Source organism: Papaver somniferum, chromosome 1 (assembly GCF_003573695.1).
Source record: "Papaver somniferum cultivar HN1 chromosome 1, ASM357369v1, whole genome shotgun sequence".
In the NCBI taxonomy this organism is placed as follows: domain Eukaryota; kingdom Viridiplantae; phylum Streptophyta; class Magnoliopsida; order Ranunculales; family Papaveraceae; genus Papaver; species Papaver somniferum.
The window spans coordinates 57,578,052-57,722,230 of NC_039358.1; the positions used below are offsets into that span (position 1 = coordinate 57,578,052).

Genomic DNA, 144,179 nt, shown 5'->3' on the forward strand with positions numbered 1-144,179 from the left:
GAGAACATATCAACTTTGTTTCGATGATTTCACATAGTAGAAACTTAGTGTATTCATCAAGGAGTTTATAAAGATACAAGAAAGCTCCTATAATATTCCACAACCGCACTCCCCACAAAGATTTGGTAATTAAGCACAAGTTCAAATAAGAATTCTCCCCCATAAAATGTCATTCTTGAAAGAACAACAAGAGCGACCTTACTTTTGCACGAAAAGAAGGATTTCTTTGGATATTAAAAAATTACATGAAACATGAATTTGTATCCTGAATACTCAATTAAATTAACCACAAGAGGTCCCATGATTAATTTAATCGGAAATGCTCAACATAAGAATACTTACAGAGCCATACTGTACTTTCACGTAGAAGTGGATCAGGGAAAGATCAATACTGCGGAATATTCAACGATTCATTCTATTTTTCATCAATATTTGCATAATGATATCATAGACTTAATCTTTGCAAATCAAAATTTCATTCTATTTTCCATCAATATTTGCATAATGACACAATAGACTTAACTTTTGACATATATGGGACAATCATAGTCCACGGACGTAAACACACATATCCCATAACATTATTTGCAATATATGAAACCAATAAATATTAATACTGCAAAATCATCTTCCAAATAAACTTTAGAATTTAAATAAATATAAAAAAATTGTAAGATGAAAATCATTGGCAATAGCAATGTGTAAACACAATATAAACTTTTCCAAACCCTAGTTATCCTTATTAAAAATACAAGAATAAATTCTCATAAGAAGTTTTCTAGACAAAATCAAGTTTCTTTGATAACTTCATACCTTTAAAAAGCTCCATCATAAAAGGTATCACTGATATCCTTGATTCTTTTGACCGCAGAAACTCCATGTTCATGGGTTAGAACATTAACTTTTCGATCAACAATGCGGGCAAGCTACCTAGCTTTGACACAGTCCACGATGAGTTTCTTCTGATTCCTAATTAAGATCTTTTGATTTTCAAGGATTTTGGTCTGACCATCAATAAGCTGATTCATTTGCAGTTGAAGATTTGCAAATTTGACCCTAAAATTATTCTGAAAAAGAATTAAATCCTTGACAGATTATCCAATCCAGGAGTTGTACTCTTTCCTTTCAATCATCTTTTTCAAGACAAGTTCTTGAACTGAATCACATCCTTTAGTGTCTTCTTCCATCTCAAGATTCACCACTTACTGAGGTCTTGAGGAGTTTTCCATTTTTTATTAGGGAAGGAAAACAATATAAAATACATATATATTTATGAACAAGAGAAGGACACCCTTGTTAAGGAAACCCTAAAACTCCCAAGAAAGACACAGATGTTTTTGGACCTATTATGAAAGGTTAATGGATCAGAAAAGATCCAAAAATAAGGAAATACTCTCTGTTTTCATATATCTCTTACCTTCATAGCTCAATAATTAAAAGATTTAATCAGAGCAAAAGGAAAAGATACATCAGTTACAAGAAGTCATGAATTGACTCAACCTTCACAAAAGAAGAAAACAGTTAAATCAAACACAAGACAAATGGTAACCTACAATAAACATGAGCATCTCGCAAATGTCATCCTTGCAACTCTCAAATTAGATACAAGGATGAAATTACCTAGAGATAGGTAGCAAAATGAGATGTAATCCCACCATGAATATTGAGAGATGAATTGTAAATACCATCTAAATGTTTGAACCTTGTATTCATTACCTTTCTTCGGTTATTTTTTATTCCATAGAAATAAGACATAAACCTTTTTGAGTATCCATCAGAAGGTTTTTTCTAAGGATTAAATCTAGTACCTCTAGAGATTGGTTCAAGAGAGTCAGAATTGAGAAAATTCCATCTTCTAGACTTAGGTCTACTAGACTTCTTCTCATTAGCACTTGGAAGTGTACATTTGTAGTGTAAATATTAGCACCATTAAGAGGGACACGATTCCTGTAAAGATTTCTAGAAAAATGACTTTGGAAACCTTGTGCATGAGAATTTTGGTTTTTTGCAGGCATGAAATCCATTGTAGATGTCGTCAGACAATTCACTCTGTCGACAGGAAAAAGAAGTAGATTTTGAAGATCAGAATATTTTGTTTCTTTATAGAAAAATAATGTGAATCATAATGATTTCTTTTCCCACAAAAGGAACAGATTCGTGGAAGAAAAACAACGGAAGGAGCCTGTTTTAAATTAGTAGCTCTATTAGAAGACTGCAAGTCATGAGATCATTTCTTAGCAGATGCTTCCTTTGGAGTAATTTGCTTTGCGTACTGTAATCCCATATAAGAATTAGCGATTGACTTAGAAGACGGTTTACTCATTAAAATAGATTTTTACTTTTCCAAGGATTTGCACTACTCATGGGCTAGAAGAAGTGAAGCAACCGGTTTCTCTTTTTCAACATGAATGTTGTTCAGATATGATGAATGAGTCTCGATCAAACGTTTTTCTCTAACTGAATCTTCTTTAACAATATCTTCAAGAACACCAATCTTTTCACGCTGTAGAGTAGTTTCTTGAACAAGATTTTCGATATTATTAGAGAAGGACTCAATGATACTGTAGAGTTCCCGTTCTCGATCTAGAGACTTCTCATGTTCATCAATGAGATGAGCATGTTTTTCTTCAAGAGACTTTAATTTAGAACCTTGAAATTCAATAATCTCAACAGATATTTTTAAAGTTTTGGTAAGTTCCATTTCATCTTGGGACATAATGTCAAGTGTCACATAAGAAGGAATGTTATCAGAATCTGATAGCAGCAATTTTCTACCTCGGGATTCGGAAGAATCGGCTAAGGAGTTATCCTTTGAGTTAAGCCTAAGGCATTTGGAATAATCAAAAACTTTGGAAGACATTTTTGTATGCGTAAGAATGAGACAATCTTTTGTCCACAAATTCAGATTGCTACAAACACAGACTTATAAGGTCTTAAACGTGTTGCCTGCTCTGATACCAATTGAAAAAGCGGGGGTCTAACAACCACACCCAATATTTCGTTTAGGAAATCTATATGGACTAACTCCAATATATTTCCAAGAGAATCAACTAGACAGTCAGACTCAATCAAGGAAAATACATCCAAGAGTTATATCTCAATTTCTCAAATCAATCTGCAATCGAACAGATAGGAATCTATAAGCCGAATCAATATGATAAATGACTTGAACGGTACCAAATACCAATGTGCAAGCGTCAATCAATTTATATCAACAACCAAAGGTTGGATTATCTAATTGATTGAACTACGCACAACATGTGATATTTCAATTATATAAAAATATATTGCGGAAAAGAAATAACACAGACACCAGAAATTTTGTTAACGAGGAAAACGCAAATGCAGAAAACCCCCGGGACCTAGTCCGGATTTGAATACCACATTGTATTAAGCCGTTACAGACTCTAGCCTATTACAAGTTAACATCAAATTGGAATGTAGTTGAGCCCTAACCAATCTCACGTTGATTAAGGTACAGTCGCGTTCCTTACGCCTCTGAATCCCAGCAGGACTATATGCACTTGATTCCCTTAGTTGATCTCACCCACAACTAAGAGTTGCTACGACCCAAAGTCGAAGACTTGATAAACAAATCTGTCTCATACAGAAAAGTCTATTGAATAGATAAATCTTTCTCCCACGGAAATACCTACCAGTTTTGTTACGTCTTTTGATAAATCAATGTGAACAGGAACCAGTTCATATACCAGACTTATATTCCCGAAGAACAGCCTAGTAATATCAATCACCTCACAATGATCTTAATCGTATGGTAGCGAACCAAGATATTATGGAATCACAAACGATGAGACGAAGATGTTTGTGATTACTTTTTATCTTACCTATCGGAGATTGAATCTCAAGCAAATCTTAGAGAAGATAGTACTCAATACGATAGAACAAAGTAAGATCAGAACACGCAACTACAAAGAAAATAGTTGGGTTTGTCTTCAGGATCCCAATAAAGTCTTCAAGTCGTTAACCTAATAATGGTTTTAGAAAAACCTAGGTTAAAGAAGAATCGAATCTAGTCACAACTGGTATCACACAGGAGGTATGAGGATCAGGTTTCCTAGTTTCTAGAGTTTTCCCTAATATAGTCTTCAAACCAAGGTTTGCAATCAATGTTACCTTGGTAACAAAGCATTCAATATTCACTGTCAGATGAAAACCTGATTAGATTCAAGCAAATATCGTTCAACCGTTATATTGAACTTAGCTTGTTATACACAAATGAAATGTGCCTTCATTTAGATATGGGTAACCGTACCTAAATGTGTACACTTGGTTGGCTCAACAATAGTTAACCGAAGTTAGCCATCTGAACACTTTGATATCAACCTTGTTCATATTTATCACAACTAGTTCAAATGACTCAAATAAAACTAGTTATTGAGTTGTTCAATTGTTTATATTCTCATAGAAGTATACAAGACACAATTGAAGCAAAATCGATTTTGATTCACTCGAGTCAATTCATGAACATTATAGCCACGACTTGCAAAAGATTGCATTCCTTATTATATAAATGTATTTGTTCACGAATAAACCGATTTTAGAACTTAACGCACTCAAGTATGCAAACAGGTACGCATACTTAGAGTTCCGGACTTGGTCTGTCCGCCAGTATGCAAACGGGTAAGCATACTGCCTTTCAGGACCGAACTCAGTTGAATTTGTATGCAAACGGGTATGTATACTAAATTCTCGGACTTGAGCTGTTAAGCCAGTACATATACGGGTATGCATACTAAATCCCCGGAGTTTAACTGTTAAACCAGTACGCATACGGGTATGCATACTATGGTTCTCGGACTTGGAGTAACTTGCAACAGTTAGCATACAAGTACGCATACTGTGCTATATCCAATCAATGGTTAATTGTTCTAAACTCCGTTTTAATCATTGAAACATTCTTAGAAGACGGAAATAGTTGTCTCACACAAACTATTAGCTTCAAAGCAATTTTCAAGTGATCAATAAATCCATACGAAACATTCAGAGTCTACATCAAATGACTGTCTCACAAAAATCATGTAAGATGTTACCAGGAGATTTTCACATGATCATCTTTTGACTTCGTCAAGAATAAAAGATGAACTTGGCTAAAGAGAAAGCTTACCAACACATATTTCGAGAAATATATAAGCGAGTTAAACTCAGCTCGAAATATCAAATGTGTATAACTAAGGTCTATATAGCTATACGACTTTTGTCTCAATAGGAGATAGAATAGAAATAGACTTCCGAGTGATAGATGAGTTTAAGTCTCCACATAGCTTTTGTTGATGAAGTTCCAGAAGCTCCCTTAGTATTTCTTCGTCTTCAATCATTGAACGTCGTGAAGTCTAAAGCTAAACTACACATTCTATCCTAATCCGAGACATAGCTATAAGTAGACTAGAAATCAAGACTTATAGTTTTGGCAACTAAACTTGACAAACAAGCTTGAGATAGCAACGCTTACGAGTTCGACCGATTAGTGCTCTAACACAAGCAAGAACCAACTAGGTGTAGTAGCCTATCTATAACTCAACCCACTGCGCTGGTCAATTTGGGAATGTTCAGGTATACTTTAGAAGCAAAAAGGTCATAAGTTAGGTTGAAAACACAATTTGGGAATGTAATTTCAGAAGAAATAAAGTCTCACTTTGACTTTTGAAATTTATAGAAGCACTTCTGCTTCTCATATCCAAGTACCTTATTCATATCCAAGTGAGAGATATTAATTTTATATAATGAGTCATGGCTATTCGATGGTGATTTCAATGCTATAATCTTTCTGGATAAAGTAAACTTACTTGGGGTGCCACTTCAAATAAAAAAATTTCTTTCAACTCTCCTAATAACATACTTTTATCCTAATAACATGCTTTTATGGATCTCCCAAAGGCATGCCCAAAATCATCCTCTCATCGAGAGACTGGATAGGTTTTTGGTTACTACAGATTTGAAGGTTCATTTTCCTCCTTTAGCCTAATTAAGATTTCCTAGGTATATTTCTAGGCATGTTCATATCATGTTCAACAGAAATTCAGGTAATCAAACTAAATCTATCTTTAGACTTGGTAATATTATTCTCTTGCATCCTGTTTTTTTTAGCAAAAATGAAAAATTAAGTGGGATAACTTAACAGTTTCTAGAAAACCAAATTTTATTAAAACAGGAAGGTCCAAAATCTTTGTCTTGACAAAAATTTACTTTTTGGGAATCTTCAGTCCAAATTAGTGCTCTTGAAGCATCTAATGAGGTAATTAATTGACAACGTTGAGAAATTCTCTCAATTATCTGATTTTGATATTATTTTCAGAGATGAGGCCAAGTCTCAGCAAGTTGTTCTTCCTTCAAATTTATCTAGAAGATTTTCTCAAAAGTTAAAGAAAAGATGGTGAAAAGAATACCAACTATCTAATGGTAAATGTTAGTTTGCTTCAAGTATAAATTGTTTAACGGATAATGGTTCTCTTTCTTTTGATAAGCCTACAATTGTTAAAAAGACTAATAACTTTCATTCTTATTTATTTGTTGAGCAATTTACAATTAGACATGAACTTATGACCTAGTTATATATGCCTTTCGATTCTACTGAAGAAAATATGACTTTAAATAAGTCATTCACCGAAGAGGGAGTAATATAACATTTGGTGCTAATAAATCAGATGGAATCATAAGATTTTACCATAGAGTTCTGTAAGCATGTCTTGGAGATTGTTAAACATGATCTAACGCACGCGGTGAAAGACTTTGAATCCTCTAGTGCTCTGGATCATGGATTAAATTGCAGTTCCTTCCATTCATAATTTTATATCAATTAGAATTATTTGAAAATATGCATGTTTTATTGCAGGTGTAATTTTTGGGTAATACTTGTTGTGTCCTGCGTTGCACGGTCCTAAATGTTTTGTATAAAAGTACGTATTGGTGAATAAGAGTTTTTTTTTATTCAAGATATTTTATTTTATTTTGCACGTGGAGAATTCCTTATTTTAATATAAACAAGCAGAAAGAAAAAAAGTTACCTTAACCGTGAGGTAAGAGTTTTATATTTAAGGTATTTTTTTTAACTTAAGGAATTATTTCCGGGTGGAGCCAATAAGATTTTTTTACGTAAAGTATTTTTTTTATTTAAAAAATTATTTTATGATGGGGCTAGAAGCTCTTATTTCCTATTGGTCTAAATTTTTTCAATTTTTTTATTGGTCTAAATATTCTCTGATGGGGCGAGCAGCTCTAAGAAGAGAGCCTTGTTCCGTTTTAACCACAACAAAGAAAATTCACCTGAAATTATAATATAATTAATTAATTAATGGTGTTTCTTTCATTAAGAACAACCTTGTATTCAACAGCTTCATCAAGAACCTTTATGGCGGAGATTCATCGATCAAGATCACACATGACTACCGAGAAGCAAATCAGGTGGCGGACAGACAAGCAAATGAGGCGGTGGAACAGCAACAACAACATCCTACTACATCGATAACAAAAATTTGGGAAAATACTTGCCATCTTTCATTTCCAATATTGTAATCGATGATAGAAACAGGTTGAAATTTACCCGCACTGTACAAACTGTATTACTGTAAGTTTTTATCTATTAAATAAGGTTCCCCTTCCAAATAGGGGGTTCCCATTTCAAAAAAAAAAAAAAAGCTTCATCAAGAACAACCTTGTATTCAACAGCTACAAAAAAAACACAACTCACAACACAATCTAATTTTAAGCTACATTTGTTGTTTTTTTTTAAACTCGCTCTGTATAACTTGGATATTAAAATGATTCAAAATTCACAACATAAAAATTGTTTCGGATAGTGACTATACACAGAATCACTCTAGATAAACAAAATAACAGTGAAAAAGCTTGGAGAGCACTCACAAGTCATAACAAGAACCTTCATTATTAGAAATAGAAAAGATTCTCGCCAACCAAAACTAAACCTCAATAGTGAAAGCACTTCACAGTGAATTCCTCCTCATCTTAGCATTAAAACACCTTAGAGCCATACTATTCCCTCGGTAGCCATGGCAACTTCTCTAACACATGGCAGAAACTGTTGAATGAACACACCTCCGCAGCCCCTTGAACCAGACTTGTTTCATATGTTCATTCCTTATAGTTTGCACACCTGAAGAAACAGGAAAAACGACGTCCAAACTCTGGCTTCAGATTCTGGTATTCTGTCAACCACAAGGCTTGCGTATATATACATTCCATATATTTGATGAATAATTTATACTTGTTTCTTTCTCTCTCAAAAGTAATGAGATTACGATAGAAAGATGATCTGCTTTACCTCTAAATAATATCTACCTACCAAGGGAGTTAGGTGCTGAGAAAGCTGTCTTCAAATTGAACAACCGTCGCCATAGGAGAGGAAGTCTTCCAACACTCAAACTCCTCCATGGTAGTAGCAGTAGTGAAGGGATGTCGCCTACGAAATAATGTTTCTTCCGTGCTCACCAGTTATGGAGTTGAAAGGTAATGTTTTTAACCATTGGATGATATTGAGTGTACATATGCTTCTTAGGTTTTTCCGAACCAGGTTGCTCCAGCCATGCATTATATAACCCCTTCACTAACAGATTCTCAAAAGGGCTAGCCACCACCACCTGTATGAAATATACCCGTAGTTGCAGGAAATCCTACACTACACCACTCATATGATTTCATGGATGATCAGCTCATTTTTAGGTCTTCACTCTTAATTTTATTGATTAATTTTTGAATGTTCTTACAAGAAAGATAAAGAAGTCAAGAATAATCTCTACTCTGAACTTTCTCTCTCCTATTTACTTGTTTCTTACTCAAAAAAGATCTCTCCCTCTCTTTACAACTCGAATGACTATTTATAGGGAAATACATAGTGGATGACAGCTAATCTGTCCTTTATTTTCGGATATAGTTTGCGATATTCTCGCAACCTTACAAATGTTAATTTCGCAAGCTCTCTAATTTTCGCAATACTGTCACATCTTTCTCATGACTTTAAATGACGTCATTTATTCTATCATTTCTAAAACTGTTCTGTGACGCTATTGTGTTGTACCATTGATAATTTCGCTGAGACATAATTGTTGCGAGATTTTGATCCTACATCTTGCCTCTTCTCATATCTTCTCTACAAAGTAGAGAATGATGTGAGAAATGCCGCAGCTGCTTATCTTTTCATATTCCACATTTATCACACGTACTCTCTCTTCCATTTATTTCTTGACACGTCTTCTGTAACCGCTACTTTTCAACCGCTCACGTCTCTTTGTCTTAATGGTGTTTATTTCTTCGAGTAAAAAATTTTCTTTATATACTCTTCTCCCCCCCTTTTTCCACTTTTCTTTTTACTTTCTATTCTATTTTTATTCTCTCATCTCTGCAACTCTACTATTCTTCTGCAAATTCTGCTGCTGTAATTTTTTCTTCCTTCAATCCTTTTACTTTCCATACATTCCCATACTATATATTCAAACATGGCTCCAAGTGGTCATAGATATGAGAAGAATTTATAAGATGTCCAAAAAGATCTTGCTGGTAAAGGTTTTACACTCTCCACCATTCCTGGTGAGAATGCCAAATCAATTCTTTCTGTCAAGCTTTTCTCTGATCAAAATTGTGATGATCAATCAATCATAATTTCGCTAGGTCAGATTCTCGCAGGTCTCCCTATTCCTCTTTATAACCCAGATCTTCCTTTATTTTATGAAATTCTCGCTCATCCGGGATTTTCGCGAGCCATCTTCCAACTAAGTGGGGACTGCATCCATTTGATGCTAGAGTTCGCTAATCGTGGTGCTGGTAGAGGATCTCTTTACTCCAAAGAACTTAGGGATCCAAAATTCGCAAACCTAGAAATAGTTGCTCAGAAGTATACAGTGGCGAATTTCTTTGAAAACTACGAACTTATCTCCATGAAGAAAGAGAATACTCGCTGGGGTATTCGGTTAAGAAGGAAAGATAACATTGATGAAGCCAAAATTCTTATGCAAGATATTGACTGGCATTCTGGTAAAAACACAACTCCTCGCCAATCCAAAGATGATAAATGGTGTGTTTTTCCTTTAATGTTAAAGGGACCCTACATTGCTGGATCAAACGTTCTTCCTGCGAATCTCGCTGCATATCAACCTTGGGTTTTCTCTTGGCCCGAGAAGGAGAAAGAGGTATGTTTCTCCCCTTTAACTCATTTTATATTTCTTTATTGATTTTTACTATTCTGTTCGCTAAATCTTGCGATATTCCGCAGATCCAAAAATTGAAGGATAGTTATAATAGGACTGGGAAATCTAGTACTCTGTTAGCTCTTCGCTCATACACAGATGAGGTAAGAAATTTTCTCTTATGATTTTAAATAATAATGTTACTTTCATGCTTCCATTTCTTATTTCTATCTGTGTGTGAAGATTATTGCTGAAGTAGAAGAATCTCCTGATGCTGCGAAGATTGGTGATAAAGGTAAAGGTGCTCTTCGCAGGGAAAAATCAACTGGTCCTCCTCCAAAGAAAAGAAAAGTTCGTTCTCCTTCTCCTTCAAATGTTCCTTCTAACGAAAAATTCGAAAGTGACAAGGGTGATGAGGATAACGATGATCTTGCTGAAACTGAAGATTCTCCACCTGAATCTTCTATGGCTAAGCTTTCTGGCCTATTTTCTGATTTTCTACAAGGAATGGGAGATAGCCAATTCGCAAATACCTGCAAAGATCTCGCTACCCTTTGTGACGTCCCTTTACTAGATGTTGATAGCTCTCTTCGTGGAGTTTCTAGATCAGTGACTCCCGACTTCTTGCATTCTCTAAATAGTCTGGTATACTTTTATTTCTTTTACTTCTTCATTGTTATAACTCAAAAACTCTTTCTATATTAATATTTTTTATTTATTTTCGCAGTCTGGAAAAGCTTCTTTTGCGGTTGCCTCAGATCTAGAGAGAAGACGCGAAAATCTTGAAAAGAAGAATCTTCAATTTCGCAAGAAGAATGAAAAATTGGAAGATGAAGTTAAAGGTCTTCGCGAGAAAAATAGACAATTAGAAATTGATTCTTCCTCGTACAAGAACAAAATTTCTAGTCTTCAACAAGCTAATAATCAGCTTTACGGTATGCTACTTTTCTCTTTTCTCTTTATTCATTCATCATGTTGTTTTATCTTATTTACATGATCCTTTTTGCAGACATTTATGGTCTTTCTGATGAAGCTACCCTTCTTCGCTCATTTCCTAATGCCTTGGATAATGATACCCTTCTTGAACGTCTTATCAATTCTGTAAATAGCTTCTCAAATGATAGAATTTCATCTCTTTCTCTAAATGAACTTAGATCGAAATTTCGCCTCTTAGAAATTGATCATAGATCCAGTTTAGGCTTAGCCAACAGATTTAAGCGTCTCCTTATTGATTCCAAAGAGAAAACCAATGAGTTAATAACCAAGATTAGCGGTCTCATAGATGATAAGGATTGTATCTCTGATCAAGGTGCCAAGGCTTTGGCAAAATTCCAAGAGGCTCTCCTTGAAGTTCAACTTGAGCGAGATGAAGCTAACCGCAAGAATATTGAACTTTGGAAAGGGAAAATCAATTTTGTTCTCGTCTTCTCATAAGTAGTGAAAATGAATTTGTCTGGGCTGCGAAATTTTAGATGATGCTAGAAAAAATTTAGGCGTAAATGTTAGTCTCCAAGTTGAACATACAACCTTGATTAGAGACATGATTTCTGACAGAGAAGGTTGTTAATTTCTCTTCTTTACTAATCTTTTGCTTCTTATGCATTTTCATCAAGTTAATAACTGGTTGTCTTTTGTTCGCAGATTCTAAAAATAGATACCGTGAAAAGATTGAAGAACTTGAAGCTGAAAAGGAGGAACTCGCAAAGAATCTTTCTTCTCGCAACGACAAGTATTCTAGATTAAAGAATCAAATCAAAATCACCGTTGAGAATTTTAAGAATGACGCTATGCATTTTCGCAATCAAACCATCCAGATGGTTTGTGATGATCATAATATCCCACATTCTGATTATCCTTGTCTTTTGGAAGAAATCCCACAGAATACTCCCAGTTTGATTATCTCTGATAGCGAAGCTGACGATGAAGAATCTGATAGTGATGGAAGTTATGATGGTGATGAAGATTCTGAGGAAGATGAAGAAGGAAACAAGTCTGATGAAGATAATGAAGGATTAACCAAGAAATAGTCTTTATTTCTTTCTTTGACTCTTTGTAATACTTGTATATTTATTCCTTCTTTCTGTATATTTGTGTTTCTTCCATTTTAACCTGCGTAAATGAAAACAATTCTTCTTTGCAATACAGTTAATCAATATAATCATTAATTCTTGAATTTTTGAGTAAATCTCTCATATGGAGATAAATAACATTTTCTAATTTCATACATTCCCATACTTGCCTCTGTAATTTGAATCCAAATGAGAGATTTCATAAAAATTTTCTTATTGTATAATTTCGCAATCTTTTGCGAAGTGAATTTTGTTTCTTTTCAAAATCTCATTCCTGTGTGGTCTTATTTTGCCTTCCTAATTAAAGGTCTTATTATGCCACCTCTTGTCATTGCGACAAAATCGCAGGACGTCCTTGCATTTTCATGCAAAAACCCATTGATCTTGCCTTAACTTTTTCTTTTGTATTATGGCCTCTTCAGGAATGTTGCGACAATATGACAGGCCTAAATATTCTTGCGAAAATAAATCCCCATGACATTGCCGTCGTGCGACGAAATGGCAGGACGTCTTCGCACTTTCATGCGAAAACCCATTGATCTCGTCTTATCCTTTTATTTTGTATTATTGCCTCTTCAGGATTGTTGCACAAATATGACAAGCCTTAATATCCTTGCGAATAAAAAGCCTCATGACATTTGCGTCTTAAGACACTTATCAGCTCCCTAATGGAGGGTGCCGCCCTTATCTCCCCCCTGGTTTCCCCTTCAAGGAGGCGTACTTCTACCATACAAGGTTAGCTCCTCCCATCCAGTCTTAACAACAACCAGTTGTTTTCGCAGCCTCTTATCCATTTTACCTATAGGGATTATGGTTACGAGACTGCACCCTAAGTGGGGTTTTCTTCAGGCCGAGTGCAGTATAAGTCAAGACTTGTCAAGAATGGCAAGGATGCTTCAAACGCCCCCGACACTCTTGACTCAACCGTGTACCTCGGCGCCTTGATCATATCTGCACTCCTTGGGAGAGTCCTTATTACCTTAGTCGCCCAACCCAAGTCATATTCTCAAGTTGAGAATCCAAGGTGCCTCTCCCGGATGGGCTTTATTGACCCCAAATCTCCATGACTCAGGTTCCGGTGGCGGTGTAGCCTTTCCCTGAATCATGCAATAGGTACCCCCTTATATGACGTACTTTAGGTCTTACATTTGCCTCTTGCGAAATTGTATTCGCGAACTAGGGTGTACGCCATAAAGGTTCACCTCTTTCTCTTTTGTCATTCTTCTCTGATTATTTTATGTAAAATTCATTATCTCTGCGAGAGTCTTGCAAATCATTATATTGTATCTGAACTTCGCAATCTCAATTTTGTTGCTCAATCAAATATTTTTTTTGAGAATTTTACTTATTGCGAGATTATCGCAACAACTTAATTATTCATACATTTCTTGTTTTTATTACCTTTTCCATCCTCTGCTTCTTTATTATTTTCTGCTACTGCTTTCTTGGTAGTGGTATGTTCATCCTTTTTATTCTAAACTAGCATTAATTTCGCAACATCTCTTATCCTTTCTTTTCGATTGTATCCACCATCAACCTCTCACTTCTTTGTACGTCTTTGATTTTGTGTCGCCAGTTTTCCTTCTTGTTTGCTCTTCCTTCGCAAGATTCTATCTCAGTTTCGTAACATCTCTTTCCTTCAACCCAATCTCCCTTTATGATTCCTACACCATTAGGGTGAGGGAATTTGATGCATTGGTGGAAAGTTGAAGCTATACATAGAATCCCATGTAGCCAAGGTCGACCAATTAATCGATTGTAGGGTGATTCTACGTCAATGACACAGAATGAGATTTCAGAAGATATTCCCTTTAATGGAATTTGCATAGTAACCTCCCCTTTAGGCTTGTTAGCAGTACCATTAAAACCATAAATCTTATATGTTGATGGTATAAGATCATCATCTCTTCCACCCATGGTTTTATAAGTATGATAAAATAAGATGTTCACAGAGCTTCCAGTATCGACTAGAATTCTATTTATTGCCCATGAATCTTCAGCTTCATCATCCTCATCTTCTTTCGGTTTTGGATTAATTTCTAATTTTATTTCCAATGGATTGCCATGCACCTCTTCTCATTCGGGAATTTCTTCTGCGGTAAAAGAAATGATATGTTTCTGCCATTCCTCTAATCGCGAGATTTTCGCAATATTCATAATTTCTCTTCCATTATTATCTCTTTCGAACACTCTACTCAAAACATTATCATGAAAAAATCTTCAATTGTCTTATATGAATGTACGATAGAGTGACAGATTTTTTTCTTTTGCACCAACTTCTATGAAGAATGTTTCTTTCTTTTTCATCGTATTCACTTTGTGATGTTCTGGTGGTGGTGGTAATGGTTGAGATTGCGGATGCCCTATCAGAAAGTCGTTTAGTTTTCCTTGATCTATCATTCTCAAAAGAAATCTCTTTACATTTCTGCAATCGTTTGTGGTATGTCCATGAAAATGATGATAAGAACAAAATTCATGATTTCTGTGGTTTGGGGGTGGTTCCGTTCCCATGTTCCATGGTGTTGGTATATTCTCCATCAAAATTATAGATTCCCATATCTTCTCCACACTTGCATTTAGAGGTGGCATCTTGATTTCTTCCCATATTACCTTGTGACTTCCTTGTTCTCTATTAAAGTTTGGTCTTTTACCTCCATAAGTTTCTTGTGGTTGATCGAGTATTTGAATCTTGTTATTTCCTCCACGATTGTAGAAATTTCTTTCTCTTTAATACTCTTTTTGATCTCAACTTCCCACAGCTACCAACTTCTGTTGATTGTTACCTGTCACCTTTTCTTGTTGTACTTGCGAAGTATTCGCCACTGTGTTTATTAGCTTGGGTAATAAGCTTGCATTCGTTGTTTGTGAGCTGGTGTTCGCAACTGGATATGATTCCATTTCATTTTGTCTTTCCTCTAAAGCAATGTATTCTTCTTGAATCGCAATTCAGTCAATGTAATCGTATTCTTGACTCTGAAAATTTGGACATACAACAAGTTTGTTGCAAACATAGCATTAATAAATGATAATATGAGATATCTCTCATCTACACGGCCAGCCATTTCGCTACACATAGTTCTCCATCTTTTAGTCAAGTGTTTCAAACTTTCGCCAATCCTTTGTTTTAATCCAAACACATCTTCTATACCAGGTCGTGAGGAATTATTACTTATATATGCTCCCAAGAATATGGTCTGCAAATGATTGAAAGAGGTTATTGTATTCTTTGGTAAACCTTCAAACCATTTTAACGCTTCTCCTGTTAAGCTGAATGCGAAATATTTGCACAATATCGCATCATGATTTTTCCATTGTAACATGCACCTCACATAAGCTTTAATGTGTTGAATTGCACAAGTTGTTCCATCGAAAATGCTGGTTAATGCAAGCAAATTGCATTTTGGTGGTATTCCTCCTAATTGTACTTCCTTTGTAAATGGAGTTTTCGCAGCTTCTTCTATTGCTTCATCCAATTGTCTTCTACCTACTTCTCCTCTATTATTTAGCATTCCTCTCATTTCTTCTAATTCTTTCAAGATTTGTTTATTTACACCTGAATCTTGATCCATTGGTCTCTTTAATTTTGCTTCTCTTCTTCTACGTTCACATCTATCTTCTCTTGCGAAATTTTGCATCTCTTCTTCATTATCCTCATCTCGCCTTCTTCTACGATTCTCTTCCTCATCTCTATCTTGAATTCGCAAATGATGATGCCTTTCATTTTCCACTCCATTATTTTGTTCATTCTTATCAATTCAATTCGTTGTCTTTCAGCCGTTCTCTTTACTCTATCATACTCCTCATTGAGATTATCATTATTCCGGTTTTGTGTACGCCTTCTTTCTCGATTGTCATGATTGTTCTGGCGAATTGTCTCCTGAAGTTCTTGTTCTTCCATTTCCTCTCTCAGTCTTTCACGTTCGCATATTAAACGTGCTTGTTCAGCATAATGTCTTTCAATTTCTTCTTCAATTGTCTGTTGATTTCTTTGAGTTTCTATCACATGTAAAATTCTTCTTCCTTCCTCTTGATTTCCTTCGCCATCTTGGTTATTTTGTCCCTGATTTTGTCCGTTCTCTTGATTTCCTCCAATTTGCCTATCATCAAAAGTTTCATTTTGTGGAACGTAACCATCATCAGTTCTTTCTCTATTTTCGCGATTTTCTTCATTAAGATTTGATATTTCTTCTTGAATATTATTTCCAGCATTGATTGTGGGTGAATTTCGCCTCATTTCTCTTCTATTCGATCTTGAATATGATTTTGTAATACTTCTCAATCTTCTATTCTGTAGTCTTATATTCTCCATCCTTAATTCGTGATTTTTCCTTGTTAAATTTGCATGTTCTTCTGCTTCAGCTCTTCTTTCTTCATGTATTCTTCGTCTCAATGCTTCTAACGCTCCAATTTCCTCACCTCCATGAATTATTCTTTCATCTACTTCTTGATTTCTCTCTTCCTGTCTATAATTTCTGTTTTGTTGCTCTTCTTCTATTTCTTCTACGGAATTTGATCGCCAAGTGTGTATACTCATCCTGTCATAATCTGTATTCCTCTCTTGAACTAGTGTTTGTTGAATTGGCGGTTGAATTTGATTTTCTCTATCATTTCTCATTCTAATAGATTCTCCCATTTCACTTCTTTCTCTTCCAGCAATTCTTTTGCTTCTTCTAATAGTAGTCGGTTGTTCGGATATATTTCTTCTTCTAGCCATTTCTTTAAATTTTCACGAATCTCAATATCAATCTTTAGCTTTTTCTAGAATAATCTTCAACTCAATCCCTGATTCTAGCGCCATTATGTAGTTGCAGGAAATCCTACACTACACCACTCATATGATTTCATGGATGATCAACTCATTTTTAGGTTTTCACTCTTAATTTTATTGATTAATTTTTGAATGTTCTTACAAGAAAGATAAATAAGTCAAGAATAATCTCTGCTCTGAACTTTCTCTCTCTTATTTACTTGTTTCTTACTCAAAAAAGATCTCTCCCTCTCTTTACAACTCGAATGACTATTTATAGGGAAATACACAGTGGATGACAGCTAATCTGTCCTTTATTTTCGGATATAGTTTGCGATATTCTTGCAACCTTACAAATGTTAATTTTGCAAGCTCTCTAATTTTCGCAAGACTGTCACATCTTTCTCATGACTTTAAATGACGTCATTTATTCTATCATTTCTAAAACTGTTCTGCGACGCTATTGTGTTGTACCATTGATAATTTCGCTGAGACATAATTGTTGCGAGATGAGAAATCCTACAATACCAATATCATAGAGTGTACTCAAAGTAGAGAGACAAACTAATTATAAAAAGACAAGGCTACTGCTAGTGCTTCTTATCCACGCTTCTTATCCACCTATGATCAACTGATGTGTTTCCAAAGTTGTTGTAGATAGTAATAAAAGGGTTGTTTTAAGACTTGTGAAGGCAATAAATTTTAGACTTAATAAAAATTTAAAAACAAAGAAAACTTATTACAAAATTGACTTCAAGATATTAGAAAACAACCAAGACACTGATTTCACTATTACACATGAATAAATTATGGTAAACAATCCAAAACTCTAATTATCTTTTAAGACTCTTATTTCTTAATTCACAAATAATCTAAATTCTCAAAAATTAATTGTATCCCTAAGCATAGATTATCTAAACAAAGCATAACCTATCTAATTGAATCACAACTAATGAAGAAAATTTTTGCAAACAATTAAAAACACTACAAAAGCAGTGATTGAGTGAATTATAAATTATAAATTAAAGGAAATAAATGATTACCAATTATTCATGCGTAAAGAGCTTCCTCACTGCCTTGGTTGTGGGAGAAATTAGCCTCTCATCATGTTGGAAACACGCTCAAACATTGATTTCATTTATGCTCAAAGATGGGTTTACAAATGATGAAAAGGGAGAAATATAATGAAAACCGGGTTTGTAACAGTTATATGTGTTACTGTTTCTCTAAGACCCACGGTTTTCTGTCGCTGTGACTGTTGCAGATAAGTCTGCCCTAGTGTCGTTGTTACTGTGCAAATAAGTCTGTCGCTCCACTGTAGCATGAACGACGGTTCTCTGTGGGTCGTTGTTCTTCGTGTGTTCTTCACCAGCAGCAACAATGGAGTTCTCTGCAACTTTGATTTCTCGCTTCTGTTGTCTTCTAAAGTCTCCCTAACTATCCCCCCTTTCATCTCTGCTATCCCAGAAACTATTTATAACCCAACAACCTCAAAATATCACGCAATAACTTCATCGAATTCTCCATTACTCGGCATTGATGAAAAATATTCTCGGGAATATTTTCTTCCACTTTTAGCTCTTCCACGCGTATACAACTACTGAATCTTCCTCATTTAACTTCTCCACGCTTCTGCAGAGACCCAGCTCAATCCAAACACGATCAGCACACGTTTAACCATGTTGTAATCCCGTGGATATCTTCTTCCATGTACGTGCTGCCCTGTTTTCTTCTCACGGATTTTTCAGCCAAATTTGATCGAAACAAACACCCATACCAGCTTTGTTATGACATATCATGTCTACCCATTAAGTTTCATCCCTTTACTCTACCCAGAACTCCTTCAAGAATCGGTCGAAAGTTACACAGTTGAGAATAAAATTTTCCCGCCATAACGAATTTTTGAAATGTTGAAGATGGTGTCCCCCTAACCAAACTGGGGGTGCAAATAGCAGGTGCCCAACTGAGGTGCCCCTTATCCAAATTGAGAGTGACTTTAGTACTTTTCTCTGGGAGTCCAAATAGCACTTTTTGAGCAACTTTTTCCACACAAGTGTATTTCTCCAAAAACACCTACAAATATACAAAGCATCAAAATTAGTACAAAAATCGAGCACTAACAATAGAGACATTGAGTACAATTTAGACGCAAAAATGTGTCTATCAAATACCCCCAAACTTATTATTTGCTAGTCCTCGAGAAAAATTAATCTAGAAAATAACCGAGTTAATCTCGGGAGGGTTTACCAGAGGTGTACCCACAAAACCATTACTTCTAATTGGTCACAAGTATCCAAAGAGCTATGAGGACATACATATTCTCAACCTATCTCCAAGTAACTAGAATGCCAGAGAAATTAAAGGTGTCAGCTCTAAAGCTGACTGAAGAAAAGGGGAGACACATCTGCAACACTGCTAGATAAAGAGATATCCGCTACACATCTAGATAAACATTGTAAGATGCGTCCGCTGCTTTACAGCTGGATAAGATTAGGAGAGAGATAAAGATGAGAGGGACATCTTCTACACAGCTGGACTAATTACGTGTGATGAGTTAAACCAGTGCTAGAAAGATCTTGTGCCAGATTGAAAGCGGACTAACAAAGCAACCAAATGTATCTTTCTTCGACTCTCTCATAGTGCTCAGTTGAAACAACGTCTTCTTCGGTCTTCAACTGTTTATGATAAACTATCGAACCTCATAGAACCTTCAAAATTAACTCTTCTCTTCGATTTCTTGCTTGACTTATAAATTTCTACTTCCCTTTGGCCTTATTGAACAAAACGTAAAGATGATTTTTTATTTTATTTTTTTTCATTTATTTTATTTTTTATTTATTTTATTTTTTTGGAAACAAAAATTACAAGACAACAATTTACATGGCCATGAGAGAAGAACTTTCAAAACTTGGATCTTCGCAACTTGTGATGTCTTGGTATCATGGATTCTAACAACTTATATCATTTGCTCTTATAACTTCAACTTTGATTTTTGAATTATTCTTTTCTATTGTTGCTTCTAAACCTAAAACGTCTTCAACTTTCTTCATAGATTTTGATGTCGCTCCGCTTGTTGATGATGATAAGTTTCTACTGAGAGAGAGTCGCAATCCAGTAGCTAAGACTACATTGTGAGGTTGCTTTGTCTTTCTGGCATTTCCTGACCTACTTGCCTTTCCATCATGTATGGTTAGGTCCATCACGGTTACCCTCTAAAAGGAACAAGTTCTCTCCTGAATTTCAAGGATCTCAATGTCTTTTTCTCTAATGTCTCAAAAGATTGTTATCCCTAGCATTCCAATTTCTATCTTTTCGGTGAGAAACAGTATGTAAACTTAGATAACCGGATACCATGTGACGCTAGAAGTTTCAAAAGTGCAACTAAAAAGTTCTTCCCCACCCCCAAACTTAAATCTAACATTGTCCTCGATGTTCTAAAGATAAAATTAAAAGCGTGAACAAGGAGAAACTGTTACCACTTGAAGAAAAAGAGTTAAGGAAAGATATTACCATGTTGCATGAGAATGGGTTACCTCCCAAGAAGTGCTAAGTTTAAAGTCTTCAGCCAGACTTAGGAAAGGATTAGTCAACTCGAACAGTATAACAGTAGCTGGAATAACTGTGGGTCTTCAAAACCAAATAGAGCTGACCAAAGGAAACTGCAGTAAACCAAGAAAATGAACAAGACTAGCATGCCCTTACCTAGTTTCCTGATTAAGACAACTACATCTAATTGTGGTTCAGGTTCAGGTTCTATAAAAGGGTCTAAATATATTTCGTTAGGCTGCAACTCCTCAAAAGTGAGATCCAAATTATTAGGTCCTAGAGTCTGTAAAAACTCAAATAAAAATTTAGAAGCACATAACAACAACCTGAATAATTGGGGATCCTCTAAGTCAATTAGATTTGACTCACAAAGTTGACCATAATAATGGTCATTCTTAAGAAAATGTGTCGACCCTAATATCCTAAAGTAATTAGGTTTAGTCTCAAAACTTAAATACCGACACAACTGAAAATCATATGTTCCCAAAATTAGAAGAAAAGTTTTTGGTGGGAAAACAAAGTCAATCTTGGTATCATAGCCTGGGTTAACCACATCAACCAGAGGATGGGTCTCTAACAACTGAGCTTCTTTCTGGACATCATTAGGTTCGGTAAAACATGTATGAAGATAATCTTGTAAGATGGTTGAGGCATAAATGTCAAGTCCTACACGAGGGAACTTTCCAAGAGTTAAAGAACACGGATAATGATAATCACCCCCAAACTTAGAGTTTTTTGTGTCTCTATAAAGACTAGTCACAACTTCCCTAATTTCTAGGTCATCAGATTCCTGGAAATGGTCAATTGATTCTTCTAAGTTGGGTTCATCCTCACTCATTTCTACGAGTTTATCATCTTCTGAGACTAGTGTTTCTAAATCGCTAGATTCAAAAACAGTATTCTCAGGGTAAACTCTTTCCTCTAAATCATTATCGGCTTTGTAAACAGGAAATACTACATCGTCTAAAACGGGGGTATCTCTAGTCAAATCCTCGTCCTTTTGAATAGGTGAATAATTATTAAAATTATTTGGATTTGAACTAGAAATAATACTATCATTAAAGAGCTCATTGGGAGTAACATATTCCTCATCACTATGCCTATATATTTCAGATTCTTCATCAATACTATCCTCATCACAGTCCTCATTATAATAACATGAAAAAGGTCGAACCTCATCAAAACAAGTAGTGTTACCAATTCTAACCTCTTTATCTTGATTATGTGAATAAAAACTATCCTTATTTTCGATGGTGGTATTGGGAAAACTACACTGGAAATTAAGACTATCCTGAGCAAGTTTTTCCACAATCCTATTTGTACTCTCGGTAAATTGCTTGAGGGTCTCTTCTAGAGATATCTTAGTTGACCGCTCTACGGACTCTTCTGGGAGAAGAATATTATAAGTCTCTTTCATAAATAACTTCTGTGTTGACTCATTGAAACTCTTGAGAGACTCTTCTAGAGAAATAGAAGGATTGTTTTGCTCGTATGATCTGTGGGTATATGGATTGTAATTGGGCTCACAATGGTATGGACCATAACCTTCAAAAGTTTCACGTTCCCAATCACTAATCACACTATGGTCATAAGAAGGATAATGTCCAAGCTGCTCAGTCGGATACTCATTGTATTGGGTATTATAATACCAGTTCGACATCCTAACCGCAAGGGGATTCTACACAATCACAAACAAGGCTGACTCGACCAAATCAAACCTATAAAATCTAGCAAACAACAAGCATGATGGCTCCACTTAGATTGTTTCTAGACCAGCTTCTAATCTTTCGAAAAGGAATTCGTTACAATCTGAGCAAACCTCTCTGGACTCAATCCGAGTTTAAGTAAGTTGAATTGAGACGAGGGAAGCTGCGAGGAGCTATGATACCCAAGGTCTCACCGGTATTATAAGGCGGCGCTGTCACGCATTCAACTCGCAGAAACCATCATGAACTTCAAGTATGCTCAAAAGAGTAACCAATATTTTTCGAACGACTTTCCTATTAAGCTCGTTACCCTATAGGTCTCGTTCTAGTCAAAAGGTTGTTATCCTATAGGTCCCGAGACAGTCTTATATGCTACAGTTTAATATTTAATACTACCCTTCCATAGGATTTAAAAATAAAAGAATGTCCAAATGTCCAAGTCCAAAGTCCAAGAGAAAAGGAAAGTCTAAAAAAATATAATAATAATAAAAAATAAAAAAAATGTCTCTCTTTTTTTTTGATAAAAACAAAAAAAAAAATTCTTTCGCTCCTTTCGCTTTGTCTTTTACTCCAAGTCTTTAAGTATTCACCAAAGCTTTGGCAAAATTTTCTTTCGCTCCCAATTCCAAAATCTGTAAGGAAAAGACAAAAACCCAAAAACGTAAAGAAGAACAAATAAAATAAAAACAAATAAAAACCTAAAAAAAATATCTAAAAACTCTAGCCTAAAGAAAAGTCCGCGTCGGCGGCGCCAAAAATTTGATGTGTTTTCAAAGTTTTTGTAGATAGTGATAAAAGGGTTGTTTTAAGACTTGTGAAGGTAATAAATTTTAGACTTAATAAAAATTTAAAAACAAAGAAAACTTATTACAAAATTGACTTCAAGATATTAGAAAACAACCAAGACACTGATTTCACTATTACACATGAATAAATTATGGTAAACAATCCAAAACTCTAGTTATCTTTTAAGACTCTTATTTCTTAATTCACAAATAATCTGGAAAATTCTCAAAAATTAATTGTATCCCTAAGCATAGATTATCTAAACAAAGCATAACATATCTAATTGAATCACAACTAATGAAGAAATTTTTTGCAAACAATTAAACACTCTGCAAAAGCAGTGATTGAGTGAATTATAAATTATAAATTAGAGGAAATAAATGATTACCAATTATTCATGCGTAAATAGCTTCCTCACTGCCTTGGTTGTGGGAGAAATTAGCCTCTCATCATGTTGGAAACACGCTCAAAAGTTGATTTCATTTATGCTCAAAGATGGGTTTACAAATGATGAAAAGGGAGAAATATAATGAAAACCGGGTTTGTAACAGTTATATGTGTTACTGTTTCTCTAAGACCCACGGTTTTGTGTTGCTGTCACTGTTGCAGATAAGTCTGCCCTAGTGTCGTTGTTGCTGTGCAAATAAGTCTGCCGCTTCACTGTAGCATGAACGGCGGTTCTCTATGGGTCGTTATTCTTCGTGAGTTCTTCACCAGCAGCAACAATGGAGTTCTCTGCAACTTTGATTTCTCGCCTCTGTTGTCTTCTAAAGTCTCCCTAACTATCCCCCCTTTCATCTCAGCTATCCCAGAAACTATTTATAACCCAACAGCCTCAAAATATCACGCAATAACTTCATCGAATTCTCCATTACTCGGCATTGATGAAAAATATTCTCGGGAATATTTTCTTCCACTTTTATCTCTTCCACGCGTATAGAACTACTGAATCTTCCTCATTTAAATTCTCCACGCTTCTGCAGAGACCCAGCTCAATCCAAACACGATCAGCACACGTTTAACCATGCTGTAATCCCGTGGATATCTTCTTCCGTGTACGTGCTTCCCTGTTTTCTTCTCACGGATTTTTCAGCCAAATTTGATCGAAACAAACACCCATACCAGCTTTGTTATGACATATCACGTCTACCCATTAAGTTTCAGCCCTTTAGTCTACCTAGAACTCCTTCAAGAATCGATCGAAAGTTACACAGTTGAGAATAAAATTTTCCCGCCAAAATGAATTTTTGAAATGTTGAAGATGGTGTCCCCCTAACCAAAATGGGGGTGCGAATAGCAGGTGCCCAACTGAGGTGCCCCTTATCCAAATTGAGGGTGCCTTTAGTACTTTTCTCTGGGAGTCCAAATAACACTTTTTGAGCAACTTTTTCCACACAAGTGTATTTCTCCAAATACACCTACAAACATACAAAGCATCAAAATTAGTACAATAATCGAGCACTAACAATAGAGACATTGAGTACAATTTAGACACAAAAATGTGTCTATCATCAATAGTACAATATTGGCATGAAACAACAGACACTGGGGGCAATGACGAAATCAAGATCGAGAATATAACAAAAAAAAGGATATGACAAGGATGTGACTGCAAGAGTAACAACTAACAATCATAAATCATCTAGCACAAGGGAAACCCTTAGTAAATACCGTTAATATGTGACAACAACAACAAAAAAACAGTACAAACCACAGAAGATAGAGAACAAAGGGGAGGTGACAAAATAAACTGATTCATTTCATTCCACAAAGCGAATATAAGAAATGACATTTTGTCTCCAGATAAGGATATTAGTTGGATGTCATGTTTCAAACCACTCAAGAATATGGAAGGCAGAACTTAGGAAATAATGATGAAAACTATGCCAATGATGACGAAATAGCAAATATGTATGTATGAAAACTATCATACTTATACGACTTTTGTCTCAAGAGTAGGAGATAGAGTAAATAGACTTTTTAGTGACAAGATGAGTTCAAGTCTCCACATACCTTTTGGTCGGATGAAGTTCCACTGGTTCCTTGAGTAGTTCTTCGTCTTTCAAGATAATCGCCATGGAGTCTGGAGCTCAACTATTCCTAACTATCCTAGACCGAGACTTAGTCATAAGTATACCATAAATCAAGACATATAGTTTTGATCACTAATATTGACAAACATGCTTGAGATAGCAACGCATGCGAGTTCGACCGAGCAATGCTCTAACATTTTCTTAAACAGGAAAACGATTAACTAACAAATTCGTTACTTCAAGTTCCGCATCCTATTCTCCCTAAAAAGATATATCATTAAGCGCAAGTTCACATAGAACTCTCCCCCGTTAATGTTGTCATACTCTCGCAAGACAAAAGAACAACAACAAAAGACAACCTTTACCAGAGAAAGGTTGAAAATCGGTTTTAACTCATGCAAAACAAAAGTTGAAAACCTCGAAACACATATGATTTTATGTTAAACCAAAAATGATTCAACATATCGTGACTTTTCACACATGAGTTTCAATCGGAACCCTTATGATCCTTTGATAAAGCCAACCAACATGGGCTAGAACTCAATCCCGCTAAATCAAAAAGTCCCCCAAACCATAAGGGTTCACACAATATGAGATCGAATATTAAGGTTGTGTAAACCGAAATCAAACATCACATAAACACATAGCAATAATATAAAGCATTCAAGCCCAGGCTATATAATCGAAAAACAATCACAAGAAAAACTATAAAATAATAATAATTTTATTCATAAATAATAAATAGTTTAATTCAAAATAGACCTTATACAATTATTGAAAGAAATTAAAAGATAATGTTTATTTTCCTGGATTAAGTCTTACATTATGTAACTTAATCTCTAGTGGTGCTCTTATTGTTTACTGAGATTTCATCAGCACTCAAACTTTTGAAGCATGTCTCAAGAGACTTGTCTGCAACCTCTTCCTGTTTTTCAAGTTCTTCAATTAGAACCTTGAGTTCAGCAAGAACACTTATTGTTTCATCAATTCTTTCTTTGAACCAATCTTGATGATGAACTGTCATTATGAGATTGGTTCTCAGTTCTTCAAAACCTTGGATATAGTGAACCATACTATTATTAGGAATCCACTTGGTTTCGGTTGGATCTTGAAAATTGTAAGCCAACATGCATGACTCATCTTGAGATCCATTCGAACTATCTGAATCATAATCAGACATGATTTTTGATATGTTTTTCTTCTTCCTTTTTATATTGATTCCTTGACAATCCTTGAGCTTCCTCCTTATTGGCCTTTGTGACACTCCTAGTTATTGGAGGCATGCTCGGTTATTTAAATGGGGATTAATCATAGTTTCTTAATACAAGCAAGAGATTGTTTCTCTTAAGAAGAAACAAATTTTCGGACCTGGATGCTTGTGGAATACCGAAAATATACACAGATGTTTGAGGGTGAAAACCGTTTTTGCTGATTTTGGTAATTTTGGGTGTATGGATGAGAAATGAATCTAAACCCTAAAAAATGTCCTGTACGGGAGTACTTTTGATTCGAGAGATCAATCTGTACAATCCTGGCCTAAACCAAGAAATGGCCGTTCCAGGCTTGCTTCGGTCACAAAGTGAAGGAGAAGGGTTGGTCTTAGGGTGGGAAGCGAAGAAAGTGTTGAGACCAGAATATTTGATTCTGAAGGTGTGGTTGTTTATGACTTGTACTTGAAAGTAGAACTGGCGAGCAAAATGGAAAGCTACCAGGTGATTTCCAGACACTGTGTTGTTGCCGACCAAAACTTGTTGTTTGGTGAAAATAGGTGAAGCCTATTTATACAAGTCATATTGAAACGTACCCTGGTCTCCTAGGAAGTGGAAACGATTGAGTGGTGGAAGAATGGAGTAACATGTAACCGTCAGAAGTTATGCTTCCATGATGAGGGAAGTGAATTCGTGTAACCGTCAGTCATTACGCTTCCATGATGAAGGAAATGAATTGTTTACACCGTTACTTTTACCACCACTAACTATCCTACTTCATGAAACTCTCTTGTAACGGATGCATTGCACGCCGCGCGTTGTAAACCGCCAGACCAATACCCTGATGAGTATCCTCCAGTTTGTGACATGTTTGATGTCTCGAGTGTTTTCGTGGAAAACGTGTAGCGGGTTGCTATGTGTGGCAAGTCAAAGTCAAGAGACTTTTCCACAGGAAAATAACATATGATACTATTAGGCTTGCCTTGGTCGGCCGCCTAAAACTTGCCACAAGTCCGTCAGTTTGGTGGCGAACTTGAATGGATGAGATTACATCTCATGAGGAAGGGTAGTCGTTGATTATGGCCGCATCTTGTTGTACAGCGAAGTGGCGCCATTGGCATAGTAGCGCCTGGTGGAGCCATGGCATAACGGCATGCTAGTGGCATGCCAGTGGGCGTAGCCATGGCATAGTGGCATGCCAATGGCGTATCCGCGACATAGCGGCATGCTAGTAGCTGTGGCATGGTGGCATGCCAGTGGCCGTGGCATAGCGACATGCTAGTAGCTGTGGCATGGTGGCATGCCAGTGGCCGTGGCATAGCGACATGCCAGTATCCGTGGCATGGTGGCATGCTATTAGCCGTGGCATGGTGGCATGCCAGTGGCCATGACATAGCGACATGCTAGTAGCCGTGGCATGGTGGCATGCCAGTGGTCGTGGCATAGCGACATGCTAGTATATGTGGCATGGTGGCATGCCAGTGGTCGTGGAATAGAGACATGCTAGTAGTTGTGGCATGGTGGCATGCCAGTGGCCATGGTATAGAGACATGCTAGTAGTTGTGGCATGGTGGCATGCCAGTGGCCGTGTCATAGCGACATGCTAGTAGTTGTGGCATGGTGGCATGCCAGTGGCTGTGGCACAACAGCATGTCAGTGGCATGGCCACGCCTGCAGTGTTGTAGCATGGCCAAAGTTAAGATTTGGCTCCGTGACTAAATTTAAGGATTGGCGGCATGGCCAAGTCTAGGGCTTGGCGGCATGGCCAAGGCTAGGGTTTGGCACTGTGGCCGAATTAGGCGCCGTGGCCAAACTGAGATTTGATGCCGTGGCCAAAGTTTAGGGTTTGGCGGCATGGTCGCTCAAAAGTTGCCACAAGCATGTTAGTTTGGTGGCGAACTTGGATGGCTAAGATTGCATCTCAGGAGGAAAGGTAGCTGTTGATTATGGCTACTTCTGTTTTGTGTTAACTCATGAAATTTCGTAATCAGAAAATTCAGATGTGGAACCCTCACTAAAATCGTTGTATAATTCTCGTACGAACTCAGATTTTGACGGTACGCCCCTTCATTATGATCGGAAAAGAATTTCCTATCTCCTAACACGGGAATATCTAGGTTTTGAGCTTGTTTAGGAGGTTAAAGCTTCCCGACAGTAAAACTCAGGAGGGATTCTGTCAGTTTTCAGCCATGACCTAGCTCGCCATTTATGTTGTATCTTTTAGCTCGTTATTCCAATTGATTTGAATTTTTAGTATGTTATGCTAGACATCCATGCGAAACTTTTGGCATGTAGATCATACTAAAATTGTTTACCAAACGTTCCCAGTTGTTTGTACAATCTTTGGGAATCCGATTTGGCATGGTGACCACTTGACGCAATTTCCATCCTTTTAAGGCGGTGGCAGGTTTAGAGCAACCTGATTGGTCAGTGAAAGTCGGGGGCCGGCCAAGCATGGGCGTGGCTCCCCTTTTTCGTGCGCGTGATCGGTTTACTGCGACCTGATTGGTCGATGAGAAATATGGCCGACAAATATTGGCCCAGCCACAACTCATTGGGAGTGTGGAAGGTTTAAAGCGACCTGGTTGGTTGACAAAGGAACAAGGGCCGGTTGGGTAGAATGGGGCATGGACAAGTGGCGCCATCTAGCCTATGGTATGGCCACGCTTCCCTCGTTGTTGCTCCTACTCCGCGGCTCTGTTTATTCTTTGCTTTCTGGCTGAGTATTTTGTGCAAGGGACTTAACCTTGGTACTTGGAGGTCCGTGCTACTCTGCTGCGAGTGAACACAAATCCGTCATGCCATACCAATATCAAGGGTTCTGCCGGGGAATATAAGCACAAGAAAAGTACTCAGCAGGCTCCGGCATTTTGTGAGTAGTGAAGTTAAGAGCTTATACACTCATTAGGCTCTATACTAGTGAACAATTCATCTAGCAGCTTGAGTTTCGATATAATATGAAGAGATACATATGCATATATATTCTCCAAATTCATTGCGAAATATAGACATATCAATGTATGTTACATCTAACGCCGGGTCAGGTAGATAGACTTTTACAAATTTAGCCCAAAATTAAAAACCACCATCAAAAACATAATATATTTTGTTACCATTATCCGAATTTCTCATGCCTGAAAGTTTATTAAAATTCAAAAATTTCAAATGAAACTTATTTTTGGAATATCATATTAAACATGAACAACATTTTAGACATACCTGGATTTGCAGCTATCCATAAATTGTCACAGATTTTTCTGATAAACAGACACAACCATTGTGCTCTTGTGTTATGTGCTTTTCCCATCCAAATTTATGAGCACAAATAGGATGAGTTTGCACATTTTCAATACAACTAAGTTGCATTGGAGGAAGCTTTTTCTATCTTACAGCGTGTATCAGAAACATAGTTCATGTTTCTCTTTGGGAATTTCTGCCCAACATATTTTCTCCCAGTGATACTTTCTTGATCTAACAATATGATCATTAGGAGAAACTTTACTGACGTGAGAATTTTCAGAGATGGATAAATCTCTCTTAATTCTATCAATGAGATTTCCATAAGATTTTCTCATTCTAAATATTTCCTTATGATGCACATCAGCATGATTATGCAGAACAATTATCGGAAATTCATGATTGTTTCCATTGGCAGAGATTCTCTCTTTTCCTTTCTTCTGGAGTCGTTCTTCATCAAAACAAGAACTGTTTCGATATGGGTGAGGAGGAACCTTTTTCCAGAAGCGATTATCAACTCTTACTTCTGATTTTTTTGAGTTGACTTTATCGACATGGGGTAAAATCCGTCTTAGTATTTTGAATTTGTAAACTTTAAATCCAATGTGTACCCCTGTTGAATAACAAGCTCATTGAAAAGACGAGAGTACCCAAATATACCTCAATCTAAAACTTTTCCACCTATAAGTCCTTTCTCCGAAAGTGATTGTCTATGGACTGAGTTGAGACAATACAACGAATCGGTTCACTCTTCGTGTGATCGTCTATGGATACGAGATCGAGACAATACGACAACAAGATAACTTGTGTGATTGACTATGGATACAAGATCGAGACAATACAACAACGAAGTATGATTACTTGATAATAGGATCGGACTTAACCAAACACTACAAGATTGTTATCAAGTAATTAGGAACTAATGTTTTTGTATTTTACTTCTAACTATAATAAATCAATTATAATTTCGGAAACAGAAAAGTAAAAGACACAACAAGATTTTGTTAACGAGGAAACCGCAAATGCATAAAAACTCCGGGACCTTGTCCAGAATTGAATACTCTCAGAATTAAGCCTCTATAAAAAATCTAAACCAACTTCGTATAGTTGAGACCAAGAAACTAAACCTATAGTGCACCTAGTTCCCTCAGTATCCCTGCGCCTCCAACTTACAATAAATCACGCACTTGGAACGATTTTTTTGGTTAATTTTCAAACAGTAAAGGAACAACAAATTTGTTCGTTAACAACTCTTTTCAAACAACGTGATATGAGTTTTGACAAAAGGCTCTTCCGTTTAACCAATAAACTCCTTTGTCAGGTTCTAGATCAATTTATTCAACAACTACCAAAGTAATTGTTCAGACTATGCAATCAATACTATGAATCACAAAGAAATTTATTGATGTCTATCTACGCAACTAATCAATCCAATCTATCAAAAGATAAACCGATTATACTTGTATCCCCAGCCGATCAAGTTTTGTGCACACCAAAGATTATGAACTCAAATAAGAAATCTTTTTTGTCTTCAAATCTACTTAGATCTTCAATAAACATCTGCACACAAACAACTTGAATCTTTTGTCATCAATCACACACAGAACGGAGTCTGTTAATGATGGATTACCACAAGACGTCTTTAGATCTACAAACAGTATAAAGATCCTCATCGATACTTCGATCTAGTTTGAGTGAATCTTATATCAGAAGAGAAGATTCTCAAGCATAAACAAACTAGGTGCAATAAAATTTCAACAACCATTAGTCAATCAAATCAACCATAAACTAATAATCAAATCAATCATAAACTAATAATAAACTTTAATTATCTAGTTTCCCACCAACAGTACTCGTAAAGCTTCTCAATCCCAAAGAAGTCTTTATAACGAGCGGTCGTAAGAGATTTCGCCTAATTAGGGTACTTTCCTCACCGAATAGACGGCTCCACCAGTAACAACACAACTAGGTAGTTTTGCAGGATCTGAGGATTAGTTTTCTCGAAATGCAAACTTCAATATTTATAGCCCAAAGAAGTTCGGACACCAAGGAATTTCCAAAACCGAATATTCTGAAAGATACGCAATTAAGCCAAAAACGGTTTTCATAATTCCTGGAAATGCTCTGTCCAAATATTGACCGAAATATCAGTAGAAAATCTCCAATTAGTAAATGCACATTACCAATTTTTATTTTCTAAAGATATGGATTTAATTGCTGGAAATTAAAATCATGTAAAATTAAAAACCTTAATTAAAAGATTCTCAATTTATTTTGATTAGAGATTCTCCTTTAGTTATTAAAGAATATCTTTGAACAATAATAGATAAGAATTACAACACATGTTCAAAGTATGTCGACATCTTTACTTTGTAAATCCTTTTTCATATTTACAATTTTGGAATCGATTTGCCACACTTCCAAACGAGTTTAGAATTGGTTCATCTGATTTCCAAGAACTATGTGATTGATCAAAAACATTCAATCACCATTCATGGGTTTAACGTTTCTACCTAACAACGTTCGGTTCTACCTCCAAGTGGATACTAGGATTGGTTACACTAGTTTCCATAAAATGGTTAACTAAGTACCAAGATCGGTTACCACTATTTATGGTACTTACTTGTGATCGGTTGCACAAGTTATAGGATCGGTTACACCAATTACTAAAACTTGTTAACCTACTACAAGGATCGATTACACATCTTGTGATTAGTCCCACCAAGTTCTAGGATCGGTTAGCCAATGACTAGGAATGGTCACACCAATTACAAATATCGATCATACCATCTCAGGTGATTACTTAAGATTGGTTTCACTAATAAAAGTCATACTGATACATAAGTCAGGCATTGTGAATAGTTTTAACAAGATACATAAACAAGTTATTAGCGGTTATACTAAACACACATATTGGTAATCCAAAGATTTGCAGTGAATAACAATACCAATAAGCCTATCGATTTCCCTTTCGATTCACAAAACAAGTTTATGAATTATACTTCCTTTAAACGAATGTAAAAACATTGTTTCCTAGGACGAAATCTTCACCCATGCCCATACATAATCACAATAGCATTCATACGATTATGTCGATTTCTTATATACGAAGTTCAAAAGATAGGCGTTATACTTCGTATTATAATTCCTTAATACCACGTCTAACTAGAGTATAATCATTCACAGCTTCGCAGTTATGTTTTCAATATAGCACGACTTGAAAGATACGTTCGGAATAAAACAGTTCAAGTCAAAATATTACTAACCTCAAGAGAAAGGATGATGTCGCCGATGTAGCTCTTTACTTCTTCACATTCTTCAAGTCTTCGAGTAATACTTGTAAGTCTCATATCCTAATAACTTTCTAGCTAACCTATACGAAGTTGACTCTAGTAAATAATCAAGCGACTCTTTAAATGAGTTTTGGTTCACTAAAATATGACAACCAAACTTGACATACCAATGCTTGGTGGGTTCAACCGAGCAATGCTCTAACAATCTCCCCCTTTGTAAATTTTAGTGACAAAACTCTTACATCATATGGATAAAAAAATTACAAGAATTCATTAAACATACGCTTGATTCCAAGTTTCAACAGCACAATAACCTGCATATATTCAATCCATAAATGTCGTTGTTGACATTATAATAAAAAATCTAAGGTTGGGTTTGGTAATGCTTTTATTTTTCCAAAAGCACTTTCAAAACCTATATATGTTAATAATTTTTGAAATTGGTGTTTGATAAAAAAAATCAAAGTGCTTTTTACCCAAAGTACTTCCCAAATTCCTCAATTTTCAAAAGCTGGGGCGGAGGAGTTTTTAAAAGCTACAAAAACATAAGCTTTGGTCCCACCAAAATTTAATGTTTGATTTATCCTTTTTGTCCCTGTTTTATTTCGTAAATGACAAAAATTACCCTTAAATATATATACAATCCAATTTTATTTCATATATTTTATTCTTTAATATTATTATATATTATTTTTAAACTATTTTATGATACAATTTCATTTAGTTTGTCAAAAATAAAAATAAAAACAAATACTAAATAATAAAATAATTGTTTAATAACACAGTTGATAATAATATTAAATAATTACTTAATTTTAGTTTGATTTGTTGTTTGAAAATTATATATATATATATATTAAAAAGTGGTTAAGTAAATTTAATATTATATATGTTTATATTTAATAGTAAAAAAATTAATTATTTTTCAACCCAATAAAATTGAAACAAAATTATTTTCAAATATATGTCTGTTTTTGTCATTTGATACAACAACAATAGTTGCATATGATATTTTACCAAACACACTTTGATTGCTTTTGTTAATCAGTTTTAACTTTATTTGATATTTTACCAAACGTCTAACTGCTTTTTTCTCACAGCACAGCACAGTAATGCACAGCAGAAAAGTGCTTTTGCAAAAGCCGCAGCAATACCAAACTAGGCCTAATACTCCCCCTAAAGGTGAGATAGGTAGATTTTCAATCCGCACATCTTTGTTATTTCCTCTTGTAGTCCATATAACTACAGATCATCATATGATATGTTTCTCCCCCTTAGTCAATGCTTTACTCTTTCGTTAGATATAACGTTTTAGCACCATTGTCCTTTACTTAGTGAATCACATCACTTGTTTACTCCATATATTTATCCCTCTTTTGTCACAAAATGACAAAGGTACGAGCATATAAAGGACAAACCGAAAGGATCTTACAGGTCTTAAAAGACTTGCATAACCTATAAGAGTTAAGCACGAAGGTTTCACATACCATTTTAGATAACCAATATCAAAACCGAAGCTACAAAGTAATTTTATTTTGATATGTTATCAAGGAAACAATTTCCCGAAACAATTTTCCCTAATAGTTTAGCAAATTAAAAATTGACGAAGTACCTTAGTTCTTTTGCTAAACCGATTGTACAAATACAATCACTTGTTTGATAAGACCAAAATAAAGAACAAAATTAACTTTATTTTTCTCATCAGGTTCTAATTATTCGAACAATAACTTAGACTTTTCACTTCAAACAAGAAAAATACTAGGTTAGTTAACTAGTATTTCTTGTTAAGGCATTAGGTTAGACTTGAATAACCGAATCCTCCACTTTGATAAGTCTAACTAAGATTAGAATTAACTTAGTTTCTCTTATCCGGAATTGGACTAAACAATTGATCCCGAAAACCTTTTTGTTAAGACATAAACAATTCATACAAACAAAATAAATTAACTTGCATAACTATGTATCTTAACCGGAAGCAATTGAAACAAACATAGACATTAAGGCACCGCAATTGCACCGAAATTTCGTTAAGCCTAAACAATTGATGTCAAACAATAAAGCAAGATAACAATATTTTTTCTCAACCGGAAACAACTGAATCACACACACATCCATACACAAATAATGGAATAAACATCAATTGTACCGAAATTTTGTTAAGCAAAAGCAAAATATATGCAATACAATCAGGCTTTTCTTAAACAGGAAAACGATTAACTAACAAATTCGTTACCTCAAGTTCCGCATCCTCTTTTCTCCAAAAAGATATATCATTAAGCGCAAGTTCACATAGAACTCTCCTCCGTTAATGTTGTCATCCTCTCGCAAGACAAAAGAACAACAACAAAAGGCAACCTTTACCAGAGAAAGGTTGAAAATCGGTTTTAACTCATGCAAAACAAAAGTTGAAAACTCCGAAACACATATGCTTTTATGCTAAACCAAAAACAATTCAACATATCGTGACTTTTCACACATGAGTTTCAATCGGAACCCCTTATGATCCTTTGATAAAGCCTACCAACATGGGCTAGAACTCAATCCCGCTAAATCAAAAAGTCCCCCAAACCATAAGAGTTCACACAATATGAGATCGAATATTAAGGTTGTGTAACCCGAAATCAAACATCACATAAACACATAGCAATAATATAAAGCATTCAATCCCAGGCTATATAATCGAAAAACTATCACAAGAAAAAATATAAAATAATAATTTTATTCATAAATAATAAATAGTTTTATTCAAAATAGACCTTATACAATTATTGAAAGAAATTAAAAGCTGATGTCCATTTTCCTGGATTAAGTCTTACATTATGTAACTTAATCTCTAGTGGTGCTCTTATTGTTTACTGAGGTTTCATCAGTACTCAAAATTTTGAAGCATGTCTCAAGAGACTTGTCTGCAACCTCTTCCTCTTTTTCAAGTTCTTCAATTAGAACCTTGAGTTCAGCAAGAACACTTCTTGTTTCATCAATTCCTTCTTTGAGCCAATCTTGATGATGAACTATCATTATGAGATTGGTTTTCAGTTCTTCAAAACCTTGGATATAGTGAATCATACTATCAGTAGGAATCCACTTAGTTTAGGTTGGATCTTGAAAATTGTAAGCCAACATACATGACTCATCTTGAGATCCATTCAAACTATCTGAATCATAATCAGACATGATTTTTGATATGTTTTTCTTCTTCCTTTCTGTATTGATTCCTTGACAATCCTTAACCTTTTGAGCTTCCTCCTTATTGGCCTTTGTGACACTCCTAGTTATTGGAGGCATGCTCGGTTATTTAAATGGGGACTAATCATAGTTTCTTAATACAAGCAAGACATTGTTTCCCTTAAGAAGAAACAAATTTTCGGACCTGGATGCTTGTGGTATACCGAAAATATACACATAATATATTTTGTTTCCATTATCCGAATTTCTCATGCTGAAAGGTTTATTAAAATTCAAAAATTTCAAATGAAACCTATTTTTGGAAGATCATGTTAAACATGAACAATATTTTAGACAGACATGGATTTGCAACTATACATAAATTGTCACAGATTTTTCTGATAAATAGACACACCATTGTGCTCTTGTGTTATGTGCTTTTCCCATCCAAAGTTATGAGCACAAATAGGATGAGTTTGCACATTCTCAATACAACTAAGTTGTATTAGAGTAAGATTTTTCTAGCTTACAACGTGTATCAGAAACATAGTTCATGTTTCTCTTTGGGAATTTCTGCCCAAGATATTTTCTCCCAAGAAGGTGATCCTTTCTTGGTCTAACAATATGATCATTAGGAGAAACTGTACTGACGTGAGAATTTTCAGAGATGGATAAATCTCTCTTAATTCTATCAATGAGATTTTCATAAGATTTTCTCATTCTAAATATTTCCTTATGATGCACATCAGCATGATTGTCTGAAACAATTATCGAAAATTCACGATTATTTCCATTGGCAGAGATTCTCTCTTTTCCTTTCTTCTGGAGTCGTTCTACATCAAAACAAGAACTGTTTCGATATGGGTGAGGAGGAACCTTTTTCCATAAGCGATTATCAACTCTTACTTCTGATTCTTTTGAGTTGACTTTATGACATGGGGTAAAATCCGTCTTTCTACTGAGGAATAATCGTTCAGTTTTTTAAGACAAGAAACTCCTTTCAATATTTTCACCACCGTATTTTGAAGAAGTATAAGTTTCCTGTCAAGTGACTAAAATTTGTATCCCTTAAGATCACGAACATGGAATCGGTTCAAAGTTTCCTTTGGACAAGATTTCGTCTGATCATCAGTAGATATAGAAGTTGGTTTCTCATTCTCTTCTGACTTGATGTAGTTAAGCAAAACTACCGTCATCATGATATTTTCCGGATATGATCAAACAAGTTTTGTTATCACAATCTATCAAAGTCGAGCAAGGACCTTTGGTTTCTTCATTAGAAGAAATTACAACTGAATTGTAAATCAGAGTCATAGGATGTGTCTCTTTTTCTTGAGTAAGAGATTTACCAAGAGCTTCTAATTTGACAGTGAGATCCATATTCTCTTTGGCTAGAATATTCAGTTGAATGTATTTATCTCTGATCTCATTTTTAAGAAGATTTGACTCTGTCTTTAATATTAGCACTTTTGTAGACCGAGATTTTATAGGCTTTAGGAGTTTTACCAACTCTTTATCAGCATCTTCTTTTCCATCAGAGAACGACTCAGATGTACTCTTAACTTCCATACCTGGATCATGAATCAATGAATTGGTAACATCTTCAACTTTTGAGTATTCATACTCTTGCATAACGTTAACTGAATCATACATATATTCAATTCTTATAGGTTGGATCGCACCGAACATAGATTGTTAGATCTTTTCGTGTTTGCCTGCTCTGATACCAATTGAAAAGATGAGGGTACCCAAATATACCCCAATCTAAAAAATTTCCACCTATAAGTCCTTTCTCTGTAAGTTATTGTCTATGGACTGGGTCGAGACAATACAACGAATCGGTTCACACTTCGTGTGATCGTCTATGGATACGAGATCGAGACAATACGACAACAAGATAACTTGCGTGATTGACTGTGGATACAAGATCGAGAGAATACAACAACGAAGTATGATTACTTGATAATAGGTTCGGACTTAACTAAACACTATAGGATTGCTATCAAGTAATTAGGAATTAACGTTTGTATATTTTACTTATAATTATAATAAATCAATTATAATTGCGGAAATAGAAAAGTAAAAGACACAGCAAGACTTTGTTAACGAGGAAACCGCAAATGCAAAAAAAAAACCGGACCGTGTCCATAATTGAATACTCTCAGAATTAAGCTGCTATACAAAATCTAAACCAACTTCGTATAGATGAGACCAAGCAACTAAACCTATAATTCACCTAATTCCCTCAGTATACCTGCGCCCCCAACTTGCAATAAGTCACGCACTTGGAACAATTCCTTTGGTTCGTATTTCAAACAGTAAAGGAACAACAAATTTGTTCGTTAACAACTCTTTTCAAACAACGTGATACGAGTTTGACAAAAGGCTCTTCCGTTTAAATAATAAACTCCTTTGTCGGGTTCTAGATCAATCTATTCAACAACTACCAAAGTAATTGTTTAGACTATGCAATCAATACTATGAATCACAAAGAAATTTATTGATGCCGATCTACGCAACTAATCAATCCAATCTATCAAAAGATAAATCGATTATAGTTGAATCCCCATCCGATCAAGTTTTGTGCACACTAAAGATTATGAACTCAAATAAGAAATCTTTTTGTCTTCAAATATACTTAGATCTTCAATAAACACCTGCACACAAAAAACTTGAATCTCTTGTCATCAACCACACACAGAACAGAGTCTGTTAACGATGGATTATGACAAGACGTCTTTAGATCTACAAACAGTCTAAAGATCCACGTCGATACTTCGATCTAGTTTGAGTGAATCTTATATCAGAAGAGAAGATTCTCAAGCATAAACAAACTAGGTGCAATCAAAGTTCAACAACCGTTAGTCAATCAAATCAATCATAAACTAATAATAAACTGCAATTATCTAGTTTCCCACCAACGGTACTCGTAGAGATTCTCAATCCCAAAAAATCTTTAAAACGAGCGGTCGTAAGAGATTACGCCTAATTAGGGTACTTTCCTCTCCGAATAGACGGCTCCACCAGTAACAACACAACTAGGTAGTTTTGATGGCTCTGAGGATTAGTTTGCTCGAAATGCAAACTTCAATATTTATAGACCAAGGAAGTTTGGACACCAAGGAATTTCTAAAACCGAATATTCTCAAAGATATGAAATAATGCCAAAAATGGTTTTCATAATTCCTGGAAATGCCCCGTCCAAATATTGACCGAAATCTCAGTAGAAAATCTCCAATTAGTAAATGCACATTACCAATTTTTATTTTCTAAAGATATGCATTTAATTGCTAGAAATTAAAAGCATATAAAATTAAAAACCTTAATTAAAAGATTCTTAATTTATTTCGATCCGGGATTCTCCTTTAGTTATTAAGAAATATCTTTGAACAATAATAGATAAGAATCATTGCACATGTTCAAAGTATGTCGACATCTTTACTTTGTAAATCCTTTTTCATATTTACAATCTTGGAACCGATTTGCCACACTTCCAAACGAGTTTAGAATTGGTTCATTTGATTTCAAAAAACTATGTGATTGATCAAAAAAATTCAATCACCATTCATGGGTTTAACGGTTCTACCAAACAACGTTCGGTTCTACCTCCAAGTGGCTACTAGGATCGGTTACACTAGTTTCCATAAAATGGTTAACTAAGTACCAGGATCGGTTACCACTATTTATGGTACTTACTTGTGATCGGTTACACAAGTTATATGATCGGTTACACCGATTACTAAAACTTGTTAACCTACTACAAGGATCGATTACACATATTGTAATTAGTTCCACCAAGTTCTAGGATCGGTTACCCAATGACTAGGAATGGTCACACCAATTACAAATATCGATCATACCATCTCAGGTGATTATGTTGCGATGCCAATTCCTAGTTAGCTCAGTTACCTTAAATAGCTTTCCTATTTTTAACTTGTTTTAAATTCCTAGTTTAGTTTAAACTCTATTTTTAGCTTTACGTGTTTCACAAGTACAAGAAGATATAAATACTTCTCTTCAGCCCTGTAAAAGCTTAAGAATTAATACAAAGACTATTTCTTCAATCACTTCTAATCTTCTTTCTTCCCTTAATACAAAGATAGTCAGCCGAATGATTGGTCAAAATGGATTCTGTGGGCTGAATGGTGGTATAACACAAGTCATCATTCTGCCATTAATATGTCTCCTTATCAATCTCTTTACAGTCGTCCACCACCAACAATTTCTGCTTATCTACCTGGTACAACTTTCGTACATGATGTGGACGTAAATCTTAAGGCTAGGGACCATACACTCAAGCTATTAAAATCGCATCTCCTTGATGCTCAAGAAAGAATGAAAGCCTACTCTGATTCTTATCGCACGGAAAGAGAGTTTTCTATAGGAGATTGGGTTTTTCTTCGTCTATAACCTTATAGACAACGCACTGTTACTAACCAATCATTTTCTAAACTTTCACCAAGGTTTTATGGACCTTTTCATGTTCTTGAAAAGATTGGTTTAGTGGCATATAGATTGGAGCTTCCAGCAGAGAGTCGCATACATCCTGTATTTCATGTTTCTCAACTAAAACTGAAATTGGGAGCAGATAACTCTGTTCAACAGATTCTACCATCTGTTATTGATTATGATAAGTGGGAACCAGAAGCTGTTTTGGATCGAAAGATATACAAGAAAGGGTCTTATGCTGCCACCAAATGGTTAGTCAAATGAATGGATCACCCCAATGATGAAGCTACATGGGAATATGCAGATGAGTTGCTTCTTCGTTTTCCAGAGTTTGAGGCTTGAGGACAAGCCGTTTTTCATCCAGAGAGGGATGTTGCAATGCCAATTCCTAGTTATCTCTGTTACCTTAAATAGATTTCCTATGTTTAGCTTGTTTTAAATTCCTAGTTTAGTTTAAACTCTATTTTTAGCTTTACATGTTTCACAAGTGCAAGAAGATATAAATACTTCTCTTCAGCCCTGTAAAAGCTTAAGAATTAATACAAAGACTATTTCTTCAATCACTTCTGATCTTCTTTCTTCTCTTAAATCTTCTTAATCTTCTTATTCTCTAAATTCTTCTTCTTTTTCCGTCAGGATACAATCCTGTGAAGACTTTCTTCACGACTTTTTGTCCTGTGAAGACTATTTTCACAGCTTAACTCCAGTGTAAAGGTCAAGAACCCTAACATCGGGGATATTGGGATCCAAGTCCCATATTGGTTAGATGGGTCTTAATTGGTAGTTTATAAGTCAATGGGTTCCCTCATCTAGTCAACCGGTTTTTGAGTTGAGTTCTACCCATGGGCTTATGACGAGTTTAGGGCCGGTACCCTAACATTTGGTATCAGAGCCAACCACCACGACCCATGCCCGCTCCACGGAAGGGGTGACCTATAGGCTAGATTAAAGTGTTGGGTCACCTATGTATGGGCGTAGTTGACACTCGCATTGAATACTGATAGGGGAATGAAGTCGCCATAAGAGAAAGGGCTACCTTCGGGTCAGTGTCGATAGAGTGGGCCAACGAGGACGTTGGGTCTGGAAGAGTGGTGGGATGTTGGGATCCAAGTCCCACATTGGTTAGATGTGGCTTAATTGGTTTTATAAGTCAATGGGTTCCCTCATCTAGTCAACCGGTTTTCGAGTTGAGTTCTACCCATGGGATTATGACGAGTTTAGGGTCGGTACCCTAACAGATTACTTAAGATTGGTTTCACTAATAAAAGTCATATTGATACATAAGTCAGGCATTGTGAATAGTTTTACCAAGATACATAAACAAGTTATGAGAGGTTATACTAAACACACATATTGGTAATCCAAAGATTTGCAGTGAATAACAATACCAATAAGCCCAGCGATTTCCCTTTCGATTCACAAAACAAGTTTATGAATTGTACTTCCTTTAAACGAATGTAAAAACATTGTTTCCTAGGACGAAATCTTCACCCATACTTATACATAATCACAATAGCATTCATACGATTATGTCGATGTCTTATATACGAAGTTCAAAAGATAGGCGTTATACTTCGTATTATAATTCCTTAATACTACGTCTAACTAGAGTATAATATTCACAGCTTCGCAATTATGTTTTCAATATAGCACGACTTCAAAAATACGTTAGGAATAAAACAGTTCAAGTTAAAATATTACTAACCTCAAGAGGAAGGATGGTGTCGTCGATGTAGCTCTTTACTTCTTCACATTCTTCAAGTCTTCGAGTAATACTTGTAAGTCTCATATCCTAATAACTTTCTATCTAACCTATACGAAGTTGACTCTAGTAAATAATCAAGAGATTCTTTAAATGAGTTTTGGTTCACTAAAATATGACAAACAAACTTGACATACCAACGCTTGGTGGGTTCAACCGAGCAATGCTTTAACATTCATAATTGATTGCAGAATTACCCCCAACATAACCAGGGTACATTTTAATATCTTCAAACTCTCTCCCATGATCAAATATCACTCGTACAAAATCAAAACTAAGTAATACAACACATACCGAAGTAATTGGAGATATAAGTATGCTGGATATTACCTTGAATAATCTGAATAAGTAAGAAGTAAGTTGATTAAGGTTTCCAACTGTGATAAACTTCCAATCTCGAAACTGCTGAAGTTCATCATTAAAATTCATATTTAACGCATTGAAATCATTTACCTCATGAGTTGCAGCTCTATTACTTTGAAATTCCACCACAATTTTAGTATCAGGAATGAATGACTTACCTTCTTGGTAATCCAGAAACGTTGAATTTTCCTTATCCCCCAACAGGAAAAGAAGAAACTAATTCTAATTTGTGAGAGGAAAAATGTTGGTGAAGCGACTCCAATTTCTCACAATTGCGAATATAAAATCTAGGGTTATCTCCAACAACCTCAGAGAGATGACTTGTTGATTTTGAGCTAATAGGAATTACTTCCACATCGACGTCAATTGCGAGTGTGGATCCAGATGAGGGATCGAGTAAATCTTCATCAGGTTCCAGTTTACTTATACAATCTACAAAGTCCTTCAACTGAGATGAGTAATTCTCCATTGCATCTTTCAACTCAGCAAATGGATTCTTCCATGAAATTTTCGATTTAGCTTCAAACTCATCCGAATGGTTCACCATTTTCATTCAGCGACAAGGAATCAAGTGCTCTGATACCATTTGTCACGATCTACGTGACAATTGGGTCTCAGGAAGCAACTCTGATCTCTAAGGATTGAGATTGGACTGAGAAGAACATAAATTTGAGGGAGAAAAGATAATTTTACTGAATAATTTTCATAAGAAACGTCCATCTGCAGTGTTAGAGTACTTCTCGGTCGAACTCGCAAGCATTGCTATCTCAAGTTTGTTTTTCAAGTTTAGTTGCCAAAATTTTAAGTCTTGATTTTCTAGTGTACTTATTATACCTATGTCTCGGATTAGGATATAATGTGTAGTTGAGCTTTAGACTTCATGGCGTTCATCGATTGAAGAAGAAAAACTACTAAGGGGAGATTGTGGAACTTCATAAAAAAAAGGTATGTGGAGACTTGAACTCATCTATCACTCAGAAGTATATTTCTATTCTATCTCTTACTGAGACAAAAGTCGTATAGATATATAGACCTTATATTATACACATTTGATATTTCGAGCTGAGTTTAACTCGCTTACATATTTCTCGAAATATGTGTTGGTAAGCTTTTTCTTTAACCAAGTTCATCCTTATTCTTGACGAAAGTCAAAAGATGATCATGTGAAAATCGCCTGGTAACATCTTACATGATTTGTGTGAGATAGTCATTTGATGTAGACTCGGAATGTTTCGTATTGATCTATGGATCATTAGAAAATTACTTTGAAGCTAATAGTTTGTGTGAAATAGCTATTCCCGTCTTCCAAGAATGTTTCAATGATTAACGTGGAGTTTAGAACGATTAACCATTGATTGCATATAGCATAGTATGCATACTTGTATGCTAAGTGTTGCAAGTTATTCCAAGTCCGGGAACCGTAGTATGCATACCCGTATGCGTACTGGTTAGATAGTTGAAGTACGGGAACTTAGTATGCATACCCGTATGCGTACCGGCTTGAAAGTTCAAGTCCGGGAATTCAACTGAGTTTGGTCATGTACAACAGTATGCGTACCCGTTCGCATACTGGCGAACCCAGACCAAGTCTGGCTACTTAGGTATGCATACCTGTTTGCATACTTGAATGGGTTAAGTTCTAAAATCGGTTTGTTCATGAACAAATACATTTATATAATAAGGAATGCAATCTTTTGCAAACCGTGGCTATAATGTTCATGAATTGATTCGAGTGAATCAAAATCGATTTTGCTTCAATTGTGACTTGTATACTTCTATGATAATATAAACAGTTGAACAACTCTAGAACTAGTTTCATTTGAGTCATTTGATCTAGTTGTGATTGAGATGAACAAGATTGATATGAAAGTGTTCATATGGCTAACTTCGGTTAACTATTGTTGAGCCAACTATGTGTACACGTTTAGGTACGGTTACTCATATCTAATAGTTGAAAGATATTAGCTTGACTCTAATCAGGTTTTCATCTAACGATTAATATTGAATGCTTTATTACCAAGGTAACATTTATTGCAAACCTCATGTGTGATACTAGTTGCGACTAGAGTCAATTCTCCTTTAACCTAGGTTTTTCCTAAAACCATTATAGGTTAACGAATTGAAGACTTCATTGGGATTCTGAAGCCAGACCCAACTATTTTCTCTATAATTGCATGTTCTGATCTTACTTTGTTCTATCGTATTGAGTACTATCTTTTTTAAGATTTTCTCGAGATTTAATCTCCGATGGGTAAATTAAAAAGTAGTCACAAACAACTTTGTCCCATCGTTTGTGATTCCACAATATCTTGTTTTGTTACCATACGATTAAGATCGTTGTGAGGTGATTGATATTACTAGGCTGTTCTTCGGGAATATAAGTCCGGTGTATCGATTGGTTCATGTTCACCTTGATTTATCAAAAGACGGAACAAAAACTCGTAGGTATTTCTGTGGGAGACAAATTTATCTATTCAATATAATTTTCTTTGTGAGACAGATTTGTTTATCAGTCTTCGACTTTGGGTCGTAGCAACTCTTAGTTGTGGGTGAGATCAGCTAAGGGAATCAAGTGTGCAGAATCAGGCATGGTGCAAGAGGTTTAAGGAACGCGACTATACCTTAATCAGTGTGAGATTGGTTAGGTCTCAACTACATTCCAGTCTGAAGTTAACTTATATTAAGCTAGAGTATGTAGCGGATTAATACAGTGTGGTATTCAAATATGTACTAGGTCCCGGGGGTTTTCTGCATTTGCGGTTTCCTCGTTAACAAAATTTCTGGTGTCTGTGTTATTTCATTTCCGCATTATATTTTTATATAATTGAAACATCACAGATTGTGCATAGTTCAATCAAATGGTGAATCTAAACTTTAGTTGTTGATTGAAACTGATTGACGCTTGGATATTGGTCTTTGGTACAAGTTATTTCTTATATTAATCCGTCTCACAGATTTCTATTTGTTCGATTGCATATTTATTTGAGAAATTGAGATATAACTCTTGGATGTATTTTCCTTGATTGAGTCTGACCGTCTAGTTGATTCTCTTGGAAATATATTGGAGTTAGTCCATACAGTTTGCCTAAACAAAATATTGGGTGTGGTTGTTAGACCCCTGCTTTTTCATACAGAACTAGGAATATAAAGACTATCTAAGACAACAGAACGTGTGGCACACACAGTGACTACTAAACATGATTAACAATGGCTCATTATGGGGTAATTACCAACTCACATACCCCATAGTAATGGGTCAACCCTTAACAACTATGGAACTGTGAGAACAGGTTCATGACAGTTCCATGAACAAAACCAATATCCATTGTTCACATATTTCTTCATGGTGTGTGTGGATTAGGGTTTGTCAACATGAGAAGCTTCCCGATGTCGACATAATTTGAACATGTACATAACTCTTATCATTAATTTTTCAAAGATATTCCTTGATGCTCAAGGTGATCCTGATCCGAAAAAGTAAAAAACATTTAATTATGATCTTCATCATATATGTTTTAATTACCATCAATTAAAGCATCTCCTACGGAAAATATTATTAGTTAATGTGCTAGAATAATAATAGAAGTTTTTCTAAGAGAGTTTTTGGATATATTAATTAACATTAATTGGAAACATGAAAACCAAATTAGGTACTTTAATGCATATCTTGAGAATACTTTCGGTTTTGAAATTTCCTTATTATCCAAAAAACCTTGGTCTATAAATACTTGAGTTTACATTTGTTGCAAACTATCCTAAGAGACAGGTAAACTTCATTCTTGTTGTTTCTGGTGGAGCCGTCTATCCTAAGAGGAAAGTACCCTAATTAGGCGAAATATCTTACGGCTGCTCGTTTAAAGACATCTGTGGTATCAAGAATCTCTATGGGTATCGTTAGTGGGAAACTAGATGATTGCATTGCTATTAGTTTTCGAATATTGATTTGATTGACTAATAGTTATTGAAAATTTGATTGCACCTAGTTTGTTTATTCTTGCGAACCTTCTCTTCTGAGATAAACCTCACTCAAACTAGATCAAAGTAATGACGGGATCTTTAGAACCATCTTAGGATCTAAAGACATCTTGTGATAATCCATTATTAACAGACTCTGTTATGTGCGTGATTTATCACAAGAGGATTCAAGTAGTGTTGTGCAGGTTGGTGAAGGCAATGGAAGATTTGAAGAAGAATAAGAATTCTTATTCGTATCTTGTAGATTTAGTGCACAAACCTTGATCAGATGTGATCCAACTAGAATCGACTAATCTTTCATCGACTTGATTGATTAGTTGCGCGAGATCAGAATCACGTTATAGTTTCTCTTTGAGATCTATATTGATTGATTTCGAATCTATAGTTTGATTATATCGGTAATTAAAAGATAGATTAATCTAAACAGACAAAGGAGTTTATTAGATTAAATGAAAGATCCTTTGTCAACAACTCACATATATTCTAGCAAGATTGATTAGAGTGGTTACCAAACAGATTTTTCTTTGCTTTTTGGAATAAGATCTGAAGGACTTGCTATTCATGTGCGTGACTCTAGAAGTCAAAAGCGCTGAAATACTGAAACTAAGTAGCTAGGGGTAGTCTGCTTGGTCTCAACTATACGAAGTTGGTATTAGATTTTTTATAGCGGCTTAATTCTGAGAGTATTCAAAACTGGACTAGGTCCCTGGTTTTTTCTACATTTGCAGTTTCCTCGTTAACAAAATCTTCTTGTGCCATTTACTTTACTATTCCGCATTATAATTGTTTTATTATAATTAAAGTAAATTTCACTTGTACGTTAATTCGTAACACTTGATTTTGATTCTATTGAGTTTCGGTTATTACCGTACCTATTATCAAGTGACTACTTCATTGTCGTATCGTCTCGATCTTGTATCCATAGTCAATCACACAAGCAAGTTTGTTGTTATTTTGTCTCGATCTCATATCCATAGACAATCACACGAAGTGTGAACCGAATTTATTGTATTGTCTGGACTCTGTCCATAGATGATCACATTCGTTAAAGGACTTATAGGTTGGTATATAAAAGATTGTGGTGTATTGGGTACCCTCGTCTTTTCAAATACCCGTATGGTTTTGAATCTTAGAGGCTATAAAAGAAATAGGGGTACCCAAATACTTTTCTCCTAAATCCTCAATATGAATATTTAGAATACCAGATAAATGATTCCTCACATTATCAAATATATTTTTTTTTGCTAAATAGAACGCCAGACTTATGAAAAATTTTATTTCTTGGCTAAAAGCAAAGAAATATTTATGCAGATAATCTGTAATGGACTGAAAATCTTTAACCGTAGCTTTAGTAAACAAAAGGGAATCATCAACAAAAAGGAGATGGGTGATTTTATGTGTACTTTTACACACAAATTATACCTTCCACAAGGCCTTTTTTTGGTCAAATAATCTATATAAGCATAACAAGCATGTGAAAAGATAATGTAGATATATGGAGATAAAGGGTCTCCTTGTCTCAGACCTCTTTCAGGTTTAGTAAGATCGAAAGAAACACCATTCATCAATATAGAATAAGCTTGATCACTCTGTAACATACTGTTAATCCAATAAGGAGACAAACCCATTTTGGAAAGGACTTTCTCCAAGAAGGATCATTCAAGCTTATCATAAGCTTTGGACATGTTTAATTTAATAGCATTTATTCCTTTATTGCTTTTGTGATGATTAACATTATGGATAAACTCATTGACTAGGAGGATATTATAAGAAATACTCCTCTTGGGGATAAAGGCACTCTGATTTTGAGAGATCAAATTTTTCATGAAGGTTTGAGTCTATCTATTAGCCAAAGTATTGGACGGGATTTTATAAATGACATTACACAAATTAATGGGTTCATACTGAGAAACAAATTCAGCAAGGTGAACTTTAGGTATCATGGCAATATTGGTATGATTAAACACCTTAGAAATATTCCATGTACGAAAACATGTCTGAGTCATGTCTACAATAACATGTCCCACTATATGCCAATATTTCTGATAAAAAGGACCCGTGAAACCACGAGCTTGGTGCCTTTTCTTCCCCCATCTGGAAAACATCATTTTTTATCTCCCTCGGGGTTAGATGAGTATTTGAATGCTTATTATCATCTTCAGAAAACTTCACAGGAAGGTCCTAGAGAATCTCGTCCTGGAATTGCTAAGGATTGGAAGAGTACAGATCTTTGAAATAATCTATAAAAGAATCGCAAATACTAAATCTATCAGTTAGAATGGTATCAGTAGCACCCTTAATCCAACTAATGACATTTCCTTTTCTCCTGAAAAGGGTTACTCTATGGAAATAAGGAATTTTTTTATCTCCTTCCATAAGCCAAACCTCTCTAGATTTATCCTTTCAATAATACTCTTCAAGGTTATACAGATATGCCAGTGTAGCTCTAAGACTAGAAACAGAAGTATAATAAGTTGGATTAGAGGTTTAGATCTCATCCAAATCATCTCTTTTGGTAGATATATTGATCTAAATATTACCAAAAGAAGATTTATTCCAGTCCCTAAGACCTTTCTTGGTGTTCAAAAGGTTAACTCATACTTTAAAAGTTGGAGAACCATTAACATTAACAGACCGGGAATTAGCAATAATATCTCTACAAGTGAGGTATTTGATCTACATGTCCATGGAACGAAAATGCTTGGGCTTGCAAGCATCAATATAATCAAAACCAATATTCATGGGACAATGATCAAAAGAATCTCCAGGCAAATTAGAGAACATAACTTCAACAAAATTATTGATAAGACATGTATCAAGCCTTTCTAAAATTTGGTCAGGACCATGTTGCATATTGGACCAAATGAATCTTGGTTCTGAGAAACTAGGATCGTGTATATCAAAGGTGTTACATAATTTTTAATGTTATTCAAATTGTCATCATCCAATTTTAGACCACCATTTTTATCTTAGTATCTAGAAGAACATTAAAATCTCTTATAAAGAAAGATGGTTTATCAACAGGAATGGATGGTAAATAGATAGAAGTCGAGCCTCATTACTGTGTATCTTAAGCAATTAGAATCACAAGTAAAGTTAAAACAAGAGCTTTGAGCCCACAAGATCAATAGGAACAATACAAAGATCTATTTGGGACTCCAATTAGTGAATTCTACTCACTGAGTGAGATCTAAATGACACTTCAAAGTTTACAGAGATCAAACTCGTGCTTATAGGATGTAATCTGTATCATCTTCTTATATTTTGAGATCATAAATTTGTATTCAAAAGAGAGAATTAAAAAGATAAATTAGTTAAAGATAGATTTGGGCACTTAGCTTTGCATCATTCAATTCAAGAATCTGATTATAAAGTACTCGACCAACTAAATAATTTATCTTTTGGGAATTTTCTCAAACACTTGATTGCATCTTCTTATATCTGTTGCTTCAAATTGACCACCAACACACCACAACTTCTTAAATCTATCATGCAAGTCAGATTCTTTAAACGCAGTCTCAAATATCATCTTCATCTGATGATTTCTAGCACAAAGCAATAATAAAAACCATCTTCTTTTTTTTCAATAATTTCAGAAATCAATTATAAAGATTTCAATCCCCCTGTTTCTTCTTTCTTATTCAAACCTTAACTCAATTATTCTTATCATACCTTCTTTGTTCATTGGTACCACCAGTTATCATCTACCCAAAAATCATTCTTCACTTTTTGATTACAATTTCTAGGGTTTTAGAAGCTTAAAATTTCGTAAACTATTGGAATCAATGATGAAGTCGCGAACGTGTTTTCAGATACCATATGCATTTCTTGATTGCACCTGAAACTGAATCAAAAAAAAATTATCAAAAGGATGGTAATCGAAAACATGTCCAGGACTTCATCCTAAGTATCACAAATGGTGTGTCAGAATTAGTCATTCCAATATTTTTAGAGGCAGTTTTACACTGGACACTGAAAACGCGGGGGTACCAAAATACACCACCGTTTTTTTCTTAGGCAATCTGTATGGAAAAACCCAATATAACTCTGAGTGTTAAACTCAATCAATGAATAGTATTTAGAGTCATATATCTATGTCTTTCGATTAGAACATTTACAGAAGCAATTCTGTGAACCTGATCACAAAGAGATAACTTGAATGGTACCAAATACCAATGTCCAAGAATTAATCAAGTCGTATCCAACAAACTAGGTCGGATGTATCTATTATGATTGATCAACGCACAACGTGTGATATTTCAATTATAAAGATAAACAATATAATGCGGAAAAAAATTTACACAGACACCATAAGTTTTGTTAACGAGGAAACCGCAAATGCAGAAAAACCTCGGGACCTAGTCCAGATTGAACACTAAAGTGTATTAAGCCGCTACAGACACTAGCATACTTCCAACTAACTTTGGAGTGGAATGTAGTTGATACCTAAAAGGTATCCCACCGATTAAGGTACAGTCGCGCTCTTTACGCCTCTTGAATACCAGCTGGACTCCGCACAATTGATTCCCTTAGATGACACCAAACCAACTAAGAGTTGCTTCAACTCAATTGAAGACTTTGAACCAATCTTTCTCCCACATATTAATCTTATATATGATTTCCTTTTACAATCAAATAGTTTGATCAACGGTGATGGAAATCGATAGCAACAGAGAAAGTCTATATAACTTCAACATCCGGACTTATGCAACCCGAAGTGCAGCCTAGATTATTATTCACCTCACAAGTATAAAACTTGTGGAATCAACAAAGTTTGATACGAAGGGAACTTTGATGATTTTTATCTATCTTGATCAATGGAGCAAGCTCAACAAACAATCATAATCAGGATAACGGGTTATCAAGGAAACATAACTGGACCTGGCTTCATGAATCCCTATGAATACTTTGTAGTCGCTAAACCCTAAAAGGTTAGGAAGAGGAAAACTCTAAATACAACTAGACACACCGGTAGTGTCGGGATTCAAATATCCTAGTTGCTTGAAGTTCCCCTTTTATAGACATTCAAAGCATAGGTTGCTTTAGGTTTAAGCTAAGTTAGCTCTGGAACCAAGAAAAAATTATCCACCGTTAGATGAATATTTGAATCTGATGTATATAAGCAAGATATACACTTTGGTTAGGTGAAACCGTAACCGAACCGTGTAAAAAGACTATTTTAAGGTGGTTAGCCGAAACTAGTCGGTTTGAACTTAAAAGCTTAATATTCATTTCCATGAACACTTAAGACATTAATTTTGAGTCACAATCATATGATCGAATAAGTTTAATGTTTTTAGAGAATTAATCAAATGCTAATCATGTCGTGGAAATAATTTAATCGCACTTGAAAATAATCGACATGGTTAGTATATGCACAAAGTGGCAGTTCATGACTCAGGTCAGTCACGTGTACCGGTTTGTAAACATTTAACCAAACCAATTTTCAGAGTCAACAGAACTATTTAAATATCCTTAACGGTTTGGAAACCTTAAGACTACAACCGGTTCCGGAGTCCACAGAACTATTTTGGTTTGCGTGCCGGTTTGGGTACTTAGACCGAGTTTAGGAACACAAAATTATTTTGGTTTGCGTAGCTGTTTGTAAAATAACTAGGTTCCATAACCACAGTTCCTAAAAGGTTTGCATATGATTATGCATACCAATCCGGTTCACGAGTTGAACATATTTTCACATGATATATATATAAGAATATGTGTACCACAAATCTGCAAGTCGATATATAGCTACTCAGCTACGTGTCGATACATGTAATACGGGTTCAGACTTATAACATTTTTCCCAGTTTATAAGACTGATAAAAATGTCTTGTATCCGAATCTATAGTAGTTCTATATTTCTCTCTAAATCAATTCAAAACATTTCTGAATAACATCAATGGCCCATATCACTGTTAAAGTCTATTTTCGAATGATAAAACTTGAATCACGATTTTCATTCCGAACAATAAATTGTCCTTAACCGAAATTTATCAAGTATGAAAAAATGTTCATTAAGCTTAGTCATTATATTTCAAGAGGTCCTTTAACTTGATAATTAGTTCTCGACTCGAAATTCTTGTCTATGCATAATAGTCTAATTAGTTATGCGACATCGTTCAAAGATAGAAAGTGAATATAACTTGAAAAATAGGTGGTTTAGTCTTCACTTACCTTTTGTTGATGAAGTTCTCCAAAATCTTCGGTTGATCTTCGCCTTCAAACGGTAGAATGCAATGATGAATGCCATGATCCTCTATTTCTCGACTACATTTTTATCTTAGTCGGAGACTTAAATAATTGTAGACTAGAAATCACGATATAGTTTTGACAACTAAATTTGACAACAAGCTTGAGATAACAACACTTGTGAGTTCGACCGAGCAATGCTCTAACAGACACTGTTCCACTTCAACTTCTTTGATGACCGATGGAAACACTACAATTCCTTGGTCAATGAAAGCACAAAAATTGTTTGTATTGAGAAATGCGGAAATGATGATGGATGCTTGCAACATGCCAATAAATTGAAGAAATTGTGAATTGCGAGCTAACATATCATCAATGATAAATCCAATTAAAAATACACCTTTTGTTGAACCTGATTGTACTCAATAAAACAAGTCAGATTATCTTCTTTTAGTATGATATTTCATAAAATGTATCATGAGAAGATTCCAAGTAAAACCAAGGCAAGAAAATATATACTAAAAAAGATTTGGAAGAATAGAATCAAGATGGCAGTCTAGCTGGTTTTTCATATAGGTCCTAATAATATTGCTTAGGATTCGCTTTAACTAGGAAGATACTTGATTAGACCCTGTTTAATTGTTAAAGTTTGAATCACGATTTAGTAAATACATTGGCCGCTATCACCTTTTTCTGACAAGCATACTTCATATTGTTGAATGAATGGAAAACTCTCTTTGCAGTACACCGGAATCAGGTCGTTGAAATGATTGTATATTAGTTGCAAATATGTCTCTGTAAAAATCTTCAACTTTGTAAATTCTATTTTTCATAATACAGTGAAATACGAAATTGTCAATGTCTGTGATAGTTGCAAATTTTGGAAGAAAGAACTCAAACTTGGATTTCTCAAATATTCCCAGATTTGATAAGGTCATGAAGAGAATTTCGGGACACTTAATAAATTTTAGGTCACTACTTAGTCATGTGATCAGGGTTACAATGGAGATTTTGAATCAATCACCATGATAGATTCTTTATTGTGATGTATATTTTGAGTTATATGATATATTTTGGGACACTAACTCGCGTGCAAATTTATCTATTAAATTTTGGTTCATAGTAGCATAATTCATTTTTGGAATTTTTTCAGTTTCATCTTAACCTTTAATACTCCTAAGCCTCAAGTTACATGCTACTATAGGGGTTAAAAAAATGATTGTTTTAGAGGAAAAAAGAAAAAGGAAATTTTTTGCTCACACATTATTCGAGCAATTTAACCTATAACTTTTGTGATACTTGGTTTCAAACACGGTAAAAAAAAGGCATTACGAGGAAAATTTTAGATGATAGCAGGGGTGGAATGAGGTTTTGAAAAAAAAGATGAGTAAGTCACTAGTATAAGTACTTTTTTTTTGATGCAAAGAGTGATTTTATTGATTAAGGATTCAAATTACATCTTCTAATATCCCTGAATTAATTTCAGGTGGGAAATTATCCACATACTCAAAATTAATACCATTACTTCTACATTTCTTAGCTACTAAATTTGCTAGTCCATTTTTGGTTCTTTTTATTGACTGATAAACAAAATATTCTTGGTTTTGAAATACAAACTTAATGTCTAGGACAATACTTTGATTTAACCAATAAACATAGGAAGTTTCTTCCATTTTTGACTTAACTAAAACTTCAATTTCGGACTCAAATATAACTTTAGGAAAGTTTTTTGATATTGCCCACTTCACTGCTTCATGCATTGCCAGACATTCCAATTGTTCCACCTCTTTATCCTGAGTCATTCCTCCGTTGAAGAACTTACCTTTAGCTCCATAGTAGTGATCTGCAAAATTCCCAGCTATTAGCCCTATGCCTACTGTTAAATTATATTTGAGAAAAGAAGCACCCATACCAGTATATAAGGGTGAGCATTTGGCCTGTAATCTGCGGATTTAACCGGAACCAACCGTTCTTTTACGGATGAATGCCCGACCATTCGTTAATGGGTTTGATGCAGATGGAATTTTTTGAAATCCAAAGGATTATGAATCGGGTTTGGATGCAACCTTGAAATTCCATTGAACATCCAAAACCATTAAATTAACGGCATTTATATGGTTCTAGAAAATAATATGGATCATTTAGGAAGTCTTAAGGTGTTTGCTTGGGGTGCTAAACATGGCATTTTAATTTGTGTATACATATATAGGATATGTAGGTTTTATTAGAAGTTATTTGTGTTGGCTTTATTTTGATTATTATGAATTTTAACTAAAACAAATTCATTGGATTATCTGTATCCAATCCGTCCATCCGTCATCCATTGGATGTTGGATTGGAATTTGACATCCGTAATGTATTGGATTGGATATGGATGAGGTGAAAATGGTCCATTCTCACCCCTGCTAGTATAGGTACATTGAGGGTGCAAAATATGCAAAAATTGCTCAAATGGGCTATAACGACTAAAAATGGGCTTGGGAACCAGCTCGGCTGGATGTACAGCTATACGTCCATGCTCCAAGCTAGCTCCACCCCTGGACGACGGTGGCAAATTAATTGACAAATTTTCGATCACAATGCAAACTATGGTTGCATAGACAATTTGCACATATTTCAAGTCAAAACGGTAACAAAATGCTCGAAAAGTGCCCACGCCAACAAAAAAAAGAAAAAAGAAGAAAAGAATCCGGTCAACAGCCGTGATAGAGGCGCGAGTCCTAGTATTCATACAAACTCGCTCGCCGTTCAGTTTGTGTTAATATTTACGCCACACGAGGTGAAGAAATCGAGGTGCCATTTTGGTACGGCAAAAACCCGTGATGGTCAAAATTTAATCTGCTGATGAGAAGTTAATCTCGAGCCACGTTCGCAATTGCCTTCTCCAATTTCATCCGTCTGTTTTGACATCCCATCCTACAACGCAAAACACCATTTATGGATTCATCATAAACAACCAAATACCTGCCAAGAATGCACAGTATTGTCGACGTATGAAAGCCCTGACAAAAATAGGTAAAGGAGGAAAGCTGACTAACTCATAGCCAAGTACTTGACCTCTTTGTCACTAAGGAAAGAAAGAAGCCAATTTTGCTGTATCACAGCCTCATTTGTGGGGACTATTTTGCTTCTATCATTTTCACTGGAAAAGGGGAGGACATTTTCATCACAACACATACAAAATAGAGAGGGAGAAAGAGGATAGGCGTGGTGGATTGATTGCCTCCCTTTCCCTCCAGGAGGAGTATCCGACACCATTAGTATTCAAAATACGGTTGTGTGGCTCTATTTTCTTATCCCCTCCCAACACACTATTTAGTTCTTAATTCATAAAACTAAGAGAAACAGAGATACATTTTCCAAATATTTATTGATGCAGTCTCTCCCATCTCCTTCCTGTGGTAGAGTTTGCGCGATCAGACAGATGACGAAACAAGAACATGGATTCCCAGTGGAATCAGCATGGCCGGAGTTTAAACTTTCCAACATGCTTTTGTCAGATGCAGTAAAGAAATTTCATGAATCTATTGATAACGAATGGGACTTCCTCCAGCGCTCAGCTTGTCAAACTGCAGCTGGGAGAGCTCTGTGGAAGCATGTCATACACGATCCTGTTGCAGATGTACTTGCAGGAGAGAAGTATTTAACAAGTCTTCATGAGAAGATGAAGAAAGACCATCTCAATAATGCACGTGAAATATCTGGGGTGATTCTTGCTGTCCGCACATTATGGTTTGATTCAAAGATTGAAGCAGCTCTCAAATCCTTCAACGGCGAAGACACCCAAGTTGTTCTACTTGGTGCAGGTAATGTTACTGTTCTTTCTCACTTCTTCCTGCATTTTTAGAAACTAAAACATCAGCATGCATGTAGAATCCAAGCAACCACTTCAGATAACTTCCTAAACATATAGTATAAGATATCCTAGTTGTTGTTCTTCTTTCTAAGCACCTCACTTGATTTTGATCTTCATGTGATGCATGACCAAACTCTCGTCTCAAATTTAGATGGAGAGGAGAGCTACAGAATGGGTGAGGAAAGCTTACATATGAAAAGTTTAGAGTGGTGCAATCAGTGTGTCACTGAATTATGGCCCATCCACGGAGTAATTAGCACTTATTGGCCCAATAGCTGAGCTGTCTGTAGAAAAAACATCAGGTTCTCCTTCAAATGTATTTTCATACATAATTCAGTATCCTATAATTATGGCTTTAAATTTTAAGTGTTATGCGTAAACCTTTTTGGTAAACAGAAAATCAACCAAAACAGGAATGTGTCCAAACTCACATGTTTGTTTTATCTGTAGGCATGGATGCAAGGGCGTACAGGCTGAGCTGCTTGAATGAGAGCAAAGTTTTTGAGGTTGATTTCCCAAAGCTCCTGCAGATGAAAGCTGCGCTTCTGCAACTGGCAATGAGCTCCACAAATGAATACGAGAAACTGGCAGTGATGGCTAAATCTTTAATTAGAGTGGCAGCTGATATAAGAGATGATGACTGGCTAGAAAAGCTTAAGAGATCTGGTTATCTTCCTGAACGAAATACAGTGTGGGTGCTTGAAGGTATCCTGTATTACCTCTCCCACCAGCAAGCCATGCAAGTCCTGAACATCATTGCCGCTAACTGCAATCTGACCCATACAGTCCTTCTAGCGGATTTTATGAACAAGTCGTCAACCACACTTTCTCAATCCAACTTTCAATTTTATAGTGACTGGCCTGATCATCTCTTGCCGTCTCTAGGATTTTCTGATGTTAAGCTTTCACAGATTGGAGACCCAGATGCCAATTTTGGTCTAATGCATGACCCCTTTAATCTTTTCAATAGGCTTCGGAAGTTGCCTAGGTCAATCCAAACCAACCCGGATGATAACAAACCCTGCTGTCGGCTTTATTTGGTGAGTGCCTCTGGATCTCCTGAATAAACAATCGACTAGAAGAAGCATAAAACCATGTAAACATATAAAGCATACATTTCTGCTGATTCTCCAATATGTGTCAAGTTCAGGAATTATTCTAATTGTGGTCTTACATACGTATTTTTATCCAAAAGCTGAAGCCATGGAAGTAAAGTGATCTAATGGTTTTGTACTGAGGAAATCGATAAAGCGGGATATTGTTAGTCCCTGTGTAATTACTAGAGGTCGGAGAGGTGTAAGTAAGGATAGAGTCCATCTAAGTCTTTCCTAAATATCTTGTTCTTGTTCTGTCCAAGTATCAAGTATGTCGGCAGATATTACACTGCACAAGTAAAAAAATAAATGTTCCTATTTACCGCGAAAAGATGTTATGTTGATGTGGGAGAAAACATGGTACATATTACAAATCTCCAATACATACAGGCAAAGCAACATGAAGGAGCAGGCAGACATCAAACATTAATTGTGTTGAACAAACTCATAGACAACTATGTTTTAAGAGTACAGTATGAACTGACTTACTGACACCCAGATACGGGTACATTGCAAGTAGACAGTTTAACATTTATTCATGCAATTCAACTACAAGCATGGCAAGGAGGCTTAAACAAAATCCAAAGCAACTAAATATCTAACAACAACTTCTTCTTCTGGATGTGCTACGCAGTACAACAAGGCTATGAAATATGATGACCACAAAATGAAAATCATCCAAAGTAGCCATTTTGGTATGATGGGTTTGAGGCCATCTTATTTTGATAAAAGAGAAAACTACTTCTCCAAGGCACTGTGGGCATGAGGGGCTTCTTGTGGTTGAATCATGAAAGCGGACAACATCGATTTTTATTGCACATGAAGAACCAAGCAAAGAGACGAAAGAAAATGAAAGACAGCTAGACAGTAGTAGTAAACACAGAATTTCTTATTGATACTGGTAAAAATGAGGGAAGTGAAGAGCTGTTACAAGTCCCAATCACAAGAACTTAACACAAATTAGCATCCAATGTTCTTCTAGGCTTGATATGCAGCAGGCTATTTTTGATTGTAGGATGGAGAGGCAACTATTAGATCTCAAGGCAATCCTTGATACCCTGCTCGAACTTGTCGAGTGAGGTTATGGTGTCCAACAAGGCATCCGCCACCTTTTCTCTGCATCACAAGAGAACAGATAACAAGTCTTAGCCATCCTGGGACGGCTACCTAAGTTTTCAACTTCAACCCAGTCTGTGGGAGTTGAATTTCAAAAATGAGACTACAAGCAATACAATAATCTAAACTTCTGAATCAAATAGAGGAATACGATAATGCACAGAAGAGAGATTGTTGACAATGACAATAAGGATATATTTTCCTGCACTGCCTGACTATACTTCATACACCGTGTCCAAAATTTTCACAGAATTTAATGACGCCAATGATTAAGCAAAATCAGGTCAAAGACAATAACACAATCTACAGTGCTCACTTGAAAGTTGGTTACTGAACAGACCAATTATCTCAAATTACCTTCAATTTGTTGTCAGAAATATGAATCCCTCCGAAGCACAAATCATTTATGTCGATATCTAATTGCTTAATAATCTATATCAATAATTTGATCCTTGTGTACCAAATCACAACTAAGGTGACAATCAACAATAGGTATACCACAACGCTATATCCAAATGATGGAAGCAAACCCAAATCATGCTTCAGAAAAACTAAGCTTACTAAAATACTTTTGATTGTAAAAGACAAGAACTAGTTTACATACCTGCTGGAGGCAAGTTGAAAGTCGGCTTCATTTGCCACACCATTAAGGGAGCTGAGAGATCTGCATTTAAAGATAAAATGTAAGTACTACTCTCTAGCAGTTTCATTGCTGTTTTCACTCCACAATGTATATAACTAGAACATGATTACACTTAGTTACAAGTAATGAAACCGATAATTACTACTATATAGATTGCTTGAAACAAATTTAGTAAAAATAAATCATGGATTACCTTATAAGACTCCCTAAAATAGCTTCAGTTTCCAACTTAACAGGATCCTTATCGTCCAATAAAGAAGCCGCATTCTTCAAAACCAAAGTAAACGTGCAAACCTGATAACAATAATACAAGATTTAGAGCATTAAACCTGTATTAGGTAACCAAACACTAAACTCTACATTTTTTTTACAATGTAATTGCATCTCTTATCAGTATAGAAAAATGTATGAAGGTTCGAAATCGAAATAAAGCCAAACCTCAACACCAGTACTAGCTTGAAATGAGACAAAAGAATTCCTTTCTAGAGGAGCACAATCTCTTGTAGCAGATCTTAATAGGTTCTGAACTTCTTCGAAATCTTTATCCGGATTGTCAGAATCCGTAGCTGTGAGAATTAAAATTCCAATCAAAAATTAAAAACTCAAGTGATATCGTATCATCAGTAAAACCTCTCGGATAATTTTTTTTTTGTTAAACCCTACTTAATAAAAGATGTGCACTCCGAAGGCTATTTCTAGAAGCATCAATTGGAGCTAACACATATTTCGATGCTTTCTTCTTCTGATCTCTCAACCAATCCTTTGGTCCTGCTGAAATCAAATATGAAAAATTGTAAGAAAATATATCTATATAGAAACAAAAATATGGATAGTTTGAGCAATCGGAGTTCGAGAGAGAGAGGTGAGTACATATGCCGAGCGAGAAGGCGGAGGCCGGAGAGGGTTGATAGAGGAATGGAATGAGTGTGAGAGGGAGAACTGAGAAATTTCTGCGATTGGTTTTAGTGTTGAGAATGAAATGCTGTTGTTGTTGCAGTGGTGGTGGTTTTAACGGTGGAAGGGAAGTTTCAGACTGGGAGGGATTTGGCGGGGGAATTCCGGTAACCGTGGAAATAAGGCGCGCCCCTACTGCTGTCATTGCTTCGGATAACTCTTCGCTTTGTTGTGTGTCTGGAATTTCTATCTCTTTCCGTCATTACGGGCTTCTTCTCACCCATCGGCCCAGGTATAAATATCCGGGCCAATAGCAGATTTGAATGCCCACATCACGCACCACCACACTATAAGGCCAAATATATTCGAACAACCATGGACAATTTTGGAACATTTTTTTTTCCTTATACGTTAAAACCAAAAACATTTAAATCATGCAAACAAATTTTCAATAATTTCGTGACCTTGACGGTCAATGTGATAATGGTTCAGATTGAAATTATTGTACAATTTTTTTATCAAAAGAAAACTAAATGAAGATAAATATGGTCACTCCAAGGACTAATGATATTGACTAACAAGCCGGGTGCGCACACAGTGACCTTGAGTGTCCTACCGTACTCCATCTATAAGTGGAACGGTTTATAATTTTGGAGACTAGTACCAGGAGGAAAATAAAAATAAAAATATTCCCCGGGAATGTAGCAATTCCTCGTATAATGGTAATTGCAATTGATATTGATTTTTGCGATATACCAAAATTGTATCGACGATTGAAGAACAAAAATTAGTCATGGCATATGCAAAATCCGGATGGTTTCTTGTATAGAAAAAATATAAACCATATAAAATTGAATCACATGATCTTCATCTAATCGAGGAAGGTACCAAACTTAATTGTTCGTAGGTTAATGAACCATGCACGTGATTAACTACCCAAAAGATAATCCAACCGAGATAACACTATTTTTATTTAATAGAGGTGATTACAGTTTCATTATGGGAATAAAAATTGTAAACCATCTTTCGATGATTTTTTTTTCTTTTTCTATGAAAAACTAAGAGAACAAAGAATACACCAATTTCTAGTGACTAAAGTTTCATTGGAGGAATAGAAAATGTAGACCATCTTTCGATTCGATAGATTTGTTTTTCTATCTCTATAAAAAAAATCTAGAGAATAAAGAAAATCATACGTATTCAGTAAAAGTTGATCACCCATGTAGAACGATGTACAATAGAATTAGCACATCCATAGAAATTATATGGAGATCAATATTTGTTAAGCATTAAAATCACGAATAATTAAAAAAAAACAATAGTATATGAAACTTACAGAAAGAATACCAAGATGCAACATTTGACATGACGCGTTTTATGAATCATATAATATTAAGTAATTGAGTGAATACTTTGAAAGGTTTTTCTTTTCTCTTAGCATCTTACGAGACTTGTTCAGCATTAATTGGTACTTTGTATGAGTCCACTAATCCAAGGTTGTATTCATGCGAAAACAAAATAAAAAGTCGGTAATTGTAAAAGATGGTTCAAGTATTGAGTAGAGAAATAACAAAATAATATGGAGACAAGAGAAGAAAACAAAGTAAAAGAGAAGGGGAATTAGTTGCTTCTTCATTTATTGTTCCACACTTTAAATACATGAAGAGTAGAGACTTTTGTAAGTACAAGTGGTAGTAAGAGAAAGAACAATTCCTAGATGTGTCTAGTTTGAGAGAAAAGATGGCATGCATCTTGACACATGTGATGTGTGGTCAACCACTTTCCCACACATGTTACTACAACACTCCCCCTTGGATGACCACCATTACAAACTCATTGTATTGTCAAGACTTTCCTCCTTTGTAGAAATGTGTCAGGAAAAATACTTAGCACAAAAACCTGAACACCTGGAAGGAGAAGAATAACCTCAACCGAGAAGTTATATTTCCGGTGCTACTGTTGTCTCATTAAAAACCTTGCCGAGTAATAAAACCCTTTGGGAAAAGTAACCTCGGTGAAGGAAAAGAGTGCAACACACCTCTATGTCAATATCAAATCATTAGATGCTCCCCCTGATATCGACATCTCCCCATGATTTACACTTATGGTATCACTGTTGTCTCATTAAAAACCTTTCCAAGTAACAAAACCCGGTGGGAAAAAGTAACCTCGGTGAAGGAAAAGACAATTTCTTTAGTCTAATACAGTCATGGGAGTGGAAAATTCCTTTAGTCCCATGGGGTCATGGAAGTTCGGACAATCTCTTTAGTCCTATACTTCTCACATGTTTTTCAAATGTAGACTTAGGTAATGACTTAGTAAATAAGTCTGCTACATTTTCATCAGATTTTACTTTACTGACTTGAATGTTTAGAAGGCATTGTTGTTGTTGATTGTAAAAGAACTCCGGTGATATATGTTTCGCGTTATCACCTTTAATATACCCTTGCTTCATATGTTCGGTGCAAGATGCATTATCTTCATAAATGCAAGTTGGCTCTTCGGTGGTAGAACTCAAACCACATGTCCCTCGAATATGTGTAATGATAGACCTTAACCATATACACTCATGAACCGCCTCATGTAGGGCAATGATCTCAGAGTGGTTCGTGGAGGTAGCCACAAGGGTTTGCTTGGTCGATATCCAGGATATCGTTGTATTCCCGACAGTGAACACGTATCCAGTTTGTGATCGACCTTTGTGTGGGTCTGAGAGGTACCCAGCATCAGCAAAACCAACCAAAACATTATTTGAGGTTTCGGTGTAAGGAGTCGCAATTACATTAGCAACCCTCCTTTCGTCTTTTTTTTTTTTGCTAGATCAATCCAATTTATTACTCATTATGGAAGAATTACAACTCAAAAAGAGCTAAAAGTTATTTACAAACACTAAGGAAAGAACTGAAGTAAAAAAAAAACAGAATACAAAATTAAAACATGCCCATTAACCAGTAATAAACAACAAGCCCAGTAGCTTCAAGGCTCAACAGAACCTATAGTATATTTTGTCAGGCATTTCCAGTGAAGATATAAAACTAAGTCTTGTTGTGTACTTCTGACAAACTCCCCTGCCAAGACCTGCACCTTTCTTTGCCATATCATCTGCAGTAAAATTAATTTCTCTCATGCTATGTACAAATTGAATCCTTCCTAGTATTTTTTTTATTCTGCACCATCTTGCTTGAATTATCCAAGGCAGCTTTCCTGAAGTGTAAGCTTTTATTGTTGCACTAGAATTTGATTGAATGCAAATATCAAACCTGTTATTCTCTACTGCCCATTCAGCTGCTCCTATAATGGCCATTATTTCAGCAATGAAGTTGGTTGCAATGCCCAAACCTCTTGATTCTGCATATACGAATTCACCTCTAGCTCCTCTGCACACAAAACCAAAACCTGATGCCCCTGGATTAACTCTAGAAGCACCATCACAACAAATGAGTGTTTGATTTACTTCAGAAAGATAGAATCCCAATTCAACAATCTTCTGAACTTTTATTGGTTGGTTTCTTAACTCAAAATTTTTGAAAATCATGTAGTCATAGTTACAATCCCACATGAAATTCTTTATTCTCAAAGCACATTCTTTAGTATATTGTTTTACTCTCATTTTGAACTTTCCCAAATTTACTTGTTCATCCTCAAAACATTTGTTGTTCCTCAAGAACCATATTTCCATCATTGTTATGGAAGCAACTAAAATCCATACTTCCCTTACTGCAGCACTTTTATGCCTTGCAAAGTTCATTACATCTTCATAAGATTTAGGATTGCAGAATAGAAAAATCCCCCCCAACCATTTCCATATCAACTGACTAGAATTACACTTCCATAAAATGTGTTCTATACTGTCAGTATCTTCTCCACAGATATAGCATTTTGAAGCTAAATTAAAACCTTTTCCATGCATCTTCTCATCAGTGGCACAGATTCCTTGAACTATATTCCATATATTACTGGAAGTAGTAGTATGAAGCACTGGATTCCATACATATTTAACCCAATTAACCTTATTGAATTTTTCTCTAATCAACTCAGCAGTAGAAGCTATAGTAAAGTTACCTGACATAGTGCCATCCCAGACTCTTCTGTCTTCTTGACCTGATAGAACTGGAAAATCCTCCATTTGTATATAATTTAATAATCTCTGAGGTATTAACCATTCACCATTCACAATCAAGTCAGCTACTTTCATATTTTCATTTTGTTGCATATACTCATCTTCAGCAATTAGATCTTTTAAAGGCTTTTCTTTGATCCAAGTATCATTCCACACTGAAATTTGTGGACCATTGCCTGTAACCCATCTTGTATGCTTCTGAACATCATCAATAACCCATTTCAGACCTGGCCAAACTGTTGACTTTTTATAACCCGTAATCCATTCTCCCTTCAGATTAGTGAATTTTGCTCTCATAAATCTTTCCCATTCTGCATCAGAGGTTTGAATTTTCCATAACATTTTCATTAACAATGATTTGTTAACAACTTCAAGTCTTCTTAATCCAATCCCTCCTTCCTCCATTGGGGAACATGTTTTCTCCCATTTCAATGTAACACATTTTCTCTCATAAGGATCCACAGTCCATAAAAGGTTTCTTATTAATCTCTCACAGATCTTCACCACACTTGAAGGCCATTTATAAACTGACATGTTATATATAAGAATGCTACTCAAAATAGACTTCACCAGAGTTAGTCTGTCCATAAAAGATAGCATTTTCCCAACCCAACTTGCGAATATGTTTTGTAACATTTCAACCACTCCCCATACTGTACTTGATTTCACCCTTCCTAGTTTTAAAACAACTCCTAAATATTTGTCTGGCAATATAGAGACATTCATTTGAAGCTCATTAGCTAGTAGTTTTTTTCTTTGATCAGTTACTCCTCCAATAAAAAGTTTACTTTTTTGCTGATTAATCACTTGCCCAGAAGATAATTGATAATCTTGTAAAAGCTTCATAACAGTTTGAATATTTCTCTTATGTCCATTAAAGAACAAAAAAACATCATCAATAAAAAATATATGAGTTGGCTGCACACCTCTGTAATTGACCATAGGAATGATCTTTCTTTCTTCAACCATTTGAGTAATCCTTCTACTCAAAACATCTTCAACCATGAGAAACAAAATAGGAGACAATGGGTCACCTTGTCTCAAACCCCTACTAACTTCAAAAAAACCCACAGGACCACCATTTACTAGCACTGCAATTTTAGATGATTTGAACAATTGATGAATCCAATTTACACATTTCTTAGAAAAACCAAATTTTTTCATTACCTCAAAAAGAAACTCCCAGCTCAGAGAATCATAGGCTTGAGTGATATCCAGCTTTAAGCCTATATTACCACCTCTCCTTTTTGTATCCAGCTCATTTATCATTTCTGAAGCCAACACAATTTGTTCTTGTATACATCTACCTTTAATAAATGCTCCTTGTTGGACTGAAACAATTTTTTCCAACATTCCATGCATTCTTGTTGTCATGATTTTGGTAAAGATTTTAAAGCAGAAATTGCTAAGTCCAATGGGTCTGAACTGATTGGGTCTTGCACATTTAACCCTTGGCAGCAGAAATAAAAAATTAGAGTTTAGTCCTCTTGGTATTAAACCTTTTCTCCAGCTATATTGAATGGCTTTGATTAGTTCTTCACCAATTATCTCCCAAGCAAATCTATAGAAAAATCCCGAAAAACCACCAGGGCCAGGAGCACTGTCAGCATTTAGAGAAAAGACAACATTTTGTACTTCTTGAGCTGAGGGAACTCCTTCCAGCATTATATTATCCTCTAAAGTGACTACTTCTGGAATAGCATCAAAGATGCTCATCTGTCGATTTTCTTCGAAAAAATTGTGGATTTATATAGAAGCAGTTCCTTCATATGAATCTAGTCGGTTAAATGGATCCGTAGATGTGGGATTCTTTGATCGCTTTATCACAAGTGCAAGTACACTTAATTTAAAAAGAGAGGGGCTTGGGCTAGGTGGGATACTTATTTATATTAGTTGATCTAAATCCTAGATGAATGTAGATTTTCTCTTCCATTTTGCGGGCTCTGTAAAATCGACCTCCGGTGCACGTCAGTTACTTAATATCTGCCAATTTTGGTTTAACCCATAAACTTAATTCATCTAAAAAACTCAATTTACGTATTGATAAATTAAATAAAAAAAATCTAATTATCGTCATATATGTTCTTTGTTGTTTGCATAAAACTTATCTCTCAGGTACAATCGACAAGTGACATTATTGTTATTTTTTCAATCCGAGCGATTGGAAAAATTTCAATAAGTAGAAAAACTAAAGTTGTGTTGTGATAAGAGAAATAAAGATAATTTAGAAGTATTAGCTTTTAATGTTGAGGGTATTGTAATATTTTAATGCTTCTAGACACGATATCCTCTTTTCCTAGGTGGGAGCAACATTGGCATCACAATTTAGTATGGTTACATAGTCCAATGAATCTCCTCCTCTAGCATATATCCGGATCCTTACGGCACCGGCAACCGGATAACGGTTTATAACCAAAACAATTATTACACCCATCTCCCGGGAGCATAAAGACACCTTACCTCTACGCGCAGACCAAAAAAACACAGAGGAGGAAAGAAGTGAAAAAATGATGCATAACGCCTACGATTCATTAGAGCTACTACAGCTCAAGAACAACTCAACAAAGATCCAATCAGTAGGATCATATGGTTCCAAAATACTCTTAGGTTGTGTAGATGGTTTAATGTTAATTTACATCGCATCATCATCCGATGCTCGATGTCCAACTTCATCATCATCAACATCATCTGATATACATAATTATCATCATTTCTTAGAATTACAAAAATATTCATATGTATTAGAAAAATCATTGTCTGGGTTTTCTAAAAAACTATTGATTTCAATGGAAGTTTCTACATCTAGAGAAGTTCTTGTTTCGTTATCTGAATCAATTTTGTTTCATGGTATGCCAAAACTTGAGACAATTGTTGTTATTACTAAAGCTAAAGGAGCTAATATGTTTGGTTGCGATGATCGTAGAGGTTATTTGTGTTTCTCTAAACAGAAAAGGGTTTGTATTTTCAGAGTCCCCAACAATTGACACATGTTCAGTTTCTTAGATAAGTCCTCACAAGCACCAGGTTTAAGATTACGATTGAAGTAAACACAAAACTTAGCAAAGTTTAGAGTTTGACCAGAGACACTACCAAACTTGCATAAAATGCTTAGGATACTATCAATTTTATGCGTATCAACTTTAACAAAATAAGAATGTCATCTGCAAATAAGAGATTAGAAATAGGAGGATCCCTTCTTGACACTTTAGTACTTACAATATCCTTGTTAGTCTCAGCAACTAGTAAGCTTCTAGACAGATATTTCATTGCCAAAATAAACAAATAAGGAGATAATGAGTCACATTGTCTTATACCCTTAGAAGGTGTATATTCTTGACAAGGTCAGCCATTAAGTAAAACACTGATGCTTGTAGTAGAGACACATTGATGTATTAGACTACAAAAGGATTCATTGAAACCAAAATGAGGTAAGACTTTTAACAAAAAAGTTCATCCAAGTTTATCAAAAGCTTTTACTGAATCTAATTTCAAAGCCATTGTATCTCTCAAACCTTCCTTCTGCTCCATTGAATGAATAATTTCATGAGATATAATGATGTTATCATGTGTAGCTCTACCCGGTACAAAAGCAGCCTGATAAGGGGATATAAGTTTTTTAAGAAAGGCCTAATTTTATTTGCTAGAATTTTAAAAACAGTCTTACAAGAAACATTACACAATCTTATAGGCCTAAAATCTGCTCGTTTTTTAGGATCTTTTACCTTTGGGATGAGATGAATGTATGTGTTACTCAAATATTTTGCCATATGACCAGTTTCAAAAAATATTGCATTGCATCAGTAACATCTTTCCCTACAATGTGCCATTGAGATTGGTAAAATCCAGCTTGGAAAACATCTGGATCAGGTGAACTCCAAGCTAGCATTGACTTAACAACATTGATAATTTCATCAGCAGTTGGTATAAAAAGTAAAACAACATTCTCAACATCAGAGATAATAGCAGGTATAATATAAAATCAACTTGAGAAAGCAGAGGATTACTAAAACATGAAATAGAACTAAAATGAGTTGATATTTTTTCTGAATATCTCCAAATTCTAGCATGTTCTATTGAGATAGAATCGTTCTAATACTTTGTAACCTATGCTTGAATTTATGAGCAGAACTACAGTAACATTAACATTCCAAGCAATTTTCGATTGTTGACTAAAGGAATCATGTTGCATCCAAGTGCCAAAAAACTTAAAAGGTCTTCATATTGTCCTCAGTAATTAACAAAAAATGAATGACTTTAGCCTGAGCAAATTGTAAAATCATTATCGCCCAGAGTCAAGACCATGTCTAATCTAGCTTGTATGCCCCTCCCTGTAACCAATGAATCTCCTCTTACCCCACCGGGGATCGGTTAACGGTTTATAACCAAAACCAAAACGGTTTATAACCAATGAATCTCCTCTTACACATTTACACCCATCTCCCGGGAGCACAAAATCACAATCAGCTTACCTCTGTGCGCAGACCAAAAAAAAACACGAAGAGGATAGAGAAGAGAAAGAAAAATGGTGCACAGCGCCTACGATTCATTAGAGCTACTACAGCTCAAGAACAACTCAACAAAGATCCAATCAGTAGGATCATACGGTTCCAAAATCCTCGTAGGATGTGCAGATGGTTCAATGTTAATTTACGTTCCATCATCATCCGATCCTCGATCTCCAACTTCATCATCATCAACATCATCTGATATACATAATTATCATCATTGCTTAGAATTACGGAAAGATTCATATGTATTGGAGAAATCATTGACTGGGTTTTCTAAGAAACCATTGATTTCAATGGAAGTTTCTACATCTAGAGAACTTCTTGTTTCGTTATCTGAATCAATTTCGTTTCATGGGTTACCAAATCTTGAGACAATTGCTGTTATTACTAAAGCTAAAGGAGCTAATCTGTTTAGTTGGGATGATCGGAGAGGTTATTTGTGTTTCTCTAGACAGAAAAGGGTTTGCATTTTCAGACATGATGGTAATTTTTTCTTTCCTTTTTGTTGCATTGCTAAATTTGTTACAATCATTTTGACCTAATCCAAGCTACATTACAGTTAGTTGAAGAAATTGCACTGAAATTGGAAGAAATTTAGTGAAATTTAGTGAAATTGTAGATACTTTTTGCTATGGAGACATTTTTTTGTGACTGGCAGTCACCACAAAATGGCCTTTTGCGTTACTGAAATTGAAAAGAAAAAAGAATGTCGTTTTGAATGTTGCTTGAAGAATTTGAATTTTACAATGTAGTTTCGGTATAGCTTAGTAATTCATATGAGCAAAGTGATTCTTGCTGGTATTTTTATAAAATGGATTGAACTTCTTGTTGTGCAGGGGGCCGGGGTTTTGTTGAGGTTAAAGAGTATGGAGTTCCGGATGTTGTGAAATCAATGTCTTGGTGTGGGGAGAATATATGTTTGGGTATTAGAAGGGACTACACGATACTGAATACTGTAAGTGGTGCATTTACTGAGGTATTTCCTTCTGGGAGGACTGCGCCTCCGCTTGTGGTTTCTTTACCTTCAGGGGAGCTTCTTCTAGGAAAGGTATCCTTTTTTTTGTTTACAGGTTTTTAAATTTTGCCGCTAGTGGCTTTACAAATTTCAGGGTTTTGAATTTGATTTATCCGATTTATTAATTAGTAGAGCTCAAGCCTAATTGTTGTCAATATAAAACTTGGAAAAATGAGGAGAAATTTTACGTGATAAGGGGGCTAAGGGGTCGTGCGATTTATGTTGCTGAAGAGTGTTATATAGTTGCATGATTAACTAGAAAATTGGGGCTTCAAGCTCTGGTTCCTGACAAAGAGTTGTATCGTGAGATGAATAAAATTGAACATTGTCCTTTGCAAGTGTTTACAGTAAACTCCCTGTTCAAGGGCTCAGGGTTTTGTTAGAGGATCACATTCCTTACTTTCACCAGATGTATTCTGACTTTATTGTATGAGGTTAGCACTTGTATATGTACTTGCAATCAGCAGAAATATTATTACATTAGGTAGACAAGGATATGAATGTGACTATGTTCTTCAGTGTGTAAGGTCTCAAGTAAAATCCCACCATGTTCCAAATTGCTTCAGTAACACTGGCATGCACACTTTAGAATAATTGATGCGGAAAAACAATTCCACTCAGATTAGTTCAATTTTATGTTGTCAATGCATGAGGAAGTAGCTTGTACATATGTTAATTACTTCTGTAAGTTTGATTCTTCTGCTCATACACATGTACATCTCAGCATGTCAATAACCAAGAGTTTTTCAACTGAAATTTGCAACCCGACTTTCATATACTCCTTCAGTTGCAGAAAACTTTTTTTTTTCTAAACTGTACAAGGTAGTGTAGGTTGATCCAACCACCAAAGGGAAGCACCCAGATATTATGAGCTATGAATGAAACAGCTTGTTTACCATACAAATAAATATAATTAGAAATAAATGGATAACTTGTCCCTGATTGCTGTATTTCGTTAAGTATTGATCAGGACTGACACATAATCTACTCCCTGACATTTAGGATAACATTGGAGTGTTTGTGGACCAAAATGGGAAACTTCTTCAAGAAGGCAGAATATGTTGGTCTGAAGCTCCTTTGGCTGTTATCATCCACAGGCCTTACGTGATAGCTCATTTGCCGAGACATATTGAGGTAATAATGCAAATTTAGCTATGACCCACAACAGTGCTCTTTAATCTGTAAGTTTGTGTAACTTCACATATTGACGTTTCCCCCTTTTTGATGGCTACAGATACGGTCACTACGAGCTCCTTACCCATTGGTGCAGACAGTTGCTCTCCGTAGTGTTCATCATTTACTGCAAAGCAACAACTGTGTAATTGCTGCACTAGACAACTCTGTAACTGGACTCTTCCCTGTTTCTATTGGTGCACAGGTACATAAATTATATGTGATTCTGTCTCCAGTATTAGGGGACCAACTTTCTCTACGGGGAAACAAATGCAGTGAAAGAAAATATGTTACTCCATGATGATAAATCTATGGTAGTTAGAAAGCTTTACACTTTTTAAACATTAAAACTAGGAAGTGTAGATAGTGAATTTCACAGCTTTTATAGAGATTAGATTGTGCGACCTTGACGGATCCCTCATATGATGAGAAATTTTTCCTGTTCACTTGTAGATCAGTTTATAGCCACGGAGACACGTTAGAGGCTTATGATGAGAGAGGCACTTGTAGATCAGTTTATAGCCACCTAAAATGTGGTGTCTTCAGACCTAGGCAAAAGCTATAGAATGACGACATTTAATTGTAAAACTTGAGAATGGTGAGCATTAGCACCAAAGTTTTTATTTATCTTTCTTTCACTGAAAACATTATCAGATGACAGCATTTTCTAAAATGATTTTTCATCTTATCACATGTTAAAACAAAACATCCAAGATTCTGATTTTCGTAAGTATGCCAGGCTTGATAAGTGATATGAGTACCCCTTCACTTTATTTCGTTTTTCCTTCAATGCAGATTGTACAGTTAACAGCATCTGGTAACTTTGAGGAAGCCTTAGCTTTGTGTAAGATGCTTCCACCAGAAGATTCTACCCTTAGAGCCGCAAAGGAGGAGTCAATCTACATCAGGTGACAATTACCCCATAAATCCATATCTCAGTTAAAACTTTGTTGATGCGATTGACATTATTGCATGTTATTATATTTGTGCCAATTGGCATTGGATTGGATGCTCGTTCTAATAGTCCTCCATGGGCTATCAGCCACAGCCATTTGAATTTCAAAATGTTATTATATTTGTGAACGCAAGTGCGCAACCGTCTGCATCTGCAAACATGCATATTTAGTGTCTTAGATATCATTATGCAATTTAGAGAATCTTCTTAATACAGTTGCAGAAAATCTACTAAAAGCTTAGTCCACATTTTTGGTACTTTCTAACGGTAGATGTCTAGAGTAATTAACTTCAGCAAATTTGGTTCAGATATGGCCACTACCTTTTCAACAATGGAAGCTATGAGGAAGCCATGGAACAGTTCTGGGCAGCTCAAGTAGAGTTCACCTACGTACTCTCTTTATATCCATCTATTATTCTTCCCAAATCCATGTTGGCTCCAGATATGGACAAGGAAGCTGACGTTTCATGGGATGATTCATATCTCTCAAGAGTTTCATCTGATGCATCAGAGGATATGGACCCATCATCTCCATCATACCTAGAGTCTGAAAGGAATCCAGTGCTCGAGTCTAAAAAAATGAGCCACAATACTCTCATGGCATTGATCAAGTACCTGCAGAGAAAGAGATGCAGTATAGTTGAACGTGCCACTGTTGAGGGGACAGAGGAGATCCTCTCAGATGCTATGGGAGAGAGAAACATGGCTTATGATTTCAATAAGTCCAATATTTCACACAAGGTACCAATGCTTTAATTCTCTAGATGTTATCACCACCTTGCATTGTAATAAGCTGCACTTGCATTACCTAAGAACCGGCCTAGTTATTATAATAAGGCGAAGCAGTTGTTGGTTGTGGATTTGATGGTGAATCCTTGGTTGAATATAGTCTGATATTTGTGCTAGCTTTGCAGGGTCGAAGGAACATCCAAGTCAGCTCAGGATCAAGGGAGATGGCATCAGTGCTGGATACAGCTCTAATCCAGGCTTTGCTTCTTACTGGACAATCGTTGGCTGCATTAGAGCTCCTGAAAGGTCCCAACTATTGTGATCTCAAAATAACCGAGGAATTTCTGCAGCAAAGTAACTATTATACAGCCCTTTTAGAGCTCTACAGGTGCAACATGATGCACCGTGAAGCTCTCGAACTTTTATATCAGCTAGTAGAAGAGTCAAAAGCTGACGAAGCACAATCTGAACTGAAGCAAAACTTTAGACCTGACGCAATCATTCAATACCTTAAGGTGAGCACACCTCGTGTTGAAGATAGAACTTTGCACCAAATTTTAATTTGAAGACCAACCATTAAGCTTTCATACACTTAAGAGCTGGAATGTCACAAAAATTTAAGAAATTGATCTGGGAATATTATTTACTTTCTATTCCTGATGATACAAAATATCAAGGTTTTCTGCCCTAGGCTAAAGCGTTTCTAATTCATGACCAGAGAATGCTACAACTCGTTATTCTGAAAACAAAATGTCAAGGTTTTCTTCCCTAGGCTAAGGAGTTTAGTGTACTAGGAATATAAGAGCAACATGGTGAAGAAAACCAATGGATCATTTAATACGACATAAAATACATATGTAGTTCTCAATGCATGAGTGGGATAGCTTATGCATAGTTCTTTTGCCTTGCTGACATGTGTGATTATGTCTTCTGCAGCCTCTTTGCAGTACTGAGCCGATGCTTGTTCTGGAATTCTCAATGCATGTTCTTGAAAGCTGTCCAACTGAAGCTATCGATCTATTTTTATCTGGAAATATTCCAGCTGACTTGGTCAACTCCTACTTAAAACAGCATGCACCAAAATTGCAAGCAACTTATTTAGAGCTTATGCTCTCGAGGAATGAGAGTGAGATCTCGGGAAATCTGCAGAATGAAATGGTTAGGGCATTTCTCTGTGCTACTACTTCTACCAATATCTGCCATATTGCTGAATTTTGTTTTCTGTTTCCTGGGATCTGATGTCTAATAGGTGCAAATTTATCTGTCTGAAGTACTTGATTCTTATGAGGATTTAAAGAGTCAGAATAAGTGGGATGAACAAACTTACTCCTCGTCACGCAAGAAGCTATTGTCTGCTCTACAGAGTATCTCAGGGTATAGCCCCGAGGGTTTGTTAAAGCGTCTCCCAGCTGATGCATTGTATGAGGAGCGTGCAGTTTTGTTGGGGAAAATGAATCAGCACCAGCTCGCATTATCTCTATATGTTCATAAGGTAATCCTGACGAGCATGAATCCAACTGTTTTATTTAAATATGCACTGTAGACTAAATTTCCATGTTTGCAAGGTTCATCATGACTCAATAATTGTGGACTTAACGAGGATAGATGGATCTTCCAGTGTCATACCCATGACATCATGACTACTGATCGTGGACAGATGTGTATAACTGGGTCCAATATCGTACCCATGATTATCCATGTTGATATGCATAATGTCTACGTATCTCCAGATTAAATTTTACTTCAACTGTATAAACATGGAGCATTTTTGTTTCTGTGCTTTTTTTTTTCAAAACTCAACTTTCATGACTTCTGAGTCCTTCCTTCTGTGTAATATTTGTAGCTTCATGTTCCTGAACTGGCACTAGCCTATTGCGACCGTGTTTATGAGACTGGGCAGAAGAAACCATCTCCAGATGCATATGGAAACATCTACCTCACTCTTTTACAAATCTATCTTAATCCTCAAAAATCTACCAAGGATTTTGAGAAGCGAATCCTGAACCCAATTCCATCTAAGAATGTTGGGACTAAGAAGGTCCGGTCACTCAAATCTAATAAATGGAACCGAGCTGTTAAAAAAATCGCTGAGATAGAGGGTGCAGAGGATATACGATTCAGTCCAAGCAGCACTGACAGTGGACGTAGCGATGGTGATGAGCCAATTCTTGATGGAACTTCTACAATTATGATCGATGAGGTCCTGGATCTGTTAGGCCAAAGATGGGACAGGGTCCATGGAGCTCAGGCGCTCAAACTCTTGCCTAGAGAAACTAAGCTACAGGTAATGATTTATCAAAGTGATTTGTTCAAGTTGATAGTTTTTCATTACCCAAGATGCATTTAAAGATGAATACAATGTGTGTGCCATCTGGATACTGGTAGTTTCTCTTGGTCATCTACTTCAATAAAACATATAGTCAACATTTATGGCTTTCATTAGTCATGTATCCCTATCTCCATGTGGGCTCACAGCCTCACAGGTTCAGTTGAAAAACCTAGCCCTAGTAGCCTAGAATTTGGGCCGTTGTCAGTGTAACAGTTTCTCGTGTGGGTTTCTTGGGCCCCACATAGGGGCGAGTTCAAGATCAGGTTGCCTGAATGTGTAAAATGATTAGTGACATGTCATGCAATTCGTTCAGTTTTATCTTTGCTCCTATATTAATTCCCCTGAGGTGTTGTTCTTAACGGGTCCTGGATATTTGTTTATACATTGGTTTATATTTACTTTTTTGAACAGAACTTGCTTCCATTTCTTGGACCACTTCTGAAGAAATCTAGTGAAGCACAGCGTAACTTATCGGTGATCAAAAGTTTGAGATCCAGTGAGAACTTACAAGTATGTTTAGGAGCATACTTAGTAACTGTATTTTTCTTTTTTTCAGTCGTCCCCTACAGCTACATCTAATCTTTATTATAAGCTTACTTTGTGATCTGCTTTAGCTATTTAATTTTTTAAATTTTGTTTCATTAAAGGTGAAAGATGAACTCTACAAGCATAGGAAAACAGTGATGAAGATCAGTAATGATAGCATGTGCTCTCTGTGCAACAAAAAGATAGGAACTAGCGTCTTTGCAGTCTATCCTAACGGAAAAACACTTGTGCATTTTGTATGCTTTAAGGACTCGCAAAGTATGAAAACTATGGTGAAAGGTACACCATTAAGGAAGCAGGGATACTAGTTGATCTGATTTTTCTGCTCAAGTAGGATCGTAAAATCTAACACTTGATTTGGGGTGAACATCAGTCGATCTATTTTTTGGTTGATGTGACACCATCATGTGGGCGTTGGCAGTAATGAAGACCAAAGTTAGTGTGAGAGCCACTTCAGTAATCAGTCATCTAATCACTTTGACAGTACCAGCAAGCAGTAACTGGATTCTTGCAGCTGAGAAGTGGAATTTCTCAGCATCCTATTTTTTGTTCAGGAAGGGTGTGTGGGTGGGTATGTACAGATTCTGTCTTGTTTCGTGATGCTCGATTATTTGTGCATTAATAATTGCCAAATGCACCTCCTCGCATCTGTTGTTGCTAGCGAGTGTCTGGTTTGTTCAACTCAGATGCGGATGTTGCTGTAACTGAAATTTTTAAGGGTTGGCATGTCTTCAACCAGAATGCGTTTTATTGATAGCATTCTTTTGGAACCTCGGGAGCAGTTTTTACTGATTGTTTGTAATAATGTGAATAAAAAGGTCAGGGACCATAATATACCTTTGGCATTCAATTTTTTAGTGTATAGTACTGTATTTCAAACACAATATGTTAATCTTACTACAGAATGCCGCTTGATAAATATTAACCTTTTTTCTTTCTTGACTTATTACATCTGATTCAAATTATTAATAAATACTCCATTCAAAACTTTTTTTCTTTATGGAAACCAGCCTATTATTTAGGAATAGAGGGAGTAGAATTATAGTGAACTATTGAATCAAAATTTTCAAATAATAGAGTTATAGGGAACTTTTGAATCCAGTTAGACGTGCGCCTAATATAGCTCGGAGTCAAATGTACGAGCCGAAGCAGCAGCATATGAAGAATCGCAAAAGAAATACATCTGACTCGTATCGAGTCAGACTCCGAATCCAATTCAGATCTGGAGTTAGCTCTAAACCCCCAATTCTCCATGGACCCACTCCAAGATTATACACTAAATCTAACGGCTACAATGATGAGACGAATGCAGGAGAAGTGGAACATCAAAATATTTGATGAACCACCACCAGAGCAGGTTCCATTTATTGGGAGAAGAATGGAAAATCAGTAAACACACGCAGAGACACTCCCTACCTCTCTCTTTGTCTCCTCTTCATCATCAAAATTCCATGGCTGGAATCTTAGCTCGAAAGTCTATGCTCGCTCTTCGAGCACGTCATCTGGTAAGATCTTATGCATCTCATTCTTTTGAATTTGAAAACAAAAAAAAGTAAACCCTAAAAACTAATCAGTTAAATCAAATTTCGTATCATTTCACTGTGTATAAGTACATCCAAAGAAACCCTATGATGGTCATGGATTAAAATGTAAAGGGTTATGAGCTTTCATCTAGAACCTCATCTGATCTATTAACAATGTTAATTTTGTTTTCTGAAATCTGATTTGTTCATTTGTAACTTGATTTTGCGGATGGAGTATTGGGTTTATAGGTCAATTTGTGTTTTCTTAGGTCTAGAATATGAAGATAGTGTAGGAAAATTCTTTATGTTTAGGACTAGTTTAAGAGGCCGTAAATTGATGTGTTTGAGAAATATGCATCCCTAAATTCCCAATTTTAGGATTATTTGACTTTAAATTGATCTCATATTTCTGTTGATTTTATTGTAGGCTGTTGCAGGACCAGCTCTGCAGGGCTCACATCATTATGGAATGAGATTTACTTCACACCCCTTTTCTACCAAGAAAGGTTAGTCGTGACTTACTTCCTGTATAATCAATTCATTTTACTATAGCGGCAAAATTTTGATGAATTCATTTTTGTTTTTGAAAAGTAAACTGAAAGGTCTTCTGTACTGAGGCGTGTATACTGAGTGAAATTAGGTTTATGTTAGTCTTGATAGAACAATGTACTTTGTTGAACGTTGAATGTCTGAGATCGTTCTCTAAATAATGGTCATGCTAGTTTCACTAGAAGAACGTAGCATTCTGCTGGGTTATTAGCCAGTGATCGCTTGTATCCTGTATTCATATTGATCATCACATCCTTAATTTGTTGGTGGTTGTTCATAAGACACATGATTTAGAATCTATAGCTACCAGAGTTTTTCTAAAGATGGTCAGGGTTGAACCTGGGATCATACACCATTTGAAGTCCTGTTTCACATAATATAGGAGAATTATTAGTAGAGGACAGAGAGTCCATTCCATGATATGCTTCACTTACATGGTCTTTTGCTAAGAAGCTAGGTAGGCTATTTGCATTCAGCGTCTAGCTAAGTAGGATAAAAACGAAAGCGGTTGTCACTTGGCATACTTGAACCTGAATTGAACTCTAAACTTTTATATATTTGGAAAAGTTTGTGATTGAATTCAAACACAGAGTGGTAACATGTTTATCAGAATGATAGAATCCTATACCAGTTTTGTAGATTGAGTACTATGAATTAAGGATACCGTGTTTCAAGATTGAAGGGGAATCAATATTTAAAATGCAGGAGTTAATATTCTCTAGTCTTCTTCCTGCAAGTGCAGAGTCTTTATTTTCGATCCATTTCTTTGAGTGCCAAGCATGAATGGCTCACCATCCATCCCTGTATTTGCACATTCATTCACAGCCAAGCATGAATGGTCACCACCCCTATGATTTGAATAAACATTCTTTTTTGATTTGAAAAGATTCATATCAATTAGTTTAGTACGTGGTTATTAGGTTATACGTTATATTGTAATGGAAGGTCACAGCCATGAAGAAGAACTTCAAAAGAGTGAAATTTATGAATGTTTCAGCTTAGAAAGGACTTGTTACGGACAGATCCAACTTGTAAAACTTAAACCAGTGAGTTCGGAGACGTCCCCTTCCAGAGGGAACTTAGGTCAGGACTCGGGTGCCCCAAACTTCACGTTGATGCTTTTCATTTTCGTCAACTAAAAAGAAACCTGATGTGACTCACTGTTCGTCTGCTACTAGGCCATCTAATTGCTAATCTTCCTAGGTTCAAGTTGAGTGAACTTTTTTCACCCTTTTGATGCTGGAGCAGGTGTTACGTATTGACATATTTACTTTAGGGAGGTTGATTCTAGTTTGCTTCTTGTTTTCTGCCTGCAGATGACGAAGAAAGGGAGCAACTTGCAAAGGAGATATCAAAGGATTGGAGTTCTAGTAATGTCTTTTACTTGTTCATTTGAACTATCAATTATTGTAACAGTTCTAAACATGTTCTTGGTACATGGGCTAGCTTCTAAGGATAGTTATTTGCAGTTTTCGAGAGAAGTGTCAATACCTTATTTTTGACCGAAATGGTGCGCGGACTGATGCTGACCCTCAAGTATTTCTTTGAGAGAAAAGTGACCGTAAGTCTCATCTTATATATGTACAACTTTATCCCCGGATTTTGAATCTTTGATGTTCATTCTCATTGAAGCTTCCTGCCTTCCACAGATCAATTATCCTTTTGAGAAAGGCCCTTTGAGCCCTCGGTTTCGTGGAGAGCATGCCCTCAGACGTTATCCAACTGGTGAGGAGCGTTGCATCGCATGTAAACTATGTGAAGCTGTGAGTGTTCTGATACTTCTAAACTAATTCTTATTATGATCAATAGAAGGAAAATCCCAGCATCAGAGCTAGAAGGCGGCTCCTGTTCGGGCTAGATTACAATTTGTCTTTTCAGGCCTTGATATATTATTGCTTTACGTTAATCTTGATATCTGTTGTTTTTTTTTTTCTCCCAGATATGTCCAGCACAAGCAATTACAATTGAGGCAGAGGAACGAGAAGATGGCAGCCGTAGAACCACTAGGTAACTCTGTCTGTCTTTGTATCTCACTATCTCTCTCTCTCTCTCTCTCTCTCTCTCTCTCTCTCTCTCTCTTCCCACACTATATCTCCCACGCACAAACACACAATATCTCTGACTCTCCGTCTCACTCATAACACACATGCACATGCAAGATGTAAAGTCGCACAAATCTAAAATCTCCTGGTTTACAGGTATGATATTGACATGACTAAGTGCATCTATTGTGGATTCTGTCAAGAGGCATGCCCAGTGGATGCTATTGTTGAGGGACCCAACTTTGAATTTGCTACAGAAACTCATGAGGTGAGTTAATAGATTTCATTGCTTTATCTAGCTTATCTAGCTCTTAAACTGTCTTCTGCAGTGAAATAATGATTTTAATATGGCCTTGAACATTTGTGAAGGAACTATTGTACGACAAGGAGAAACTACTTGAAAATGGGGACAGATGGGAAACTGAGATCGCAGAGAACCTCAGGTCTGAGAGTTTGTACCGTTGATCAATTTTGTGATCTGTAATGACTTACCTCCCTTCCTTTCATCACTGCACGATCTATTTGAAAAATATAAAAAGAAGTAAATAAAGAAAGGATGAATTTTAGGTTATCCTTTTTAAAGAGGTTGTCTTGTTTGATCTGACTGTTTTATTTGTGCTTTTATTTTTCTTTCCTTTTCAGTTGGTACCATTTTGTTAAAATTTTGTAATGAAATGGATGAATAATTTTGATTGTAATTGTAATGTTCTTCACTTTTGTTAATCAAAGTATTACAATTCAGTTTGGCTGTTAGGAATTAAGATTAAATGGAACATTACAGCTCAGGATTTGGAAGCCCTTTCTGCTGCTTCTTTATCACGGGATGAATCCGAGTGTGGTACAAACTTTTGTTTATAGAGTTTGGCAGCTGCAGCATTGGATAAGATGATGTTGTTGCTTGTGGTCGGCATCATATGGATCGGGGACTTTATCACCAGCACGGTAACATACATTGCAAATAGTTGTGGCTCCAATGTTTAACTTTATATCTCCAAAGTTCTTGAAACAAAGATCTGCAAAGTCTTTGAAGTCACCCCTACCCTAGGATAAATTCATAAACTATCAGTTGAGGTTTGAATAAAAAAATGTGATTCTAAACAAAACAATGATACGGTTTATCGAGGAATCCTCTGTATTGAGTTTCCAGAGCTGTGGGTAAGTCTAATGGAACAATGTCACAAACGGCTCGATCCCTGCAATGAGAATTTCACAAAGTTCCAAACTAGTGAAATTTAGCTGGGAAGCATCAGAAAGGAAACCTTGCATGAAAAATTTGATACACTTTAAAGTGGACAATTACATGTTAAACACAAAAAAAGACATAACTAAAATTCAAACAGAACATGACCAATCTAATATTGCACACCAACATCTCCTCTCTCTCTCTTTTTCTCTGAACGGAAAGCAGTTTTCACATTCTAATCACTATTGTATCCATCATCTGCATCTTCACGCTCTGTCACGACCTTCTCAATAAAGTTTCTGCGGACTTGATCGAGGACTGCATCTCTAGATGATTCACTTGAACTCTGCCCATCATTAAGTACAGGATCGGATTGGCAGAGGATTAATGCAACAGCTGAAATATCATGGCCAAGAACAAAGTAGAAAAATAAGTATTGAATTACTAAAACTTCAGCTCTGAAAGATGGAGATAGGGTGTTTTCATTATGGCGGAGATAGCCAGATAGGGTCAGGATCCTCTAGATCCGAACATTAATCAGTTCTAAAACATAGTTGTTCAAGAAAATCCATACAAACATCCATCCTGTTGACAACACAATTTCATTTGTAACATGCACGACTCAGTTTCTTGGACATTAGAAAAACAATTATCACAAAGATACATAAAACAGCACGAGTAGCAAATGCTTGTCGAGTCAGTGTACCTTCAGGAGTACACCTCCGTCCAAACTGATGTGATCCTACATATGTTCCTTTGACAGCACTGTTATTGTAAACCAAAATAGTAGGAACATTACGATCTGGGTAGTTTGGAATGCATTCTGTAGATATTATTTTGACGAATTTCGTTGCTGGGTATCTTGTAGCTAGTTCATCCAGGCACCGTAAGAGTACCCCACACTCTGCAATTCTGCAGGTAATCGAATATATTTAAGCATCAGAAAGACCAATACAAAAATGTAAGAAAAAAAGATTACCAGATAACCCAACTACAACAACAAACCAACCATAACAACCAAAATCCTGGAAAAGAAATCATGCAAAACTGGTAACAAAGAGAATCTATACACTACCCTTCTTTGTACAAACACACTACTACCCAAACGTCTGATGGGGCCTGGGAGACCTCGCGAACAAAATCTGCACCTGATATCGGCATTACAGATCCGAACTTTGCTATCTTGGCAGCTTCTCTCATCTCTGCTAGTCTTTGCTTTCTTTAATACAAAACAGTAAACTTGTCAAAAGCAAGTAGTATGATTTTTTATTTTTAATAGTCATAAAAATTTGCATATCCATGAAGCTAACCTGTATTCTTCGAGGAAACGGTCATCATCAAGTTCAGGATCATCTTCGAGATCCTCAAGGTCTTGTTCAGTTTTATTATCTAGCCAAGCTTTGTCCTTTGGTTTCGAACTCTCATCTTCTGCTGGGGTGAAAGCAGGGGGTTTGAATGGAGCAGGCTTTGGAGGTAAATTGCCCAACTTTGTTTGTATATCGTCCCACTGTGTCGTCCTTCCTTCAACATCCTTGTATATAAAGTGATAATCACCCATTGATATATACTTTAACAGCCTCAGTAATCTCGCTCCTATGTAGTTCAAGAAAAAAAATACTTCCAATTACACAATTCAAAGAATTGCTCCCAAAATTTAATCCCTACAAACCGCGAACACAAGACTGAGATCCCAAAAGTTAGGAGACGGGTCCATGAAGTGTTTTCATTTATGTATAAATTCATGAAAAAATCTAACATAGACAACTATTATTTCCCCTTCCTAACCGAATTCTTAAGTCTAAGCTTGATATCTACCTGAATTTCCCTTTAATTTCAATATTTTGATTAGAATTCGACAAATTAGTGATTTTCCTAATTGATTATGATTATTTCCCTGATACAGATCAAACCATTATACTAGTTAACCACTTGCACGGCTATGTTGTGAAAGGCGCTAGGCGAAGGGCTTGGCGCCTCGCCTTCTTGTTCCTGGTTTTGCCTTAAAATACGATTGGGTTATACGTTATATTAACTTACTTGTTTCGACGATCGAATCAACCCCAATCGTCTTCTTCTCTTTCTTTCGTCGTCTGCAACTATTTCTTAACAATTTTCTCGAGCTTTTAATCACTGAAAAAGTTAAGTAATCGATTCTTAATAATTAACAGTTAATATAAACATTATAATCTATCTGAAATCATCACCTTACCTGGTCTTCTTCTCCTCCCCTTGTTTTTCTGCTCTCGTCTATTTATTTTTTCTTCTTCAGATCCAGAAAATGAATTTCTATCGGTGTTTGTTCGAGCAAATGGAGGACATACTTCCCACGTGCAGGTTACTTTAGCTGACACATCTAACCATAAGCTGTGGGCACGGCACGTTATAAAGGAAAACACCATGATTGGTTCTGTATGCAAAGTTTAATCTTATTATGGTTTCAGTCCACTTACAAATTTCACATATCACAACAAAAAACAAGAGAACACTAGAACAAAACTTGTTAGCATTGATTTTTCTTGAAAAGGGACTGTTTTTCTCTGTACAAATGGTGCCTCAGGTGCACCTAGTTACAAGTCTATCACTGCCCTATACTGGAGAAGGAGAGAGCCTTGGGACTTCACCATCTTGTCTATAACCACTGTCAACTTGAGATTCCTCTGTGCCACTATCCTTTTGTTGAGGCTCACTGTTAAGAAGATTCTCCATAGCAAGACCAGATTCAAAGATTCTTCGTCTTTCAACTGCATCCTCCACCCTTCTAATAAATTCCTCATCACTGATCGCTAACATGTTTCGTAGCTTAAAATTGACTCGGTTCTCAATAAGAAGTTTGTGCCGTGGAATTATTTTACCATCAAGGGAATAGCTGAAAAACCTACAATTTATTTGAACAGATAAAGATAAACAACATGCAGGGAGTGAACTGAAAAATCTTTAACCAATACATTTTATTAATTTATCGAATTAATTCTGAGATTTAGGTGTATGAAGTTTACCTAGGGAACTCGATGGTATCTTGCAATGGCCGTACCATGGTTCTCCTCAAGTACCGGTACTTGGGACGAAGAACTTCTATATTGTACCTTAGCAGCATAGGAAAATCTGCAATCATCTCTCCCAAGGAATGAAGAGGAATACCCAAAGACAAGAAGTACTTAACATTAACCTCAAGCTTATCAACAATGCTGCATCCCATCAGCTCAGGTCCTAGGGCTATCACTTTCCCTATATCCTTCCGCGTAACTCCCGCTTTTGTCAGCAAGAAAATGACCTAACCAACAAATATCACCCAGGAGTAAAATGAGTAAGACACTAACCATGTATTATGGCGTTAAAGCCATTGGGCATTTTGATACCCATGGTTTGAGGTCGAAACTCATCTAAACACTACTCCACTTTACAGGTACGAACAAAAGAAACTAACTACACTACTGGATTATTCCACGCATGGAGTGCAAGGTCTTGGGTGGATAATAGCAATTACAAAGTAAAACTAGTAGCAGATTTGGTCAGGCAGTTCAAGAGTAAGACTTATATGCAAATAATATTGGAAAAGAACAGTGAACAAAGACACCATACCACTGGACGGATTTTCTTGTAGAGGCTATATGTTAGAAATGATGGAAACTTCACTAGCACACCACCAACGGCATCTTCCCTAATGCCTATGTCTTGCAAAAACCGCACCTTCACATTGAAAAAACGAATCAGTTCTTTATCCAGACATTTCAATTATAAGCATTTATGCGCTACTGTAAGGTTAAAATTTCCCCAACAATGACCACAAGTCAAAAGTGATCATCTTGTTTCACAAACTGGATAAGCAAGCTATGAGCATTTAGAAGACGTATTCAAGGCTTAAATTATGCAAGAACCAAACTGGAGATTCAAGATCAACACAAGTCTAAAGGATCAATGTGATTTCAAACAGAAGATATGCAATACTAAGAGCATGCATTGACATTTGATAGGCTTATCTAAGACTTATGATATGCAATAATCAAATTAATACCTTTGGGGCAATAGTTGACTCAAGATCAACACAAAATACCATTGGTTTCAACGTAAGAATCCTCCTCATTCCATCTCGACGAACTCCAAGATAATACAAATACTTAACAAGAGGTTTCCACCTTTCCTCAATGCTACAACTCATCAACTGTGGCTTGAATGCTAGCAATTTTCCAACCTCTTCTTCTGTGAGGCCAAACTCTTTAAGGTAGTTAACCTAATTTAACAAATGCAGCATATTGTTGATTTAAAAATGGACACATGTAATGAATACAAGTTTGCAAGGTTCAAGTGTCATCAAAGAGCAATGAAGCAGAAATATACCTTAGATCGCATTTCCTCAAGAGAAGAGTAGCCAAATGCCCTGGGACAGCCAAAAACCATAGTACCAAAATCCCTTTTATCCATACCCATATCCCTGAAGAAGCTCACGCGTGATATAATCTCTTCCGGCGTGTAAGATAAAACCCTTGGACACCTGCTAACAACAAAACCCATCCACTCCTTTCTAACTCCATTTCTCTCAAGATAATCCATGCTATCATCCAATTCTTCCAGACTACGTCCCAAAACATTCGTTCCTGCCTTGACAAGCACAACACCAAGAGCTTCGCCTTTGACGTAAATTCCTTTCAACCATTGAACCAATTCCTTAATAGCCTCAAGCTTCTCACATGACATGCATATAAGCTTCCCAATTTGTGGATAAGTCAATGAATTGTGCTTGAACCACCTAGAGAAGCATCAACGGTGGCGTCTGTTAAAACAATATTGTTTCTTAAGATTACTTCTACTAATCCATCCTTAACAACAACTAAGATTTGAACCCAGAATTCAAGTGAAAAACCACTACAACTAAATATGAGAGGTGAACAAAAGAGTGGAGGCAGTACCTGATAAGAGGCACGACATTGGAGTTTTGTATGAATGTCTTAGCACGGGAATTGAAAGTAGAATGTGAAAATTCAGGTAATGATTTCATAGAAGCAGCTTCAATCATTATATAATCAATGTAATCAGGCAAATAAGAAACCAAATTAGTTGAGTAAGTAATACTAAATTTCCCATTTCTCAATGCTTCCTTGAGAATTTCTGAAGTAACTTTTCTCCTAATTTCAAGAGCTTTCAGTAACATTTCATCATCTTCTTCAATATCAGTATCTCTAAATAGTCTATAAAGTGGTGGAGTAGAAGCAGCAGTAGCAGTAGGAGGAGGCGATTGAGGTAAGTAAATAGAACCTGGAAATTGAGGGGTTTTTCTTCTGACTAAAGATAATTCCAAAAGCTTTACCTTTTCATCTTCACTCATTCCTTCTTCTTCTTCATCATCATCAGCATCTTCTTCTGGGTGTTGAGGGGAGAGACGTTTGAGAAGAAACGAAGTAGACTTTGAGTTGTGTTTGCGATGAATTTCAAGTGGGTTTAGTTTGGTATTGTTTTCGTCGTCGTCTTCTTCTTCGATTTTATTCATAGCAGTTTGGTTATGGTGAATGGATGAAGAAGTGATGGACAGTGAGTTTGAATGCCTAATGGTGGTAGCGGGTATAAGGAGGGATGGGAAAAAGTTGGGGTTTTTATGGATGAGGAAGAAACAACGGAAGCCATTAATGGAAGTATGTTGCTGTTGGTGTTGCGGAAACAACAACATCTGCAACAAACAATAAGAGAAGAAGAAGAGGCAGCAGAGAAAACTGTGAAATAACTTCAGCTTCAAATGTTGTGGAGATTAGATTTGGGTTGAAATAATGTAACCTACAGAATAATCTCTAAACTCTTATAGCCTGTTTGGAAGGTGCGGCAAAAAGCTAACTTTTTTTTGCTTCTAAAGTCTTTCTTATGGGTGTAAATTCGCGCAGGCCAGGCCACCCGGCCCAAAAACTAAGACAGGTCTGGCAGGCCAGGCTTAATATTTGTGAGCCCGTAAACAAATTCAGGCCGGGCAGGCCGTGCAAAATATGATAATTTGCTACCCAAAGACCGTCCGAAGCCCGTTTTTATACGGGCAGGCCAGATCGGGCCGGATAGGTCACTATTTTGAAATTTTTTTCTTATTTTTTAAGTTCAAATTTTCAAATGAATGGTATTAAATTTATTTTTCCAGGCTTGCAATTAAATTTATTTAATTTTAATATAATATCATTTCCTCTCTAACATTGCATACCGTAAGTGATAGTATTATTTTATATTTAAATTACAATGACAAACTTTTAATTATAGCCTATAATAAATAATTAATTAGAGTACAATAAAATTTCTAATAAGAAAATATATTACCATTAATGTTTTGGAAAAGTTAATTATAAGTAAAAACAAGTATATATTTAATTTTTCTTGACACAAAATTGACAATTGTAAAATGGTAACTTTTAAGTCTTTTTAAAAGGATATTAAATGATTAATGACACATAGAAGGTTTTCAAGCCGGGCACCAGGCCGGGTATCGTCCGGGCATCATAATTAATTGCAAAGCCCGATACCGCCCAATAAATTAATCCATACCAGGCCGGGTGGCCCATGACGGGGCATAACAGGCTTTGGGCTACTTCGGGTATAGGCGGGCTCGGGCGGGTACAGGCAGGCCGAGTATTTTCGGGTATTATTTACACCCCTAGTCTTTCTAAAACAATCCTGTTAAAGGGGCGGGTGGTTCCATTGGAGGGGCGGCAAGGGTGATAGCAATATCCCTATTATTGGTTAGAGGGTGTCCTATAGGGGTTGTTAATTGACTAGATTACCCTTTTCATCTCAAATGGACTAATTTACTCTTACTTTTTTGGTTGAAAAGACTGAATTATCCTTCCCCATTATTAACCCAATTGAATCTGAAAATCAAAATAGTTTTTTTTCAACTTTACTTCTTCTCTTCTCCTCCTCTCAACCATTAAAACTGATTTTTCATCGTCCTCTTCGATTAATCGGCAATTTGAAAAATTGATAATCGTTGATTGGAAACTATATTAGAGATGCCGAAGAAGAAGGTTGACGAAGATTGTAGTCGTTCTAATGAACCAAATCCTCCATTAGGTCAAGAACATCAATTTGAAACTCCTCAACCGTCAAAATCAAGCACAATGACTTATTTGAGGTATGTTTCGAAAAACCCAGTTAGGGTTTAGTCTATTGTTTGATTTAAGTTATGGTTTGTGAAATTGAAATTGATTTAAACATTACAATTGATCGAAATTGAAACTGAAATTTGTGTGTTGCATGTGAGTTACGGTTGATAATTACTCCAATTTCAACCGTAACTATGGTTTTTGTTGATGATACGGTTCGTAATAACTGAAATACCAACCGTAAGTTCTTGAATTTATGAGAAATTGTTCAGTTACGTTTTTTTTTGTAACCGTAAGTAGCTTACGGTTGGTCTCGTGTGTTGAGTTACGAACCGTACATTATTCTGTAACTTTCATTTGGTTTCTACGGTTTGTAATTCCATCAATGTTATCAACCGTATTCGAGTTACGACTTGTAACTCAACATCCATTACCAACCGTAGAACATCATGTATGTTAGTATTTTGCCAAAGAAAACTTACGGTTAAAAACTAAGATAACATACCAACCGTAGTTTAGTTACGGTTGATCTCGATACATCAGTTACCAACCGTATCGTTGATAAGATTGGTCTCGATTCACTATTTACCAATCGTGTGAGTGGTACGGTTGGTCTCTGTTTATTAGTTACAAACCGTAACTATGCAGGCTCACCATTTTGTTTTGTTTTTTGTTGTCTATATTATTTGTTTTACCCTTAGTAAATCAATCAATTGTAATGCTTGTGTAGGAAGAAAAAGAGAGGAAATGACTTAACCCGATTGATCATACGCCCACCCCTCGCGGTGACAAGCATTTAGGGGTTAATTATAGAGGTATCCACAAGAATGAGAAGAAGATGAAGAATAAGTTTGAAATTAAGTTGAGGGAACAACCTGTGGCTGAATCTGGAGTTGAGCTAGAAGGAGTGGAACATAATGATTAAGAAGAGGTCGGAGTCGAAACTAACCGTGAAGGCAACGAAAATAAAATTGTGGAGGAAGAAACTAATAATGATGAAGATGAAGAAGAATTTAAAGGAATCGATGATGATGGATGGGAGGAAGAGGAAGCAAATGATGAAGAGGAGGAAGATGAAGAAAATGATGAAGAGGAGGCCGATGAAGAAAATGATGAAGAAAAGGAAGATGAAGAAAATGATGAAGAAAATGATGAAGAGGTAGAAAATACCAAGGGAAAAGAGGTACTTGTAGCTGCACCTCCAAGGCAAAAGAAAGAAAATAAGCCGAGAAAGGAGCCCGCACCGAAAGGGATGCATATTCCTAAAGGCAAAGATTTGTTGTTGCCACCGAAGAAGAATAAAAGACCTTGGGGCGAGGCCCCAGATAAGTCTTCAATCTTATTTGGTTATACCGGTTCCTGGTCCGCAAAAGTCTGTCAGACAAGGGTATGTATTTTGTTACTTTTCTTAAAACATTCATTATTTTGATACATTTTGTTTGTTTATTTCAGTTCACCATAATATGCTTATATTTTTGTATATTTGTTTTCTTAGGACCACGCAAGATGCATTAAATTGCTCAAGCGTCAAAGGGGTAAACATTGGCCATAAATCAAGAATGTGCTTCGGTTCGCAATCTAGTGGCTAGTACAGGACTAGGGCATGGAATTCTTCACCTTCAATCGGAGTATGATAGTGTTGTGGTCTCTGCCTTCAGGGAACGATATTGGCTTGAAACCGATACGTTTCATCTTCCATTTGGAGAGATGACAATAACACCGGACGATGTGAAGCAAATTACTGACCTTGAAGTTGAAGGACAATCTGTGTTTCAAGTTTTCGACAACAACATGTCTTGGACTGACCTTTATATCCTTGCTCAAGAAACACTTGGGTGGGAGAAAGATGAAACTGAGATGGAGTTTCAGTTGGCTGGTGGTAATGACCCTGCTGAACCACATAAACCAAAAATCATCAAAAAGCTATTGTTGAAGAATCTGAGGACCAAGTTTGAAGGAACAACAACAAAGGAAAGGAAAGGTCAGGTGATGGATGAAACAACAGTTAGGCGTACAACCACAGCGTATTTGTTGTATTCTCTTGGGACCGTATTCTTTCCCGATAACTCGGGAAATAGGGTCAATGTTCATTACCTACAACTGTTGAAGAATTTGGACAACATCAAAAACTATTCGTGGGCCACTGCAACCCTTGCATATTTACTTGACAGCCTAAGAAAGGCCTCTAGGGTTGGAGCTACTGAAATTTTCGGGAATGTTGCGCTTCTAATGGTAAGTTTGGTTACATTTTTCTTTCTTTGTTATATTTTTAGTCATGTGTCAATTGTTTATACTTAATTTATTTTTTAGGCATGGGTTTATGACCACTTCCGAGCCTGAGACCTCCTACTGAGTGGGAAGAACATGATTATGGCCCTACGGGAAAGAAGTTCAAGTTCACTGGCAGACAACTAAGGAACAAAGAGGAGAAGCTCATTCAAATGAGGGATAAAATAGATGCTTTCACTGTTGAAGATGTTATCTTTGACCCTTATTTGAGGATTGAAAATGGATTTGATGTTTGTAGGTTCACAGAGACCGCAGGTTACAATGGACCATTGTATCATCCCACATGTTACGTTATGACCAATCCTCGTCGAACTCTACGCAAAATTGCTCATATTCAATAAAGGGTTGTAGTGGAAAACTTCAAACTATCCAAGCAAGGATCCGAGACAAAAGGCCCCACCATTGTGCTCAACTACAGGACAACTCCAACGGTTGATGCTTGGAACAACCGCCATGAAGAAAGATACCAACTCGCAGCGGGAGAGGCAATTCCTTGTAACAACACGAAAGAAGCCACTACTGATTACATGGGTTGGTATTCTCATTTTGGTCATCCATATGTGATCAATAATGATTCGGAGGCCCAACCATATATTCAAGAGGCTATGGCTCAAAGGAAGGCGGTCGACGAGACTAAAGAGAAAAAAAGGTCTATTTGGTTTGACGTGGAAGAAGCTATATTTCATGTCGGTACGTAATTTTGTTATCCTCATGAGTTTGGATTTTAAGATTAATGATTATTATGAAATAATCTCTTAACACTCTTTTGATATGTGAATAGAAAGAGCGAGGACAAGCTTTGGCAAATAGCATGACTTCATGCATCCGTCGTAATGGTGTGTTTAAAGCTCGTGAACAAAAGATCTTGCAAGACCAAATAAGGAACATGCATAATCCAAACATGGCATAAATGTATGAGGGGTTGGTCACGGACGAAAGCGGCTTAAAGAGGAGTAGAAACTCTCTTGGAGGTGAGGGTAGTAGCCGTCATCAACCTTCATCTAGCAGCGAAGAGACAAATGATGAAGAGGTGGTGCACGGTGTGGGTACTAGCCAAAGAGGTGGTCGTGGTCGCGGTAGTCGTGGTGGTCGTCGTGATGGTCCTAAAACTCGTGGTGGTGGTCCTAAAACTCGTGGTGGTGGTAGCACCAACAAAAGGGGTTGTGGTGGCCGCCATGCTTAGTTATGGATTTATGTTAGTTGTGTGTAGTTAGTTATGAATTTCGACTTATGGATATTATGACAAACTAATAGTTGCGTGTTAATTATGGATTTTAGTTTATGAAATTTAGCATATGGATATTAATTATGAATTTGAAGTTATTTGTGTTAGTTATGGATTTAAACTTATGGATATTATCTATGAATTTGAAGTTATTTTTGTTAGTTATGGATTTAAACTAAAAGGAGCATTGGTAGAAGTTTTCCCGACAAAGTTCAACAACGGCATCTCAAACTTGTTGGTTTTGTATGTGCAATCCATTAGAAGGATTTGATGAGAGCACCGTGCTAACTTCACAAACTCAGGATTAGCCAACAAAAGATGTCTTATTCGTCCTTTCTCATCATCATCGTGGAAAACCGAGTAATTATTCTCCTCCCCCAAATGCCTTAATTGTTGCATTTCGTTCCTTTGTTCCAATTTCTTAGCCTTCAATTTTGTTCTTGCGTTGTAGATGTTAGCCAAAGTAGAAGCATTTTGTGGGTTTCTTTCCTTTAAGTGAGCGAGGATATCAACGGGCTTCATACGAATTTATGTCAGTGACTCTACGATCTTCTCTTCTTCTTCTTCGGTAAGGCGTCCAACATACGAATGTGATAGCAAACTCTCCGGTATAGGGTGGTTATGACTACCGCATACAACTTTATCCAAAAACCACCTTTTTGCCGCGTTCCTTTTAAATTGAAGCTTGAAGGGGCATCGGGTCTTCTTAATGAACGTAGTTTGCTTCCTCTTTTCCTTTGCTACTTGCACGGTACCCTTTTTTGCATGACTTCTATGTTGTCCACTACACTCGCAAACCATTTGAAAGGCATTTTCACTAGTGGTACCTTACAAACTGTGATACACATAATCAACTTGCCTCGTTCTTTAGACCAATGCTTTGATCATCTTTTTCCTCCTATGTCTCCTCGGTTAAATAGTGAGAGCTATAATCTTGGGTGAGAAGTTGATTTGCTAAAGGTTGTTCATCCATTAGGGGAGGTACACTCACGATCTGGACAACAATACACCCACATTAGTCTAAACAAGAACAAAACGAAAATATATATAAAGTTACGGTTGGACACGACAAGTAAATACAAACCGTAACAGAGATACGGTTCGTAATTACAATCACTTACAAACCGTAACACAACTACGGTTGGTAGTGGTCCTCCCGTAACAAACCGTAAATAGGGTGAAATGAAAATAAAAACATACAGATCATTATACGATCGGTAAAAAACACAGATCACAAATCGTAACACAATTACGGCTGGTAGATATTTACATATTACCAACCGTAATAAGTGCAGTAAATACTACCATGCACATGATGAGTTACGGTTGGTAACTACTGAAGAACGTAACCAACCGTACTGAAATTACGGTTCGACTCGAAAATTTTATACTAACCGTAACTGGTATTACGATTGAGTTTTTCCCCAAATTTAACCAGTTACGGTTGGTATTGGAAACTTTACGAACTGTAACATTCAATTACGGTTGATAACTAGCTAATTACCAACCGTAAGTTCTTCTGAAATTTTTTAAAATTTGATTTTTTTACGTACTTTAGAGAATTTTAAGCAACAAAAAGCTAATGAGAACTAGTTTAGAAGTATACATGGTCATTTTCAGTTGCTGGTTCTTCACTTTGTTGGCTAATTTCTTCAATTGGTTGAGATTGACCTTCACTATGGGTTAAAACATCTCTACCATCTAAGAAATACTCCATATCAGGATCTCCATCAAGGGGTATGTAGTATTTGTTTTCTCTATCTATAGAGATTCACCCATCTCAAATTTGCCACTAGAATCAATCATTTTGGTTGAGGGAATCAAAATCTAGGATTTCACAAATATCACATAAGTTTTCTTTTTCTTCTCCTCTAAATTTTTTTTTATAACTCTAAAAATCTGATTTTAGAGTTATTATAAGTGAAAATTAATTAACAACACTAATCTTGATTATCATCAGTAATCTTGATTATTAATAATAAGGGTTCATAGGTCATTTCCATATTTGTTTTGATAAGGAGCACTTGAATTACCACCTAATGATCCTTTTTGTCTTATTAGGTTTGCTGCCCCTCCAATGGAACCACCCGCCCCTTTAACCGGTCACTTCTAAAATTGTGTTCCCAAACTAATTTCTGACTTTTCTGTTTTGGTAGAAAAAATAAAAATTGGAGTGACATTCAAACATGGTATTGGTCAGTTAGTCTGCTTCTGACTTTAGGGCAGTGGGGATAGAATTTGTCGTAGGGAGTTGGGTCGATCGTTGCAAAGTAGAACGAGTCTTGGTACAAGTTGAGACGGTGATTTCACTTTGCGATGACAATGAATATATCCCGACCGCCAAAACATTTACATTTTCAACACCAATAAATACCACATTATTTAACTTCTCAACTCATACCGAAATTCTTTCTTTTCTTGAATTCTTCTCTACTAAAATCTCTTCTAATGTTTATTCAACTTCTTTAAATTTCTAAATAAAAATGTCTCAAATTAAATCTCAGGATGTTAGGCGACAAAAAAAAAGAAGAAAACCCCTCCAAAAAAATCCAATCAACTTATACCCGTAACACAATCATATTCTGATGAAGAAAACAATCTTAATCTACTTTCTGGTGAAAATTAGCCAAAGCTCTCTACAAAAGCTGAACGAGATAGCACTTCCTAAAAACTAATATATGGTTGGTACGAAGTCAACAAAGTTTATGCAGAGCTACTTCCTGGTGCTAAACCTATTGCCGATAAATTTTCTTGAATTACTTGTACCAAACTGAGGCGAAGAAACATCATCTTATGTTGATGTTCGTATTGGCGGAGCGTTGGTGTATACTATACACACGTTTCATTTTACATATTTCAAAATAGGTATGTCAAATATTTTGATTTATGGTTTTAATGCAATCAATACAAAGATGTAAATGAAATTAAGATTTTTAATAATTTTATAGGAGTAATACCGTTAGATCCTACTTGGATACCAAGCAGTGTGGGAGATGATGTTCCATTTGACCAAGAAAGTTGGCTGGCAAAAGATAGACATAAAGATGAACTTCCGTTGTATTTTACCGTAACAACAACGACGATGCACACGAATTTAAGAAGTTTTGGAATCCCTATTTCCGGTTTAAAGGCATTTTCAATCCAAAAAATAAATGGGACAGGCTATACTGATTCGGATATAGATAGTCCTTAAGCGAATATAGAAATTGCTAAGGTTTTTATTATATGGTTACTTTGTAAATATGTTTTCCCAGCTCAAGCGCTAGTACTCAAGTAGGATGGATAGAGGCATTGCAAGAAATTAAGGTTGTTGCAAGTTATGATTCAGATTCCTTTATCTTACACGAGTTGTACATTTTTCTCGATTTTGCATGCTTGGATCCGTTAAGCATCGTATGAGGCCTCCTTGAGGTAACTATGACAATGCATATCCTTTGGATTTATATTAGTCAAAAAGAAATTTAGCAAGTAATGAATTGTGTGATGTTTACTTTCAGCTTTAGTGTACCAAGACTTTTAGACTATACCAAAAAATGTTTTCCATTGTAGTAAGATATGAAGCTGTTAACTGGAAAAAAAACAAAACAAAGGAGAGGCAAATAATATATATGTATGGAGATACCAACACATGATTAGGAATAAACATAATATTAATTGGATACCATACGAGGAATCAAAGAAGATGAGTTATCATGTTTCCCAAAGGATTACCCCTAGTGCATTGTGTTACACAGTCATATCATGATTTTTTTTTATCGGTAAAGAATTTGTTGTTGACGAGTTTCGAACTCAGGTTACTGATATCGTCACTAAATAACTTTACGATTGTACAACAGTGAATTTGGTCCTCTCAGGAATCTTGGTGTTTATTCTTATGGAGTTCGAACTCAGGTTATTGATTCACCAAATAACTTTACCATTATACTATAATGAATTTGGTCCTCTCAGGAACCTTGGTGTTTATAATTATGGAGAAAGATGTGCTATAAAGTTAGTTGTATAATGACCCGACCCTCCACCGGTATTGTCCCCACTTAGCCGCATTGCGGATATCCGACAGTGTGAGGTTTTCGAAGGGCATTGCTGCGGTCATCCGATAACAATTTTTTGAGAGGTTACCCATCCCTGGATTACTCCCACCCAAGCACACTTAACTGCAGATTTTTTTGCCAACTCTTGAGACAATTGTGCTGAAAAGGCCTCGGTGTTAGGAAAGGACAAACCATTACCTATATTCCAATCGGCGAACTCTACCAACCGAATCGGAGTATTACAAGTTGGTAAAGTTGGAATGCCACATAAGCCTCGATCTATGACCATTGTATTTGGAACAGAATACACTAGATTAAAGGAAAGAGGTTGGAAAATGTATGAGACATTATTCACCCCTTGTGACGAAGACCAATACAACAAGTGGTTCAAATCGATTGTAGAGCGATAATCGAACAAGATGTTTTACGCATCTATGGGATGGATTTTACCTCAGTTGGTAAAGCATTACCTAAAATATCATTTCAAACACTTCCACTGCGGGTGATTGTATCTTTCACCACTTATCCTTCAATATGAGCTTCATCTTCATTGTGACTTCAAGAGCAGAATCGTAATCTGCAAGGTCTGGTTTTCCAAAATTGAGGTGGGAGCTAGACTCTCTTACTCTCATTGGAGAGAGTCTTATACTTCCAATTGTCTCAGAAGGTCTCGACCGTCCTAATTCGTATACAGGAACATCATCCAGTCGTGAACAATATTGATAGAACAATTGAATCAAATGAAGTTAAGAGATACGGAAACTAAGTATATGTACATACAAGAGTTACGCAAAATAGGAGAGAGCATGAGTTTCAATTTTAACAAATACTGGAACTCCAACATCTCATGATAAAGTGGCAGACCACAAGTTTCAATATGTCAAGAGAATATTATCGTCCAGTGTAACAATTTCCATCGTTAAACTCCTCAACAAAATCCTTAGCGTTATCAAAATTATAGAAGATCATTAAAATTCGAAGGAACTTCATCCAAAGGATTAAATCAATGGTCTGGAAATCAAGGTAAAATATCTCAAGTTGCAAGATCATATGAAGGGTTTGGGAGTATGATGCAGGGGGCCTTATGACATGAACTAAAATGAGACGTGGTTATGCTTGTGTAAACTTATTGACGTTTAATATAAATTGATTTATTTATGTAAAACTATTGCATTTAATTGGTTCTAATCTATTTAGAAAAGAAAGTAATATTAAGTTCAAATTTACATTTAATTAAAATTTATAACAACTCCATCAACGTCTTGCTCGAGTAGTATGTGTATTTTTTAATATCCTATGCGAGGTACCAAAAACTCCATAAGGATTGCGTGATGAAATTCGTAACCAAAATTTGTTTTTTCCATCTTCTCAATTCCTCTCGAACTCGTAATACAACTTCACCATTGGTTTCACCCTAAATCGATATCAAAATCTGAACTAAAGCTATAATTTTTCCAGTTGTTTTCTTATAGTTTGATATTGAAAAAATATCCCAGTTACATTACGGTTATTTTGATTATCGATGTCAGTGCAAAAGTTTTCATAAATTTTGCTTCAATAATTAACACTCACTAAACTATTTTGTCGTTGTTTCGTTCCCCTAGCCGGATAACATACTACAAAGTTTCCACATAAAGATAAATATTTATTTACAGTATATTCTGCAGGATTAATATACGATTGACCCGTATCTAAGAAATTATGGGTGTAATAGGTAGAGAAAGTGTGGTTTTGGAAGTGAAAATAGTTGAATTTATAGAAGATGGGATTAAAGTCTTTGGATGCAAAACAACCGTTATTGGCTCAGATAAGCCCGAACGACTCAACGTGAGACGATGGTCATATCAATCACAACCGAGCCTCATCCTTCTCTACGCCGAGCATTTCTGTTTGATTCACTCGTCCCAAGTGGAATCATCATTGACGATATGATAGAATTCTTAGTTACAATTGTTCTCCTAATGGCTTAATCATGTGGAACCCAATTCTCTTCACCTTTGTCAACTTTGTGACAAATAGGGTAAGAAAAAATAAGTGACATATGTCTTTTCGAAACATATCTTAAGGGGGAGTTAATTAATATTTGTGCTCATCGTCCTATCTAAAAAAATTTGACATGTAAAGGCTAAGGAGGAGTACATATCAAAAAAAAGAAGTAATATCACTATATGTTTGAAAAATTATATTGTGCTTAAAAGTGAAAAACGATATTACTCATTGGGATAACAACTATACGCGAAATGAAAGTCATCCATGCAAATTCTGAAGGGTAAGATTATTAAAGTTTTTATCTATCACTATCGAATCTTCGATTACTTATACCCAACCCAACGAACACATGAAGAATAAAATTAAAGTTTCAAGAAATCAAGAAAGCATCATGGCATGTGTACTGAAAGTCAAACTTGTAAAAGTTCATATGTATTTCAAAAGTTTTGTCATTAAAATTAAAATTGATGAAAGGGAGATATTGTTAGAGAGAATGCTTGGTTGAACCTCCACCCATTGATATAGAAAGTATGTTGTTAAATTTAGATGCCAAAACTATTTCTCGATTTATAACCTACTAAAGTTAGCTTCAGTCTAGATTATATTAGGTAGTAAAATCTTAGGTTCATCCAAGTTACTCGAGAAAATTAATGATTGAAGTTTACACGAAGAACTTCATCAAATGTTAGTAAAAAAATTGATTTTTCTTTCAAATTATTTTCCATTCTATCTATCTATCATAGAAAAATCAAATACTTTAGTAAATAATCGAATTATAAAGATGGTTCTTGTCATAAACTAGATGTTCGGCTGAAGTTTAGTGAAGTTTCGATGTCAAGTTCATGTTTGTTGCTTTTTCGAAACTAACATCAAGTAGATATTCTCCGATGAGTTTCGAAAGTATAGGTTCACAAATCTATTTAAGAAATTTATTTGAAGTTTAAAATTTATACATATTACTATATCAGATTGTGAACCAGTGTTTTAAGTTCGCAAAGCTTGAAGAAAAGAAAATTCCCTGCACTCAGATTGGTTTGAGTTCGCGAACCTATGTTTTGAGTTCGGGAACCTAGTGGAGAGAAAAAGATTCATGGACCCAAACTTACTTAAGTTCGCAAATCTAGTTTTTGAGTTTGTGAACTTTGATTAGAAAAGATTCTTTTGATACTTTTCTAATTAAGTTTGTTAACCTAAAATCTTAGGTTCGTATATCTAAAGGTACAAACGTCCAAAAACTCCTTTCAACAATTTTTGTACTTTCTGTAATACTCTCACTTTTAGTATGGTGCATGCTCAAAGATGCGTCATTTGAATGAGATGAAGCGTCATTTCAAGACAATATTGCGTACTAAGAGGAATATTGGCCAAGGGCCAAAATCCCACCATCATGGTGCATTACGCAGGTTACACTGACCAAGAGGTAATATCGCATTATCATGGTGCATCTCGTCAGTGGTGGCTGCCCGAAGGAGATGTTGCATCATCATGGAGGATTACTTCAGTGGGTGACTGGCCGAGAGCATTGTCGCACCATGATAGCGCATCATTCAAGTTGGCCGTCGGGCCAAAACTGGATTTTACACCACCATGGCGCATTACTCAGGATGCATGGAAAAACGACCATGAATAGTGAAGCAAGCATGTCAATTGGTCCCCAATTTTTAGTTGTAAAAATGTCAATAAGACATATACAGAAAGGGATAGTTGGTTGAAGGTGCATATACCGTAGATGCACTAGTAAGATTCAAAGCTTAGCCGGTAAAGCCATAATGATGCGTGAAGCGTTACTTACTCGAGAGAGCTTCTTGATGCTTAGGCATCGTTGTTGAGGCGCTGAGAAACTAAGGGTGCACCACTATGGTGCAAAATAAAGGAAAGGTCAATGCAAATTCTTGCTTATCATTTGCAAAAGACCACTTGGCCTAAGCGGACTAGGCTATGCTTGGCTTTTGGCATTGCAATACAAGTTGGCTTTAGTTGCTTGTCCCGAAGACTTATGAATTACAGTATGTGCTTCATCCCTTCTTCATAGGGTATGTATGCAGCCGCAATTAGTTGCAGCATTAATGGTCAAGTATTTTTGTCGCTCATATCATCTAACTGGGGATATGATTGCGATATTTTGGTAACTCGTATCATCTAGCTCGGTATTGCGGTGCAAGCAATGATTGTTTCCATGCTTGATGGGGTGGTAACATTCCTTGGATGCTCATGAGCCTGACTGATAAATCCTTGGCTCGATCAAAACCGATGCATGCTTTCTGCTCTATGCCAAAGAGAAGTAAGGAAGCAGAAATAAGTTTGCAATGGTCCATGCACAAGTCCAAGGCATGCATTATGCCTGGACGGTACTCAGAAGCCAGTGATGCACTTAAGGAAGCATGCTTGCAAAGGCAAATGGACATGCATTTTCCTGGTGCAACCCTCAAGTCGATGGTCTCCTCTTCAAAAGAAAGCCCTAAATCTCAATTAAATAACCAATTCATCCATTTCTTGATGGATTAATAATTATTTACTAAAAACTCGCTAATAGCATACATTTTATTGAAAATAAATCATATAAACACAAAACCTATATTTTTCTAGTTCCTCTTAATTGCGTTGATACACATCACAAAGTACTTTTGATTTAAATGGATAGTGACCAAGTTCAATAATCTTTGTTCATTTGCGAGAAAGAGATCTTGATTTGAAACAATTGGTACTTGACGTTTTGGTCTTTTCTAATTTTGGTAACTTTTGTTGTATATACTTTTATTATATTAACCGTAACAACAAACTAATAGTGATAATATTCTGCAGGAATTGCTCAACTACTACGACAGTAACAATGTCACAACCTCTGGGAATAACCACTACTATTTTAGTGGCGATACATGGAGCATGCTTATGGTGTTTAGAACAACAACATACAATAGATAAAAAATTGACTCACAAAGCCTAGTCAATTTCATCACCAGAGTGATCAAGACACAATGGTGTTTGTGGCATATGATCAAAATGAGAGACCTACTGCAATCTATTCAGCATCGTAGAATGCACTACATCTATAGAGAGGCCAACTATGCGACGGATGCACTAGCAAATCGGGCAGTAGACAGAAGTCGTCGGGGATTCTTTGAAACCACCTTTAGGAAATATATATAAATACGCGCTTTTTAAGACAATATGTAATTGACGACTCCATGGGTGTGAGGGTAACGTACTCACACATTATTTCTTTTTAGTTTAAATTAATATAATATGCTTCAGATAATAGTGGGACTTTGTTAAAATATGATCTTCTGCTATTCATCATGTTTTAAATGGACTTACTGGGTTTGGGATGGAGGATATTTAAATTTGTTTAAAAAGAAATGCTCAATGCAGTGAATTCTAATCTTCTTATATAAAAGCGTACGCACTAGTTACATAACGAACAGATTTAACAGTTAGAAAGAAAGTACGAGTATCAACAAAAATAATGGTAGACACTATGTCCCAACACCACTTACATGATAATAAAATAATAACAAAAACAAAAAATTAAAATTTTGGGCCTCAACAAATGGAGGCCCTAGGCAACAGCCTAGCTGGCCTAGTCACTGTGAGAGACTGAGGAAGAGAAGAGGAAGAGGAGAAAGATGATAGAGGCGGTGGTGGTGATGAACACACAGGGGAAACCCAGGCTAACGAAATTCTACAATTATGTGGTTTGAAAATCTCACTTTTCTATGTTAAGATTCCGATCTCAAGTTTTCTTTTGTAAGAAGTGCTTTTGGTTAATGGTATTAACGATGGGTGTGTGTTTGATTTTGAAATTAGCCTATGGAGAAGCAGCAAGAGATTGTACGGAGCATCTATGGAGGTTCAATCTCTATCTCTGTTGATTCTGTTTTCTAGACTAAATTACTCAAACCTGATGGATCTGTGGATACCCAAATCATGGGTTATCATCAAATCTTCTTCTTCTTCTTCCTCCACGAAAGTTTTTTTTCTTCTTGGGCATCAAATGTGTTTAATTATAGAGGAAATTTGGTATATTATTTGTTATTGTTGATTAATTTTTAACTTTTTTGTATCCTGTGTTTTTTTCTCATACAGTCTTGTGTAGTAGAGCTGAGAATGTGAGCAACTTCATTAAAGCTGATTCAATCTTCGGTCCGGTATGTAGCACCGCTAAGATGTCGTAATTTGCCTATTCTTAGTTAGCTGTGCTCATTTATACCTGTTCAATGAAATTATAACATTTAAAACGATGATGTGTGTATAGTTAAGGGGAAAGAGATTGATACTGGAATTTTCTGTTACTACCTTGTAATTGGATAAAACCTAAAAACTGTTTATGAATTGATAACTTGTGACATCTGTGGATTAATGGATAAACGTCATTGATATCGTCATAGTAGCATTTGGATAATGTCACCATTCTCGGATTTGCATTATAGCTTTTTTTTGCCATAATTAGAAGCTTCATGCTCAAAATTTGATTTTTCTCTTTCTTTTTCTTCAGGAAACTCGACTAGTATACAAGCACTATGCCACGTTGTACATTGTTTTCGTGTTTGATAGCTCTGAGAACGAGCTAGCTATGCTAGATCTTATTCAAGGTACCTTGCACTATCATTTCCTTTTCTTGTGGAAGAAACTCATTATCCTAAGGTGGAGTGGCCACTCCAGTATAGAGATTCATTTATCTTACATGCATTGAAGGCCTTATCTTTCTGCCATATGTTGATTAACCTGAAGGCTGGGAAACGTTGAGGACGTGATGAGGGATTGTCCATGTTACAAAAAACCTTGTTCACGTCATCCTAAATTAGGCGTGATTTGAGGAATTGACCAGCTTTCCATAGCCATAGGCGTATTTATTTCCTTTGATTGGTATTTATTAGTCTATAACTGCAAGCATTTCACTGGTTGTAGGCTTAGAACATACTAGTTTGTAAGTACTATTATTTTTGTTACATATCTGGTGAGAGGTACTAGATCTAGGGTCTGGTTGACTAATAGGATGAAATTTGACTTATTTCACATGAACTCTTTGTTCCTTTCAGTTTTTGTGGAGACCTTGGACAAGTGCTTCAAGAATGTGTGCGAGCTTGATGTTGTCTTCAATTTTAGCAAGGTCTTCATTCTCTTATATTCATTTCTATTTTCTGTTTTTGGTAGATAAAAATCTCTTCTAGTTGCATTATTTCGTTTCATACACCTAAGCACATGAGCGTTTGACGCTCAAGACAACTGAGGAAATCAAAGTTCAAGTCTTAAGTAGATAACCATTACAACTGACAAGATAGGGATCTCGGTCCTGTGAGTCCCAACTCTCACCAAATTGAGTATTCTTGCCCTAGTTTAGATTTTAAACTTATGCTCTCTGCTATTTTTGTTTGAATGCAGCACCAAATCTTTTCATTTATTTTCTGGATTCATGTCACTCTGCAGATTCACACAATTTTGAATGAAATCATATTTGGAGGTCAAGTGCTCGAAACAAGCTCGACAGAAGTTATGAAAGCTGTTGAAGAAATCACCAAGTCCTCTTTCCCTCTCTCACACTTTTTTCTTTTTCTTTCTTAAAATATTTTTGTTTTTATTCATGTTGCCTTTCCATCTTGGGTCATGGTGCTTCTCGTTTGTTTTATTGCAGGTTGGAGAAGGCGTCAAATGCCATCACACTCCCAAGATCTGTCTCCGGCTGGCAGGTCCGGTAGCATTAGCAAGGCTGGCCAGAGAATTCAAGCATGTGTGTTTCTGTTCTTGATACATACAAACCTATGGCATTTTTGTTGGGAACTCTATTAGTGGAAGACTTGAGTATGGAAAACCTGCTACTACAGAGGAAGCAGCTCTTGTACTGGTTCGGTGATTGATAACAACATTATGTAAAGCTTAAGGATTCAGATTTATTCTTGTGCAGAAAATGATGATTTAATAACGTTCTTTCAACAGAAACTTATCACCAAAAATGAATGAGCGAGTGGAAGGTTTGAATTGGAGGTTCACTTGGTTTTGTCTCATACAAGGTTTGAGATATGTTCAACAGTCATGGCATGACCATGAGCACCTACCTCTGTATATTGGCGTCAAATAGAGAATAATGACCGTTTGTTTTTCCGTCATGATGGTTTTTGTCTTTTCCTTGGATGTTGAATACACTGTATGAACATTGGCTGAGAGAAATTGGCACAAAAGTTGCTGGCTCTGGAGATTTTTCATTCCTTGTCTGAAGTATCACAACTCACAAGTGAGTTTGGTTTTTGGCAAGCACCATGTTAACAGTAACCACAGATTTAGACCAGAAGACTCTGCTCGATGTTCATTGTCAGTCGAAAGGTGATGATCTTGGTCAACATAAATAAAACTTGAGATCCATTTTTAACATTAGGAAATTCTCATGCAGTAATCCACAATGCTCAGTTCCTAAATAGACTTTCTTAGCTAATTAAAAACTTAAACTGAGTTTATCAAAATAACATCAAACTAACACTAAACTGCCAGTTTGAGAAAAACAAACAGAAGAGCTGCTTCTTTATTTGAGGGATCATATCCCATCTGAGATTGATCCACTCGATATCACATTGGTATAGTATAGATGATTATGCCTGCAAGAGTTTCCTTTTTTATTGGTTCCCATGTTACTGTTGGGTCTTGCGATGCATGTATAAATAAGGTTCAGGAGATGCAGTCTTTTTAAAGTTTGGAGCAGCAGGAAGAGCAATAATTCAGAGCTGGGATTACATTGCAACTCTGGTGCAGGTCAGGTCAGTCAAAAAATTGTTGAGACCCTCATGGATAATACAGCTACTCAACCCAATTATTCATTACATTTTCTCATTCCTTCAAACGGAAACCGTTGTCTCCACTAGCACTTTATCTAAAAGATGGATGGATATTTGGACTTCAATGCCCAACTTTGATTTTATACTACTATATAGGGTGATCACCAAGAGGTAGATCATACCAAGACATTCCAAACTTCATAGACCCGATGTTGTTTCTTCGCCAACCGTTAATAAAGATAATAAATTTTGCACTGACATCTGATCGAATTTTTGATTCGTCTAAAGTTCCTGTGAATGGAGCCTCAGATGATAAGAGAACGCCTCTCTCTTTTCTTGCTCTATATCTAGCTATCTGAGTAGGCTAGGGTTATGAATTCATGTCCTTACAGTTGTAAATTTGAAACACAACAAATGCACACAACAAAAGAATTATTATTACATTGATAAGCACATTAATATACAATGCACCTAGAATGCAAGTACAACAAAAGCCAACTGTTGTTGAATGGGAAAGAACAAACGCATTCGAGCGCTACAAATCGGGGACAGAAATAAACAAAAACAAACGCATGCAAGAACGGATCATAAGTGAGAGCCATATAATGATGGCTTCCTTCCATGTAAGAGTACTGTGTGCATAGAGATTATGAAATCACTGCATAAGGCTGACCTGATACTCAGTAAAGCCCGTTGCGTCCATACAAAACCAAAGTCAGCACCATATCCATGCTGAGGGAGGGAAGAAGTGTGGATCTGCTGATGGTTTGGAATGATGGTTGGTTTTGTTTCAAAGGTGATAGTAGAGCTATTTTCACTCTGAGATGTACCACTGCTACTCGTTCCAGGATTTTTCCCCGGTAAATATGAAGTGAGCAACAATTCATCTGCTCGATCAGCGACCTTAATTTTGAGGTCTTCAATAGCAGCACTTAATTGTTCCAACTCATGCACCCCTAAATCATCAATATTATCCCACCAAAATTGTTTCTTATTTTCTTTCATTATCTTTTTCAACTCCGCTCCTCTTTTTTTCTCGGCTTCCAACCTGCCAAGTGCTTCAGTATACTCTCTGTTCAGTTCACGAATTTTGGCTTCACGATGAGCCGTGACAAGTGGAGTTGGATGAGAATTTCCAGAGAGGTAGCGGTGGATCATATTGTGAGGATGAGTGAAAGAAAAAGGTTTTCCAGCGGGTGAAAATACGATGATAGCAATCTCAGCACCACAAAGGGTAGAAAGTTCATGAGCCTTCTTAAAAACACCTCCTCTACGTTTGGAGAAGGTAACTTGTCTTGCATCTTCTTTCTCAATTCTTTTGATTTCAATTTTCTGTCGGCCCATGCTTGGTTTTCTTGTCGCTGCCATGATGCAAATGCAAAATTTGGGATATTCTTTGCGTTCTTTTCTCTCTTCGGGTGGTGATAGTAAAAAGAGATGTGAAGGAGATGGAGATTTAAAGGGGTTGAGACTTGTGAGTTGTGTATGATGTACGCAATGAATTGTCTCTTAAAAATAATAGTTGTCTGATTTAAATTCATTCATTAATTAAATATTTAGAGTCTTAATTCTTTTTTATTACCATTTTTACAGTAAGAAAGAAACAAATCTTATCTAGTGAGTGCATGTAGTACTTAGTTTTGATGACCCTTCCATTTGTAAACGTCTGTATTCATTTGACCTTATAATTAGCGCTGTAATGGGCAAGTTTTTAACTGATGCATTTAGGGCAGGTAATAAAATGGAAACGTTTTGAGAATGAATCTTAGAACTAATTAAATTTAGATCTAAGCAATCTATCTAGTCTGGTTTTGGTTATTTTTTGTTAGATCATTTTATTTTTGACACCTAATATATATCATAAAATCCGTGTTTTCAGATGGATTGCACAAACAATCTATGTGCCTGCCATGCAGCCATGGCATGCATCTAATTTAATCCCAATAGATAAAATCAGTATGCTCGTTCACCTACTGATGTTATATTCGCACACGATTGCTTCATTGAATCCCTCTACAAGGTCTCACATTTTTTACTTGTATAGGAGATGATTGATAATTATGTATCGTTCAACTCTCTAGTAGCACTAGAATGATCAATATCTTAATTCAAGTGTACACTTGAATAATTTGGAAACCAATAATAAACCTTATACATTGAAAAGAAAATCGACAAGATGATAAAAATTTCAAAAAACCTTAAATACTAATTAGGTTTCACGCCCAAAACATAGAATTCATTCTTAATTAATAAAAGCATAACTATGCGTGATTAACGATTTCCCAGTTGTAAATCCTAGACTATTTAATGTAAAATAAAAGGGTATATCAGATGTGAAAACTTAATTAAAAACTTACGTAAAAGCCTCCTTAAATAGGTATCCAAATTGTAAACGTGCGTACATGAATCCCGGTAAAAGTAATGTGTCAAAACTCACCAAAAATAGCCAAAGAAGTCCTCGCCCAAAACACGGTCGTGAGAAGAATTGTTTGATAGTCACTCAGCTTTCGTTATTAATTGCTGAAACTGTCTTAGAAAAAACTATAACCCCCTACCAGATTGTTTTTTTTTTTCCTGGGAGAAGTATCACGGACAATATAATTATAGCACATGAACTTGTTGACTCCATGAAAAAGATTAGAGCAGAAAAGGGTTGGATGACTATCAAACTAAACATGTCAAAGGCTTTTGACAGAGTAGAATGACCTTTTCTGTTAAGTGCATTGAGAAAGCTAGGTTTCTGTGATGATTTTTGCATGATGATTGAGCAATGTATAAGTACTGTTTCTACATCTATTCTTTTGAATGGATAACCTGTTAATCCTTTCATTAAGATTAACTGTGATGCAACTTTTGATGATCTTACTAAATCAGTGAGCATTGGACTAATATGTATGGATTTTGGAGGTAATGCAGATGGAGCTAGATGCTGCAAGACTAAGGCACTGGACCCAGAACAAGCGGAAGCAAAATCTTTTCTTGAAACAACATTATGGGAAAGGCAAAAAGGATACAACTACAAGAATGTGCACTTGGAGGGAGATTGTTTAACCGTTATTAATATTTTAAATGGTAGATTAGATTCAATAAAATGGACCACAAGAAACTTCGTCATTGACTGTGATAATGTTTTAAATTCTTTTAATAGTTGGAAATGCACATATGTGCATAGAGATGTTAACCATGTTGCTCATAAGATTGCAAAACATGGTAAAGACATTAAGTCTGAGTAGGAATACTTCTTACTGGCAATTTAGATATCACCTCGTAAGAAGTATTATAAACCTATGGCATTTTTGTTGGGAACTAATAGAGTGAAAGACTTGAGTATGGAAAACCTGCTACTACAGAGGAAGCAACTCTTGTGCTGGCTCGGTTATTGCTAACAACATCATGTAAAGTTTAAGGATTCAGATTTATTCTTGTGCAGAAAATGATGATTTAATAACGTTCTTTCAACGAAAACTAATCACCAAAAACGAATGAGTGGAAAGTTTGAATTGGAGGTTCACTTGGTTTTGTCTCATACAAGGTTTGAGATATGTTCAACCGTCATGGCATGAACATGAGCACCTACCTCTGTATATATTGGCGTTGACCGTTGTTTTTCCGTCATGATGGTTTTTGTCTTTTTCTTGGATGTTGAATACACTGTATGAACAATGCCCAACTTTGATTTTATACTACTATAGGGTGATCACCAAGAGGTAGATCATACCAAGACATTCCAAAACTTTATTAACGATAATAAAATTTGCACCGACATCTGATCGAATTTTTGATTCGTCTAAAGTTCTTGTGAATGGAGCCTCAGATGTTAAGAAAGCGCCCCTCTCTTTTCGTGCTCTATATCTAGCTATCTGAGTAGGCTAGGGTTATGAATTCATGTCCTTACAGTTGTAAATTTGAAACACAACAAATGCATACAACAAAAGAATTATTATTACATTGATAAGCACATTAATATACAATGCACTTAGAATTCAAGTACAACAAAAACCAACTGTTGACGTAGAATGGAAAAGAACAAACGCATTCGAGCGCTACAAATCGGGGACAGAAATAAACAAAAGCAAACGCATGCAAGAACGAATCATAAATGAGAGCCATATAATGATGGCTCCCTTTCCCGTGGTCCATAAGGATTATGAAATCACTGAATAAGGCTGACTTGATACTTAGTAAACCCCATTGCAATCATACAAACCAAAGTCAGCACCATATCCATGGTGATGAGGGAGAGAACAAGTGTGGATCTGATGGTTTTAATAGTAGGTTTTGTTTCAAAGGTGATAGTAGAGGTGCTTTCACTATGAGATATACGACTACTACTCATTCCAGGATTTTTCCCCGGTAAATATTAAGTGAGCAACAATTCATCCGCTCGATCAGCAACCTTACTTTTGAGGTTGTCAATAGCATCACTTAACTGTTCCAACTCATGCACCCCTAAATCATCAATAGGATCTCACCAAAACTGTTTCTTATTTTCTTTCATCATCTTTTTTAATTCCGCTCCTCTTTTTTTCTCGGTTTCCAACCTGCTAAGTGCTTCGTATACTCTCTGTTGAGTTCACGAATTTTGGCTTCACGATGAGCCGTGACAAGTGGAGTTGGATGAGAATTTCCAGAGAGGTAGCGGTCGATGATATTGTGAGGATGAGTGAAAGAAAAAGGTTTTCCAGCGGGTGAAAATACGATGATAGCAATCTCAGCACCACAAAGGGTAGAAAGTTCATGAGCCTTCTTAAAAACACCTCCTCTACGTTTAGAGAAGGTAACTTGTCTTGCATCTTCTTTCTCAATTCTTTTGATTTCAATTTTCTGTCGACCCATGCTTGGTTTTCTTGTCGCTGCCATGATGCAAATGCAAAATTTGGGATATTCTTTGCGTTCGTTTCTCTCTTCGGGTGGTGATAGTAAAAAGAGATGTGAAGGAGATGGAGATTTAAAGGGGTCGAGACTTGTGAGTTGTGTATGATGTACGCAATATTGTCTCTTAAAAATAATAGTTGTCTGATTTAAATTCATTCATTAATTAAATATTTAGAGTCTTAATTCTTTTTTATTACCATTTTTACAGTAAGAAAGAAACAAATCTTATCTAGTGAGTGCATGTAGTACTTAGTTTTGATGACCCTTCCATTTGTAAACGTCTGTATTCATTTGACCTTATAATTAGCGCTGTAATGGGCAAGTTTTTAACTGATGCATTTAGGGCAGGTAATAAAATGGAAACGTTTTGAGAATGAATCTTAGAACTAATTAAATTTAGATCTAAGCAATCTATCTAGTCTGGTTTTGGTTATTTTTTGTTAGATCATTTTATTTTTGACACCTAATATATATCATAAAATCCGTGTTTTCAGATGGATTGCACAAACAATCTATGTGCCTGCCATGCAGCCATGGCATGCATCTAATTTAATCCCAATAGATAAAATCAGTATGCTCGTTCACCTACTGATGTTATATTCGCACACGATTGCTTCATTGAATCCCTCTACAAGGTCTCACATTTTTTACTTGTATAGGAGATGATTGATAATTATGTATCGTTCAACTCTCTAGTAGCACTAGAATGATCAATATCTTAATTCAAGTGTACACTTGAATAATTTGGAAACCAATAATAAACCTTATACATTGAAAAGAAAATCGACAAGATGATAAAAATTTCAAAAAACCTTAAATACTAATTAGGTTTCACGCCCAAAACATAGAATTCATTCTTAATTAATAAAAGCATAACTATGCGTGATTAACGATTTCCCAGTTGTAAATCCTAGACTATTTAATGTAAAATAAAAGGGTATATCAGATGTGAAAACTTAATTAAAAACTTACGTAAAAGCCTCCTTAAATAGGTATCCAAATTGTAAACGTGCGTACATGAATCCTGGTAAAAGTAATGTGTCAAAACTCACCAAAAATAGCCAAAGAAGTCCACGCCCAAAACACGGTCGTGAGAAGAATTGTTTGATAGTCACTCAGCTTTCGTTATTAATTGCTGAAACTGTCTTAGAAAAAACTATAACCCCCTACCAGATTGTTTTTTTTTTCCTGGGAGAAGTATCACGGACAATATAATTATAGCACATGAACTTGTTGACTCCATGAATAAGATTAGAGAAAAAAAGGGTTGGATGACTATGAAACTAGACATGTCAAAGGCTTTTGACAGAGTAGAATGACCTTTTCTGTTAAGTGCATTGAGAAAGCTAGGTTTCTGTGATGATTTTTGCATGACGATTGAACAATGTATAAGTACTGTTTCTACATCTATTCTTTTGAATGGATAACCTGTTAATCCTTTCATTAAGATTAACTGTGATGCAACTTTTGATGATCTTACTAAATCAGTGAGCATTGGACTAATATGTATGGATTTTGGAGGTAATGCAGATGGAGCTAGATGCTGCAAGACTAAGGCACTGGACCCAGAACAAGCGGAAGCAAAATCTTTTCTTGAAACAACATTATGGGAAAGGCAAAAAGGATACAACTACAAGAATGTGCACTTGGAGGGAGATTGTTTAACCGTTATTAATATTTTAAATGGTAGATTAGATTCAATAAAATGGACCACAAGAAACTTCGTCATTGACTGTGATAATGTTTTAAATTCTTTTAATAGTTGGAAATGCACATATGTGCATAGAGATGTTAACCATGTTGCTCATAAGATTGCAAAACATGGTAAAGACATTAAGTCTGAGTAGGAATACTTCTTACTGGCAATTTAGATATCACCTCGTAAGAAGTATTATAAACCTATGGCATTTTTGTTGGGAACTAATAGAGTGAAAGACTTGAGTATGGAAAACCTGCTACTACAGAGGAAGCAACTCTTGTGCTGGCTCGGTTATTGCTAACAACATCATGTAAAGTTTAAGGATTCAGATTTATTCTTGTGCAGAAAATGATGATTTAATAACGTTCTTTCAACGAAAACTAATCACCAAAAACGAATGAGTGGAAAGTTTGAATTGGAGGTTCACTTGGTTTTGTCTCATACAAGGTTTGAGATATGTTCAACCGTCATGGCATGAACATGAGCACCTACCTCTGTATATATTGGCGTTGACCGTTGTTTTTCCGTCATGATGGTTTTTGTCTTTTTCTTGGATGTTGAATACACTGTATGAACAATGCCCAACTTTGATTTTATACTACTATAGGGTGATCACCAAGAGGTAGATCATACCAAGACATTCCAAAACTTTATTAACGATAATAAAATTTGCACCGACATCTGATCGAATTTTTGATTCGTCTAAAGTTCTTGTGAATGGAGCCTCAGATGTTAAGAAAGCGCCCCTCTCTTTTCGTGCTCTATATCTAGCTATCTGAGTAGGCTAGGGTTATGAATTCATGTCCTTACAGTTGTAAATTTGAAACACAACAAATGCATACAACAAAAGAATTATTATTACATTGATAAGCACATTAATATACAATGCACTTAGAATTCAAGTACAACAAAAACCAACTGTTGACGTAGAATGGAAAAGAACAAACGCATTCGAGCGCTACAAATCGGGGACAGAAATAAACAAAAGCAAACGCATGCAAGAACGAATCATAAATGAGAGCCATATAATGATGGCTCCCTTTCCCGTGGTCCATAAGGATTATGAAATCACTGAATAAGGCTGACTTGATACTTAGTAAACCCCATTGCAATCATACAAACCAAAGTCAGCACCATATCCATGGTGATGAGGGAGAGAACAAGTGTGGATCTGATGGTTTTAATAGTAGGTTTTGTTTCAAAGGTGATAGTAGAGGTGCTTTCACTATGAGATATACGACTACTACTCATTCCAGGATTTTTCCCCGGTAAATATTAAGTGAGCAACAATTCATCCGCTCGATCAGCAACCTTACTTTTGAGGTTGTCAATAGCATCACTTAACTGTTCCAACTCATGCACCCCTAAATCATCAATAGGATCTCACCAAAACTGTTTCTTATTTTCTTTCATCATCTTTTTTAATTCCGCTCCTCTTTTTTTCTCGGTTTCCAGCCTGCTAAGTGCTTCAGTATACTCTCTGTTGAGTTCACGAATTTTGGCTTCACGATGAGCCGTGACAAGTGGAGTTGGATGAGAATTTCTAGAGAGGTAGCGGTCGATGATATTGTGAGGATGAGTGAAAGAAAAAGGTTTTCCAGCGGGTGAGAATACGATGATAGCAATCTCAGCACCACAAAGGGTAGAAAGTTCATGAGCCTTCTTAAAAACACCTCCTCTACGTTTAGAGAAGGTAACTTGTCTTGCATCTTCTTTCTCAATTCTTTTGATTTAAATTTTCTGTCGACCCATGTGATGGTTATTTTCAATGATGTTGTAGTAAAAGGTTCGTTGAGACTTGTGAAGGAAGATTTTCTTAGACTTAATTTTTATAAATAAAAATAACAAACTCAATAAAAATTATGGAGAGACCGGGGTTAGGATTCCACCAGTGGTCGATATTAGTGATTTAATAAAACAATAATTATGCAACTCAACATTCAAATTGATTCTAATAGTATTGCCTAGATATGTAGATTTTCAAAAGAATAGATGTTAATCCAAGCATAGAATATCAAAACCCTAAAGCAAGCATATTCTATCAAGAGAAAGTACACCTAACTAATTAAAATCATATAATCAAGTTTTAATTCAAAGCAAAAATCATAATAGGAGTTGTTATAATTAATTAAAAATAGAAATGTATCACTTCTACCGAAACAACGGCTTCCTCCATAGCCCCAAGGATTGGGGTCTAGCTCCGCATATTGGAAACATACTCAGAATAATTTTTCATTGCTCAAAAGTGTTTACAAGTGATGAAATAGGAGAAAATAATGATTAAACCGGGTTTGCTCTAAACGATCCCCAAACTCTCCATCCCCTCACTGATACCCGAGACACTCTTATTTATACTGTGAAGCCAATCTTAGGTCGACAATCATCTCAATTACTCCAAAAGATCTTTGCAGTTAATGAAAGTATTTCACGAGAATATTTCCTCTCCATTTTCACACGTCTTCTGAGTTATATGGTATATCCAAATCTTCTCATTTAATTGAGCCAAATAATGAAGAGAATATCTTCAATTAATTACGTGAATAATTCCTTCCCTGTTTTCGAAAATATCCAAAAGTATACGATTTCCTTCCATTCAATACACGAACAAAATCTTACTGTCATGGTAAGAAGATAATCATGTCTTAAAGACACAAATATCCCCATAATATCATGACCAGAATCTCACACAGTTGAGATTTCTTTTCCCGCCAAATATCTTTCCCGTGAAGAAGAAGATGGGTGCCCCCTATCCGGTCCTAGGGTGCGAATAGCAGATTCCATGAGGGGTATCTCTGATTAGCTGCTTGGTGCAAATATCCATTGGGTACCCCTTATCATTTGGGCGCCCCTTATCCAAAAGTGAGAGTCCGAATAACACGTTCCTTCCGGTGCTTTAGACGACTTTTCGAGCCGATTTTTCCACGAATGTTTATTTCCAAAAATACCTAAAAACACATAAAATACCATAATAAGTACAAAAATCGAGTACCAACAATACAAGAGACTCTCCCTCTTGTTGCACACTAGCACTAATTTTCTGCCTAACAGCTGCAGTTTTATGCTTAGGGTAGAATTTCATATAGAAAGCAGCAATAAGTTCCTGCCATGTTTCAATGGATTCAGATGGTAGGTTGTTCAGCCAGGTCTTGGCTTTATCTCTCAAGGAAAAGGGGAACATCTTAAGTTTCAAAACTTCATTAATAAGGTCTTTTATTCTAACTGTCCCACAAATTTCCTCAAAGTCCCTAATATGAAAATAAGGGTTCTCATCATCTTTTCCTAAGAATATAGGGATCATCTGAAGAATACTAGGTTTTATCTCGAAATTAGCTGTATTGGCTGGAAATTTAATGCACGAAGCTCGGTTGGTCCTAGTTGGGAACATGTAATCTTTCAAAGTTGTCATCACTGGCACAACTGAAGTACTAGGGGTACTTTATTCACAGAGAGATAGATTCTCAAAACTGAAGTTTCCAAAAACGGGGCTCTCAAAAGAAGAGTCTTTGAGCTCCCCGCCTTCACAAGAAGAATTACTAGGTTCATCACTAATCAAACGACCTAGAGTGTTTCTTTTCCAAGCCCGCTCTCTAATAACCTCGGACATACACTAGAAAAACAAAAGAAAAAGAAAACTCCAAAAAGGAAGGGAAGTTTTATGCAAACACAAACAAGGCTGACTTCACCACAACAAACCTACTTATTTCTAGCAAACAAAAAGCATGATGGCTCCACTTAGATTGTTTCTAGACCAGCTTCTAATCCTTCGAAAGGGAATTCGTTAAAATTTAAGCAAACCCCTCTGGAATCAATCTGAGTAAAAGTAAGTTGAATAGAGGCGAGGGAAGCTGCGTGAAGCTTTGATACCCAAGGCCTCGCCGCATTACAAGGCGGCGCAGTCACGCATTCAACTCACATAAACCATCATGAACTTCGAAGTATGCTTAAAAGAGTAACCAATACTTTTCGAACGACTTTCCTATTAAGCTCGTTACCCTATAGGTCTATTTCTAGTCAGTATTTTAAGCTTAGGTTCGCGTTTGGTATCGTTTTCCTAAGGCGGACAAGAAGAGAACGGTGATGAAATCCGAACCCTTATCTTGTATGGCTAGTCCTTGCCCTTTACTAGGAAATTAAAGAAGCCGTATTCAGTTCCTCGACATATATTCACACGAAGGAAGACAGTAACTCGCTGACAGGGGATTTGCGAGTGTTTCGACAAACTTACCTCCCGTTCCAGACGGGGGATGAACCGCTGAAGTCGACTCGGGCCAAGACTCCTATGTCATGTACGAAACCGAGTGGCCGAGGCGATATCGCAATCGCCGTCCTTCTCTGCAAACAGTTTAATATTTAATACTACCCTTTCGTAGGGTTTAAAAAAAAAGAATGTCCAAAGTCCAAGTCCAAAGTCCAAAAAAATAAAGTGCAAAAGAAAAAGAAAAGTCTAAAAAAAAAATAATATCTAAAAAAAATAAAAATGTCTCTCTTTTTTTTATTAAATAAAAAAATCTTCTTCTTTCGCTCTTTTCGCTTTGCCTTTTACTCCCAAGTCTTTAAGTATTCACCAAAATCTTTGGCAAAATATTCTTTCGCTCCAATTCCAAATTCTGTAAGGAAAAGACAAAAACCCAAAAACGTAAACAAGAACAAATAAAATAAAACAAATAAAAACCTAAAAAAGAAAAAAAATCTAAAAACTCTAGCCTAAAGACAAGCCCGCGTCGGCGGCGCCAAAAGTTGATGGTTATTTTCAATGATGTTGTAGTAAAAGGTTCGTTGAGACTTGTGAAGGAAGATTTTTTTTTAGATTAATTTTTATATATAAAAATAACAAACTCAATTAAAAAGTGTTGTAAAAATTATGGAGAGACCGGGGCCAGGATTCCACCATTGGTCGATATTAGTGATTTAATAAAAAAATAATTATGCAACTCAACATTCAAATTGATTCTAATAGTATTGCCTAGACATGTAGATTTTCAAAAGAATAGATGTTAATCCAAGCATAGAATATCAAAACCCTAAAGCAAGCACATTCTATCAAGAGAAAATACACCTAACTAATTAAATTATATAATCAAGTTTTAATTCAAAGCAAAAATCATAATAGAGTTGTTATAATTAATTAAAAATAGAAATGTATCACTTTTACCGAAACAACGACTTCCTCCATAGCCCCAAGTATTGGGGTCTAGCTCCGCATATTGGAAACACACTCAGAATAATTTTTCATTGCTCAAAAGTGTTTACAACTGATGAAATGGGAGAAAATAATGATTAAACCGGTTTTGCTCTAAACAATCCCCAAACTCTCCATCCCCTCACTGATACCCAAGACACTCTTATTTATACTGTGAAGCCAATCTTAGGTCGACAATCATCTCAATTACTCCAAAAGATCTTTGCAGTTAATGAAAGTATTTCACGGGAATATTTCCTCTCCATTTTCACACGTCTTATGAGTTGTATGGTATATCCAAATCTTCTCATTTAATTGAGCCAAATAATGAAGAGAATATCTTCAATTAATTCCGTGAATAATTCCTTCCCTGTTTTCGAAAATATCCAAAAATATACGATTTCCTTCCATTCAAGAAACGAACAAAATCTTACTGTCATGGTAAGAAGATAATCATGTCTTAAAGACACAAATATCCCCATAATATCATGCCAGAATCTCACACAATTGAGATTTCTTTTCCCGCCAAATATCTTTCCTGTGAAGAAGAAGATGGATGCCCCCTATCCGGTCCTGGGGTGCGAATAGCAGATGCCATGAGGGGTGTCTCTGATTAGCTGCTTGGGTGCAAATATCCTTTCGGTAACCCTTATCATTTGGGCGCTCCTTATCCAAAAGTGAGAGTCCGAATAACACGTTCCTTCCGGTGCTTTAGACGACTTTTTGAGCCGATTTTTCCAAGAATATTTATTTCCAAAAATACCTAAAAACACATAAAATACCATAATAAGTACAAAAATCGAGTACCGACAATACATGAAATTAATGACAACGTAGACACAAAAATGTGTCTATCACCATGCTTGGTTTTCTTGTCGCTGCCATGATGCAAATGCGAAATTTAGGATATTCTTTGCGTTCTTTTCCCTCTTGGGTGGTGATAGTAAAAAGAGATGTGAAGGAGATGGAGATTTAAAGGGGTTGAGACTTGTGAGTTGTGTATGATGTACGCAATGAATTGTCTCTTAAAAATAATAGTTGAGACAATTATGTGCATTTGCATAGTATCCAGTATCTTGTTGAACAGGTAGTTGTCTTATTCTGTATCCAAAAAGCATTCACGAAAGTTCGTAATTAGTAATTGTTTAACGATCACCAAGCCCTTCGACTCCCCTAGCGTGCCTAAGGTGCCCAGAAAAAAAATACCCACATTTTTGCGACTTGGACGTTTTATTAGCTAGGCACCCCCTGCACGCCTCGCCTAGGGCCTAAGCGTGCCTAAGGCGCCGATAGAAAATGGCCCACATTTTTGCACCTTAGGCGTTTAGCTAGGAGACTCGGATAGGGTACTAGCGATTGACTTTGTACAAAAGTGTAAAGCCTGCCATGCAGCCATGGCATGCATCTAATTTAGGTATCCTCTCAAAGTAATGATCATTCGATTTATTTGAGAATAATGCAACCTTGGATAGTTATAGGTGATCTTAATTTCCATATTCATGATTTGCATAATAGCACAGGTTACACTAATGATGATAAATATGTTCAAGACCAAATGAATATATGTGGTCTCATGGATATAGGCTATATTGGTAGGGATTTTACTTGGTCTAGTAATAAATATGGCACTGGCATAAGAAAACCTAGAATTGACATGGCTATAGGAAACAGTTACTGGTGCATAAACTTTCCTCAGGCTAAGTTGTCCCATTTAGTGCAAGCTGGTTCTGATCACTGTCCTATTCTTCTTTCTTTGATGCGTATTACTAAAAATATAATCCACTAGTTAACTAATAACATAGCGGTAATAAAGATCGTTTTCATAGACAGCTGTGTAATTGATAAGTTATTGGGTTAGAAAATTAAAATAAAGTAGATATTAAAATGGGAATAAGTTTAATTAAACTGACTAAACAAAAAAAAAGAATAAATATGAGTCATTCGTCGTTACTAAACATTAATCGCTTAGTATACTCGTTTACTTTTCGTTAGAATCATTTATCAACAACCGTAGAATAGCATGTACGCTTAGTTATGCCAAAATTTTCTAGTATCACAAGTAACAAGTACGCTTATTCTATGGATTCTATCCATCCGAGTCGCCTTGAAGTAAGCTCTCAAAGTGTAACTCAGTCAAACGCTTTAGAAATTATGAATTTAGGTTAATCCCAATAGATAAAATCAGTACGCTCGTTCACTTACTGATGTTATATTCGCACACGATTGCTTCATTGAATCCCTCTGCAAGGTCTCACATTTTTTACTTGTATAAGAGATGATTGATAATTACGGATCGTTCAACTCTCTAGTAGCACTAGAATGATCAATATCTTAATTCAAGTGTACACTTGAATAATCTAGAAACCAATCCTAAACCTTATACATTGAAAAGAAAATCGACAAGATGATAAAAATTTCAAAAAACCTTAAATACTAATTAGGTTTCACGCCCAAAACATAGAATTCATTCTTAATTAATAAAAGCATAACTATGCGTGATTAACGATTTCCCAGTTGTAAATCCTAGACTATTTAATGTAAAATAAAAGGGTATATCAGATGTGAAAACTTAATTAAAAACTTACGTAAAAGCCTCCTTAAATAGGTATCCAAATTGTAAACGTGCGTACATGAATCCTGGTAAAAGTAATGTGTCAAAACTCACCAAAAATAGCCAAAGAAGTCCACGCCCAAAACACGGTCGTGAGAAGAATTGTTTGATAGTCACTCAGCTTTCGTTATTAATTGCTGAAACTGTCTTAGAAAAAACTATAACCCCCTACCAGATTGTTTTTTTTTTCCTGGGAGAAGTATCACGGACAATATAATTATAGCACATGAACTTGTTGACTCCATGAATAAGATTAGAGAAAAAAAGGGTTGGATGACTATGAAACTAGACATGTCAAAGGCTTTTGACAGAGTAGAATGACCTTTTCTGTTAAGTGCATTGAGAAAGCTAGGTTTCTGTGATGATTTTTGCATGACGATTGAACAATGTATAAGTACTGTTTCTACATCTATTCTTTTGAATGGATAACCTGTTAATCCTTTCATTAAGATTAACTGTGATGCAACTTTTGATGATCTTACTAAATCAGTGAGCATTGGACTAATATGTATGGATTTTGGAGGTAATGCAGATGGAGCTAGATGCTGCAAGACTAAGGCACTGGACCCAGAACAAGCGGAAGCAAAATCTTTTCTTGAAACAACATTATGGGAAAGGCAAAAAGGATACAACTACAAGAATGTGCACTTGGAGGGAGATTGTTTAACCGTTATTAATATTTTAAATGGTAGATTAGATTCAATAAAATGGACCACAAGAAACTTCGTCATTGACTGTGATAATGTTTTAAATTCTTTTAATAGTTGGAAATGCACATATGTGCATAGAGATGTTAACCATGTTGCTCATAAGATTGCAAAACATGGTAAAGACATTAAGTCTGAGTAGGAATACTTCTTACTGGCAATTTAGATATCACCTCGTAAGAAGTATTATAAACCTATGGCATTTTTGTTGGGAACTAATAGAGTGAAAGACTTGAGTATGGAAAACCTGCTACTACAGAGGAAGCAACTCTTGTGCTGGCTCGGTTATTGCTAACAACATCATGTAAAGTTTAAGGATTCAGATTTATTCTTGTGCAGAAAATGATGATTTAATAACGTTCTTTCAACGAAAACTAATCACCAAAAACGAATGAGTGGAAAGTTTGAATTGGAGGTTCACTTGGTTTTGTCTCATACAAGGTTTGAGATATGTTCAACCGTCATGGCATGACATGAGCACCTACCTCTGTATATTGGCGTTGACCGTTGTTTTTCCGTCATGATGGTTTTTGTCTTTTTCTTGGATGTTGAATACACTGTATGAACAATGCCCAACTTTGATTTTATACTACTATAGGGTGATCACCAAGAGGTAGATCATACCAAGACATTCCAAAACTTTATTAACGATAATAAAATTTGCACCGACATCTGATCGAATTTTTGATTCGTCTAAAGTTCTTGTGAATGGAGCCTCAGATGTTAAGAAAGCGCCCTCTCTTTCGTGCTCTATATCTAGCTATCTGAGTAGGCTAGGGTTATGAATTCATGTCCTTACAGTTGTAAATTTGAAACACAACAAATGCACAACAAAAGAATTATTATTACATTGATAAGCACATTAATATACAATGCACTTAGAATTCAAGTACAACAAAAACCAACTGTTGACGTAGAATGGAAAAGAACAAACGCATTCGAGCGCTACAAATCGGGGACAGAAATAAACAAAAGCAAACGCATGCAAGAACGAATCATAAATGAGAGCCATATAATGATGGCTCCCTTCCCGTGGTCCATAAGGATTATGAAATCACTGAATAAGGCTGACTGATACTTAGTAAACCCCATTGCAATCATACAAACCAAAGTCAGCACCATATCCATGGTGATGAGGGAGAGAACAAGTGTGGATCTGATGGTTTTAATAGTAGGTTTTGTTTCAAAGGTGATAGTAGAGGTGCTTTCACTATGAGATATACGACTACTACTCATTCCAGGATTTTTCCCCGGTAAATATTAAGTGAGCAACAATTCATCCGCTCGATCAGCAACCTTACTTTTGAGGTTGTCAATAGCATCACTTAACTGTTCCAACTCATGCACCCCTAAATCATCAATAGGATCTCACCAAAACTGTTTCTTATTTTCTTTCATCATCTTTTTTAATTCCGCTCCTCTTTTTTTCTCGGTTTCCAGCCTGCTAAGTGCTTCAGTATACTCTCTGTTGAGTTCACGAATTTTGGCTTCACGATGAGCCGTGACAAGTGGAGTTGGATGAGAATTTCTAGAGAGGTAGCGGTCGATGATATTGTGAGGATGAGTGAAAGAAAAAGGTTTTCCAGCGGGTGAGAATACGATGATAGCAATCTCAGCACCACAAAGGGTAGAAAGTTCATGAGCCTTCTTAAAAACACCTCCTCTACGTTTAGAGAAGGTAACTTGTCTTGCATCTTCTTTCTCAATTCTTTTGATTTAAATTTTCTGTCGACCCATGTGATGGTTATTTTCAATGATGTTGTAGTAAAAGGTTCGTTGAGACTTGTGAAGGAAGATTTTCTTAGACTTAATTTTTATAAATAAAAATAACAAACTCAATAAAAATTATGGAGAGACCGGGGTTAGGATTCCACCAGTGGTCGATATTAGTGATTTAATAAAACAATAATTATGCAACTCAACATTCAAATTGATTCTAATAGTATTGCCTAGATATGTAGATTTTCAAAAGAATAGATGTTAATCCAAGCATAGAATATCAAAACCCTAAAGCAAGCATATTCTATCAAGAGAAAGTACACCTAACTAATTAAAATCATATAATCAAGTTTTAATTCAAAGCAAAAATCATAATAGGAGTTGTTATAATTAATTAAAAAGAAATGTATCACTTCTACGAAAACCGAACACGGCTTCCTCCATAGCCCCAAGGATTGGGGTCTAGCTCCGCATATTGGAAACAACTCAGAATAATTTTTCATTGCTCAAAAGTGTTTACAAGTGATGAAATAGGAGAAAATAATGATTAAACCGGGTTTGCTCTAAACGATCCCAAACTCTCCATCCCCTCACTGATACCCGAGACACTCTTATTTATACTGTGAAGCCAATCTTAGGTCGACAATCATCTCAATTACTCCAAAAGATCTTTGCAGTTAAGAAAGTTATTTCACGAGCAATATATCCTCTCCATTTTCACACGTCTTCTGAGTTATATGGTATATCCAAATCTTCTCATTTAATTGAGCCAAATAATGAAGAGAATATCTTCAATTAATTACGTGAATAATTCCTTCCCTGTTTTCGAAAATATCCAAAAGTATACGATTTCCTTCCATTCAATACACGAACAAAATCTTACTGTCATGGTAAGAAGATAATCATGTCTTAAAGACACAAATATCCCCATAATATCATGACCAGAATCTCACACAGTTGAGATTTCTTTTCCCGCCAAATATCTTTCCCGTGAAGAAGAAGATGGGTGCCCCCTATCCGGTCCTAGGGTGCGAATAGCAGATTCCATGAGGGGTATCTCTGATTAGCTGCTTGGTGCAAATATCCATTGGGTACCCCTTATCATTTGGGCGCCCCTTATCCAAAAGTGAGAGTCCGAATAACACGTTCCTTCCGGTGCTTTAGACGACTTTTCGAGCCGATTTTTCCACGAATGTTTATTTCCAAAAATACCTAAAAACACATAAAATACCATAATAAGTACAAAAATCGAGTACCAACAATACAAGAGACTCTCCCTCTTGTTGCACACTAGCACTAATTTTCTGCCTAACAGCTGCAGTTTTATGCTTAGGGTAGAATTTCATATAGAAAGCAGCAATAAGTTCCTGCCATGTTTCAATGGATTCAGATGGTAGGTTGTTCAGCCAGGTCTTGGCTTTATCTCTCAAGGAAAAGGGGAACATCTTAAGTTTCAAAACTTCATTAATAAGGTCTTTTATTCTAACTGTCCCACAAATTTCCTCAAAGTCCCTAATATGAAAATAAGGGTTCTCATCATCTTTTCCTAAGAATATAGGGATCATCTGAAGAATACTAGGTTTTATCTCGAAATTAGCTGTATTGGCTGGAAATTTAATGCACGAAGCTCGGTTGGTCCTAGTTGGGAACATGTAATCTTTCAAAGTTGTCATCACTGGCACAACTGAAGTACTAGGGGTACTTTATTCACAGAGAGATAGATTCTCAAAACTGAAGTTTCCAAAAACGGGGCTCTCAAAAGAAGAGTCTTTGAGCTCCCCGCCTTCACAAGAAGAATTACTAGGTTCATCACTAATCAAACGACCTAGAGTGTTTCTTTTCCAAGCCCGCTCTCTAATAACCTCGGACATACACTAGAAAAACAAAAGAAAAAGAAAACTCCAAAAAGGAAGGGAAGTTTTATGCAAACACAAACAAGGCTGACTTCACCACAACAAACCTACTTATTTCTAGCAAACAAAAAGCATGATGGCTCCACTTAGATTGTTTCTAGACCAGCTTCTAATCCTTCGAAAGGGAATTCGTTAAAATTTAAGCAAACCCCTCTGGAATCAATCTGAGTAAAAGTAAGTTGAATAGAGGCGAGGGAAGCTGCGTGAAGCTTTGATACCCAAGGCCTCGCCGCATTACAAGGCGGCGCAGTCACGCATTCAACTCACATAAACCATCATGAACTTCGAAGTATGCTTAAAAGAGTAACCAATACTTTTCGAACGACTTTCCTATTAAGCTCGTTACCCTATAGGTCTATTTCTAGTCAGTATTTTAAGCTTAGGTTCGCGTTTGGTATCGTTTTCCTAAGGCGGACAAGAAGAGAACGGTGATGAAATCCGAACCCTTATCTTGTATGGCTAGTCCTTGCCCTTTACTAGGAAATTAAAGAAGCCGTATTCAGTTCCTCGACATATATTCACACGAAGGAAGACAGTAACTCGCTGACAGGGGATTTGCGAGTGTTTCGACAAACTTACCTCCCGTTCCAGACGGGGGATGAACCGCTGAAGTCGACTCGGGCCAAGACTCCTATGTCATGTACGAAACCGAGTGGCCGAGGCGATATCGCAATCGCCGTCCTTCTCTGCAAACAGTTTAATATTTTAATACTACCCTTCGTAGGGTTTAAAAAAAAGAATGTCCAAAGTCCAAGTCCAAAGTCCAAAAAAATAAAGTGCAAAAGAAAAAGAAAAGTCTAAAAAAAAATAATATCTAAAAAAATAAAAATGTCTCTCTTTTTTTATTAAATAAAAAAATCTTCTTCTTTCGCTCTTTCGCTTTGCCTTTTACTCCCAAGTCTTTAAGTATTCACCAAAATCTTTGGCAAAATATTCTTTCGCTCCAATTCCAAATTCTGTAAGGAAAAGACAAAAACCCAAAAACGTAACAAGAACAAATAAAATAAAACAAATAAAAACCTAAAAAAGAAAAAAAATCTAAAAACTCTAGCCTAAAGACAAGCCCGCGTCGGCGGCGCCAAAAGTTGATGGTTATTTTCAATGATGTTGTAGTAAAAGGTTCGTTGAGACTTGTGAAGGAAGATTTTTTTTTAGATTAATTTTTATATATAAAAATACAACAACTCAATTAAAAAGTGTTGTAAAAATTATGGAGAGACCGGGGCAGGATTCCACCATTGGTCGATATTAGTGATTTAATAAAAAATAATTATGCAACTCAACATTCAAATTGATTCTAATAGTATTGCCTAGACATGTAGATTTTCAAAAGAATAGATGTTAATCCAAGCATAGAATATCAAAACCCTAAAGCAAGCACATTCTATCAAGAGAAAATACACCTAACTAATTAAATATATATCAAGTTTTAATTCAAAGCAAAAATCATAATAGAGTTGTTATAATTAATTAAAAATAGAAATGTATCACTTTTACCGAAACAACGACTTCCTCCATAGCCCCAAGTATTGGGGTCTAGCTCCGCATATTGGAAACACACTCAGAATAATTTTTCATTGCTCAAAAGTGTTTACAACTGATGAAATGGGAGAAAATAATGATTAAACCGGTTTGCTCTAAACGATCCCCAAACTCTCCATCCCCTCACTGATACCCAAGACACTCTTATTTATACTGTGAAGCCAATCTTAGGTCGACAATCATCTCAATTACTCCAAAAGATCTTTGCAGTTAATGAAAGTATTTCACGGGAATATTTCCTCTCCATTTTCACACGTCTTCTGAGTTGTATGGTATATCCAAATCTTCTCATTTAATTGAGCCAAATAATGAAGAGAATATCTTCAATTAATTCCGTGAATAATTCCTTCCCTGTTTTCGAAAATATCCAAAATATACGATTTCCTTCCATTCAAGACACGAACAAAATCTTACTGTCATGGTAAGAAGATAATCATGTCTTAAAGACACAAATATCCCCATAATATCATGCCAGAATCTCACACATTGAGATTTCTTTTCCCGCCAAATATCTTTCCGTGAAGAAGAAGATGGATGCCCCCTATCCGGTCCTGGGGTGCGAATAGCAGATGCCATGAGGGGTGTCTCTGATTAGCTGCTTGGGTGCAAATATCCTTTCGGTACCCTTATCATTTGGGCGCTCCTTATCCAAAAGTGAGAGTCCGAATAACACGTTCCTTCCGGTGCTTTAGACGACTTTTTGAGCCGATTTTTCCAAGAATATTTATTTCCAAAAATACCTAAAAACACAAATACCATAATAAGTACAAAAATCGAGTACCGACAATACATGAAATTAATGACAACGTAGACACAAAATGTGTCTATCACCATGCTTGGTTTTCTTGTCGCTGCCATGATGCAAATGCGAAATTTAGGATATTCTTTGCGTTCTTTTCCCTCTTGGGTGGTGATAGTAAAAAGAGATGTGAAGGAGATGGAGATTTAAAGGGGTTGAGACTTGTGAGTTGTGTATGATGTACGCAATGAATTGTCTCTTAAAAATAATAGTTGAGACAATTATGTGCATTTGCATAGTATCCAGTATCTTGTTGAACAGGTAGTTGTCTTATTCTGTATCCAAAAAGCATTCACGAAAGTTCGTAATTAGTAATTGTTTAACGATCACCAAGCCCTTCGACTCCCCTAGCGTGCCTAAGGTGCCCAGAAAAAAATACCCACATTTTTGCGACTTGGACGTTTTATTAGCTAGGCACCCCCTGCACGCCTCGCCTAGGGCCTAAGCGTGCCTAAGGCGCCGATAGAAAATGGCCCACATTTTTGCACCTTAGGCGTTTAGCTAGGAGACTCGGATAGGGTACTAGCGATTGACTTTGTACAAAAGTGTAAAGCCTGCCATGCAGCCATGGCATGCATCTAATTTAGGTATCCTCTCAAAGTAATGATCATTCGATTTATTTGAGAATAATGCAACCTTGGATAGTTATAGGTGATCTTAATTTCCATATTCATGATTTGCATAATAGCACAGGTTACACTAATGATGATAAATATGTTCAAGACCAAATGAATATATGTGGTCTCATGGATATAGGCTATATTGGTAGGGATTTTACTTGGTCTAGTAATAAATATGGCACTGGCATAAGAAAACCTAGAATTGACATGGCTATAGGAAACAGTTACTGGTGCATAAACTTTCCTCAGGCTAAGTTGTCCCATTTAGTGCAAGCTGGTTCTGATCACTGTCCTATTCTTCTTTCTTTGATGCGTATTACTAAAAATATAATCCACTAGTTAACTAATAACATAGCGGTAATAAAGATCGTTTTCATAGACAGCTGTGTAATTGATAAGTTATTGGGTTAGAAAATTAAAATAAAGTAGATATTAAAATGGGAATAAGTTTAATTAAACTGACTAAACAAAAAAAAGAATAAATATGAGTCATTCGTCGTTACTAAACATTAATCGCTTAGTATACTCGTTTACTTTTCGTTAGAATCATTTATCAACAACCGTAGAATAGCATGTACGCTTAGTTATGCCAAAATTTTCTAGTATCACAAGTAACAAGTACGCTTATTCTATGGATTCTATCCATCCGAGTCGCCTTGAAGTAAGCTCTCAAAGTGTAACTCAGTCAAACGCTTTAGAAATTATGAATTTAGGTTAATCCCAATAGATAAAATCAGTACGCTCGTTCACTTACTGATGTTATATTCGCACACGATTGCTTCATTGAATCCCTCTGCAAGGTCTCACATTTTTTACTTGTATAAGAGATGATTGATAATTACGGATCGTTCAACTCTCTAGTAGCACTAGAATGATCAATATCTTAATTCAAGTGTACACTTGAATAATCTAGAAACCAATCCTAAACCTTATACATTGAAAAGAAAATCGACAAGATGATAAAAATTTCAAAAAACCTTAAATACTAATTAGGTTTCACGCCCAAAACATAGAATTCATTCTTAATTAATAAAAGCATAACTATGCGTGATTAACGATTTCCCAGTTGTAAATCCTAGACTATTTAATGTAAAATAAAAGGGTATATCAGATGTGAAAACTTAATTAAAAACTTACGTAAAAGCCTCCTTAAATAGGTATCCAAATTGTAAACGTGCGTACATGAATCCTGGTAAAAGTAATGTGTCAAAACTCACCAAAAATAGCCAAAGAAGTCCACGCCCAAAACACGGTCGTGAGAAGAATTGTTTGATAGTCACTCAGCTTTCGTTATTAATTGCTGAAACTGTCTTAGAAAAAACTATAACCCCCTACCAGATTGTTTTTTTTTTCCTGGGAGAAGTATCACGGACAATATAATTATAGCACATGAACTTGTTGACTCCATGAATAAGATTAGAGAAAAAAAGGGTTGGATGACTATGAAACTAGACATGTCAAAGGCTTTTGACAGAGTAGAATGACCTTTTCTGTTAAGTGCATTGAAAAAGTTAGGTTTCTGTGATGATTTTTGCATGACGATTGAACAATGTATAAGTACTGTTTCTACATCTATTATTTTGAATGAATAACCTGTTAATCCTTTTATTAAGATTAACTGTGATGCAAATTTTGATGATCTTACTAAATCAGTGAGCATTGAATTAATATGTAAGAATTTTGGAGGTAATGCGGATGGAGCTAGATGCTGCAAGACTAAGGCACTAGACCCAGAACAAGCGGAAGCAAAATCTTTTCTTGAAACAACATTATGGGAAAGGAAAAAAGGATTCAACTACAAGAATGTGCACTTGGAGGGAGATTGTTTAAATGTTATTAATGCTTTAAATGGTAGATTGGTTCAATAAAATGGACCACAAGAAACTTCGTCATTGACTGTGGTAATGTTTTAAATTCTTTTAATAGTTGGAAATGCACATATGTGCGTAGAGATGTTAACCATGTTGCTCATAAGATTGCAAAACATGGTAAAGACATTAATTCTGATGAGGAATACATCTTACTGGCAATTTAGATATCACCTCGTAAGAAGTATTATAAACCTATGGCATTTTTGTTGGGAACTAATAGAGTGGAAGACTTGAATATGGAAAACCTGCTACTACAGAGGAAGCAACTCTTGTACTGGCTCGGTTATTGCTAACAACATTATGTAAAGTTTAAGGATTCAGATTTATTCTTGTACAGAAAATAATGATTTAATAACGTTCTTTCAACGAAAGCTTATCACCAAAAACGAATGAGCGGAAAGTTTGAATTGGAGGTTCACTTGGTTTTGTCTCATACAAGGTTTGAGATACGTTCAACCGTCATGGCATGACCATGAGCACCTACCTCTGTATATTAGCGTTGACCGTTGTTTTTCCGTCATGATGGTGTCTTTTTCTTGGATGTTGAATACACTGTATGAACAATGCCCAACTTTGGTTTTATACTACTATAGGGTGATCACCAAGAGGTAGATCATACCAAGACATTCCAAAACTTTATAGACTGGATTTTGTTTCTTCGCCAACCTTTATTAACGATAATAAAATTTGCACTGACATCTGATCGAATTTTTAATTCGTCTAAAGTTCTTGTGAATGGAGCCTAAGATGATAAGAAAACGCCTCTCTCTTTCCGTGCTCTATATCTAGCTATTTGAGTAGGCTAGGGTTATGAATTCATGTCCTTACAGTTGTAAATTTGAAACACAACAAATGCACACAACAAAAGAATTATTATTACATTGATAAGCACATTAATATACAATGCACTTAGAATTCAAGTACAACAAAAACCAACTGTTGACGTAGAATGGAAAAGAACAAACGCATTCGAGCGCTACAAATCGGGGACAAAAATAAACAAAAGCAAACGCATGCAAGAACGAATCATAAATGAGATCCATATAATGATGGCTCCCTTCCCTGTGGTGCATAAGGATTATGAAATCACTGAATAAGGCTGACCTGATACTTAGTAAACCCCATTGCAATCATACAAACCAAAGTCAGCACCATATCCATGGTGATGAGGGAGAGAACAAGTGTGGATATGATGGTTTTGAATAGTAGGTTTTGTTTCAAAGGTGATAGTAGAGGTGCTTTCACTATGAGATATACGACTACTACTCATTCCAGGATTTTTCCCCGCGAAATATGAAGTGATCAACAATTCATCAGGCTAAGTTGTCCCATTTAGTGCAAGCTGGTTCTGATCACTGTCCTATTCTTCTTTCTCCTAATGTTAATGAAAATCCTAAAATTTGGAGACCTTTTAAATTCTTTGCCATGTGGATGAAACATTTTGCTTTTAAAAACCAGTTACAAGCTTCTTGGAATAATGATACTCATGTATCTCCTGCTTTTAAACTTGTATCTAAACAACAAAACACTAGGCTAAGACTATCTCAGTGGAATAGAATTGAGTTTGGTGACATAGATAGGAATATCAGTAATATTTAAACCCAACTGGAAATGGCTCAGAAAGCTCATATTACTACTGATCAACATGATAAGATAGTTAGTCTCACTAAGAATTTGGATGAATGGTTTGATATTAAAACTGAATTTTATAGACAAAAAGTTGGTGATAAGTTTATTACTGAAATAGACAATAATACTAGATATTTTCATACTTTGGCCAATAGGAGAATGTGTAGGAAAAATATTGATTCCTTGTTTGATGCTAATGGTATTTGGTATGATAACAGAGATGACATTGCCAATTTTCTTGTTAATCATTTTGAGTCTGTTAGTAAAACCTCTACACCTTGCTTATCTAATACTAATTTTGATATTTTTCCTACAATCATCTCTGACCAGAACAATCTTGAGTTCACTAGGATTCCTACTGGGGATGAAATTCATAATACTGTTAAACATATGTCAGCCTGGAGTTCTCCAGGACCTGATGGTTTTCAGGCTGGCTTTTACCAAGCCAATTGGGATATAGTTGGTCACGATGTTATCATTGATATTCAAAGTTTTTTTGAACATGGTTTTATGCCTTCTTCTTTCAATAAAACTTATATTTCTTTGATACCTAAGACTGATAAAGCCAAAAGCCCAGTAGATTTCAGGCATATAGGTTTGTGTAACACAGTTTACAAAATCATCTCAAAAATAATTGCTGATAGAATAAAACCACACTTGAAACACCTTGTTTCCCCCTATCAAGCTGCCTTTGTCCTAGTGAGAGCCATACATGACAACATCATTGTTGCTCATGAAATGATACATACTATGAAACACAAAGAAGGAAGTAGTGGCACTATGTCTCTTAAACTAGACCCATCAAAGGATTTTGATAGAATTGAATGGCCTTTTTTATTAGGCATTCTTAGGAAATTTGGTTTTAATGAGAAATTTTGTGGTTATATAGAACAGTGTGTTTCAACTACTCAAATTGCTATACTTTTGAATGGTTCTCCTACTAAGTGTTTCACACCCTCAAGAGGTATTAGGAAAGGTGACCCACTTTCACCTTACCTCTTTATTCTGTGCATGAAATATCTTTCTAGACTTCTCTTATATGATGAAACTAACCATGATATTTCAGGTGTTAAGGCAGCTAGAAAAGCTCCAGGTATCACTCTGCTAGATCTACCATGGTTAAGCATGTTCTTAACACTTTACCAACTCATCAAATGGGTGTTTTTAGAATGCCTAAGACCATGATTGACAAAATGGATTCCATACAAAGACATTTCTTTTGGGGTCATCAAACCAGTAGAGGTCATTGTCCTACAGGTTGGAATAAACTTAGTATTCCTAAATCTTTAGGTGGACTAGGATTTAGAAACCTTGAGCAGTTTAACACTGCTATGCTCACTAAACTTTCTTGGAAAGCTTTTAATGAAAGTGATTTTCTTTGTATGCAGATAATTAGAGCTAAGTATGGCAATAATGGTAATTTACTTCATATTGATAATCTTAAAGATGGTTGTTATTGGTTATGAAGAAGTTTTTACTCTGGTCTTGTGGTGGTTCAACATCATTCCATGTGGGTTGTTCCATGTGGAACCAAAAGTAACATTTGGCTAGATAATTGGATTATAGGTTATAATAGTCCACCTGTCCCAGTAATGGGACTTTCTAGTCTAAATTCTTATAGCTTGGTATATGATCTTTTTATCCCAAATACTATAACTTGGAATAATGATCTTGTTGTTTCTTTATTTAGCCATGAAACTGCTACAGCTATTCTCAATATGAATGTTCCTTTGACTGGTCAAGATTATCTAATTTGGAAACCAGATAGAAAGGGTAAAATTTCAGTCAAAAGTGCCTACAATACTTTATGTGCTGATTATGTCAATAATTGTATAAGTGATGAAGTTATTCCTAAAGAGGTTTGGAAGAATCTCTGGCATATGAGAGTTCCTCATAGAGTTCAATTATTTCTATGGAAGTGTCTGAAAGACATAATGCCAACTAGAGAGAAAATTTCAGTTTATAAACAAGATATAGAGCATCACTGTAGTTTTTGCAATCATTATATGGAAACCAGTTCTCATATCTTTCTAGACTGTCCTTATGCAAGGTTAGTCTGGTTAGGTGTGAATATTAACATATCAAATGTTTTGCAGGACTTCAATTCTTTTCATGATTGGTTGGTAAGTTGGTTTTCAAACCACACTAATACTCTGGGTAACAGTTTTGAAGATGAAGGTTATATTTGTAAACTTATGTGCACTGTCTGGTACATTTGGAAGGACAGATGCAACTTGGTTTTTCAAAATACAAAACCAAATGCTAATAGTACAATATCTAGAATTCATACTTTGTTTCAGCAGTGTACCCTATTTTATTCTACTGCCAGGGCAAATGATAGCAATCATGCAATAATAAAGACTTGGTTACCTCCTGAAACTGATTATGTGAAAATAAACATTGATGCTTCTTATATGTATGATACTAAAAAAGGAAGTGTTGGACTGATTATTCGGGACTGTGCAGGTACCACACTAGGGGTCCAAGGTGTTAATCTAGATGAGGAAGTGAAAGCAGAATTTGGAGCTGAGTACTTTGAGTGCAAAGCTTTGTTACTGGCAGTTGAATGGATGGAGCATCTAGACTACAAGAAGGTGGTTTTTGAAATGGATTGTGACAATATAATAAATTCTCTGCAAAGGGTGGATTCTCAGATACATTGGCATAACCAACATTTTCTTTCAGCTATTAAGAATAAATTTTCTAGCTTCAATTTCTGGTTCTGTAAGTCAGTTCATGGATTGAGCAACAGTGTGGCACATTTTATAGCTGAAAAAGCAAGGCTTGAATCCAATAACTTTATTTATATGAACCACTATCCTCCTGATATCATTAGAATGACAGGAGATGACTATGTAAGATTTTAAACCAATTAATGAATAATCCTTTAGTATCAAAAAGAAAAAAAATCGATTTATTTGAGACAAACATTAAGCCGTGACGAACATGCCATTCCTTCTCTTGACCATTTAGTTACACAGGCTGTGTTAAACCCATGGCCTATCATACCTTTTACCCAGCCCCCGAACAGAAAATATCTATCTTTTATTTGGAAATATAAAGTTCTATGCCTTGCAAATAAGTTATGTTTACGTTAAGCAACACAACTTTAGAAATTTTTTGTATATCTATTCTAGCTCTAATCAGGAAAAGGAATAACTCTAATCGGGAAAAGAGGAAAAAAATACAAGTTTAGTATACCTATTCTAACTCTAATATGCGTTGTCTTTTCTCTATTAGAGTTAGAATAGGTATACTAAAAATTTCTTGATTTTCGATCAGAATTTATGTAATCGAGACTAAGATTGAGGGAGCCTGTTCTAAATCTAATTTCATTTAAAACTCAATAACCTAATATAATCATATATTTCCATAATCAATCTTAGTTTCGATTAGACTTGATTTCTAACAACATCCCTCGAACTGATACTCTGTAAGGTACTTATTCCCAACGTCACTCGCAACTTGAGAAGCGTTTCATTCTTTAGCGGCTTTGTGAAAATATGTACAACTTGTTCATCATTTTGATAGAACTCCATGATTATGTCATTGTCATATAACTCACGAATATAGTACTTGATATCAACATGCTTGTGTCTTCCATGGAAAACTGGATTATTTGTGAGGACTATAGCTGACTTGTTATCACTACACGAAACTATCTTCTCATGATGAAGTGACTTCAACATCTTTTTTAACCATATGACTTGAGCAACACAAGAAGGAGGAATCATATATTCCGCTTCTGGAATGAAAAAGTAACCACCTATTGTTTCTTTGATGATTATGAAAAAAATCCTGATCGGAAATCTGATGCGTGTTGTAACAAATTACTAAAAATATAATCCACTAGTTAACTAATAATATAGCAGTAGTAAAGATCGTTTCCATAGAGAGATATGTAATTGATAAGTTATTGGGTTAGAAAATTAAAATAAAGTAGATATTAAAATGGGAATTAGTTTAATTAAACTGACTAAACAAAAAAAATAAGAATAAATATGAGTCATTCTTCGTTACTAAACATTAATCGCTTAGTATACTCGTTTACTTTTCGTTTGAATCATTTATCAACAACCGTAGAAAAGCGTGTACGCTTAGTTATGCCAAAATTTTCTAGTATCACCAGTAACAAGTACGCTTATTCTATGGATTCTATCCAGCCGAGTCGCCTTGAAGTAAGCTCTCAAAGTGTAACTCAGTCAAACGCTTTAGAAATTATGAATTTAGGTTAATCCCAATAGATAAAATCAGTACACTCGTTCACTTACTGATGTTATATTCGCAGACGATTGCTTCATTGAATCCCTCTGCAAGGTCTCACATTTTTTACTTGTATATGAGATGATTGATAATTATGGATCGTTCAACTCTCTAGTAGCACTAGAATAATCAATATATTAATTCAAGTGTACACTTGAATAATCTAGAAACCAATCCTAAACCTTATACATTGAAAAGAAAATCGAGAAGATGATAAAAATTTCAAAAAACCTTAAATACTAATTAGGTTTCACGCCCAAAACATAGAATTCATTCTTAATTAATAAAAGCATAACTATGCGTGATTAACGATTTCCCAGTTGTAAACCCTAGACTATTTAATGTAAAATAAAAGGGTATATCAGATGTGAAAACTTAATTAAAAACTTACGTAGAAGCCTCCTTAAATAGGTATCCAAATTGTAAACGTGCGTACATGAATCCCAGTAAAAGTAATGTGTCAAAACTCACCAAAAATAGCCAAAGAAGTCCACGCCCAAAACACGGTCGTGAGAAGAATTGTTTGATAGTCACTCAGCTTGCGTTATTAATTGCGAAACTGTCTTAGAAAAAACTATAACCCCCTACCAGATTGTTTTTTTTTTCCCTGGGAGAAGTATCACGGACAATATAATTATAGCACATGAACTTGTTGACTCCATGAATAAGATTAGAGAAAAAAAGGGTTGGATGACTATGAAACTAGACATGTCAAAGGCTTTTGACAGAGTAGAATGACCTTTTCTGTTAATTGCATTGAAAAAGCTAGGTTTCTGTGATGCTTTTTGCATGACGATTGAACAATGTATAAGTACTGTTTCTACATCTATTCTTTTGAATGAATAACCTGTTGATCCTTTCATTAAGATTAACTGTGATGCAACTTTTGATGATCTTACTAAATCAGTGAGCATTGGACTAATATGTAAGAATCTTGGAGGTAATGTAGATGGAGCTAGATGCTGCAAGACTAAGGCACTAGACCCAGAACAAGCGGAAGCAAAATCTTTTCTTGAAACAACATTATGGGAAAGGCAAAAAGGATACAACTACAAGAATGTGCACTTGGAGGGAGATTGTTTAAATGTTATCAATGCTTTAAATGGTAGATTGGTTCAATAAAATGGACCACAAAAAACTTCGTCATTGACTGTGGTAATGTTTTAAATTCTTTTAATAGTTGGAAATGCACATATGTGCGTAGAGATGTTAACCATGTTGCTCATAAGATTGCAAAACATGGTAAAGACATTAAGTCTGAGGAGGAATACTTCTTACTGGCAATTTAGATATCACCTCGTAAGAAGTATTATAAACCTATGGCATTTTTGTTGGGAACTAATAGAGTGGAAGACTTAAGTATGGAAAACCTGCTACTACAGAGGAAGCAACTCTTGTACTGGCTCGGTTATTGCTAACAACATTATGTAAAGTTTAAGGATTCAGATTTATTCTTGTGCAGAAAATGATGATTTAATAACGTTCTTTCAACGGAAACTTATCACCAAAAACGAATGAGCGGAAAGTTTGAATTGGAGGTTCACTTGGTTTTGTCTCATACAAGGTTTGAGATACGTTCAACCGTCATTGCATGACCATGAGCACCTACCTCTGTATATTGGCGTTGACCGTTGTTTTTCCGTCATGATGGTTTTTGTCTTTTTCTTGGATGTTGAATACACTGTATGAACAATGCCCAACTTTGGTTTTATACTACTATAGGGTGATCACCAAGAGGTAGATCATACCAAGACATTCCAAAACTTTATAGACTGGATTTTGTTTCTTCGCCAACCTTTATTAACGATAATAAAATTTGCACTGACATCTGATCAAATTTTTAATTCGTCTAAAGTTCTTGTGAATGGAGCCTAAGATGATAAGAAAACGCCTCTCTCTTTCCGTGCTCTATATCTAGCTATTTGAGTAGGCTAGGGTTATGAATTCATGTCCTTACAGTTGTAAATTTGAAACACAACAAATGCACACAACAAAAGAATTATTATTACATTGATAAGCACATTAATATACAATGCACTTAGAATTCAAGTACAACAAAAACCAACTGTTGAAGTTGAATGGAAAAGAACAAACGCATTCGAGCGCTACAAATCGGGGACAGAAATAAACAAAAGAAAACGCATGCAAGAACGATTCACAAATGAGAGCCATATAATGATGGCTCCCTTCCCTGTGGTCCATAAGGATTATGAAATCACTGAATAAGGCTGACCTGATACTTAGTAAACCCCATTGCAATCATACAAACCAAAGTCAGCACCATATCCATGGTGATGAGGGAGAGAACAAGTGTGGATCTGATGGTTTTAAATAGTAAGTTTTGTTTCAAAGGTGATAGTAGAGCTGCCTTCACTATAAAATGTACGACTACTACTCATTCCAGGATTTTTCCCCGGTAAATATTAAGTGAGCAACAATTCATCCGCTCGATCAGCAACCTTACTTTTGAGGTTGTCAATAGCATCACTTAACTGTTCCAACTCATGCACCCCTAAATCATCAATAGGATCTCACCAAAACTGTTTCTTATTTTCTTTCATCATCTTTTTTAATTCCGCTCCTCTTTTTTTCTCGGTTTCCAACCTGCTAAGTGCTTCGTATACTCTCTGTTGAGTTCACGAATTTTGGCTTCACGATGAGCCGTGACAAGTGGAGTTGGATGAGAATTTCCAGAGAGGTAGCGGTCGATGATATTGTGAGGATGAGTGAAAGAAAAAGGTTTTCCAGCGGGTGAAAATACGATGATAGCAATCTCAGCACCACAAAGGGTAGAAAGTTCATGAGCCTTCTTAAAAACACCTCCTCTACGTTTAGAGAAGGTAACTTGTCTTGCATCTTCTTTCTCAATTCTTTTGATTTCAATTTTCTGTCGACCCATGCTTGGTTTTCTTGTCGCTGCCATGATGCAAATGCAAAATTTGGGATATTCTTTGCGTTCGTTTCTCTCTTCGGGTGGTGATAGTAAAAAGAGATGTGAAGGAGATGGAGATTTAAAGGGGTCGAGACTTGTGAGTTGTGTATGATGTACGCAATATTGTCTCTTAAAAATAATAGTTGTCTGATTTAAATTCATTCATTAATTAAATATTTAGAGTCTTAATTCTTTTTTATTACCATTTTTACAGTAAGAAAGAAACAAATCTTATCTAGTGAGTGCATGTAGTACTTAGTTTTGATGACCCTTCCATTTGTAAATGTCTGTATTCATTTCACCTTATAATTAGCGCTGTAATGGGCAAGTTTTTAACTGATGCATTTAGGGCAGGTAATAAAATGGAAACGTTTTGAGAATGAATCTTAGAACTAATTAAATTTAGATCTAAGCAATCTATCTAGTCTAGTTTTGGTCATTTTTTGTTGGATCATTTTATTTTTGACACCTGATATATATCATAAAATCCGTGTTTTCAGATGGATTGCACAAACAATCTATGTGCCTGCCATGCAGCCATGGCATGCATCTAATTTAGGTATCCCTCTCAAAGTAATGATCATTCGATTTATTTGATACAAACATTGAGCCGTGACGAACATGCCATTCCTTCTCTTGACCATTTAGTTACACAGGCTGCGTTAAACCCACGGCCTATCGTACCTTTTACCCAGCCCCGAACAAAAAATATCTATCTTTTATTTGGAAATATAAAGTTATATGCCTTGCAAATAAGTTATGTTTAATTAAGCATCACAACTTTAGTAATTTTTTGTATATCTATTCTTGCTCTAATCAGGAAAAGAGAATAACTCTAATCGGGAAAAGAGGAAAAAAAAAATACAAGTTTAGTATCTATTCTAACTCTAATATGCGTTGTCTCTTCTCTATTAGAGTTAGAATAGGTATACTAAAAATTTCTTGATTTTCGATCAGAATTTATCTAATCGAAACTAAGATTGAGGGAGCCTGTTCTAAATCTAATTTCATTTGAAACTCAATAACCTAATATAATCATAAATTTCCATAATCAATCTTAGTTTCGGTTAGACTTGATTTCTAACAGCATCCCTCGAACTGATACTATGTAAGGTGCTCATTCCCAACGTTACTCGCAACTTGAGAAGCGTTTCATTCTTTAACGTCTTTGTGAAAATATGTACAACTTGTTCATCATTTTGACAGAACTCCATGATTATGTCATTGTCATATATATACCTCACAAATGTAGTGATACTTGATATCAACATGCTTGTGTCTTCCATGTTATACTGAATTCTTTGTGAGTACTATAGCTGAATTGTTATCGCTACAGGGAACTATCTTCTCATGATTAAATGACTTCAACATCTTTCTTAACCATATGACTTGAGTAGCATAAGAAGGAGCAACCATATATTCTGCTTCTGGAGTCGACAAAGTAACCACCTATTGCTTCTTTGATGACTATGAGAAAAATCCTGATCGGAAATCTGATGCGTGTTGTAACAAATTACTAAAAATATAATCCATTAGTTAATTAATAATATAGCAGTATTAAGGATCGTTTTTATTGAGAGTTGTACGTGTAATTCACAAGTCATTTGGATTAGAAAATTAAAATAAATTATTAAAATTGGGATTGGATTAATTAAACTGACTAAACAAAACAAAATAGGAATAAAAGATGATTAGGAGTAATTCGTCGTTACCAAAAAATATCTCGCGTAGTATATTCATCTACTTTTCGTTAGAATCATTTATCAACAACCGTAGAATAGCATGTACGCTTAGCTATCCCAATAGTTTCTAGTATCACTAGTAACAAGCACGCTTAGTCTATGGATTCTATCCACCTTAGTCGCCATGAAGTAAGCTCTCAAAATGTAACTCAGTCAAACGTTTTAGAAATTATGAATTTAGGTTAACCCAATAGATAACTTAGTATGCTCGGTTCACTTACAGATGTTGTCTTTGCACACGGTTGCTTCATTGAATCCCTCTGCAGGGTCTCATATTTTTTACTTATATAGGAGATGATTGATAATTACCGATCGTTCAACACTCTACTAGCAATAGAATGATCAATATATTAATTCAAGTGTATATTTGAATAATCTAGAAACCAATCGTAAACCTTTTACATAGAAAAGAAAATCGACAAGATAATAAAAATCTCAAAAAACCTTAAATACTAATTAGGTTTCACGCCCAAAACATCGAATTCATCCTTAATTAATAAATACATAAATACAGGTGATTAAATGATTTTCCGGTTGTAAACCCTAGACTATTTTATGTAAAATAAAAGTGTATATGTGAAAACTTAACTAAAAACTCACGTAAAAGCCTCTAAAGGTATCCAAATTGTAGACGTGCGTGCATGAATCCCGGTAAAACTAAGGTGCCAAAACTCACCAGAAATAGCCAAAAGATGTCCACGCCAAAATACGGTCGTGAGAAGAATTGTTAGACAACCACTGAGCTTGCGTTATTAATTATTGAAACCAGGCCCAATGTGTTTAGACTTTGGCTTGTCAGTCTGCCAAATCTGACAGTCATATTCTTCTTGCTCAAGTGGCAATAAATTTTTATCCTCCGACACATCCATCTCGCGAACATCCAAAGTTCCTAAATTTTAATTTTTTTCGCTGAAGTCTCGGACACATTTGTGACATAGAAAATTAGTTTTTTCTGGAATGATCAATATATTAATTCAAGTGTACACTTGAATAATCTGGAAACCAATCATAAACCTTATACATAGAAAACAAAATCGACAAGATGATAAAAATTTCAATAAACCTTAAATACTAATTAGGTTTCACGCCCGAAATATAGAATTCATCCTTAATTAATAAAAACATAAACTACACGTGATTAACGATTTCCCAGTTGAAAATCCTAGACTATTTAATGTAAAATAAAAGTGTATATCAGATGTGAAAACTTAATTAAAAACTTATGTAGAAGCCTCCTTAAATATGTATTCAAATTTTAGACGTGCGTGCATGAATCCCGGTAAAATTAAGGTGTCAAAACTCACCAAAAATATCCAAAAGAAGTCCACGCCCAAAATACGGTCGTGAGAAGAATTGCTGGACAACCACTGAGCTTGAGTTATTAATTGTTGAAACCAAGCCCAACGCGTTTAAACTTTGGCTTGTCAGTCTGCCAAAACTGACAGTCATATTCTTCTTGCTCAAGTGGCAATAAATCTTTATCCTCCGACACATTCACCTCGAGAAAATCCAAAGTTCCTGGATTTTAAATTTTTTCATTGAAGTCTCAGACACACTTGTGACCGAGAAAATTAGTTTTTTCTTGAATTTGCAACCCGCTGAGGACATTTTATCTCCTTATAGCATTTTCAATGGAATGTTCTAGAATTCCTAAATTGTAGGCCACGTAAGATTTTATTACATTCTGAGAAGAAAAAAAACGTCTCCAACGAGAACCTCTAAAGACAATGTAAATATATCGTGGAAGGTGGCTACAATTACATCCTCTGTGAGATCCTCTGTTTTTAGAGGATCTCTTTTAGGATGTGAGCAATCCAAATTAGCAATTTTAATGAAAATAAATAGTCAAACGGTTAAATCTTTAAAAGCACAAGATCCTCTAACCAATATTCTTAATACACGTGGACTATTAATTCACTTCAAAACTTATTGGTTGGAGAAGATCTCTCTTATATTCTTAAATTTATGTAATTTTGATCGTAAGGATGTTTTCAAGGGAATAACACGTCGGAAAGATCCCGAGGATCCATTGGAGATGCTCTTAGTTTGACCAATTTCATTTTCTACCATATTTCTCATCGACATACAGTAACATCATCTAACTCCCACCCCATTTTGAACAAGCTATTCTCTGTTGAACCCGTGAATCTGCATCACAAGTCGTCATAATGGCAGCAACCACAATTTACTATGTCTTCCATATCGCGACCATCATATCATTGCTAACGTCATTGATCACTGCTAAACCAAAGATACATACTATTCTCCACAACATCATCCAACTTCATCTCCAATCTCTGTCAACCACCGGAAGTATACCATCATCAGCATGTATCGTGATTTGAGATCATTAATTTGCATTCCTTGTTCACTATCATTGCTAATATCGACAACAATTCAAACCCACAAAGAGATCATTATATTCTTCCCTATTATTCGAGCATCCAATACTTCTGCCATCAATGACATGCAACAAGAAAAATCTTCTTGTCGTCAATCTTCAATAGTCTTCTATACCTGCAAAATGACAAACTTGATTGCTGACTTATGATCGGTCACCCATAGAATAGAGTCTGTTACCAATGGATGATCACAAGTCAATGCTAAACTCGTTTGAGTTACCTTATGTCATAAGAGAATGCTCTCAAGAATAACTAAACTAGGTGCAAATAAAACGCTAACCACCGTTAGTCAATCAAATCAATAACCAAAAACTAAAATGTCATTCGAGTTTCCCACCAACGATACTAGTAGAAGCTTTTTGACCCCAAAGAAGTCTTTAAACTAGCGATCGCAAGAGATTTCGCCTAATTAGGTTACTCTTCTCTCGAACATAATATTATGAGAAGACTATTAGTCGGCTACACCAGAAACAACAAAGATGAAGTTTGCCTGACTCAGGATAAGTTTGTGAGAAGAACAAACTTTACAATTTTTAGATCAAGGTAGTTTGGACACCAAGGAATTTCCATAACCGAATATATTCTTAAGATATGCAATAAAACACCTAATTTCGGTTTTATAAATTCCAACCAATATCCAACTATATAACGGAAATCTTCATGGACTACTCAATACTCCCTCCTTTCCATTTTAAATGAGTTTTAGGGTTATTTTTTGTTCCACAATACTTGATAGTTTTCATATTTGTCTCACAAAACTACCAACCCTAACATTTTGTATTGGAACTATAAATTTATTTTTAAATACACTAATAGCATCTAATGTTTGAAGACTTTTCTCAAGGGTATGAATAGAATTTTTTTTAGATCTCTCTCCATTTCTTAATCTGCATGAAAACTCCTAAAACATCATCTAAAGTGGAACAAAGGGAGTATTATCTAGCACTTAACCAATATATATTTCCATAGATATGTTTTGATTGCTGGTAAAACATATTAATTTCGAAATCTCAAAAAGATTCTATACTATTTCAGTTTGGGATTTCACCTTGAGTATCAAGGTACATCTTTGAACAATTAAGAAATAAGATTTCAGCACATGTTCAAATTACTCACTATGTCGACATCTTGAACTTTTCTATTTTCCAAACCCAATCTCCAAATCACACAAACCCTAAAGTGTATGTGACTTAGAGAAATCGGTTTTGCCTATTGGGACCAGTTCTACCATGATACCTAAAGCAAGTTAAGATCAGTTCTACCTTGACTCCCAATAAAAGTAGGGCTTGGTTCTACCTTTTCTCTTTTATACCTACTACAAGGTGATCATCACCAAAAGGTAGATTGTGAAAGGACAAATAGTCCCACATCGGTATAATGCGCTTAATCAACTTAAATATAGTATGGAAGGTCCGCTCCACTCATTGCCAATTGGTTTTGAGTTGGATGCCCGCAGACTTTAACATGGTATCAGAGCTAAGCTCCAGACCCAGACCTGCGTACGCCGGGTGTAGGCCGAGTTACTGGCCTAAGTGTTTAACCTACTTTGTCACTTGTACACCCGGGGTGTAGGCCAGTGCCGATACTGGCCGAGGTGTTACCTCCTGATTTAGTCACTCACCTGTGTACACTCGTACGTAGGTCCACGTGTGAGGCCTAGTGACTGGCCTTACACGTGAGGGGGCGTGTGAAAGGACAAATAGTCCCACATCGCTATAGTTTGCTTAATTAACTTAAATATAATATGGAAGGGTCACTCCCCTCATTGCCAATTGGTTTTGAGTTGGATGCCCGCAGACTTTAACATAGATCATACCAAGACATACCAAAATTTTAGACCGGAAGTTGTTTCTTTGCCAACCTTTATTAAAGATAGTAAAATTGCACTCACATCTAATCGAATTTTCCATTCGTCTAGAGTTCCTACGAAAGGAGAGATGATGATGATTACTAAGAGAACGCCTCTCTTTTCTTGTTCTGTATGTAGCTATTTGAGTAGGGTTATGAATTCATGTCCTCAGAGTTGTAAATATGAAACACAACAAATGCTCACGTTTAGGAATTAAAAGGATTATTATTATTACATTGATAAGCACATTAATATACAATGCACTTAGAATTCAAGTACAACAAAAGCCGACTGTTGAATGGGAAAGAACAAACGCATTCCAGCGCAACAAATCGGGGACAGAAATAAACAAAAGCAAACGCATGCAAGAACGAATCATAAATTTTTTTTTTTGGTCGGTAAATAGAATTATATTAAGAAAAAGACAATTTACAAACTCTGCAAAGTAGAAGCCACCAAGCAGGGGAAAAGGAAACACAACAAAGAAAACCAAAACCCAAGGAAAGACTAGGGAGGGTCAAAGAACAGACCTTTCCGGTTAGAAATCACATCATGATGCAAAATATTTGTACAGGTTAAATTCTTAGCAGCCCAATGAAAAGCGCTGATTTTAGAATCAGCAATGATAGCCTTCACAGTGCGTTTCTTGCCATTAAAAGTGCGGGCATTTCTCTCGTTCCAAACGTTCCAACAAACGCTGGCAGGGATCCTCTTCCATATCTCCTTCCCATTATTTTGAGTGGCCACAGATGACCAGTTCTTAAACAAATTTAACAGGGATGAGAAAGTAGGAAACTGCACATTTGCTTGAGCGAAAAAGTAATCCCAAACTTAATGAGTGAACCGACAATTCCAGAAGAGGTGAGTACCAGATTCCAACACATTATTGCACAGAGAACATAAATTTGTTGCCGACGAGCCTCCAAAAACAGACAAAGCGCAATTTCTATGCTGCAGATTGTCAATGGTAGGAAGACTATCAAGAACAAGTTGCCAAAGGAAAAATCCAATTTTATGAGGCCAAGCATTGGACCAAATTTTCTTTCTAGGAAAAGAAGGATTGCTGGTAGTTAAGGTGTCTAGCTGATAGGCAGACTTAACTGAGAAAGCTCCTGAAAATTCACCAACCCAAACAAGCTCGTCATCTTCATCGAGAGAAAAGACTATACTGTTAAGAATTGGAGTCAAAACAGTAAATTCAGCAATCTCAGCATCGTATAAACGTCTGCGGGTACCGAAGTTCCAATAACATCCAGAATCATCAGGAACATAAAGTTGGAGCAGGGAGCAATGTTTGCTATTAGATATCTCATACAACCTTGGAAAAGTTTCAGCAAACGGACCTTGTGCGCACTATTTATCTTCCCAAAAGCGATTTTTATCACCCCTTCCTATTTTGAATTGAGTAAACTTGAAGAAGTCCTCTGCAACCTTATAAATGTTCCTTCACAAGCTTACACCATGAGAACTTGTTGGTTTCTTAGTCCTCCAACCAAGATCAGAGCATC

The 144,179-nt window shown here is 35.9% G+C and overlaps 12 protein-coding genes and 1 long non-coding RNA gene across 15 annotated transcripts in view; 4 read left to right on the plus strand and 9 right to left on the minus strand.

Moving 5' to 3' along the window:
- The first annotated feature begins 55,879 nt into the window (after positions 1-55,879).
- Positions 55,880-57,976, plus strand: LOC113287866 (putative S-adenosyl-L-methionine-dependent methyltransferase Mjls_1072). The gene is made up of 2 exons (XM_026536733.1): positions 55,880-56,488; positions 56,989-57,976. Exons 1-2 carry the CDS (start codon positions 56,056-56,058, stop codon positions 57,603-57,605), a joined length of 1,050 nt encoding a protein of 349 aa, XP_026392518.1. The 5' UTR covers positions 55,880-56,055; the 3' UTR covers positions 57,606-57,976.
- On the minus strand, positions 56,273-57,278 carry LOC113287881. Its single transcript, XR_003330374.1, has 3 exons — positions 56,970-57,278; positions 56,729-56,822; positions 56,273-56,517 (listed from the first exon to the last, which is right to left on the minus strand). It is a non-coding gene; the product is annotated as an uncharacterized LOC113287881 (long non-coding RNA).
- A 448-nt stretch (positions 57,977-58,424) lies between the features above and the next one.
- On the minus strand, positions 58,425-60,519 carry LOC113287874. Its single transcript, XM_026536744.1, has 6 exons — positions 60,262-60,519; positions 60,055-60,162; positions 59,830-59,957; positions 59,585-59,685; positions 59,353-59,412; positions 58,425-58,748 (listed from the first exon to the last, which is right to left on the minus strand). Exons 1-6 carry the CDS (start codon positions 60,488-60,490, stop codon positions 58,664-58,666), a joined length of 711 nt encoding a protein of 236 aa, XP_026392529.1. The 5' UTR covers positions 60,491-60,519; the 3' UTR covers positions 58,425-58,663.
- A 2,008-nt stretch (positions 60,520-62,527) lies between these two features.
- Positions 62,528-66,121, minus strand: LOC113315728. Its single transcript, XM_026564009.1, has 2 exons — positions 63,339-66,121; positions 62,528-63,101 (listed from the first exon to the last, which is right to left on the minus strand). The coding sequence occupies exons 1-2, from the start codon at positions 66,119-66,121 to the stop codon at positions 62,528-62,530; spliced, it is 3,357 nt and encodes a 1,118-aa protein (XP_026419794.1).
- A 2,703-nt stretch (positions 66,122-68,824) lies between these two features.
- On the plus strand, positions 68,825-76,510 carry LOC113287886 (vacuolar sorting protein 39-like). Its single transcript, XM_026536759.1, has 12 exons — positions 68,825-69,396; positions 69,750-69,961; positions 70,931-71,062; positions 71,163-71,306; positions 71,897-72,009; positions 72,365-72,797; positions 72,971-73,300; positions 73,722-73,943; positions 74,035-74,277; positions 74,629-75,069; positions 75,526-75,624; positions 75,762-76,510. Exons 1-12 carry the CDS (start codon positions 68,928-68,930, stop codon positions 75,966-75,968), a joined length of 3,045 nt encoding a protein of 1,014 aa, XP_026392544.1. The 5' UTR covers positions 68,825-68,927; the 3' UTR covers positions 75,969-76,510.
- Positions 76,511-77,008: 498 nt separating this feature from the next.
- LOC113287894 (NADH dehydrogenase [ubiquinone] iron-sulfur protein 8-B, mitochondrial) lies at positions 77,009-80,527 on the plus strand. Its single transcript, XM_026536770.1, has 8 exons — positions 77,009-77,165; positions 77,611-77,689; positions 79,049-79,102; positions 79,202-79,293; positions 79,382-79,495; positions 79,672-79,739; positions 79,931-80,042; positions 80,144-80,527. Exons 1-8 carry the CDS (start codon positions 77,112-77,114, stop codon positions 80,237-80,239), a joined length of 669 nt encoding a protein of 222 aa, XP_026392555.1. The 5' UTR covers positions 77,009-77,111; the 3' UTR covers positions 80,240-80,527.
- A 478-nt stretch (positions 80,528-81,005) lies between these two features.
- LOC113287911 (phosducin-like protein 3) lies at positions 81,006-83,371 on the minus strand. Of its 3 annotated transcripts, none has more exons than XM_026536791.1 (6): positions 83,167-83,371; positions 82,995-83,087; positions 82,268-82,550; positions 82,033-82,176; positions 81,664-81,869; positions 81,006-81,353 (listed from the first exon to the last, which is right to left on the minus strand). In XM_026536791.1, the coding sequence occupies exons 1-6, from the start codon at positions 83,354-83,356 to the stop codon at positions 81,193-81,195; spliced, it is 1,077 nt and encodes a 358-aa protein (XP_026392576.1). In that variant the 5' UTR covers positions 83,357-83,371; the 3' UTR covers positions 81,006-81,192. The 3 variants fall into 3 exon arrangements, with proteins under 3 accessions (XP_026392576.1, XP_026392582.1, XP_026392590.1); XM_026536797.1 differs by having other exon boundaries at positions 83,162-83,196; XM_026536805.1 differs by having other exon boundaries at positions 82,268-82,618; positions 83,162-83,178.
- Position 83,372: 1 nt separating this feature from the next.
- Positions 83,373-86,694, minus strand: LOC113287901 (transcription termination factor MTERF2, chloroplastic-like). The gene is made up of 6 exons (XM_026536781.1): positions 85,862-86,694; positions 85,293-85,701; positions 84,970-85,185; positions 84,537-84,644; positions 83,954-84,228; positions 83,373-83,832 (listed from the first exon to the last, which is right to left on the minus strand). Exons 1-6 carry the CDS (start codon positions 86,614-86,616, stop codon positions 83,544-83,546), a joined length of 2,052 nt encoding a protein of 683 aa, XP_026392566.1. The 5' UTR covers positions 86,617-86,694; the 3' UTR covers positions 83,373-83,543.
- A 14,412-nt stretch (positions 86,695-101,106) lies between these two features.
- On the plus strand, positions 101,107-103,755 carry LOC113287926 (AP-3 complex subunit sigma-like). The gene is made up of 7 exons (XM_026536812.1): positions 101,107-101,250; positions 101,363-101,405; positions 101,642-101,703; positions 102,051-102,147; positions 102,595-102,665; positions 102,983-103,074; positions 103,188-103,755. The coding sequence occupies exons 1-7, from the start codon at positions 101,182-101,184 to the stop codon at positions 103,249-103,251; spliced, it is 498 nt and encodes a 165-aa protein (XP_026392597.1). The 5' UTR covers positions 101,107-101,181; the 3' UTR covers positions 103,252-103,755.
- A 1,149-nt stretch (positions 103,756-104,904) lies between these two features.
- LOC113315796 (agamous-like MADS-box protein AGL29) lies at positions 104,905-105,687 on the minus strand. Its single transcript, XM_026564068.1, has one exon. It carries the CDS (start codon positions 105,685-105,687, stop codon positions 104,905-104,907), a length of 783 nt encoding a protein of 260 aa, XP_026419853.1.
- Positions 105,688-108,679: 2,992 nt separating this feature from the next.
- LOC113315852 (agamous-like MADS-box protein AGL61) lies at positions 108,680-109,155 on the minus strand. Its single transcript, XM_026564122.1, has 2 exons — positions 108,861-109,155; positions 108,680-108,768 (listed from the first exon to the last, which is right to left on the minus strand). Exons 1-2 carry the CDS (start codon positions 109,153-109,155, stop codon positions 108,680-108,682), a joined length of 384 nt encoding a protein of 127 aa, XP_026419907.1.
- A 27,014-nt stretch (positions 109,156-136,169) lies between these two features.
- Positions 136,170-136,645, minus strand: LOC113315922 (agamous-like MADS-box protein AGL61). Its single transcript, XM_026564184.1, has 2 exons — positions 136,351-136,645; positions 136,170-136,258 (listed from the first exon to the last, which is right to left on the minus strand). The coding sequence occupies exons 1-2, from the start codon at positions 136,643-136,645 to the stop codon at positions 136,170-136,172; spliced, it is 384 nt and encodes a 127-aa protein (XP_026419969.1).
- Positions 136,646-143,034: 6,389 nt separating this feature from the next.
- LOC113316047 overlaps positions 143,035-144,179 on the minus strand; it is a 4,742-nt gene continuing 3,597 nt past the window's right edge. The window contains exon 2 of the mRNA XM_026564295.1: positions 143,035-144,179. This exon is cut by the window's right edge and continues 2,524 nt beyond it. The gene's annotated coding sequence lies outside the window, so the exon portion shown is untranslated.

Bases quoted from the DNA above. Each gene is read 5' to 3' on its own strand.
- LOC113287866 (XM_026536733.1), top strand. From the start codon at position 56,056: ATGCAGTCTCTCCCATCTCCTTCCTGTGGTAGAGTTTGCGCGATCAGA. The intron at 56,489-56,988 runs GTAATGTTACTG...TTTTATCTGTAG, and splicing joins AGTTGTTCTACTTGGTGCAG to GCATGGATGCAAGGGCGTAC.
- LOC113287874 (XM_026536744.1), bottom strand. From the start codon at position 60,490: ATGACAGCAGTAGGGGCGCGCCTTATTTCCACGGTTACCGGAATTCCC. The intron at 60,163-60,261 runs GTACTCACCTCT...ATTTGATTTCAG, and splicing joins CGCCTTCTCGCTCGGCATAT to CAGGACCAAAGGATTGGTTG. The intron at 59,413-59,584 runs GTAATCCATGAT...CTTTAAATGCAG, and splicing joins ATTTTAGGGAGTCTTATAAG to ATCTCTCAGCTCCCTTAATG.
- LOC113315728 (XM_026564009.1), bottom strand. From the start codon at position 66,121: ATGAGCATCTTTGATGCTATTCCAGAAGTAGTCACTTTAGAGGATAAT. The intron at 63,102-63,338 runs GTACACAACAAG...GGATTGATCTAG, and splicing joins GGCAGGGGAGTTTGTCAGAA to CAAAAAAAAAAAAGACGAAA.
- LOC113287886 (XM_026536759.1), top strand. From the start codon at position 68,928: ATGGTGCACAGCGCCTACGATTCATTAGAGCTACTACAGCTCAAGAAC. The intron at 71,307-71,896 runs GTACATAAATTA...CCTTCAATGCAG, and splicing joins CTGTTTCTATTGGTGCACAG to ATTGTACAGTTAACAGCATC. The intron at 75,625-75,761 runs GTATGTTTAGGA...GTTTCATTAAAG, and splicing joins GATCCAGTGAGAACTTACAA to GTGAAAGATGAACTCTACAA.
- LOC113287894 (XM_026536770.1), top strand. From the start codon at position 77,112: ATGGCTGGAATCTTAGCTCGAAAGTCTATGCTCGCTCTTCGAGCACGT. The intron at 77,166-77,610 runs GTAAGATCTTAT...ATTTTATTGTAG, and splicing joins CTCTTCGAGCACGTCATCTG to GCTGTTGCAGGACCAGCTCT. The intron at 79,496-79,671 runs GTGAGTGTTCTG...TTTTTCTCCCAG, and splicing joins CATGTAAACTATGTGAAGCT to ATATGTCCAGCACAAGCAAT.
- LOC113287911 (XM_026536791.1), bottom strand. From the start codon at position 83,356: ATGGTGTTTTCCTTTATAACGTGCCGTGCCCACAGCTTATGGTTAGAT. The intron at 83,088-83,166 runs GTAAGGTGATGA...TAACTTTTTCAG, and splicing joins GGGGAGGAGAAGAAGACCAG to TGATTAAAAGCTCGAGAAAA. The intron at 81,870-82,032 runs GTAGTGTATAGA...GATTACCTGCAG, and splicing joins GTGTGTTTGTACAAAGAAGG to AATTGCAGAGTGTGGGGTAC.
- LOC113287901 (XM_026536781.1), bottom strand. From the start codon at position 86,616: ATGTTGTTGTTTCCGCAACACCAACAGCAACATACTTCCATTAATGGC. The intron at 85,186-85,292 runs GTATATTTCTGC...TTGTTAAATTAG, and splicing joins TTGAGGAAATGCGATCTAAG to GTTAACTACCTTAAAGAGTT. The intron at 83,833-83,953 runs GTAAACTTCATA...AATAAATTGTAG, and splicing joins GATACCATCGAGTTCCCTAG to GTTTTTCAGCTATTCCCTTG.
- LOC113287926 (XM_026536812.1), top strand. From the start codon at position 101,182: ATGATAGAGGCGGTGGTGGTGATGAACACACAGGGGAAACCCAGGCTA. The intron at 101,251-101,362 runs GTTTGAAAATCT...TTTTGAAATTAG, and splicing joins CGAAATTCTACAATTATGTG to CCTATGGAGAAGCAGCAAGA. The intron at 102,148-102,594 runs GTACCTTGCACT...TGTTCCTTTCAG, and splicing joins TATGCTAGATCTTATTCAAG to TTTTTGTGGAGACCTTGGAC.
- LOC113315796 (XM_026564068.1), bottom strand. From the start codon at position 105,687: ATGGCAGCGACAAGAAAACCAAGCATGGGCCGACAGAAAATTGAAATC.
- LOC113315852 (XM_026564122.1), bottom strand. From the start codon at position 109,155: ATGGGTCGACAGAAAATTGAAATCAAAAGAATTGAGAAAGAAGATGCA. The intron at 108,769-108,860 runs GTTGGAAACCGA...TTGATGATTTAG, and splicing joins GTATACGAAGCACTTAGCAG to GGGTGCATGAGTTGGAACAG.
- LOC113315922 (XM_026564184.1), bottom strand. From the start codon at position 136,645: ATGGGTCGACAGAAAATTGAAATCAAAAGAATTGAGAAAGAAGATGCA. The intron at 136,259-136,350 runs GTTGGAAACCGA...TTGATGATTTAG, and splicing joins GTATACGAAGCACTTAGCAG to GGGTGCATGAGTTGGAACAG.